Source organism: Dermacentor silvarum, chromosome 10 (genome assembly GCF_013339745.2).
Source record: "Dermacentor silvarum isolate Dsil-2018 chromosome 10, BIME_Dsil_1.4, whole genome shotgun sequence".
Taxonomy (NCBI): domain Eukaryota; kingdom Metazoa; phylum Arthropoda; class Arachnida; order Ixodida; family Ixodidae; genus Dermacentor; species Dermacentor silvarum.
Window position 1 is genome coordinate 148,362,598 of NC_051163.1, and position 137,635 is coordinate 148,500,232.

The 137,635-nt window shown below is 45.4% G+C and overlaps 4 protein-coding genes across 4 annotated transcripts in view; 1 reads left to right on the plus strand and 3 right to left on the minus strand.

Annotated features, from left to right (window-relative positions):
• LOC119431062 (uridine-cytidine kinase-like 1) overlaps window positions 1-28,631 on the minus strand; it is a 100,053-nt gene extending 71,422 nt beyond the window's left edge. Inside the window, 10 exon segments of the mRNA XM_049657424.1 lie at window positions 4,681-4,912; window positions 8,507-8,701; window positions 10,748-10,981; window positions 14,422-14,483; window positions 16,409-16,598; window positions 22,906-23,039; window positions 23,042-23,147; window positions 25,741-26,059; window positions 26,160-26,195; window positions 28,072-28,631. Coding sequence (XP_049513381.1) covers window positions 4,681-4,912; window positions 8,507-8,701; window positions 10,748-10,981; window positions 14,422-14,483; window positions 16,409-16,598; window positions 22,906-23,039; window positions 23,042-23,147; window positions 25,741-26,059; window positions 26,160-26,195; window positions 28,072-28,226 — 1,663 coding nt within the window. The 5' untranslated portion in view covers window positions 28,227-28,631.
• Window positions 28,632-37,902: 9,271 nt separating this feature from the next.
• Window positions 37,903-91,778, minus strand: LOC119431061 (brefeldin A-inhibited guanine nucleotide-exchange protein 1-like). Its single transcript, XM_037698524.2, is given in 31 exon segments — window positions 37,903-38,074; window positions 39,270-39,353; window positions 39,355-39,489; window positions 40,493-40,783; window positions 42,793-42,926; window positions 44,140-44,222; window positions 46,344-46,482; window positions 50,625-50,760; window positions 52,109-52,262; window positions 54,441-54,661; window positions 55,072-55,233; window positions 58,337-58,690; window positions 60,460-60,626; window positions 61,436-61,745; window positions 62,359-62,376; window positions 62,378-62,488; window positions 64,533-64,684; window positions 66,042-66,201; window positions 67,459-67,543; window positions 70,407-70,577; window positions 71,647-71,681; window positions 74,048-74,293; window positions 75,837-76,166; window positions 76,691-77,003; window positions 78,241-78,512; window positions 80,327-80,453; window positions 81,322-81,716; window positions 84,935-85,021; window positions 85,023-85,179; window positions 88,795-88,831; window positions 91,459-91,778. Coding segments are annotated over 31 exon segments (5,325 nt in total). The 5' UTR covers window positions 91,583-91,778; the 3' UTR covers window positions 37,903-37,939.
• A 546-nt stretch (window positions 91,779-92,324) lies between these two features.
• Window positions 92,325-97,646, minus strand: LOC119431065 (cytochrome c oxidase subunit 5B, mitochondrial). The gene is made up of 4 exons (XM_037698527.2): window positions 97,492-97,646; window positions 96,681-96,754; window positions 93,712-93,811; window positions 92,325-92,557 (listed from the first exon to the last, which is right to left on the minus strand). Exons 1-4 carry the CDS (start codon window positions 97,586-97,588, stop codon window positions 92,451-92,453), a joined length of 378 nt encoding a protein of 125 aa, XP_037554455.1. The 5' UTR covers window positions 97,589-97,646; the 3' UTR covers window positions 92,325-92,450.
• A 131-nt stretch (window positions 97,647-97,777) lies between these two features.
• Window positions 97,778-104,416, plus strand: LOC119431064 (COP9 signalosome complex subunit 5). Its single transcript, XM_037698526.2, has 6 exons — window positions 97,778-98,042; window positions 98,547-98,655; window positions 99,587-99,841; window positions 101,117-101,182; window positions 102,083-102,280; window positions 103,978-104,416. Exons 1-6 carry the CDS (start codon window positions 97,909-97,911, stop codon window positions 104,224-104,226), a joined length of 1,011 nt encoding a protein of 336 aa, XP_037554454.1. The 5' UTR covers window positions 97,778-97,908; the 3' UTR covers window positions 104,227-104,416.
• Window positions 104,417-137,635: the final 33,219 nt, after the last annotated feature.

A 137,635-nucleotide genomic window follows, 5' to 3' on the forward strand; every position in this document is an offset into this window, starting at 1 on the left:
TCTTCGCATAAACGTTGCTGCGTAGAAGTCGGTCCTTCAACTCGCTCTTCTCGAGAGCCTGGATAACCCGGTCGCTGCTGCTGACGTGGCCGGGAGAGGTGACGGGTTAGGCCTAGCGACGTGCTCGGCCGCCGCTTCCGTCTCGGTCCTTTCCCGAGAGCCGACGTGGCGTTCCGGGGACCATCGAACGTGCCGGTCTGCCGTAGAAGGGGGAGCCTCTCTGGGGTGCCTGGTCCTGCCGTGAGAAGCTGCAGCTCGTCCAGGAGCCTCGCCCGAACTTGCCGAGGTCGACGGCCACACCGTGGACGGCCAACGTCACGGACTCGGCCAGACCCCCAAGTCTCCCGTCGCCAGTGCGGTGCTGGCGATGCGACCTTCCTGGCCCGGAACCACGTCGATAATGCTCAGACAACGCCGTTTCTCCTTCGATCACGCCTCGGGTCACGCGCCTCGCGCGCTCGCGCCGTTCAGAACACTCCGCTCACATCGTCCTTGTCTTCTTTTATGGCGCCGCCGGCGTCTTACTCATGACATGGCTCCCCTTTTTAAGAGTTTTTTCTCAAAAAACTGCTTTCTCTTGTCCTTAATTTTCCTACTGGACTCTTCTTCTGAGACTTGCACACTTCACTTGTGCTCGCGGCTCGCTTGTCACCACAACATCTACGCGCACATTTCACCTTTAACCGCACAATACACTGCATTCAATAGTTCATAATGTTCATTGTCCCAAACACTCTACATGAATAAACTTGCTATTTACACACGTTTGTAAAAGTTGACAATTCCACTGACCGAGGGCATTCCTAATGATAGTCCTTTAGTGGCATACCAGTTATACCTGTTCTATTTTTTCCTCCTTTTACGGAGCTCCCACGCTTCCCTACGTACGGCCTGCTTCTTCCTCTTTCCTCCTCGAGCACATTTTTCGGGCGGCTTGGAATGTCCCTGCCTTAACTCTGGCTTCATCTTTTTCTTTGGCGCACCCATCTCATGCGCACGCGTTTTCTTGCGCTGCTTTCCTCTCAATCTCCTGCGAGTCATATTCCTACCGTTACGTGTTCTTTGCACGTTCTTCCTACATTTAAAGGCTGCCTTACTTCTGGGGTGATTAGGGTATCTATCGGCTTTACCTTTGTTCATTCTTATCGACCAGCCCATCTTACGCACACACGGTTTCTTACGCCGCCGTGTCTTCAGCCTCCTAGGAATCCTTTTACCCTTACGCGTTGCGTTGCTTGGGTGGCTAGGGCATCTATCGTCCTCCTCATTTCCCTCGGAGTTTGACTGGCTCCTCACGTCTGATGCCTCTTGATCCCTGGTTTCATTCTCTATTACAAACTCACTATCGTTCTGAGGTGCAGCCACTTCTTTCTCTGCTGTGCTCTGCTCCTTGCTTACGCAAATTTTCATCGGGATGTCAGTCATCCTCTTATCCTGCTCACTATGAGTCAAAGTCTCCTCAGTGGTGAGCTTCTCCTCAACGCCGTCACGGGCGCTATCTACTCTGTCTGCGTCTTCTGACGCCCCTCTGCTTTCAGGTTGCTCTATTCCGCTAGTGGGTCTACTGTCTATCTTTAAATCATCCTCACTCGATTTCCTTCTTAATGCCTGTAACTGCTCTCGCAGCATTTGGATCTCTCTCTCCTGGAGCTGCTTTCTCTCTTCATAAGCTTTAGTAACTGCAGCAAGTTCTGATAATCGAGCGGCCTCAACGCGCTTCCTTTCCTCCTCGATTAATTTGAGGCCCTGCTCCTTGCTGAGCTTCTGTTCGCGAATAGTGGCCGATATCGCCTCCCAATCCATCTCTGCAACTCCCGAGTATCAGTGACTGGGCTGGATAGAATCCGGGACGGATCCTGGCAGGCTCGCCAATTGTCGTGTGTTTCGTTGTCACTGATCTCGGGGGCGTGCGGGTGTTATGAGAGATGGAGAGGGAAGACGCATGGCAACACAGCAAACAGATTTTATTTACACGCGAACTCAAAACCAAAAAGCCTCAAACCGAAAATCAAGCTACACACTGAACTAAAACACAATGAATAAATGAATGCCAACAAATGTACAACCTAATGAATCAATAAATATCCTTAACTTCGCCTCCGTTTGTCCTAGGCCCTTCCTACCCCAAAGTCTGGCATCACTGGCCTACTGTAGTGACGATACAAGAAAGTCTTTCTTACGAAAGTTCGTCGATGCGCGTATTTTCCCGGCCGGAGACTTGTCAACTCTTCAATGTGGTTGTTTCGCCGATCTTCGCATAAACGTTGCTGCGTAGAAGTCGGTCCTTCAACTCGCTCTTCTCGGGAGCCTGGATAACCCGGTCGCTGCTGCTGACGTGGCCGGGAGAGGTGACGGGTTAGGCCTAGCGACGTGCTCGGCCGCCGCTTCCGTCTCGGTCCTTTCCCGAGAGCCGACGTGGCGTTCCGGGGACCATCGAACGTGCCGGTCTGCCGTAGAAGGGGGAGCCTCTCTGGGGTGCCTGGTCCTGCCGTGAGAAGCTGCAGCTCGTCCAGGAGCCTCGCCCGAACTTGCCGAGGTCGACGGCCACACCGTGGACGGCCAACATCACGGACTCGGCCAGACCCCCAAGTCTCCCGTCGCCAGTGCGGTGCTGGCGATGCGACCTTCCTGGCCCGGAACCACGTCGATAATGCTCAGACAACGCCGTTTCTCCTTCGATCACGCCTCGGGTCACGCGCCTCGCGCGCTCGCGCCGTTCAGAACGCTCCGCTCACATCGTCCTTGTCTTCTTTTATGGCGCCGCCGGCGTCTTACTCATGACAGTGAAAGACCTCACGATTTGGCGGCAGCACGGTAAAACGCCCACAGTCTGCAATTAACATAGTCTAAAGGGATGAAAACATGTACCTGGGCTACCTCCTTCCCACAATCATCATCCTACAGCTATGCACTTTTCTCTTGGAAGCACTTTTAAAGAACAGCATTCATAAGCGGTAGCAGCTGCTGCTCAATGCTTCACTTAGTGCAATCTGTGACTTCTCCTAATACTAAACTGAAGTTTTATAGCCATTAAATGTACATGTTTCTATATCGCATGGAAGACTCATACACACCTAAATTTGCAATTGTAACACACGAACAGTACTTTTGGGGCTCAATAATATGCAGCTTTATTTTAAATTAGCTTAAAAATTTGGCCACCTTATCGAGGATTGTGAACATCAGCTGGCATTCGTCACAATTCCTTGTTTAACTAAATGGCTGACGAGTGAAGGGTGCCGGCAGAGTCAAGCTCCATCAGATGTTGCCCGACAAATTGAAACAGCGCTTCTATGGGTCGATAGCGATGGCCAATTAAGACGTTAATACCAAAAAATCACCTACTGATGATTTTTCAGTTTTTCCACTGGTACTATCGGGAGCACCTCTCCCTAGACTGCAACAATGAAGCACAGTGCTTCATAGAGGGCCCAGAGGCGAGCATCACACCATTGAGAAACCACTATCTTGAGCGCAAGGTGTTTGTGCGTTACAATACCACTCTTCCCTCCAGTGTGCACGCTGAGCTAGTTTTCAGGATCTCTACCTGTTGCCTTCACAAAAGAACCAGGGAAGACGAGCAAGGAAAATTTTTAAAAGCTATTGTTAGGGAAAGTGAAAAGTTACAGAGGACACACTGAAAGAGCCAGGCCAGCTCGTTCTAATTACTATATTTGTGCAATGTTAATAAAGCTCACGAGCAAAGTAACATAAAAGTAACAGATGGGACAGCTACAATCGATTACAATTTTGAATGAAGTGTAATTGTAATTGGTTACTTTTTTTGCGTGTGTAACGTGTACAAGTCTGCACTGCACTGAGCCTGATGCGAGTAAAATGAAGAAAAGCTTTCCCTCACAATTACAGCTCACCTGGCATGCAAGATGATGGAGTTAAGGCAACAGTGCTACCTTTGTGAGAATACCGTAACTACCCTAGACTGAATTTCAGTTCTGCCCACACACACTGTGACCACCTGCAGGAAGTTATGACATGGCCACACTGTTCATGCATCCAACCAGTTATGCCACCCAGGTCATTCAGTACATCATAACGCTAGCACACACATCCGCAATAAGCCACATAGCACAGTTCTTCAAATCCAGCCTGTCACTAACTTATTCTATAACCTGCCCGTAACATCGAAGTGCTTGCTGCTTACAACACAACACCTTGTATCCCACCACTGCTCACAGGTTACACAAGCTTCACTTCCTACAATCAGTGCCCTTCACACAGCTACTATAAGGTTTCAAAATAAAAATTCAAGGGGCACTTAGTTATCCCTACGTGGATGAATGCGAAAGCATTGCGACCACCGAAGGTTGTGGGTTCGAGTGCCTTAATTAACTATATTAATCAACTGTGCCTTAATTAACTCCAAGCGGCAGTGGTTCATAAGCAGATACAGCAAAGGCCTTGTGCTCAACTCCCACCAATGGTTGTGGGCTTGAGTGCCATAATGAACTCTATCTTAATTTAAACTGCCTTACTTAACTTTGCCTTAATTGACGTCATCAACTACCTCGATTGGCTCACTTGGACCTTTTGGACATGGTCACGCCAATACCAGATTTTCGGCCGCGTGAGCCATATAATGCTTTCACATTAAAAAAGAACTCGTACTCCTAGGTTGGAATGCAGCAGAGACAAGCCTAAAGGAAAAGAGCATGAACTCACCAATGCCTGGCTCAATGTAGAACTTCTCGGTGACCACAGGGTCAACGGCCGTGGTGATGATGCGCACCTTGGGAAACGCATAGGCCACCGAGTGGACTCCAGACTCGGCCATGAGCAGAGACACGAGCATGATGTTTTCTTCGGGCACGTCATGATCGAGCAGCACCCGCACAGCCATGATGGATGCTGCACCGGTTGCCACCGTGGCATCCATCAGCAGGATTGTGTAGTCCTGCATGCAACAATTGAACCAATTAAAGCCCTGCACCCTTTAACCTCTTAATTGACGACCTCAGCTCGTCACACATGATCGTCACCTTTTGGTTTGTGACAAGCAGGGTGTCGGAAAAAAATGGTTTTCATTCTGCTTTTAGTTTCGTTCCATTGAAAATAGTTCCGTTCCAGTCAAAACTGGATTAAAAAATTATCCGTAACGGTTCATAACGGTTTCTGTTCGCATGCAAAATTTTTCTAAGCGTAATGATAAAAACATGGTATTTATTTTTCTCAATAATTTTAGAATAGCTATCTCAATATTTATGTTCCTCAATATATTGCTCAAAAATTTTTCTGACAATTTATTTGTCAATGCACGGGGTAACCGCTTTGCATATGGTTTGATATGGTAGCGCAAATGTGATGCGACTGACGACGAGGGAAAAGACGAGAGTTGCAGGAAAAAAAAGTGACATTTGATTCGAGGTATCTAGGCACGTGAAATGATTGACCATACAATCTTATGTATGAACTGATTGCTTAAACAATCTTTTGTATGATGATGCATGCTTGATGTACCTGATGCGCAGTGTATAAAATAGATGACCGTTTGAAATAAACTCCAGTTGGAAGTTCAGCGCCCGTCCTGTGGTAAGTGTTCCTTTCGTCTTCGTCTTAAGCGCGTTTTTATGAAAACTGTCACAACGAGGGTTTGCAATAGTTGTCTATTCCTCAGCAAGGCCATCCTTGTTTCGCACTATTCGGACTATTATGAATTATGAATTCTGAGATCATGCTTAGTGCCTTGAGTCAAGGATTGAGCATGATCTCAGAAACTGCACGTCATCGAGTGTACTCGCCGAAATGCGAGACCGCTGTTCTGATAAAACAAACAAACTAACAATAAAGCTTCGGTAACAAAGCGTTGTACCCGTGGAAAATATGACGATGAGCTCTTCAACACACAAGCCCTGGGTTTTGCTACGATGGCGATTTGCTGGTGCACCGAGCGGCAGGCTTACTTTAGCAGAGCACTCGCACTAGACAGTTTAGCATTTTTACGCTCCGCTTAGCTGCTGAGCGGAGCGGAAGCACGAATGCGCATGCGCCCTCCGCTAAGCCGCAAGCGAGCTAGCGGAGCAAGAAACACGGTCCTCTTACAAGCTGCCTAAGCAGAGCACGGAGCGTTGCTGCCATCTTTCGCTAGCGAGGGTGCTACGTACGCGCCCTCTCTCACGCGTGCATCGAGGCACCTTGCATCGAGGCAATAGTCGTGCGAGCGCGAATAACTTGTGTAATAGACCTCCAATTGGTTCTTTAAGGAAATAAAGTGAACAGCACAGCTAACAAAATCGTCACCAGCGCATTCGTGTCAGAAAGGATTGGATTCGATTCGAAATGCAACTTCGCTGGCTATTACGAGGCGTTCACCAAGTCGACGCTCCATTTTCCACTCGATAAAATGGACCGGTAACGCATTACAAGTGCCCGTTTGGATACTTCATGAACGAATAAGTTATATATATTCGTCTTACTTTGTAAAAGTGACAAAACAGTTTTTCATTTTGTTTCACTATGATAAATTTGGCAAGAGGGCGCTGCAACTATGGAAGGTCCGCTACGCTACACTAGACGCATAACTAAAACGTGAAAATCGCCCGCCGCTCCGCTGTGTCTTAGCGGGGCAACTCGGAGCAGAGTGGGCCGTAAAGATGCTCAACTAAAACACTCTACTATCACTGCCTGAAATACGCGCTTATGCAGACCCCTGAGATACATGCTAATTCTGACGTTGCCTGACGTCGGATGTTGCAGATTGTCGACTTTCCCCTTGAAACGAAAACAGATAAATATTTCGGTTTCACTCCGAAACAAAATATTAAATAACGTTTCGGGCACGTTTTCATTCCGGTCAGAAATATATTTCCGGTAAAATTTTTTTTTCTTCTTTTTTTTTTCCGACACACTGGTGACAAGCGCTCTTCACAATGTAGATACTGGTAGACATTCTACCATCGGCTTACACTGAATTGGAATTTCTACAATACTACAGTTGATGCTCGTTACAACAGATTGTGATAATCCACCAAAAAAGGTATGTTATATCTGAAGTCCGTTCTATCCAAAATTATGGTTGCGGTATGTTGTGAAATGGCGAAACTGTCATTTTATACCATTGTCTTACCCGTAAGTGATTTCAAAAACAATAAGAACATCCAAATTAAAATAACTGTATATAGACGGGTTTGCGCGGTAATCGTACTACCACGTGCGGCATGGCGCTTTCCTGTCCGTCGTTGTCTGGACGCTGGCTGCCGACAAATGGCAGTTTCCCAGTACTAGTGCATATACAGCATGTCCCAGCTAAAAGTAACCAATGTTAAAAACAACGGAGTGTGCTAGGGGGCTGAAACCAACTCAGTGATGTTGAGAATCGCGTGGCCTAGTCTGTGGTATTTTTTCTCGTTTTGGAAAATTAAATAGTATAGACTAATTACCTAGCAGTTTAATTATTGGCTTCACCAAGAAAGTGCCAATACGAAAGTTGTAGATCACATTTAAAAATGGCCGACTTAAGTGTTTGCAACTAAGTACCACTGACGGAGCGGAGCTTCTTGTATACTTGGCTTTACACAAAGCCCGCGAAATACAAAAACAAGTGCGCGACTGCGCCACTATTTCAGTGCTCATAAACCTTAAAAAAATGATTAAATTAAATTCTGCGGTTTTACGTGCCAAAACTACAATACAATTATGAAGCACACTATAGTGGGAGTGACCTTGGATTAATTTTGACCACCTGGGGTTCTTCAACGTGCACCCAATGCACCTTACACGGGCATTTTTGCATTTCGCCACCACCGTAATGCAGCTGTGGCAGCCGGGATTCGATCCCATGTCCTCGGACTCGGCAGCGGACCGCCAAAGCCACTACGCCACCACGGCGGGTTCAACATAAACTTGCAGAACTCAAACGTGCAGATCTCGTGCGTTACGCAATAGGAATGACGACAATGCACTTGCAGATTCAGGTTAAGTCTGACTGGCAGCAGCCACACCTAGAATGATTAGGGAAAATTCAAGGGGCAGGACCTGTACCATTAAATCCACACTGTACCACACTGTACCATTAAATCCGGCTGCAATCACTGAGACAAGCTATGCAGCATGACATCACTGCCACTGTATACAGAACATTACCCCTCGTGAATGACCAGGTCATCTTGAACAATACACATCCACTCACCAGAATGCCAACCAAACTTTGAATGAATACTGGGGTTTTACTTGCCAAAACCACGATTTGATTATGAGGCACACCGTAGTGGGAGACTCGATTAATTTTGACCACCAGGGGATCTTTAACGTGCCCCCAATGCGCAGGACACGGGTGTTTTTGCGTTTCACCCCCATCGAAATGCGGCCGCGATTTCATCCTGCGATCTCGTGCTTAGCAGTGCAACACCACATCCGCTAAGCCAGCGCGGCAGGTGCCAGCCAAACTTTCTGCACCACTTCAAGGTGACTCAATATTACTCCTACGACACGCATTCTCGGGAATCGAACAGCATGCCAGCTTAATACGATGGGAAACAGTGTGACTGCTTACCTTTATGTCTTTGGGCAAGCGTAGATAGTAGAGTTCAGGCTCTCCCGTGCTCTGATTGGTCTGGATGAGAATCTTTCCCAGCCGGACATCCTTGAGGACGTCGCATAGAGCCTGCTCCATGGTCTCGCCCGCACGAAGAATGGACACGCCGCAGATCTTGCCGGCTGCACTGCGCTTTCCGTTGTAGCTGATTCCCTGTAATGACGAGAAAATGCCACCCGGTGAAGAGAACGAAAATATTTTTGCGAGACATCAAAGCAGCTCAGGGAGACAGCTTCCTTTCAAGGCAATTGTCATTACCAACTGGTATGTTACAAACACGAAAAATGCATTTCCTGTTCAACGTTTTCTGTGCCAGCTTTATTCTCCAAGTCTAGCCACTTCTTAGTGGGTAAGCCTATCTCGCCGTTTTTGTGCAAGTCTCAAAATTATGTGCACTGGAGCCACTGGATATGTATGTGCCAATGGGTTTTCAATTGCTTTCATTCTTATATCTTGCCATAACAAATGTCCTGTCTTACTTATAAACGTAAATACTTAGAGCTTATAATCTCTACATACTCATTCACAATACAACAGTTACATTATTCATACAACCGTTCTTTACAAATCACGAATGCTTGGCATTATGCGGATGTCAACTACAGTTTAGTCCGTCAAATGTTTTCTCCAGGAAATTGTCAATATCTCCAGAATTTTTTTTTTGGACTGATTCATTGTGAACAGCTTTCCTTATTGCAATATAAGCAGTTCATTTATTCTATATGAAGAGCAATATTACTTGGAACAGAAGTCAAGCATGCTTTTGTTATCCTCCATGTGACGCTTTATTGCTGGCTATAATATTGCACCAGCAGCAGAGCATTCTTGTCGAGCTGCTTGCACGCAAAAGAGATCACCAGAGGCTCTAAAAAATATTTCTCACAATCGTTAGTACAGTCCAACCTGTTTATCACGAAAATGAAAGTATCTTTCGAGCTCAGAAATACGGCCCAAGTTTGTCAACACGTGTTGCTGCGCTCACACACGCTTGGCCTACACGTTTCATAACCCTAATTTTCTGGCAATGCCTTTTATGCTATTTCTTTTCACACTTTTCACACTTCGTCAGTGGTCAGAGCAATGCTCTGCACGCGTTATCAACGGGATCAGCTAGCCATGAACAGTAGATAAGAGCGACAAAATCGAGTGGAAGGCATCTATACAAAATGGCAGCTCGTATCTTGACCATTGTCATGCTGTCACTACAGATAGATGAAAGTACAGTCAATGCATGCTCCAAATTCTCATCAGCGACTGCTAGACCGACTAGGCTTCGCTAGTTTCGGTTTCGCAGAATGCCGGCGACATGGCTGACAACCATGCCAGGCATGTCTAAAAACGAAAATATAGCCATTTCTGCTTGACTCAGTGGCCGTATTTGCACATGGTCGTGCAGTCGGAATATAAATTATCGCAATGCACACTGAAAGGTGTCCGAATTTTTCATTCATCCTTATACATTAGGTCTATGGAGCTAGTGGTGATGCCGCAGTGCTGTTCGAATAATGAAGCATGTCGGAATAATCGGTCGTTGACTATAACTTCGTAGAGAACAGAATCAGCCACCGGCACATCTGCAGGAGTAGTACAGACGGGGTTCAGTGTAGGCCGATTCTAATGATAAGAATGCTGTTCTGCGTGTACACTATTCAGCAAGATGGCAGCAGCAGCCATGGTCAGCCAAGTCCAGGAGGGTTTCACCTAAGAAACTTCTGTTTAAATGTCATAAGTGTCCTTCACAGAATGAGCACAGCTCCATACCTGTCAACCTGTGAAGTTGAAAATCTGTAAGAATCCCACAAACACAATAAAGAAGAGTACTAAGGAAGAGCACTTTTCCGTGGGATGCATGCGTACTTTATCAACAATTTACTTTTAGACACAGCACATAAGCAGCAGCAATTATGGAACAGCAAATACTGACAAGCAACACACTGTTTTTAGATCACAGTGATTCAGCAATGTTGCTGGAACAAATACCCCTTTGGTGCATGGAGTCTTGCACTAGCATAAACAAGCAGCGCAGGTACAGTCACAATTTCTTTTTTTGTGTGCACCCCTTCTCTTAACACCTTTATTGCTTTTTGGTGAACAGAATGCTTTTTTCGTAACACTTGACACAACCTTCATAAAACTGTTGAGGCAGCCCAAATCGTAAACATTGCGAAGAAGTCAGGAGTTGAAAGGTATGCAGTTCACCTGAGGAGTCTCCACGGCAACATCCTGGAAGGGCAGCTGGGCCACCGTGTACTCCATCAGGAGGCGCATGAGTCGCTTCGAGTAGAAGATGAACTCGTCACGCTGCGTGGCCCGGTTGCGGATGAAGGTGTGGATGCCACGCAGCTGGGGCGTCTGCGGCAACAGGTGTAGCGAGGCCGGCAGAGGCTGGCCAGTGTGCGATTCGGCCATCTTGGAGCGTAGCTTCAGGCCCCGCTGCAGCGCAAGAAAGAAAACCCACAGGGAAGACCCCACTGTCAGTTACCTGTCCCCGAACCAAGAAGCAGGATAGAAGGCACCATTCAGACAACCAGTTCAAGTTGCACCTTTAGCCGCACAGCGAAGAAAACAGACAGGACACAAAGGAAGGACGACGTGACACGAGCGCCGCCTCGAGACTTGTGTCGCGAGTCAGCACTCTTACTGCATTGTCCTTCCTTTATGTCCAGTATGTTTTGTTCACGCTGTAGGTAAAAATGCAATTGTACTGACTCCCCCAACAAGCTACATTTCTTAAGTTAACAAACGAGGTGACCCACAGTAAAACCCGACCAACCAAATCAAATGATCGGTTACTGTGCCAACGAGAAGAAAACGGGCAAGTTGGTACGAATTCATTATCTATAGAAATGCACGGCTTAACCATGCATTTGGTTAGGTGACTCATGCTTGCTCGATCTAAGAAGCGTGGTAAAGAGGAGAAACGTGGCGTGCAACATAAAACAAGCGTTGACCTTCAGCTAAAGGTTTATTCCCGGAAATGCTGAAAAATGTGTGCACTTACAGTAGTACATTTATATTTACTGTAAGTACTTTTCCAGAATGCATGCTTAGTTAGAGTCCTCACTTATGCTATTTACCTTTGTCCTCCTCGCCACGCTGCTATTTATTTTGTAAGAAACTTGCTACTTCTATACCAGACACTGCATACAGTCAATTCAGACACGCAAGGCAAAGTGAAACCAACAAATATACTTCTCATGGGCAAATCAGCCATTTGTAATATATTTTACACAAAGTTGACTTTTAAAAGTGCAAGGCAGCGCAATTATTCCAATATCTGACTGACCTGAAAAAAAGAAGAAAAAAAAGTAGACGAAGTGGAGAAGGGCACATGGTGCGAACGAACAGCCAGTGAGGCTGAAACCAGAATCTTGAGTGCGAGTCGTGAAATATCATGGCGCGCATAGCGAGTGAGGGCCGCGAAACTGCAAATGCCAACCAACGGTCGCTTCACGATAACGGCAGTAAACGAAACTTCAGGGAGCGGACGGCGCCGGCACAGCACGGCAAAGGGTGCACACGGAGACCGTGGAATGTGAGGGAGGAGGGCGGCAGGGAAGCGGATCTCGCCTCGGCAACTCCGCCGCTTCGGTGGCTCCCCTCACCCTCCCTCGTAGCTCCCCCACTTTCGACTGTCACCGTGCGTGCCCAGGCGCCGCCGCTCCAGCCGGCCCGGCGCCAGCTCCCCGAAGTTTCGTTTTCTGCCGTTATCGGGAAGCGGGCGTTTGCCGGCGTGAGCAGTTTCGTTGGCTGGCCTGGGACAGCGCCGCTGCTTCCCTCTGCACCGTAGCCGCAGCGTGCAAGGTCAACACGTGACTAGAAAAGTAGAGGAAGCATAAAGGAGAAAGAAGGGTTCACTGCCATTTTCTACGCGTCGCTACGGTAGCGTGGCTGAGACGTCGGCACGTACACGCATGTTCCAGCGCAACGCAGAATCGGCGACCTTGCCAATTGAGAGAGGGTAAAATTTCCGCCGCGATTTTTTTTTTTGTGCGCGCGCGACATTGAGGGGTCTCTGCTATGCTTTTACTCTATGGCGGTGCCGGAGCAATGCCGGTCGGAGGCGCCGCCGCGTGATTTGGTTCGAATTAACGAGATTTGGTACAGCCTCTCATGTTGAGCTGGCAAAGTATGATTGTTAATCACCCATATCTCATTTTGGAGTGTCATTGACTAATTGCAGTGTCATTTCAAGTGCTATGTAACTTTACAGGTGCTATGCAACTTCTGCATAGTATAGGCACACTGGTACTTTCATTTTGCAGCAAAGCGTGAAGCATAACATAAAAACAGGGGCTGTGTCAAGTACATCGATATATAAACATTGTATCCAAATCCAGTGGCGTAATCACTGAAATTTGCCTACCACTATATTGTATACCAGCAGTATTAAGAACAAAACCATGACAAAATCATTTAATTGCTTCTTGGAGGGTTGTTTTCCAACCATAACAACAGTGACCTACAGATCAGATGGCCCAATAACACACAACATTTTCTCTTCAGCATGCACAGGAACAGATAACTTCTAAGTTCACATGCTAATTAAAAAAATATATATACACATAGCATGTCCCAACGGTCAGAACGTGCCACATTTAGACATGTGCAAGAATGACACTTTTCTCAGCTTCCCAACATATAACAGCCTTCAGATCGCAATAAATAATTCTATCACCCCAACAAGCTATCCATGTACAGCATGCATCTAGCATGTGGATACTCTCTCATGATCTTGAACACCAAGAGTGACACATGAACAATATCATTTGCCTCAGGCACTTCATTCAGCCAGACATTCTTTCATCTGACAACACCCCAGCAATACCAACTATGAAGCTCATTACTAAGCAAGTGCCTACAATGGGATTACTAAAGCACACCGCTCCAAAAGTTTAGGCTGCTGCAAAGCCACGTCCACAACTATCCAAACGGAATACAGCTACAAGAGTCAACATTTTCAGCGAGGCCAAAAGATAATACCGCAATCTTAAATTCACACATTAAAACCTGCTGGCGAAAGACTTGACTATCTCCGTTTATGAAAGAGTAAGACTACGAATGCGCAAAGAATGACAATTTTCTGCTGTCGGCCCTGCCATGCCTAATGTTTCAGTTGATCAGATTGCCAAAGCTGGGCAGCCTTCATCAAGCTGTCAGTCGGCCCTCGTGAAGGAGACCACACGGGAATGATACTCGCATGTAGCCCAAGTGCCATTTCTCCTATGCAATAAAATGTCAGCAGTAGATGATTACTGCATCAGCAAATTCGAAGTTTATTTAACGATAATATGTACGCTATCATGCACAAGATCATTAGCAAAAGGCTTGTCATTTTCACATTCTATAAGTACTAAAAGACCCCCCCTCAAAATCCTTTTTCTTTTCCTGGCGATTCATAGCTAGACAATTAATAATATGCGCAGAGTTAACAGAAGGCTTCAGTTCGTGAGCATTACAAATGCAAATGAGACAAGTTGTACCTTCTTTTCTTTTATTTTAGCACTTGTCCCGACAGTTCAGCACCCCAAGGGCTCAGCTCCAAGTGAGTATTTTTCCTTTCATCTGGCAGACTACAACATGTGAAAATTATGCACTCATGAGAAGAGCAATGGAAAAAGGCACATGCGAAGTGGTTGACCAAGTGATGCATTCTAAAAAAATCTCGAGGCAGCTACTTGTGAATAAGCTTGGTTAAAAAGCATGCAGCCATTAGCACTGCAAACGAAACACAGTTTTGCCTCATGCCAAGCTACGCTACAGTGCTAAGCAAAAAATTAAAAAAAGACACAAAACAATCACACCAGCGTTGGAAGTGCAAGAAAATTAATGGCAACAGTATCGCAACCCTGTGAATCTGATGCCAGCCTCACCGAGACTAGTTGTGTGTGGACATGCTGAACGATCAGGTTGATGGCAATGTGGTTCTCGCCACCTACAAGACAAAATTTTAGCACGTTACTCCGAGGCTGTGCGAACAGTTAAAGAAAACAGCCTGTACAGAGGGAAAGAAAAACGAAAACTTCCAGAATCTAAATTGTAGTTTCGACAACATCACTCCAGCAGGTGGCCTACAGTGCATAAGGAACAGGACACAACTGCAGCATTGAATCAGCTGCAACTAGTTTATTCTGAGCACAAAGATAAAAGACACTTCACAGCCAACAATTTCGTGCATAACTTTGCCAATGAACATTGTCATTCATAACCAGCTATTCGTGTTAAGTTATGCTCTTTAACCAAATAAGCTCAGTGAGAATCCAAAACGTAGGAGGTAGATTCATAAAAAAATAAAAAAAAAAACTGCATCAGCCTAAATGTAGCATGTTGCTTCATGCAGCACTCAAAAAACAAACTCATTGTTCTGTGAATCAACTGCCACCTTGAAGAAAATTTCCACAGAACACATTAAGCAGCACTTTATGTTGATAAATACTCGTGCTGCCACCTTCATGCCTCCAGGTTAGCTCAGTTGGTGGAACGACTCCTCTGAAATGGTGGTGGTGCTCAGTTTATTCCCGGAACATGATACGTTTTTCGTGAACTGCAAACGCTTTCTTGTAAGCCATAATGATTCGCGCTACATTCAGATGGATGACAACTTGCAACTTTCCTGTTTAGGGGTACTACTATTTCTGCACAAGGTACCCCCCTAGAGAACGTATCCCTGAATTCGGCACGACCAAGATATTACGAGTTAGTATCACATGTTCCCACGAAGTCAAGGCACAAGCCAGTAATAAAGAAGCAGTGAAGTAGTACAGTTAAACCTCGATATAATGAACTTCAATATAACGAAATACTGAATATAACGAAGTATTTATCTTTCTATAACATTTTGTCCATAGAACACTATGTATATAGAACCTCAATATAACGAAGTGTGTTTAAGCACGATTTTAATAAAATGAAATTTCCCTGTCACTGCGAAGGAATGCCGCGAACATAAATGGAGACCTCCACAGACGAAGTTGGTCAAATGGTTGACTTACAAGAGGCTGCTTGGGACGCAACTCTGTTGAATCTGTTTAAACTCTCCTCCTACTCAGTTCTTCTGCCGTAATAAATGAAGTAGCAGTTGAATTTCACGGTTTCAAAACTAGACGTTCAGGAGGTTTGCCCGCTCGTCTCCAAAACGCGGCAACCTTCCCTGAACGACTACTTGCTGCAGCTGCCGGAAGGCGGTGAAACAAGTCTACGCTGGCGCCTCACGGCAGCAGCTCGCGGCTCCTTAAACCAAGGCAACTTCGCATATGCTTTTTTTTTTCTGAAATACCAGGCAATTAACTGGGCCAAGTGTTACACTGAACGACATAGACTCCGAAATGCAATCTCTGCGAAATTTGAGCAAGAACAGCACAGCGGTAAGGGCAAAATCTTTTTTCAAACATTTTAAGCGAAATATGCACTACCCTGCACGATATATTTTGTGGTGTCTTCTATGTAGGACAAGGCTGGGAACCCGCAGTCTAAAGCAAGCAAGTTCAACACAGCAAAGATCCTCTGTGAAGACAGCGGCAGTTACTGTATATACTCGTGTAAAGGCCACACTTTTTTTCCACAATTATGATGAGGTGCGGCCTATTGGTCAAAATGGTGTCGACGCAGCCAGCGACTTGCGCACATGACGGATCTTGTGAGCCCCCCGGCTCTCGCCATCTAGAAGCGGCACATGGAACTACACAGCACCCAAAAATTCCCGCAATAATCGGGGCATCGAAGGCAATTGCTTCTCGATTGGAAATATTTTTGCAAATTTTGGGCTGCCAAGTTGGCAGTGCGGCCCTTACACGTGTCTATACGGTACGCACTTATTTGAACAGCAAAAACAGGTATGCACTGCTACGAACGAATACAAACCTCTGGGCACGATGAGATCAGCGTGAACCATGGACGGGGCTATGTAGTGGTCAAAGGCTGGCTTCACAAAACGCTCGTACTGCGCCAGACAGCCCTCGAGGTCGCGGCCCCGGTCGGTGATGTCACGCTGTAACCGCCGTGCGAGCCGGATGTCGCTGTCCGTGTCTATAAAAATCTTCATGTCCATCATCTGGAACAACAGAAAAAGAAAGAGAGAAAAGGAAGCTGGTCTCAAAAAGGTGAGAGATGTCGCAGCACCCTTCATATTGCTGCAAATCAACGAGCAGTAAAACAGCATCACTTCGTGAAACCAGTTTGTGAAATGAATAACATTTTTGTCCAGGAGCTAAAGCTGGCTGCCCAAGTACTGACAATCGGTGATGTTCAAGACACAGAAGCCATGACGTCACTTCCAGCGCCTGTAGCACACAAAAACATCTTCGAGATTGGTTTCTGATACAGTGAGGCAGCCGTTGCTGGGGTCTGCGATGTGAGCATCAGTTATGCTAACAAGCTCTTCTGTAATTAGCCACATAGGGTGATACAGTCGACTTCTGTTATTTTGACCCTTATGGGACTAACGGAATTAATTCATTGCAGTTATCTTGCAGGTCTAATTAAAGAAGATGCACAAAAAACGCCAGAACACTGCCAATTCATTTGGCAGTATTTGCCCGATTCTAACATGCCCGCAATTCAAACACACGCCCGCATTTTATGCGTCCAAAGTAGAAAGCTAACATATAAATAACATAAAAGCTCATTTTAGCAAGACAAATGGGCAAGGGTATACAATATGCGCTGCACAATGGCGGCAAGTTTCCTTAAGTCAGCTTCGCCGCACGGTTCATAAAAAGCTTTGCTGCTATGAAAGCCGCAAACACAGTTTTGGTTTAGCATTCGATTGCATTGCACAGGTAATTTTCAGAAATCTTTTCTGAAAATAAAAAAATAGGCTTGTGCTAGAATTGGGCAAATACCTGCAATAAGACACTGAAAGCTACCGCTATGGCTTAAAGATCTTCCTAGGGCAGGCCAAAAATAGACATTTCTGACAGGAGATTTTTATGTGTATTCAACGCATTCTCTGTTCTCCAAGGTGCCACTAAAGGGGTTGCTATTAGGGTCACCATAGGTGTCAGGTGCATGCATGCCGACTGGTCAAGTTTGAATTATCTGGCAAAGGCCAATTTTGGGACCAAAATGACAAAAGTATGGGCACATAGAAATGTATGGGCGCCGGCTGGGATGTTCAGTCTGGTTCAAATTAACTGAAAAATCTTATTAACCGGAGTCGAATTACCAGAAGTCTACTGTAGTACTTGTTGAGCCAATAGATTAGAGAGTCGACAGAACGCCATGTGTACATGCATACCGCACACGTTCATCAATTCTTCTACATTTCTCCAACAACAGAATCTAGAGTGATGACGTGTCAGTGCACCTACCATTATCGCGATGTCCTAACAGAGCAAAATTTGCTGACTCAGGGGTGGGACTGCCCAAAGTCATTTTGGAGCAATTTTTGTAGCATGTAATATTGCATTTTGGAGCAGCTTGGAGCAGACTAAATTACATTTTGGAGAAGCTTGGAGCAGACAAAATTACATTTTTGGAGCAGCTTGGAGCAGATTAAATTTCATTTTGAAGCAGTTTGGAGCAGGCCAATCTGAATTTTGGTGGACAAATCAAATAAGGATTATGACAGCGCACTTCAAAACCACGACAAAACACAGGTTAAACCAACATGAGCGCTGTGCGGCAACTGTCTTAACCAATGTCATAAGGTAGATTACCTTGATATTGAAACCATCTAGTGCATACAAATTTTGGCAATAGGGAATGTAGATTTTTAATTAGTGGTAGCAATCACAAAAAGATATGCATTCCGCAACAGTGAGTCCGAAATTCTGAAAGGTAGCACAAGACATTCTTTATAAATATATTTTTCTTTCATGTCTCGACAGTCTGGGTGAAGTGCCTGGAAATGCACTTCACCAACTGACCGTACGGTGAAGCCGTAGTTACGAGCTACTGTGGTTTATTGAAAGCCATTTCTACATAACAGACCAGGGCGATTCCGAAACGCTTAATAACGTATAACGTATAATAACGTTCTGGTATAACGTAAAACTATTCCAATCAGTATTTTATGGCGATAGCAATTATATGGACACTCCAGGCGCATTTCTGCCGTCGCCGTGATGTTCCGTATAAGTGCAAGCGCGATAACATCGTAGCCACGCGCCGTATGCTGTATGTACGAGTGAAATTGTGTGAGGGTCGGCTCATCTCGCGCGCACAAGGTAAGTAAAGCGGGGACAAAGTGCCCCGTCTTCCATCCTGCGCAATGCACAGGGGGCAGTGGAGGAAGGGGGGTCTTCTTCGTCGGCTGCATAAGGCAACGGCCACGCAGGTCCTATCTTGAAAGCGATCTGCATTGAGTACAGTGTCTAGGTGCGCCGAGGGCTCACGTTGTTCAAGGCAAGTCACTCGCTGCTGCTGCCGTGCTTCCCCACTACGGCATTCTGACAGCGAGTTTCCGCAGTCATCGAGTGAGATCTGTTCATGTTTGCCTGTGCGCGTGCGACACCATGCTAGTTAATTTAGTTAGTTAGTGAATGCTTACACGGCCGATAAAACTACTATCCTCACTTCATATAGCTGTCTACTAATTTGCTATCGCAATCAATGCTTCGCCTTTCGGGCAAAACTGCGACTTTTTATTCCAAATCCACGAATTGTGATAGGTCAAAATGGTTCAGGCCTCGCCCATATGGGCATAAAAATTTAGAGCCCTTCCACTGCTGTGAAGATGGAAACCAGCGAAGCTGCGACTATGGTGGGTCTGCTATAGTGAATATTACTACAGTGAATTTCTATATTATCATTATTGACTACATTGAGCGTCTTCGGCATGTTCGTCAAAGAGCAAGGACACCGGCGTCTTGCTTTCGACCGGCGCGATGACCAAGTAGTGCGTTTGCTGCGCCAAGTCCACCCCGTCGTCATAGACTAGCGTACGAGCCACAGCGTTCATAGCCACGGCACACTGCACATCATCGTCAGCATCCTGGAAGATGTGGTTAAACGAGCGTCCATCCCATAGCGAGTCCAAGGGCAGCTGCTGATAACAGCACTAGCGCGATCTCTACGTCGCGAGACAAAGGAGCAAAAGGATGATTGTGGACGTGCCGCCGCCGAGTATCGCGACACTTGTGAAAGGGGCATCAGCGGTGGTGAGGGGTATAACAATGGGCCATCCATCATCCATTTTGACACCTGTGTTAGGGCACAACTGGCGGGAAACCGCCACGCACATGGAGCCAAAATTGTTTTACACGCCGGTCGGTCTACGGACGTAATCTCCTGGAACCTAGCCCTTAACAGCTTCGCGGTAAAACAGATTGGAATAGTTTTACGCTATAGCGGCCCTGGACAGAGACGCCCGCCCGCTGTACCCGCTGCAGCACGCGCCTCCCTAATATCTAGCTCGCTTGCAGTGCCCTCAACCTACATTTTGTTGTTTTCCGCCTCAGCTGGGGAACGCCACACCGCTCGGCCCACTCAACCGTATTCTAGAACACTAAATACAGCCGCCCTGACCCTTCCGACAGCAGCAACAACAGCCGGGAGTGGTTACGCAGATGTGCCGAAAAGTCCAGTGTTTTAAGCGCGAAAATTACGAGAAACTGTGCGGGAGGCACCGTCGCGCGGTGTGCAGAATGTGAACGGCTTCACTTCTTTTCAAAGAACAAATCTGCTCACTGTTCGCAGCCACTCCCGGAGCACACATGCTGAAGCCGTTCTGGTGCAGCGTGGCGCAATTTCGGTAAATTTTCTGTGTTTGGCACAGTTTGGTGCAGGAATTTGTGTTAGTATCAAAATGGCGCACTTGGTGCAGGAGTCCCACCCCTGTTGACTGTGTCCAGCAAATAAGGCTATGGCTATCCCTCGTGTTTGCGCCAATAACCTCCATATATCATCATTAGCAATAAGGCTAGAATGAAGACTTTGCTCATCAAAATAATAATAATAATAATTAGGGTTGTCCGAATATTCAAATCCTTTGAATAACGAATCGAAGTGTCCTATTCAATTCGGTTTTAGAATCAAATAGGACAGGTTACGTAGTGCAACAGGCAACATTACAGGAACCATTCACACTCTCTTAAAAGTCCTGTATAATGCAAAAAAACTGCCTAATTGTTCTTAATGATCCATTTGTGCATTTTGATAAACAACGCCTGATAATGCGCAATGAGATGACAGAAAGTTGCTAAGCTTATGAATACTAGGCTGTGAACACCGTTCAACATCAATTGTGAAAATGGCTGCTCATTATTCAAAAACTATTCGATATTCGATTCACTTCTGGCACTATTCGATTCGTAATCGAGTCGGTCTCAAAAATTGGTATTTGTAGACTCCTAACAACAACAAGAGTGCTGTGTGGGTGTATCATCTGGCTGCAATCATGTGCGACATCTGCAGTAATTACCAGTGCGAAACGAGCCATTGTTTGCATCCAACAGGGTATATTCAAAATGCACAGCCATGTGACAACATTGGCCGTGTCTGCCATCATTGTTACGGCACAGCTGCAACATCAGCTGGGTGTTGTGGAGCTCGGCAATCGTCGCCGTGTGGCTATTCAGGACTCTAAAATGCAACTATCACCGTCATTGTTTAACGATTGATGAACAGCAAACTTCACTGTGCTGCCTTGGATCAACGAAGCAATGAAAACGGGTTCTTGCACCCTTGCATTTTCGTCCAGACAGCATTCTCAAGAGGCGTGCTGCTTTGAAAACACTGAGCCCCCTTTCACAGCGACCTGCGCTTCGTACCCAAGCTGAGTGCCCTAAAGAACGGCTCATTCGCTCTCGATTTTTCGCGTCAAGCATCTAAAACAACCTTGCATTGCAATACAATGCCCCAGATTCGTTGTCTCTTCAAGAAAACAAGTCGCATGTGAAAAATCGAAACTGTGGTACTAGCGCTGTTTGTCAATGCTGACAAGGCTCCATGCATGCAACTAATGAGAACTGCGGTCGCTATGTCCGCGCTGGATTCTGACTTCGACTGTGTGAACTGAAACTGTGCAAGTCAGGTCACGCATGTCCTGTGAAAATGGAGGACAAACGCGATCGACAAGTTGCGGGTCAGGAGTTAATTTGCTCCATGCACTGTTTTCTGCTGGTCGCCTCAACATGCAATAAGTTTTCACTCAATCGGGCATGGCACATGTTCAGCCTTGCTCGCGTTGTGTGCACTGCTCGATTCTCGCACTGCTTCGATGAACTTTGGTGAGCTGTCTTACCTTTTCAATGAATAAATGGCAATAATGAATGATCCATCTAGATGCTTATATTAATATGTCAAAGCACATTTTCTTTTTCTTTCTGTTCAGTACAAATTTTCATTTACAATTTTTATGAACATAGCGATGTATTCTTCGAAGCTTTTCATCTCTGAAATCTGAGAAAGCTTAAGAGGCAAATGTTTGGCACACCAATGCTAGCAAGATGTTTTTTATTCCATTTGCAAAATATATTTTATCAGCTAAAATGCAAAAAGATTCAAAGTGTGTTGTCATAAGAGAGCAGTACCTTCACATAAATAATAGACAAGTATAGTCGCGGTCGTAGGCTAAACAGACAGTCTTTTTTAATTTTTTTCCACATACGCATTGCCCTTGAGTGCAGTTTTCAATGGAACTTACATGGTAAAGAATAATAAAGTATTTTTTTATATTTTTTTAGGGGGGATGGGGCATTGTACTAGCTATGGTAAATACACAAGGGGGAGATGCAAGTCAAACGCTTCTGTTGCGTGCTAATAGTCGCACCCGGTCCGCAATCTCGTCCGTGTCGGCCATTGTTTAACATACGGATTCGATTCTTTAGCTCGTTCCGCTGCCGGCTGGAAAAAACAGCCTTACGTTGTTGCCAGTGTAACCATGGGTCCCTTGCTTCACCTACATCAGCGAACAGCAGTGGGAGAACATCACAGAACAAGGGTGACCGCAACAGCTTTGCAGGTAGCTATGCTACAGAGCGAGCACTTTCATTCTGCCATGCCGTAGCCTAGATCGCAGATGGCGCTTTGCAGCAACTCGGCAGATGGCGCTTTACATTTTTGATGACTTCAGGTTTTGTCTATCGCTATAATTGACAAGTGCCAGACTGACGATTGATTGATGTCTGGCATATAATGGCGCAAGGGCCAGCTATGGGCCAAAGAGCGCCACGACATATGGTAGCCGGACTGACGATGACATGATGCTTTTTCCTTTGTATCAGGCAGACGAACAAGTTACATATTATCACTAACATGCACTGCCATCCAGTGCCAGAAACTGCAACTAGAAGCAAGTTGACTGGTCAACAGTGCAAGGTTTGTTTTTTCACGACAACTACACTAGCCATCTCCAATGATGATTACACCAGCGAGCGGTAGAGAAAGAGCTCAATGTGGTAGCCAAATTCGCTTACATTGAGCAGTTCCTTGTTGGTAAAGCAGAGGATACCCTCGAAGATGATGACGTTCGCACCATACATAAACTTGAAGCGCTTCTCACGTGCATGCGTCACAAAGTTGTAGATTGGGACCTCAACGCGCTTCCCTTCTTGAGTTTCTTGAGCGTCTCGATGAGCAGGTCAAAGTCAAACGCATCCGGGTGGTCAAAGTTGAACTGGTTCTCATCGGCTTGCCGGTGCTGCTCTGCATCCAGCACCTGTGAACACATGGGAAAGAAACTCTGCTAAGTTTAGTGCGATTAGTTAGTAGCCATAATGCAAAACAAAAGACTTTACAAAAAAAAAACTAGGGATGGGCAAATATAAGAAGTTTCGAACAAGAATTTAATATTACAAACCAACTATATTCATATTCGAAAATGAACCGTTCGGTATTTTCAAAGATTGAAACTAACCAAATGTTTTGCAACAACCGATTGTTAAAGTCTGATTACTGTTCTTCGTCTGCGTAACAAAGTATCGCAACTTATCAAAAGTTAAACGACCAGAACAGTTTTCGAAACAATGCAGAAACAAAATGAGTAAGGCAAGCTTTGTTTTCAGTTTTGTGGTGGAAGCCACATGGCTGGATTAATTTTGACAATCTGGGTTTTTTTAACGTGCACCTAAATCTAAGCCCACAAACAAGGGTTGCTTGCATTCCAATCCCATAGGAATGTGATCGCCAAGGCCGCAGGTTGAACTCGCAACTTGCGCCCAGCGTCATAACACAAGGGTAAACATCAGTTTAGGATGATAGACTATTCTTTAAAACAATTTCTAAAAAGAAAAAAAAAAGAAAGTTGGCTATTGGAGAAGAGCAAAGCAAGAACTTTTTTTTTTTTGCATCTGAACTGTGGCATCGGTGATGTCAGTTTTAACAGTATTTTCATACATACAGGCTTTTGTAAGCAACAAAATAGTACTGGCAAATGTTGATGAATTGCAGTGTTTGCAGACTTTGAAATGTAATGGGTATCTTTCTTCACTGGTGAATAATCAACTAGCAACAAGCAAGTGATGTCATAATCTATGACATCAAAAGGAGCTGGTGCAGCTACAACAAAGCAACATCGCCAGCCATCCTTAGTATTTACATACAATCTGGCTCTCATACTGGCTGGATTCTGGCTCATCTCATGGCTTGCATGCCTGACTCCCAATCCCTTTAATACAGACATATTCACAATTTCACAAGCAATACACCAAGGTGGGTTAACTGAATATTTCTATTTAGTACCCCTTTAAGGGAACACCTTTACCTCCCATGTATTTTAGCCTATGTATGTGACTCTTTTTCTCAGGATCTGCTAGGCTTAAAGGATTATTTTGGCATCATTGCATTCAGCTGTCTGTGTTCTCATTACTGAACTAGAATTATTGTTATATATTGTTTAGTTCTTTTTTGCTTGTGTTTTTAGTGGACCCTCCCAATTTTCAAGCCAAGATGGACAATAAGCACTTTGTCAGACAAAATTGCCTGCATTAATTTCTATAATTCTAGTTCAGTAGACTCTCCCTTGTGTTGTCTTGGTAGTGGGAAAAAATTATGCTTCTAGCTTTTGTGGTTCCAGAGAAAAGGGGTCAAACGTCACAAATATTGATGTTTTGAGATAATTCGCCTTGAAGTGATACCGGCAGCGTTTAAAGATTTGGCTAAAAATGGAAAGCTAGGCTGCTTTTTGCTGTTCCCAGGCGAGCAATAACCATTCCACTAAACCTAGAGAATAACTGCGTTTTTCTTTCGTATCTTTTTTTTTTTTTAGCAGGAGAGGTACAGATCACCTATATGTGAAAAAGGGGACGTGGCCGGACACCACTTAGGTTTTGGAGAAATTTATTTACTAGGTAAATAAATCATGCACGCGTAGATGACACAGTCAGCATTGTTCAGGAAAAACTGGGGATTCCAAATCTATAACAAACAAAAAAGAAATTTTTTGCGAAATTTTGCCCTACCCTGTTCCCTTAAGCACCCGAGACACATAAACCAGTTAAGCTGACAGATTATCAGGTTTAAGGCTAAATTATCATTTAGCCTGATTTTGTATGAAGAAGGTTTTACTGTAATAATTCTTTTTATTTTATGCAAGTCAGAGAACTCACGACAAACAGTGCCTGGCCCATGAAAACAACATTTATGTAGTAGAAATAAAGCAACCTTCAGGAACTGCAAAAATGAAGAATCCACAAATCCAGACAATATAGTTCCCAGCATATAAAAAGAGGCCAGAAAAACATTGCCTCAAATGCAAGGCTGCACATGTAAGAATGCAACGAATAACTCGAAAGTAAGGCTTCTAAAGAAGAATTATGTAAAAAGTATTAACAGAAACAACTGGTCCAAAACATTGGGTCCAAAGATCTTGCATACCTCGCAGGTAATGTGCCCAGTGTAGAACAATATAACACCAGGGACGATGCTTGTAATTGGGCACATATGGAGATCTGTCTTGAACCAATAATTTGGACCATATTGCTTAGGAATAATTGGCTTCAAATAATAAAATTCTGTGATTTTACATGCCAAAATCCATATTTCATTATGAGGCACACCGTAGTGGGTAACTCTGAATTAATTCTGACCACCCGGGGTACTTATAAAGTGCACCCCAGTGCAAGGTACACAGGCGATTTTGCATTTCGCCTCCATCAAAATGTGGCTGCCACGGCAAGGACTGGATCCCGCAACCTCATGCTTAGCAAAGCAAAGGCCATAGCAACTAAGCCACCACGACAGGCAGCATTGGTTTCAGTAGAAATGTTTATAAAGTGGTATCACAATGTTTCAACATGAAGAACGAATCGCACCTTGTAGAATGAATCCATGCTGAGCAATGTGACCCAAGGCACATTAAGCGCCTCGATTATCTTCTTGGCCACCGTCGTCTTGCCCGAAGCACTGCCACCGCAGATGCCAATGACAAACGGCTCCATGAGTTGGCCCTGAACGTTGTACCAGGGAGGTCGTCCTGCTGTGTAGATGGTACGCTGGCGGGTAAGCAGCAGAGAGTCGTCCTTTGCAGACCCGGACCATAGCCTCTCCCGACGCAAGCGACGGGGAGACATGCATGGCGTCTGGGTTTCCGACAGCAGGTCGCTTGCACTTCCCACATCGTCAAAGCTACCACTACATGGGAAGAAGAAAAAATGCATATATGCAATGTGGTTCTCTTGACAGTAACAGCACGGTACTGTAAGGAGCCTGCGCGAAAAGCTGACCCAGTTACCTGGCTTCACTCCATGAGCCACGATCAAACGTTTTCCTGCGGAAAGTTGTGTCACACACAAAAAGTTAGCAGAAGCTGATATTTGCTAGGTAATCTCGTTTTTAAGACAGGGCAGTGTGTGATGTCAAAAAGAGACTTTCTCTGGCTACAGTTGGTGTTGAAAAGAATGTTTGGAAACATTTATATGTACGTAGTTAATCACTGATCGCACAAGGTCCTGACGAGGAAAAAAAAGTAAATCCAGTCGAAGAACAACTGGGCAGATTGTCAGTTTAAGTAATGCCAAGCTTGAAAGCATCTCTGCGCCACAGGCTACAGCAATATTATCACCACACTGAGAACTAATCAACTAATGCCCATACCAAACGGCAAATGCCATACTGTGTAACTCAACGGTATGTTTAGCACCATTTTCTTTATGTGGAAATAAAAAGGAAAACAGGATAATACAGCTAACTTATTTCACGAAAAACACTACTCACCAACCTCCTAAATTTAGAAATGAAAGAACCTGCATATACTTACTGCAAAAAGCTGCAACCAAGAAGCAAAAGTAAAGGTCTAGCAAAAGCCAAACTTCCACTACCGCTAACAACACCGAAGGCGCACGAAATGTGACGCCTGAATCTAAAGAAGCTCACGCTCACCTCTCAACATCAACCGGTAGTTCGACCCTGCGCGAGCAAAGACAACTTGAGCAAAGGCAACTACAATCACTACAGTGCTCGTCTTACATGAGAATAGTTGTCACTTATCACACAAAACCAACAAGCTACCCTAGATTTCCGGCCCGCATCTACGCCCCTTATCGGTTGAGAGTACCATAAAGGCCTCTCAAGCGACATGATGACAGCAATACAGAGAACATGACGCGTGCCCCTAAGCGCAATGTCAGGCAACACATGCTTCAGCTGAACCCGAAGGAGGCCGCGATTGCGCCAGGGAACATCACCACGAGGCCAGGGCCGATCACATCGCCGCAGCCTTGTGTATCCGTTTCGATAGCGCGTTCCCGTGCGCCCAAACGAATCGCGCTGCCTCGTTTACAGAGCCACTTCCTCTGACGCAATACCACGCTTTCCGAGCTGACAGTGACAACAAAGAGCACGCACACAGCAGTGCGCCTGAAAAAGGCCAGCCATCCGCGGTACGACGGCTGCGAGCATCCATCCACTCACCTGTCCGAACTGGCCGAGCTCGGCGGGTTGCGTTCGCTCGTCATGGCAAGGTCACAGCCGGCAAAAACATAAGCTTACCGTTCAGACGCACGCGGTTGGGGAACGGGAAAAAAAAAAAACGTTTAGCAGCTCGCTCAGCGCCCTTCTTTCCGGGGCTACCGTGAGATGCGCGGAGCTGTCGCTACGCCGGCCCCGTATGCGACTGGCTGCTGTTGTAATCTGCACGTTTCGCGACTGCAGCTGCGGCTAAAAATACGCGCTCGGTGCGCCGCCAGCCCTTCTCTAGAAAAGCCCACGTGCAACAGTGGAGGAAAAAAGAAGGCCACGATAAACTTGCACAAACTGTTTCGCACTGCAGTAACAGCTAAACACCGAGCTCTCGTAGAGAAGGCTTTCAACGCCACGCCAGCGATTCGCAAGACGGCTGACCGCCAGCACCTTACAACAGCGGGAGAAATCGATAACTTGCTCCCCATGAACCCAAAGTTGCACTTATGCGCGGCAGGCCAGAAATGCCAGCGGTCTTTGACCGCTCACCGCAAACGCGTATGCCGCCGTGAAACACAAGCGTACCGCTTGCTCCAGCATAATGATGTCAAGCACAACACCACAGGCTCACTCGAAACAACGATTCCGAGGGCACGACTTCACCGAACGCCGGGAAACATAACCACATGTTGGGCGTCAGATCAGTGGTCAAAATGAAAAGTTTCAAAAACCGCTCACGAACTCACTTCTCTTTGGGGCCGGCAGGTTTTTCCGGCGGCTTGAGGGTGTCCGCAGGGAGAATCTTTTCCGGTGAGTCGCGAGGCAGCGTTTTGTTGTGGTCGCCGCCGTTCACTAGCCGCTGTTCCTCATCGGCTTTGTTTTCCAGTTCTATCGGGGCCATTGCCTTCGCCGAGGCTAGACCTCCCTATGGGGCCACTGTCCAGTCTCCGAATCCTCTCGACATCTACAACGCGCGCCCCAAAAAAGCACACTGCAGCAAGAAACTGGAAATCCCACGTGCTCAGTACCGGCTCTGTGGCTCCGTCACCGCTCAGGCTCAGCGCGGTCGCTCTCCGATGGCAGCGCGCCAGTCTGCGCGCAATAACAAAAACAAAACTGGACCCGACAATAGAGGCCGGTGTCGTGTTGGCTGACCCGTACCCGCGATATTACGAATCGCGTATCAGCGCGGCGCAGGTCGGAATGCAACGAAGTGTTTTGATCGTAGCGCGAACTCAATGCCAGTGAAATAAAAGCACACACGCAACCACAGCACACAACCCACACGACGGAAAGATCCGAGGCAGCACGTCATCTCGCACGTGACGAAGCGATGGTGCTGCGCACGAGCGGCTGCGAGGAGTTCACGAGCCTCATTTGTAGCTTTGCGAAATGCTGCGCGTTTCATCGAACCTCTTTTCTCCTGCTGGCAGCAAGCGAGAGAACAACTTAACTGTCAGAAGAAACTGTTCATATCGGCGACTATGCCGCGTAAATGGTAATCAGTAAATTAACACATCACATAATTCCGCTTATAATGCGACTATATGCCGCGCAAGTATAATCATGCAGCTTTTAACGCATCCCACAATTCCTCTTAGAATTCAACGTCCTTCTTTATTTTTATTTTTTTTATTAGTGGTTTGTAGTCATTTTGCATGGTGGGCTCGAGCCCCCTCGTTTTATTCCCGGGGGGAGGGGCCCACCAGTCCAACGTGTACCTTCAGTACTCTGTTCACATTGTCATTACAATTCAGAAGGTGGCTTGAGGTCGAATTTTCCTGATTAACAAAAACACTCTATATCACTGTCTTGTATTTATTCATTCACTGTTAAATTACTTTAAGTAAAACGCTGAAGAAATAAACATCATCCTTGGTGTGATTATATTATTATAATTATTAGGCATTTTATGTGCTGTTGGATTCCTCTGGCTAAAGAAAGGCAATTGCATATCATGCAAAGTGCTTGCTTCCCCCCCCCCCCCCCTTCCCCGGCAGAGATACTGCTCGCGCAACTGAATAGACGTCTAAAAGTCATACGCAGCAGAGCTTATACTCGGACTCAAAGTACTTAAAAAAAAAAGAGTGCAGTTAGGCCGGGAAGGCAAAGCAGTATTAGTGATAGCGAAGTAAAAGACAATTACACGAAGGAAGATTCTTACCGTGTAAATCCGTGTAAGGATCGCCGCACCCGCGTAAAGGCCGCACCCCCAACTGGACAGCCAGTATCAAAAAAAAAAAAAAAAAAAGACATCCAACCGAGAAGCACTCGCGTTCCGTGCGCTGATTCTGATACACTTTATTTGCACCCATCAGAGAGTATGGGTGATCGGGGTGAGACGCAGCTCCCCCTTTCACCGCCTACTTCCCCCCTAGAAGTCGGCCGGAGCGTACTTTCGCGCGTCGCTACTGGATGTCGAGAGGAGGCGATCGCGGAGGTTTACGACGGATGTCATACTCGTAGTTGGAAAAATGAGGTCAAATGGCCCGGTCCCACAAACGGCCTGTTAAAATCGCAACAGAAAAGTGCGGCCCTTACACGAGTCTATACGTTAGTTCTAGTGGCCATATAAATTGCAGTAAACATTCACCTAAAATTAAAATGGCAAGCATAGTGTAGTGCACTGATCATGTAAACCTGTAAATGCCTCACTGGATGACCTCGAGCACTCGCTTTCACAACGTAAGCATTATGAAGAACGCCGGCAGCGGAGGCGAACGGTTCGTACAGCCGCGCGATTCACTGCAACTCCGAAAATTAGATACATCATCATTATCTGCCTATTTTTATGTCCACTACAGACGGCCTCTGTCAGTATCTGCAATGACCTCTGTCTCTTAACTTTGCAACACTAGGGGCGCGCGAAAGACAGCACGGCAAGCAAGACAGCGCGCATGAAGTTAGCAGCCATCCCTGCTCGCCCTTAACATTTGCACCCACCAATGATTACCAACAATTAGATATGGCACGCGGGCCACCTAAGCGTCAGCCGCGCACAGTCATTCACAGCTACGGCAGGGCTAGAGGAGAAGACGCGCGCTCTCCTTCCCATTCGCGTTTGATTACGTGACCTACAACTTAACTCGATATATTGAGCGCGTGGGAAGATAATGCCCAACAAGCCGCCATCCTTTTCGACTCACTGTTACGTGCTTTTTCCCGCACCCACAGTGTATGGGTCGCTCATGTATATGGCTTTTGGATTTAATACGGAACATCACGGCGACGACAACAGCGAAAATTTGCCTATCCATCGGACGTCCGATGGATATCCCCCCCCCCTCAAAAAAAAATAATTCGTACATCCATCGGACATCTGAAATGGAATCCTGTGGCGGACGTATTTCGGACGGTATGTGTCGTGCATGTGTGTGTGCGTGCGTGTGCACACACACACACCTTGAAGCAGCGATAGTGGAATGCATTGAAGCACCCAACCAATGCTATATAACAACCGGTGGGGTGCTTCAGTGCATTTCACTGTCGCCACTCTGCTGCAAATAAACCAAAGCAATGGGCCCACACCAGCTTCAATATACAATAAATATTTTGCTTCATTACAGGCACATGCTTTATCATAAAGAAGAAAAAAATTAGCGTAGCTTGCACTGGAGGGGCAATGCTAAAGAGACAGCGGAGCTGATGGGCACCTAGCTAGTCCTGGCTTTTGGGCTAGGCTAAGCACTACCAAGTCATCCCCAGCATTTCCCGGAATTTATCGCGAAGCGCGGCCTCTTCTTCGGGAGTACGAACTATCTTTGGGCGTCCCATGGCTTCTAATCTACTGATCGAGCGCCGCCGCGCACACGCTCACATAGCTGTCACCTTAAAGTCAGCACATGAGCAGATCCAATCGTTATCACGGCACATGCGCAGATCTCTGCGCGGCAGCGGAAACCGGTTGCGCGCTGTGTCTCCCAGCTGCTGCCGACGCCGCCCGCGTTTCCCCGGCGCGAACGCGGGAAACGCGGGCGGCGTCGGCAGCAGCTCTGCGCGTTGCCTCGTTGGTGCTGCTACAATTTATTTCTCTCTATAGACGTCAGACTCTGGAGTTTTGCAAGACGCGTAGCGCCACCTGTCGGTGCGAAGAGGTAATAATTGAGTAGTGCAAAGTCCGACTCCCTTGCTAAGTTGCCTAAGCAGCTAGCGAGTGCGAAACAACGATTTAACTTAATTTTGGTTCATATTGCGAATGTTTTGCGCATTTAACACTCTGAATGAGAGCTATGAATTTCTCTGCTAGTCGGACGTGCCGCCGAACTGCCGTAAAGTTCTTGTTGGCTCACTCCTTCTATGGCGATGGCGAGCACGACAGCAACCGCGACAGCTCCGCGCGCTACGAAGAAACGCCGCAATCGACGTTACTGTTGCGTTGTAAATTGCCATGAACGTGAAGGACTGTATAACAACGTTCAGTTTTACCGATTTCCATCGCGGTCGTATGAAGGAGAAAGGAGAAAGCGCTAGATACGGGCCGTTCGCGTGTAGGGTAAGCGAATTACTCGCATTCTCCACAACACAGCCGCTCACATGAGAAACTGTGATAATGTTGTTCTGCTGTAATTGTGTTGCGTAGCCCTGACGGGGGACTATGGCAACCAAGCGAAAACTGAGGAATCTGCAGCCGCCTCTTCGTTGGCAACAGAATAAACAAAGTTGTGAACCATCCTGCGTATGTGCCATCGATGTTTCTACCTGTTTACACACGTCCGCCTCCACTTTACTCAGCAAGTGGAACGGAGAGATTTGGCAGGTCAGTTTAACCAAACATTTTGGTTCCTTTATGAATTCAAAATCGTGTTCTAGGGCATTGTGGTATCGCGAGCTTATTTCTAGTTTCGGCTTTTTCGATACAACGAGCACGTTTCGCAATGTACTGAGCCCTCTTGACAGCGTTTTTCTTTTTTTTTTTTGTAATCTGAGCAATAAAGTTGCTGTGGGTGCGCTGGATGAGTAATTGCGAAGTAACGCACGTGTTTAGAAAAAAAAAAAATGTCGCGTTTCTTTACATTAATTTGTGCGCGTGTGTTGTTTTAAGCGTCTGCTGGTTTGTTTTGCCTTCGGTTGTATCCCGCGAAGCGGACATGCACGTATCTCCATTTGCAGTAAATACAAACGGAAGACAACCGAGAAGAAATTATTCGAAGATGCGCGATAACACGCTCGAACTCCCAGGAAGCGAGAGCTGAAGCGAGAACGCAACTGAAAAGGCGAAGGTCGCCAGGGCCATTCGCCCCTGATAAAGCGAGCTTTGTTCCACTGACCGTAATTAAGCTACATAGCTAACTGACTTAATCATATATGTACTTCATCGCTTTCACATTATGTACGTACCCAAATTTAACACATTTAGGCGCTAGAGAACGGACGTCGGAGTGCTTGACGTCGACGTCGTACGATGCTCGCTGTACTTTCGAGTTGCAGCGCGCCGAAATAACACCTGAAACTTCTTTTACAATGTACACGTACTTCGTCCTGCTCCCTTTCCGAAGCGTGGATGGACGGAAGAAGCTTTCCAGGTCATTGATATTTAAGAAATCGTGCCTCAACACAACCGAAAGAGGGGCCTCCACCATTGTGGTACAGTGGCTAATTGTGGCCTATGCAGCTTCGCTTGCGGGCAGCTCTCTTTGCACTACTCAGTTTGCGCCAAGGCTGCGATGGGGGCGCTGGTGGCGGGTTTTTCCGCAGCGCCGCCTGGGCAGAGTCTGAAGTCTATCTCGCTCTCATTTTCTCTTTCCCTCTCCCGAGCGTTGCGCGCGCCGCGCGCAAAGCCTCCTTCCCTCGCCTTAACGTCCCATGCCAAGGCAACATGTGCACGGCACGGAGAGGAGGCGATGCACACGCCGCTCCGCGAGGTGGTTGCTAGGCAACGCAGTGACGTCATCGCTCGGCGAGGTTTTTGCTAAAGTGAGCTAGTTTTGTGGCAGCAGGCGGCACTTCTTACAGTTAGCCAGAACAGCTTCGCTGTTGATAAACATGTGGCAGAAACCAAAGAAAGCACAGTGCGTAGTAGAAGTGTAAGCACATGTTTAACGAGCGGTACTCACTCTTTCCGACGTTCCGGGACTGAAACCCTTCCTTTGAAGGATAGCGATACAACGCTGGCAGATATGAGCAAATTTCTGTATCCTCGAGGAAAGCCGTACAACTCGAAGTGCCGGTAACACGTACGGGCAGTTGCAGCAGCGGTCGGCGAACTTGGCCACACAGATTCATTTCATTCCTTAAATATTTGCACGACTCACTATTTTTTCAGCCAACTGCTGCACACGTCTTCAATCCGCATGTTTCAATCCAGCATGCTTGGAGCACAGTGCGTTAGCGAAAACTCAGCTGCATTTCCGACAGCTGATCGCACAGAAGCAAGAAGCGGTAATGGTTTCGTAATAGTGCGCTGTCGCTGAGGCCACGTGTTCTTTATTCTATGGCCACGTGTGGTGCAGTAAAGCAAGGGGCTTTATGGTGCGGTAAATGGTGCGGAAGTCGAAAGCGCCATCTCATTTCTCTAGAACAAATTGCTCCGCGAATAGGGTCAAGAGAATCGGCGACAACATCCAGGAAAGTTCCTGATAGATGTAGTCGTATCTTGCATCAAGCCATAACTTTGTAACAGTGGGCATCTTCGATTATCCGTCCCTGACAGTCCCGGACGGTCCGAAAAGCTGAATACGCAACGCAGATTGGCTGAAAGCAACGCCTCGGGCAGTGCAGGACTGTCAGGAACGGATAATCGAAGAGGCCCAGTGCTGAGCTGCTGAAAAACGGTCGCCGGAAAATGATAAACTGCCTGCCGTACGGCGCTGCAGTCGCCAGTAGCGCTCTCCCCGGAGGCGTGATTTGTGGTGGGGGTTCTAAGCATGGAGGTAAATTTACTTCCTCCATGGTTCTAAGCTAAGTAACGCACCGCAGTAGGGATCTGAAGTGACGAAAAAGCTGATTTCGAGTTTTTGTCACGGCAGATAACGTCGAAAATGGAGCGTTCGCTGGAGCAGCGGTACGCAATTAAATTTTGCTTTCACCTGGGCAAAACCGCTTCTATACCGTACCGCGCCCATTGGACATCGTTAGCTCGCTATCGATGGTTTGAAACGCCGCTTTCGCGACCTTCCGCGCCGCTCACCGACACACTGCGCCATTGGACAGGAAGAAGGATAACTATATTTTTGTTTGCTAAGCAGTTCGCACTTTTCCCGCTTGGCGGTGATTTTTAAACGCGCTCCGAAGTTTCGCGATCGTCAAAGCCTGAACGCAAAAATGTCCGGCTCCAAGAGCGGCGCGCGCGCTTCGGGAGATAGCAGATCTCGCGATTCTGCTGCCTCTGCGGCTGATCTTATCGATGGATTGAGCAGCAGCGAGTCGGAGGACGCTGACTTTGCGTCAGACTTTGAGACTGAAAGCGATGACTACGCAAACCAGCCCGGAACATCGGCGGCCCGCATCCCGGCACGCCCAACTGGAGTGTTGCAGTTAAATTTTCCTGTTGAATGAATATTTAAAAATTTTTTTTCGGAGGTAGTGCCTATTAGAGGCCAAAACATTTGGTATATCTCATAATTTTCGTTACGTATTTCTTAGTAGATACAAGCGTGTCTTTACAAACTTTGTTCAATTTTATCCCACAATCTTGATTTTGGCAATTTTTATCTTTTTTTATGACATGCATCTCGTTATTAACACTTTTATGCGTGAAAAGTGCATTCATTCTCCTTTTTCGTTATGTACATAAAATATTGAGCGCAGTAGTTCCTTCAGAAAAAAAAAATAAATCTGGCATACCCTACAAAAAACACCTATTTTGCTTGTGGTAGGGAGAGTTAAGGAGGCTTATAAAGACGACAGCCTGTTAATGGCCCAGGTTTTCCGGTGGTTCAGTGAGTTCAAGAACTGGAGTGGAGACCATTGAAGACATGGAGCGATCAGTACGCCCTTAAACGAGCGGTTTGCATGAAAATGTGGCCAAAGTAAAAAATCTCCTGGAATCCCACCGTGGTTTGAGTATCAGATTATTCACCAAAGACCTCAACATGGGCAAATCAACGGTTCACAAAATTATTTCTGAAAATTTGAACATGCAGAAGGTTTGTTCAAAATTGGTGCCAAAAGTGTTGATGATGAACAAAAACGAGGAGTCGACTTTTCTCATGACATGTTGGCGCAGTTGGAAAGTTAACGGCAACTGTTTAGACAGCGTAATAACCGGCGACGAATCATGGGTGTTCCAGTACGACCCCGAAACCAAGAACAAAGTTCAGAGTGGCACACTGCGAAGTCCCTGCGCCCCAAGAACGAATGTCGAAGTCCAAGGTAAAGACAATGTTAATTCTCTTTTTTGACAAGCGTGGGGTCGTCTACAAAGAATTTGTACCTTCAAGACGAACCGTCAACTCCGTGTTCTAGAAAGAAGTCCTTGAGCGCCTTCACAGAGCTGTCAAACGGAAGCTACCGGAGATTGCCGATCACTGGAAGCTTCACCACGACAACATTTCAGCCCACATGGCCTTCGTTGTGACAGCCTACCTGGCCCGGATAGGAGTTGCAACCTTGCCGCGGCCACCGTACAGCCCCAATGTGAGCCCGGCAGACTTTTTCCTGTTCCCAAAGCTCAAAAGAAGCCTGAAAGGTCACTGTTTTGACGATGTTTCCGCCATCCAATGCACTGTCAAAGAGTCTCTGAAAGAGGTTACGGCAGTCGACTTCCAGGGAGCCTTTGCAGCGCGGGAATCGCGTTGGCAGCGGTGTATCGACGCCCAAGGAGACTATCTTGAAGAACTCTAATAATATGCACCGATCGGATCAATAAATTTTTTTTACCTGACCAAGTCTCATTACCTTATGGACAAACCCTGCATGCCTGTCAACATATGCTGAAGATGAATATCGGATATATAAGGAAGGTACGGCAAACCTCCGTTAACTTGAACCTGTAAAAAACTGTGACAAAAATTTGAGACACGCAGAGTTTAGAGATGAGCGAAATAGCGAAAATATAAGCCTGCGATTATTACGCTGCGACCACACTGATGTGTCACTGACAGCGCCCTAAATGAGATGGATAAAAAAAAGACTTCGACTCACAGCTCCGTGCTGCTGCGTGAAACCACAACAAAGTGGCAGTGAGCAATCGAGCAAGTGCGCATAAGTGGTGGTAGACAAAAAGGGGGAAGATAAGTGGGGAGCGCGGCCTGGCAAGGTGTCTGGCTCGACTAGCAAGTTGTCGCAGGGTGAAAAGCGAGTGCAAGCAACTCTGCCACACTGCCCTGTTGCCTTTCCTCTGATATCTTCGAAGTTGATATTTCGAGATGTTTGGATCTGACGCAATCGAGATAAGAGGTGAAAAACGCATAGGTTTACACCACGGCCGGCAAAAAGTTTCCGATATTTTGAAATATCAAAATTCGAGTAAACGAGAGTTTCCTGTATTCTAGTGTCAGATGCAACAAGGTTCTATTGCACTTCTATTCTGTATCCCCATGCAGCACAAATAGAAGAACATAAAAGACAGGATAAAGCCTGAATCTATTTCATTTATTTTTCCTCTATGGCCACAGCCTGCTTTTTATACAAGCTCTTGTGCAGACAAAAAGAAGCAACAATGTTTCTCACCGCATCAAGCACGCACACACAACAACAAACACACTCACACACGCTGGAATGTCTCTGCTTTCTCTGGGCAAAAATAAATTAATGACTCCGAGAAAAATACACTATGGTACGACGGGCAGCACAGCTCGAAAAATGGTGCGGCCATGATTCCTTCGATGTCCTGTGCCCACACCCAAACTGCTTCAGGACGGCATAGATTGACAAAGAAAAAATGACAAAGAAAAAAAAACAAGGCTGTCACAACAATAAGTCCTAACATATGTTCCTTGCGTTGCATAGAGAACATCATTCCTTCCCAGCGCTGACTCCAACGGTGACATTTCTAAAGGCTCGTCCTTTTTTTTTTTGCATTCCCAAACTCTGCCGCATTGCTTGATTCGGCCGCCAGCTCATCACCCCCGTGCACTTGAGCACATTAACGTGTAAAAGCAAGGCGAGAGGCTAAATCACTGTAAAGGAGCTTTTGGGTATGCCTAAAATGCAAGAAGAATGAAGATGACACAAACCAGATCCACACATTGCCTTTTAGAAAAGACTGCTATCTTCTCATCATGCACAAATTAGCCGTTAGGACATTATATAACCGGGCATCACCGGAGGAAGGTGTGCTGAAGAAAGAGCCTCTTTCTTTATTCTTTTTTAAAGACCAACACTGCTTCCCCACGTATTGCACTCTCACGCTTTCACTGAAAGCTCAACTCGCTACCGTCCCAACACTTTGAGCACAAGCAAGCTACGGACTGCCGGGACATAAGGTTGCCAACGTAATATAAACTGCTTTATGCACTACTGCCGCTCTGGCGTCCTTGGAACATTTTTACCAGTAGCACATTAATTTCAACTCGTGCTAACAGACCAGTTCGCTGCTTAGAGTGAGCCTGCTGCGCATCGACAGTGACACCCCCCCGGCCCTAAATAAAATAGAATACGAAAAAAAGAACAACAGCACAGAGGGTATTGAAAAAAAAAAAAAAAAAGAAGTGTCTGTGTAAGCAACAACGGCGACTAGTGGTGCGAGATGTTGAAGGCGGTTCCGACGCGGAGGAAGAACTTCCGTAGCACTGCCCTTATTGCGGGCTTCACCTCCATGCAAGTCAGCTCGCACAGGTACGGATAGTAGACCGATGCATGGGCCCGAAACTGTGGAAAAAAAAAAAGAGTAAAGAGAAGAGACATCAAAAATTGAGGTGGGAGGCCGGATTCAGAAACATATTGCAAAGTAAATTGTCTTCCTATCATAATTATGTTTGGGAGTTACAGCGAGTTTTCCAACCCATACACTCGTATTGCAAAACCTAAACAACATTGCATTGGTTCCAAAAATCAGTACTATTCCAGAATAATTTTTTCATTTTATGTCGTCGATGAGCAGCTACACGAACTAAAAGAGACTCTAGTGCAACTCATGGGGGCCCCAGCTATGGACCTGGTACATTTTACGCTTCTACATGTTGTTTTTGAAATCTTTCACATTGTTTGAAACACTCGTTTACGTTTTTACCAAAACAAGATTTTGCTCGACCTCATGTTATGCAAACTTTCATAACTTTTTTCTAAATAAATATTTTGAAATGAAATTTTGCACACTCATTCCTCACAAAGAGATGTGTGTAGCTACCTAAGACAAAGGAAATTCATTCATTCAAATAACTTTACTGAGTGCCCTGCAATTTGTTGGGGTGGGCACCACCAAATTCAAAATTTTTAGAATTTACAGCTCATTTCGCTAATAAACTTGGTCCATATGTGCATTCTTATTACTTTGCTTAATTTTTCAAAAAATTACTTCCTTAGTATTTATAACATTGCATTTATCCTAGTTCATTGCATAGGCCCCAAACTTTGCTACATAATTGCCAAAGCTTTACTCAATTCAGCAAGTCATTAGTTACTTATCATTGCTGGCGCGACTAACACATTTAACACATTTTATGACAAAAATTAACTGCCAAAAAAATAAAATGAACGATTTCTTGCATTTAAATAGTTGGGTACGTTAAATTAGGCATACTTATTTAGGAAAAAGGTTATTTCAATCCCGGCTTCTAATATATGTATATTTTTTTTGTGGCCTCTCCACATTATAAGTGAGTTGCATTAATAGAAGTCTACCGCATAGTGTTCCCACTGAGCAGCTGTCTGCAATTTGTTACAGTGCGCGAGTCCGGATGGAGCAGACGGTAAATGCTCGGCTAAAATGGCCTACTTATCAAGACTGTCACCAGCTGACGCATCTCTCGGATGTCCTTCGAGTAGTTGCTATGCAAAAAATTCTCGATGCCACCATTGCGTCGTGGGGGCTCGGAATGAATGCTCCGCGAGGCAGTGGGCTCACCCGCTCGTCGTCGAGCCGCTGCACGCGCGTGAGGAAGAGCAGGAGCAGGGAGTCCCAGGACTCCCGGTGGCTCTCGGTGGCCAGTGCCAAGGTAGTATTCGAGCGCCTCTCGGCACACGCCGATGAGACGGTCTTGCACCGTGTGCCACGCCTCCTGGCGACCCTCGTCCCGGTACATGCGAAACAGGATGCGCAGCACGCAGGCCAGGCTCTGTGCTTCCTGCACGCACCATGTCGCAAGAGCACCAAACAGCGTGAAAAAAATTACGCAGATACAACGCACACTTCTGAATCTGGGTGAAGCAAAGCTTTCGAGGAGCAGCCGATTAAATTTCATAAAACTGCTCATCTTCTGCAACACGTTTCGCAGCATGGCAATTACGTGCGTGCCCGGAAGAGGCAGAAACCCCCTCCAAATGACCCAGTGCGATCCTTGCAACCGCAGATTACACCGTCTCTGGGTAGGCCAAGTTAACTGCAGTGGAATCTCGTTAATACGATCTTCATGAGAATCCGTAAAACAAAATGTATCATTCGAAAATCGTATTATTCAAAATACATTGCTCCTATAAGACCTGGGAAATGACCCAAAAAACGTATTATACCGAAAAATGTATTATGCGGAATCGTATCAACGAGGTTCCACTGTGTTGCATTATATCTTGAGACCTTACTCAGCGAGAAGCTGACCGCTCGAGCAGCTTTCTATGCCATTTCTATGCCTATGATCAGGACACGTGACACACACAGGGCTTCAGATAAAGTGACACAAACTGGTGCAGGACTGCAAGTATAACCTGCTATCACAATGCTGCAGGCTTACACATTCAGGAGGCACAAATGACACGAGAGGCTACAGACAGACCAGTGCAAACGCTAAGTACAACTTGATGTTCGCAATTAAATGTCGCAACCGCTGTCACAGTTACTGGAGAACCGCATAAAAGTCACGTGAAGCGAAAACACGTAGTGAAGGTGGCACAATTGATAGGTGGTAGCGTGTAGTGAAATACTAGCCAGTTAAAACGCGAACATGGCAACAGTAAAATTCATGGGTCAGTTGTCTTTTTGAGCCACAAGGCAACAGCAGCTCGTAAGCTTCAAACTGTAGGGTTGTTTGTGACACTACCAGACTGTGACACACACACACGCGCACACGCACACACACACACACAAAAATAGAGGATCCAGCCCCCACAATAAAAGAAGCTGTTGTGACCAACCTGAGTGAGCAGGTTGGGCTTGACGTTGCCACGGAAGCCTGCACGCCACAGGAGGTTCCGCTGTTCGCTGTCAGAGTTGAAGGCCTTGGCGAATCGGTGTGACTCGAGCAGGCAGTCCACCAGCTGGAGCAGCTGACCTGATGTCAGAAAGCTGTACATGCCTTGCTCCTCCTGCTGTTGCTGCTGGTCGAGCGAGAGGGAGCGGGCAAACCTCTCGGTCAGGTAACCCATGCCACCTGGTGCCGTTGGCTGCTGCTGCTGCTGCTGTTGCTGCGACGGCGCCACTTCTGCCTGTAAGGTCCACACATTCGTTGTACAGTGTCTGAAGCTGTAAGAGTCCATTCAGCACATCAAGATTCATTCTTTTCGAATTGTACTTGTGAACTTTTACTTCCTGTGCATACAAAGCTGCAGGGGTGGAGCTACTACTGCATTAGTGCACCGATTAGACTGGAAATGTTTGTCACACTTTTTTAGCTTCTGCAACCTCGCACAGGCTTGTTTACTTTCACACAAGCAGCCACAAATAAATGGTCATCATTTGTTTCGTAAATTTCGACAGTGTTAGTTGCTGTTGCAATAAATCTCTGATGTGAGCCGAGTGGTGGCCAAGCAGATGACGAACTGTCACATATACAGAATTGTGTGAATCATCCATTCCTGTAAAGTTGTTCTCTCAAACATGGTTCTTTCTTTCCTTTCACAACTAATCAAGGCAACGTGAGCTTCTCGGGACAGTTCCAGGCTGCTATACGACTGAATGACTGCAGCTGTGAGAGGGAACCGCTCAACAGGCAGGTGCTGTTACGCCAAGCTGCTGCTTCCAATCTTTGAGCTCAACCATTGCTCGTTAACGAAATGCAATTGTGAATGACTGAACTGTAATGCGCAAGGGCAATGCGGGGTCATTCTTGAATAAAGAAAGAAAGAAATAAAGATCACGCGTGGCATCAGAAAAGAAGTCGAGACCCCGAACCGGCACTTTTCGTGGAACCTATTCTGCGCTGAATGGTCCCAAAAATGCGTAAAATCCATGATGGCACTATGACATCCTTGCTTTGTGGACTGGGAGTGAAATTGAACATAGAAAGATCTGGCCTCATTCTATTCACTAAAAAGTCATCCTTTTCTCAAAATAAAACACGCAGAGAGCTCTGAAAGGGTAACTTACGAGACTGGCCTGATTAGTATTGCGCTGTAATGCACTAACTGCATTTAGTACAAGTTGCAACATGCGAGCCCTGACCCAGCTTATGGTAGCATTTGCGATGCACTCAAGAAAAACTGTGGAGAGGGTCTTGCTGTTCTAGCAATGCTGATTAACCCTTTTTTGTTTTGTCTTAAACATTATTTGGACGTTGGTGGGCCTACATTGCGAAGCGATAACACCCAATCCCTTCAAGAGCCAGTGGCATGCCACCATGAAGCACACGACATTATGCATGGGAGGTTATGCTACTTTGCAGGTGAGTAATTGGGCTACTCGGCAGGCTATGGGCGCACTGCATCCCATGAAGGAATGGGTAGCACAGGAGCTGATGTGCATTGTGGGAATGGCAATACCTTCCCTGCATTTTTCTTGGGCATGTCACACGTTTGTGCCACTAGCTAGGCCTGCATAGTGCTCTGGCCCCACCTTATGCACTGCAACTCATAATGAACACGATACTGTATTTAATGAATGAATGATGCTCGCACCCCCCCTCTCCTCTCCCCCACTGGCATTCCTAAATTAATTATTCTTTTCCCTCGTGTAATCATTGCACCCTCTAAAATTGTTGCAGTGACTGTCGTCTACTTGTACTGGTTGGTTATGATGGTGACTATATGTTCAGCTAGTGTCTGCAAATAAAGTGCCTTTGCAGGTTCCTCCAGAAGGACACACTGTTTGGCTGGTTGGTCTGACATGTTGACTGGAAAACCAAGCGTGAATAAATTACACAAAGACACGGGGAACAGATGAGGACAAGCGTGTGCAGTTCCTGCTTGTGTAAGAAGTGTGCTCTCATTACAAAGGTAAGTGCTGTATGGAAGTAATATTTCGTTTGAGGTTACAGGGGACGGCATTAGAACCCTGATTTACAGCTACTCTATTTTTCATTTGCACCTAGAACGTTCTCTCAGAAAATTTTCTCCGCATAATTATCGCACCTCCCAACTTCGTATCAATTTATTGTGAAAAAAAAAAAAGTGAAAGTATTATGTTAGTTATTAAGTTAAAGGTAATACCTTCAACTCTTTTCGCACACTGGAAGTTGCTCCTATCTACAGAAGATAACGAGGCAGAAATTAGTAGTTACCTGGGCAGCTGCAAGGTTCTCTGCGTCCTCTTTCCGACTCGTAGCCGGGAAGAACACAATGTTGTCGATTGTCTGAATGAGCTCCAGCTGAACCACGCACTTGATCTTCAGGGAGTTGAACAGCACCTCGTCCTCTGCACGTGCACGCGAAAGGGTTTTTTTCAGTTCACAGAATCTGTCAAACTAACGGTGCTCATTACTAGAGACCCAATGTTTCGGCACTATAAAACGCTGTTTCAGGCATCTATAATAGGCGCTGGATCTGTCATTTAAGCATACCTAGGCGCCAAATACTCTTCTCTTGGCACGTACAGGCTCTATTATTCAGGACTGCTGCTGTGCATCTGATTTTATCAAACAACACAGCCCACTGAACCCTTGTTTGGTGAAATGCATTTTATTTCTCGAAACGCCCGTCCGGTCTTCCTGCTGTGTGCTTTCGTTCTTCCAGCGCAATAAATATGTCAATTCTTTGCTAAACTTTTTCCATTTCCTGCCTTTTTATGCTTTACAAGCAGCCTATAACAAACAAACAACAAAGAAGCTTGTAAAAGTATTTTACTAGCAGCACATTCCTGTAACCTAATGTCTTCCCACCCTGTGAACTCTCGCCGGCTTGGTTTTGTCAAAAAAGGTATTGCTAAGTTGATTACTCACACACAGAGGACTTATAAACCCTATGCTTAACCCTTAACAGTTATTTGCCGTAAAGTTCAAAAGTTCTTTTTCGCAATGTTGATAAGTTGCGGCCCTTACACAGGGGCTGGTCATATTGGCACAATTTTTCTGTTCGAGCATAGACACCATGGTCCTTTTGTAGCGATGATGATTATTGTGGTTTATTGGCGCAAGGGCCAGATGTGGCCAAAGAGCGCCAAGACTCCTTTTGTAGCGAAAAAGGGAGCGCTATTGTTTTAACTATTTCTTCACGCTATTGTTTTCGCACGCACGCCCCGCACCTTCTGTTCCTCAACACACACACTTTTTCCACTGCTCAGGTTTGGTTCGGCAGCACACTCGTGCAGACAGTCGTCCTCTGTGACATGCATGGCGAGATATCCTAACAACTTTAAAGCCTTTCGCAAAAATTATCAAAACCACAGAATGTCACGTGCTCAGGTTCAAGAGTAGATGATCATTCCTTCCAATTCATTTTTCTTTTTCAATTTTGGGCTGCCAAGTTGGCAGTGCGACTTTTACACGAGCGCGGTCCTTAAACGAGTAAATATGGTAATGCAAAGTCTGCACTTTTGAGCAACCAAACCTGTTACATATCCCATAATTCTAGTTCAAGGAACTGCAGCAGAATGCACACTTCTCAGTAACAAGGAGGAACAAAAAACTCACTTGATCTTGTGTCCGTGTCATCGTGACCACTCACTGCTTCTTGGTTTCCACTACCATCCTTGTTGGGCTTCCATGTGAGCAAACTGGGCAAAAGTGAGGAACACAAATAAAGCACGTTAGCTTCAAACACCCCAAACTTCATCAGGCGATATGTACAAAGTCATTTGTTTTCGAGTAAAACCCTATAATTCCCGATTTGGGCACCCCAAACAAGCTTTAAATTGGGCTAAACTCTATTTTTACCCGAAGTTCTGCTCTTTTGTAAGGGTTAAAAATAGATTGCAGGCATCCAAAGGCCTTGTCTCATATTGATGGAACCACTCGGTGTTTGAAACAAACTAAGGTTATCTTGTTCGACTTGGAGCCGAGTCCTTGGCGAGCACACATGCACATTTGATGCGTGTATAGTTCTCGGCCTCTGTACCTGAAGACATTCTGCTGAAGGATGGCTGTGTGTGAAAAACTCTGGACTTAGGCTCTGAACGTGAAGACCCCTGGGTAATCAAGAAAACAGTACAAGGCGAGGAGGCGCTTGTGCTGATGTGCACCTATTGTAAGATGAGATGATCCCTGACCCGAATAAGAAGCCATATGATAAAATCCACTAGCTATTCGCTTCTGTCCAAAGTAAACAAAGGATATACTGTGGAATCTCGCTGATACGATCTTCATGGGAACCGGAAAATAAAGCATATCATCCGAAAATCGTATCATCCAACGTATTATCCAACGAAATCGTATTATCGAACAAAAGAAAAGTATCCCGAAAAACATATTACGCAGCATCGTATCAACGAGGTTTCACTCTCTTTGCTGTCTTCGAGGATACGTACAGTTGACACATGACTTGCAAGCAGCTGTCTTTGTCATTATATGTTTCTGTGAGTGACATTGCCTGGGTCGATCGTTCGTGAAAGTCACCATGATAATCCCTCACACCTCTTAAATGAAGCTATGGGTTGCAAAACTGATACTGTAGCTAAACAGACAGCTTTAGAATGGTGTTCTCAGGCAAACGTAAACTCCTTACGTACATACAGAAATAGTGTACGCCCCTCTGCACATGCTCCGCACGCTACCGGGTTTCCGTGGCTTATGTACACTATGTTAACATACTACATAATTTGGCGAGTTAGATGGAAATAGCGTTGTCAAAGTTGGTGGCACCCATGGCTTCCATTACAGTGTGAATTGTTGAGATGGCTGCACTCTCGCTATCTCAAGGTGAATTAACCTCGTTTTCTTCTCAACTCGCCTGAATCGCAAGTTATAAGCGCTTAGAACACCAAATTTCTAAGATTGTTCAGCGACTCTGGCATATTGACGAGATGCATCGGCACAGAAATGACACAACGCGTTCTAATGAATTGTCTTGGCTTGGATTAGGATCAACACAGCATTGCTCCATCAACTGCGACATTCAGGTACTGTGTGTTGTGTGTGCTGACGTCGGGGAGCGCATGCAATGGGGCAGACACCCTCACAGAGACAAAGTCTGCGACGACCTCAGCTGGGGCAGCCAGCACTCGGCGCTCCTTTTGCACCGAAAACAATGCGAGCTGTTCTCCTGCGTGGCAACGAGCTCGAGAAGCTACACAGCGCATGCGAGATGTGGCACTGTGCGGGTCTCTACATCGAATAGTAGATATTCAATTCACAAATCAAATTATTTGAATGTTTACTACTTGATTTTATTTGATGATATTTGAGTATCTACACACCCTTAAAAAAAACTTTTTCCAGACTTTCATATGCTAGAACTGAGCTGTAATGAGTGCTGGCATACTAATTTGGCATTCCGTTCGCTAAGAGTATACCACACTGCGTATCCTGACTTCTCTGTACTTAAGTTACAGATAGCTTGCCACATTCTCATTATGCAATGCTAGGACCCTCCCGCACATGTGTAGCACCTTATTTTCTTGCCCAACATTGGTAAGCATTAAATTTTTGAAGAATTCCATATACGTTTTTTTTTCTTGTTCGATTCCATATTCGATTAGAAATCTACTATTCGGTATTCATACCCATGGCAGAAATATATAATCCACACATCTTAGCATGGCAAAGAATCCTGCACTGTGCCGACAGCCTCGGAGGCCATGCTCTCGGCCAAGTCCTACAGCCTGCTCAGAAAATGGCACTGCAGGCGCACCCTTGAAATGAAACACAAGATGCGAAAACACCGCATGCGAGCTGCTCACGTTGCCGGCAGGGTGGTTCTGAAGATGTCCAGCATGCACTGGCAGGTCTTGTCCCACGTCTCCGTGTTGAACTTGGTTCCGTTTGAGATCACCAGGTTTTCCAGGCAGTTGGTACCCGACCGTGCCAACTGCTTGTTGTCTGCAGTTGAATGAATATATTTGGAGACCCTAATTTGATAGCATCATAGTTTTAGGACTTTAAAACTCGAGTATATCAGATTCTCTGATATACGCACCAATTGTGCCATGTTGCAGAAACAGGTTTTACTGTAGTTACAGAGTAGTCAACGTTAGTGTTTGAAAAAATACTGCAGCGGAAGCCCAAATATAGTTAACTTTGGTCAGAAATACAAAACAGTTTTTTCTAACTTAACATGTTCACAATTTATTAAAATTATTCCTAACATGTTAATTATTTACTAAAATTATTCCCAGATGCTGCTTTGTAGGGTCGTTGTGAACAGGCACTCTCCCTCTCTATAGACACAGCTAGAATGATCTCTGTCACGAATGAAACAATTCATGTCAATTCATAAAATGATAACGTAATGTAGGCAGAGATTTGGTTGTCATTATACATCGACATTATACATCGCCAGTGCCGTGATTATGCGCCTGAATAATCAATAGCGTCGGAATAATCTGGCTCTGAATATCAGTCGGCGACTGCATTCGCATTTTTTCTAATAGATTCTGCCTGAAAGTGGACCTAAATGAACAAGCATTGGTGTCTACATGGGCAATTGTAGATAAGCTCTATAAATCGAGTCTTTTACAACAGAATTGTAAATGATGGCAGCTATGTACAGTAAAATCTCATTACTACGAATACCTCATTAACAACTTTTCAGAAATTCCCTGCTGACTTCTTATAGCTTCAATGTAAAAATATTTACTTCAGAATACCGAACTTTACAGAATAACAATCATTATTAAGTTTCCATGTCATGCTAACAACGCCTCAGTACCACAAACTACTCTTAGATTTCCGTGTATCCTTCACGGCAGCTGACACAGCAGGCTAGCAGACAACAAGGCACAGAAAGTGGACGGCGCGGCGCGTGGGATTGGAAAACCTGAGACGGCATCCGAGAAGAAAAAAAGAACGCGGGCGAGAACTTCTTCCCCCCCCCCGTATTGAGGAGGTGACCCACTCTCGATTCTGCCCGGCTGTGCTTCGCTGTGCCGCTCAGTCTTGGCTCAGCAGCCGTCCGAGATGGAGGTGCCCATTGTTCCTCCCGCCAAGTGCGAGATTCGTTCCGTAATTCGCCTTTTGCATGCCAAAGGGACTTCACCCATGGGTATTCATCGTCAGTTGACAGAGGTGTATGGCGACAAGTGTATGCAGGGAGTTTAGTGCCAGTGGGAAGGAAGTCCACGATGAAGAACGGAGTGGAAGACCGTCTGTTTCGGAGGCGATTATCGAGATGGTCCAACGCAAAGTGCTTCAAAACAGGAGGATCACCGTCCGTGTACTTGTTGCTCGGATTTCTGGGAGGTTCTTACGGTACAGTGGAAGAGCTTTGACTGAAAAATTGGGGTATCAGCAAGTGTTAAGCTCGATAGGTACTGCGTCTGTTGACAGCAGAACACAAGGAGAAACGCCTTGCCTGTGCTCGCCAGTTTCGTAAAAAATTAAATTATGGGGTTTTACATGCCAAAACCACGATCTGATTATGAGGCACGCCATAGTGGGGGACTACGGAAATTTGGACAACCTGGGGTTCTTTAACGTGCACCTAAATTTAAGTACACGGGTGTTTTTGCATTTCGCCCCCATCGAAATGCGGCCGCCGTGGCCGGGATTCGATCCCCCGACCTCATGCTCAGCAGCCCAACACCATAGCCACTGAGCAACCACGGCGGGTGCTCGCCAGTTTCTTCAACAGTGTCAAGAAGATAAGGGAGGATTGTTGGACTCTTTTGTTACGGGAGACGAAACGTGGGTGTTTCATTTCACTCCCGAAACGAAACAAAAGTCCAAACAATGGCGTCCCTCAGGGTCACCAGTCGCAAAGAAGTTCAAACAAACTCCTTCTGCTGGCAAAGTAATGGCCAGTGTGTTTTGGGATCTGGGACAACAATCAACTCAGACAGTTATTGTGCAACACTAAGAAAACTCAGGCGAGCTATCTAGAACCGATGGCAAGGACGACTAACAGCCGGTGTAACGCTGCTTCACGACAACGCCCAACCTCACGTCTCCCGTCAAACCCAGGATCTTTTGAGAAACTTTGGTGGACTGTCATGCCCCACCCACCGTACAGTCCGGACCTCGCGCCTAGCGATTATCACTTGTTCCCCAAGTTAAAGGAACACTTGAGTGGCCAACGCTTCTGGAGTGACGATGAAGTCAAAGAAGCGGTGAAACGCTTCCTCAACAGGTTGGCGGCGGAGTGCTACGACATTGGGATATTGAAATTGGAGCACCGTCTACAAAAATGCGTAGAAAAATATGTGTAGTGCTCCGAGCACTTGTGGGGATGCTCAACTCTCTCACTTCCCCAATGTTTTTCCCACATGGCCTTTTGTGTCTCCTGGAATCCAGCTTCACCGCATAGCACATACGGTAGCGGAAGTCGGTGTAGTTGCGCACTAGAACAAGAGATGACGTGAGTGTTCCGATGCTAGCGCCACCTAATGGTGTGGATAGTCGGGCGCAGGAGAAACTAGCTTCTTTCTCTCAGGCTGCTGGATGACGTTGCGTGTGGAGTCGGTTATATTTGGGTGGGGAACAGCATCAGTCCATCGTGCTTGTCGATGCACTCCGTGCGACCGACCCGCAGAGGGCTTTCCAATCTCTCGGTTCAGCCCAATTCTATCCAAATTAAGATGTGGCTACCGCAGCCCACAGTTGAACCCATAAACTCATCGTCAGCAGCAATATGCCACAACAACTATGCGATTATGATAGGTCACATGTAGATTAATCCAACCTGTGGCAAATACAGAAAAGGAAATATACAGTTAAACCTCAATATAACGAAATTCTCGATATAACAAAGTATTGAACTTTTTATAACTTCTTGTCTAAAGAACACCATGTATTTAAAACCTCAATACAACAAAGTATGTTTATACACAATTTCAATATAACAAAATTTAACTGCCGCCGCAAAAGAATACCGAGACAATAAATGGACGATTCAGTGGACGCAGAGGGTCAAATGGTTGAATTACAAGTGGCTACTAGTGAATGCACCTCTCAAACCATGTGACCAAGAGCTACTGTTGAGGAGCAGCGTCATGTTCCATATAAAGTCCAAGTGCGATAAGATCCTATCGTGCCCTGCGCTTTGTGCAAGTGCAAGTGAAAACTTGCGAGGGTGAGCTGAGAAGGATGGTGCTTGATGAGTGCAGTCTTTTCGAGCGAGCGAAGGGGAAGAAGGGAAAGGAGCGAGCTCGTGGTAACGTGATCAAGCGCGCGTGAGGGGTGGTGGTGGTGGTGCTGGACAAAGTGGGGGCAGGTTGGTGCACGTCTACTTTCATAGTGCAGCCGTGGCTGCGCATGGCTGTCAGTGCCGCTGAGCACATACGCACCCTGTTTTGGATGTAATCTACCGCCTGTTCAAAGAATGGGCGTACTGAGATGGCATGGCATCATTTGTGCTGTCTTCCGGCGCGTTTAGTACTAGAGGTTGCGTAATCTCAAGTTTTGGAGACGCATTGAAGCAAGAGGCAGACGAAGCATTCACTACCTGCTCCTGGCGCTTTTCATGATAGCGTCGTCCCACTGCAGGTGACACTATCAGCCGCGGGGTCAGAGTGGACGTAAAAGTGTGGCTGGCTTCGCTTCGTACCACCGATGTGAAGAAGATATCGTCGACACGGCATGAAATAGTATCTTTTGTCCCCTACTCTAATTCAACAAAATTAATTTTTTTTTCATTCACATTTGCTTTTTCTGATTGCCCGATAATTCGAAAAATATTGCGGCCCCTTCCGTGTAAGAAAAGTCCATCGGCAACTGCAATTAACTGCATAAAAGATTAAATTTCAATGCAAAGAAATTTCTATATAACGAAGCAAATTGACGATTTTACTGACTGTTATATTAAGGTTTAACTGTCTCTTCCAGTTTGGTTCATGTTTGCATTTCATTCTGGCGTGGACCACACGCTGGAGACAAATCTGCTTGCAAGATTCAGGGTATGTGGAGAGAAAAAGAAACCACACAGCACTAACTATGATAGGCCAAAAGCAACACAAAAGTTTAGACCGTCAAAGGGGACACTGGTACAATTCGTTTTCAAGCACAATGTTGAGACTGCCTTAACTCACCTTGCTGAACACACCAGTGCAGCTGAACAAAGAGTTCGTCGAGCAGGAGGTTTCCCAGGACGTCGTAGTACTGGGTGAACACGTCCACGATGGCGTACAGGGCGTGGTTGCAAGTGGTGGTCATCCACTCCGCCTTCTGCACACAAAGAAGTGTGCGCACTGCACATGTGGTGCTTCCGAAAATGAAGTGGACACACTTCTTGACCAGCTGCAGCTAAAAATTTACTCTTAAAAACATGCCAGAACTAACCTCCTCTATGTGCAACAATTCGAAAGAATCAGAGACAAAGATAGGCTCGCGAAGTTAGTAAGCTGGTGCTCTTCGTCTGAAATGAAGAATGTCGAGATCAGTCCACCTAAAACCTCAAACTGTCTTGGTCGTCGATCTGAACACTTCAGTCATGTAGTAATAGTAGTTATCGCCAAAATTAGGTATTCGGGGTCATTCATTCACAGAATTTCTAGCGGGGCTGCTATTAGAACATTTGTCGAGCGAACACAAAACTTATTGGTGGTGCTAACACACTTATTAAAGGCTAGATATAAGAAAATTCAATGTAACGAAATTCTCGAGACAACAAAGTATTTAACTTTTCATAACTTCTTGCCCATAGAGCACCATGTATTTAGAACCTCAACTTAACGAAGTATATGCTTATACATGATTTCAATATAACGAAATTTCACTGCCGATGCGAAGGAATACTGAGACAACAAACATGAAACTTCCATAGATGCAGAGGGTCAAATGTTTGAATTGAAATAGAAAATTGAATGTGAAATTCTCTGTTGCAGTTGTGTGAGTTTTCAGAGGCTGCAAACTAGCACAGCACTATGTAATAACAAAACTACTGAAATGCAAAAGCGTGGGAGGCGCAGAATCGAACAATAACGAAAACCTTTGGCCGCCTGCGTCGTTGTCAAGGGTAACGTCAATAAGTTATTTTTTCTAAACATCGAATAGAACAGGACAAGTAGCATTTTCTTGCGTCTTATAATGCAATGCAATCTTTTTATTAGGAGAGGTTGAGTACTAGTGACGGAATTATAATGAGGAGTGGCTACTTAATCGAGCTAGTGCATGAAAGTCACGGGTGAGTCGCAAATCAGGTCCTGCATTTACCTCAATCGCTCGATTACTAAAACTTTGTTTGCGATAATATTGACTCGTTAGACGTTCTGGAGCATCAATCTATCAATTTCGCTTGACTTATACTTGCGTTTAGTGTCCTTTTAACAAAAGAGTGCTCATTATACAGTTATACAGAAATGAAAAAGGAAAAACTTAATCGGACACATTATTACTTTACCAACTGCAGCCCAGTCACTGTGTTTATAACGCAAACCCATCATTTTCTCTACCATGCTACCACAGATACATCCCTTCCACTAAGGCACAACAAAACACTTTGCGACTGTCGTACACAGAACACTGCAAGACTAACACTGCCAAAATGTAAACTGTCCTAGTCTAGTGATGTCACCTCATTGTGCCGCTCAGGCAGCTTCATGTTGTCGAAGATGCGGAAGATGATCTGGAACAGGTCCTGCCACCAGTGAGGCCGGAACGACGAGCCGTACGTCTTGACCACCTCGAACATGACCGTCAGGGCCCGGGTCCTGATGTCCAGCTTACACCTGCCATCGTGCAGAACAATAATCAAACGCCAATGTACAGTCAGCAACTCCGATGTACAGTCAGCAACTGTCGACCTACTGTTGTCAGTACACAGTCCCGCCATTGCTGTGATCACAAAGGGTTGACATGTTGGCTTGTGGGCTGCGGGCCAGCCAAGCCGAGCTGCTGGCTAAAATGCGCATGCATATCTAGGATGTGCCGTTTCAAGTTGCTGAGTACAGTCGAGCGCCTCTACAACAAAGTCCTCTACAACGAAGTCCTCTACAACGAAGGCCTCTACAACGAAGTCCTCTACAATGAAGTCCTCTACAACGAAGGCCTCTACAACGAAATGATCTGTATAATGAAGGAATAATTCTGTCCCGGTCCTACTGTGAGTGGTGCAGTGTGGTGCGCGACCTTTACAACGAATTGATCTGCATAAAGAATGATTTTGGAAGCCCCAAACATTTCAATATCAGGCATTCGACTGTAGTTGACATTTTTACTACCAGAATGCATATATTGAGCTGGGAGCAAACAAATATTCATTTCGCTCCAACCGACATTGCCTCAAATCTTGCATCTTTGTCTTCACATTCATGAAAAAGAGTAATACAGTAAAATAAAGAAAACATTATTGAAAATAAAGTATGGCCAACCAATTTATATTACATTGTTAATATCCAATAAACATGACTCCCTTTAATTTGACCCTTGCAGGACTGCAAGATTTGGTTGAATTATCTGAAAGACTGAATTAACAAATTAAGGCAGAATGCACAAATTCAAATCTTCTTTTTATTGCTTGAAGTAGTCTGTAACATCCTTTTGCTTCTTGCTATTGAAGAGCGACTCAACCAGATGCGCCTAAGAGTGACAACAAGTTTAAGCACTGCCTAAGCATTGGACTGGAAAGTAACGATCTGAAAGTTTCGAATGTTTTGAACTACTTCACACCTAGGGAAGCAGTAGTGCCATGTGCTGAACATGTTGCGCTTTCCAGCTTTTAGTAACCGCTGCACACATGAGGGGGCACAGGAGGGGAGTCAAACTAACCGTAGTGGCACACATTTACGTTCGAATCTACAGTAAAACCTCAATAATTCGACCCTCGTTAATTCGGAAAATCGGATAATTCGGGTGTGTCCTCTGGCCCCGGCAGGCGTATGCATTATTCAATGTAATCAAACTGTCGTTAATTCGGATAACTTTCAGAGCCTGGCGAGCGAGGAGCGCCGCAAACGTGCGACGCAAAAGAGCAAAAACAACACTAGTGTACAACCGAAACGAAGTGGCAGAGTACGCATTGCCATAATCATTAACGGAAATCATACGTGAATGACAGCAATGCTGGAACGCTTCGTGCCTTCTTGTGTCTTTAACACCTTTATTCTTGTGTTTACTGCGGTGTATAACGCCGTGTTGGCTGCGGGCTTTCATTATTGCGTAGCCGCCATCCATGACCGCGTCAATAGCGGTCACGCATTAGTCCACAGTTGTTGCAGCGAACGGTAGTTTCGTTCTGGCTCTGTGCGTGCGTCACCCCATGCCTTCAGCACCACAAAGTCGCCGTTCATAATCGCGTCGATAGCGGCCACGGTTCCCTCTGCAGCAGTTGCGGCAAACAGTTTTGTTTTGACTCGGTGCAAAGCTATAGAGGATAAAGAGCACCGGCTACATCATGATGGATGGACGATCTGTTGGTGATCAGATCACTGGCGAAAAAATTATCGGGATGTGCACGTGGTGGTGTAAAGCGTGTCGCAAATGAAGGTGCGCGCTGCATCCGTGCCACGAAGGAAGTCTCGAGGCTTCGATCGCCGCTGCCGCACTGCTTTTGTGCAAAATAGAAACACGATTTGCTGATTCATTCACTAAACAAAAGCGTGTTGGCATAGTAAGCATTTGCATATTGTTTTCTGGATACCCTCGATAATTCGACATTCGGTTAATTTGGACATTTCTTTCGGTCCTGTGAAATCCGAATTAACAAGGTTTTACTGTAGAAGAGTTTTCCTTCTGTAGCCAATGCACGTTTTCTCACCAAGACTTTCCGGTGCGTTCAAATCAAGCAAAAAGTTGAATTAACCGAGGTCGAACAAATGCAAGTCAACTGTGATATTTTATATCGAGGCTTGACTGTTCACCAAGTTAATGACACAAACTACTTCGTCACCAGGGCAAGTGCACAGTACCTGTTGACAATACAGGAGAGCTCGAAGAGGATGGGGAACCAACCGCGCACCCAGACACGGTCCTCCTCGGGCACCGTCTGGTCCTCCATGTTGTGGTCGCGGAAGGTCCGTGGCTGCTCCGCCACGTACTTGGCACAGTGCCGGATTAGCCGTATAGACTCCATCGACGTGTCCGGGAAGTACGCGTTGCACGCAAACTCGGACAGGCATTTCACCGCATCCTGCACGGTGTGATGAGGGTAACAGGCTTTTTGAAGCGCCTTCCCTTCAAGCTATCTCGCAAAAGGCCCCTCTTAAAACGTGACCTGGCATGGTGTTTCTTGGGCTAAACGAAACATCACTTGAAGCCAGTTGACTACCAAATATGTTGAATACAGAAGATGGCTTAGTGCATCAAACTACAAGCTTTATCGTTAGCAAAGTAACTATCGCCATGGTTTTGGCAAGACTAAGCAGTTTAGACACTGCCTAATTACTTGTAGATCCAATGCAGTTTCGATAAGCTGAACTTCTGTCAAGATGAACCGATTAATGAGGTTCCTTTGCGCTAATCTTGGAAGGGATCCATCGTATTTGATTCATGGCAGAAAATCCTTAAGGAGATGACAAGCAAGCCAAGAGCAGTGTTCACCTGAAAGGAGTCGACGAGAGACTGAAAGTGTTGCTCGTATGTCTGCGTGACAATGCGTCCAGTCGTCTGGAAGGCGAGTTCCACGATGCCTTCATCTCGGTCTGAAGCCGCCAAGTGGAACACGCTGAAGATATTTTTCCAGCCAGACTTGATGTTTGCCGCCTGCAGGGTGAAAAGCCAGCAAGAGTAAGAAACAGAAACTACAGAGTCATATAGCCCGACTCCCGGGAAAAAACAACTGAAGAAAGATAGCCATGGGCTGTCCAACTTTGCAATCCTGGTACAGTGTAGACCGCTTATAACGTAAGTCGCCAGAGTCACGAATCTCTGCACTATAAGCGGTACCACACTATAACCAAAACAACGATTTTCAAGCCCTGCACATATGCAAAACAGGTAGACCAAGCAGCCGCGCGTATCCGAGAATCGAAGCGTGCGACTGAGTTTTGCATCCGCTTAAATTTACGAACGTTGAAAGGTTAATGCCCAAGTACCCACAATCTTCACATGAAGCAGACAAAGTAATAATTAAAAAAAAAAGATGTCGCCCTTTCACCCGAAAGGCGAAGCATCAATTGCAAGATAGCAAATTAGTAGAGAGCTATAAGGAGTAGGGACAGTAGTTTTATCGGCTGCATAAACTTGACACATTCGCTTACTAACTGAATTAACAAGCGTGGCATCAACGCGCACAAGCGAACATCAATAGACTCGATGACCGCAGACCACCACTGTCAAAACGCGGGCGTCGCAGCGAGCGAAGGTTCGTGCGGTCTATCGCTTCAACGGAAACTGAGTGGCATAAGCACAGTGCATACAAAGGTCAGAGCCGTGTGGAGATCACTTTCAAGATACGGTGCGCGTGACAACACCGACAGCCGGCACAGGCGCAAAGTACAAGAACGCATTTGTTAGCAGAGTAGAAGCCGTCCCCTCCCCCCCCTCCCGCGCTGCCTTCCCGCTTTGCTCCTTTCGCGTGGGAGATAGCGTCGCCAGTTACCCTTGCGCCCAGTTGCAAGATACGCATTTGGTGCCGCATTACAGCGTTGCCGCCCCTCCCTCCCATACCCCCACAGCCTTTCGCGCGACGGAAGTCGCATTTGCTCTCCACGAAGGCGCGCGCCCCCCGCGCGCCTTCGACGAATGCGACGAATGCGACGAATGTGCGAATGTGACGAATGCGACGAATGTGCGAATGAAAGCGCGCCCCCCGCGCTTTCATTCGCACATATGGCGCGCCCTTGGACTCATGCTTCACGTCTCATGCTCCTCCTCCGCATCGCCCTCGTTCATCTCCTCTCCCATCGCTGGGCGCACCTCGTTGGGAAGCGTGCTCGCTACTGCCCTTGTCGGCAAGATTTTCCCACGGAAGCCGCATTATAAACGGTATTTTGTCTCACGCGGCTGCACTGTAAGCGGTATGCGTATACTTGGAGTTCTATGGGAGGGTAAACGGGAGTTGGAAAAGGCCGCGTTGGAGCCAGTTCTGGACTATAAACGGTTACATTATAAGTGGTCTATACTGTACTAAGCTCTTATGAGTACATGCACAGTGCAATCGACTTTTAAAGGCCAACTGCAATTAAATTTTGCGCCATGTAAAAAGCCCAGCTTCAGATACTACAGATGTAAGTGCAGCCTCTGTGCACAAGATTTTATGTTTGAAATCTAAGTGGATGTGTCACAAAAGGCTCGCAAATGTAGACGTTCTTGATAGCGAAACTGGGGATAAGAAAGAAAAAAAAATGCTGCCATTGGCCTTTGCCAAAGGTGACACATGACTAAGAAAGTGCGGCGGCTCCTTGGCGTGACATCCATGATTGACCGTTGCCTGTGGCTACCCGTGGCACGTTGAAAAAACCTCAAAGGTGACATGCTAGCACCTCCGTCATAGCCACTAACCACCAGGTGCCAGTGTTGTCCGCTTAGGCGCTACTTAAAGGCTGCCAGTAAGAAAGTTAGACAATTACCAGCCCTGCAGTTTTGCCAAGATTGCTTCAGTAGTAGTATACACTACTCATTAATTATCAATTTAGCCAAAGTGAAATTTCGTTGCAGTGGGCCTTTAAAAGAGATGTGAAAGCAAATATCATTCTGTGGAAAGCCAGTAAGCACTCTAATATGCAGCAGATGTTTATAAGCATGTGAAAATGCATGTGCTTTATGTACTGTGCATTTAATTAACACTGCTTTGCCCAGCATCTGCAGATGCAGTACGCTACACTACACTATCTGCACTACAGCACGTTTCTTTTACCAATGCACCTCACTGAAGACAGCAAGGCAATTAACTTTTGCAATGCGCCAAGAACGACCTCTATTTTCTATTGGTTTCCCAAAGGAGACCTTGAACAATCCATATTTCCATGGATATAAGCTACCTGGTTATAACTGTCATGTAAAATACTTAAGAGGAAGTTTTAGCTCAGGGTTAACTCTGATGCCACTTATTCAAATACATACATATAAGATGCACAAATGCTTTCATAAGGCAATCGCTGGAGTGATTGGAGTGAAATTTGGTGCATTTCAGAGAGAAAGTTAATTCCTAGTGGCTGCTACTAAAAGCCATGCTCCTTAGTTTCAAAATCAAATCAAATTGTTGTGTTTAATGTCCCAAAGCAACAGTGTGGCTATGAGAGACGGCATAGCTGTAGACTCCGGATTATTTCTGATCGCCTGGAGTCCTTTGACACGCACCTAAATTTAAGTGCTTGAGCCTTCCTGCACCTTACGCCCCCAATTGAACCCACAGCCTTGTGTTCAGCAGCACACCACCATAGCCAGTGAGCCACTGTGGTCGGTGTTGATTAGTTTCTTAGTTTTGGATAGTTAGTGAAAGTAACTCTACCACAGCACATCAGTTCTGCGGCAGCCCACAAGGTGGAGGAAGGTTCGTGAAAAGGAAAATCGTCATCCACCCAACTGTAGCACGAAACTAAAAAGGAAACCCACTTTGTGTTTCTCAGAAAGAGAGCTCTGCAGTTGAAGAAAATTCATCCTGTTCCAAAAAAAGAACTGCGGATCAACGCCTTTGCAGGAGTGGTAGCTCTACTATCTGAGCTGACCAGGAAGCAAGCAGACTGCAGAGCGAGGCCGCATTAATTGACAACTCAAAGTTTTCAGTTGTTCATTACTGAAGCTTAACACAGATTAACATAGCCCTTTGTTGCTTCGTGCTACAGTCAGGTAGATGACAACATTAGCTTCCATAACTCGACCTACCCAAGTCTGTGCACAATATAAAACGACCGAAGAAACTCACTTGCGAGTTGACCATCTGCGCGACGCACCGGACGACCATGTCGCGGATGGTGGGCGACCGGTTCCGCTTGACGATGTGCTCGAAGGGCCGCAGGAAATCCTTCTGGAAGCGGAAGTTGGGGAACTCGCCCTTCTCGATGAACTTCATCGAGAGCTGGCGCAGCGAGTCCAGGGCAAAGAAGGCGACGTCCTCGGACGGCGAGCACCCTACTCGGTTGAAGTGCTCACCCAGTACCTCCCAGATGCGCGACCACTGGAGACGGATGCGGCCCATGTTGTAGTACGAGATCTCGACGATCTTCTGGAGGCTGAACATGCGCGGGTGAGATGGGTTGGCCAGCTCTTCCAGGGAAACCTGTTTTCGAAAGCAAAAAGAGACGAGATAGCGCGCAGTGAGAACAGGAAAGGTTTGAATCATGGGGAATAGCATGCATTTTTCAAAACTTGTCCCGTGCATATGCCTTTTGCGGGTACGTACGTGCATTATTAAAAATTATTCAGCTTTATACTCGGGACACAAGCAACAAGAACTTGAAACAGCACAGACAAGCAACACAATTTTAACATTTACAGTGACAGCTGTTACGGGCTCACTCCCACGGTTGTTTTGATGCTTGCCAATGCCATCGCTTGATTCCCAAAATCGTTCGCGAGAAAATTACAAAGACAGGAAGGAAAATTCTGTTTGTGCCACTGAGATTCGAACTTACGACTAGCAGGCAGTTCAGGATTCTACCTCTCAGGCTGTCGGACAATGGCACATCAGTCGAGAATACTGATCTTATAAAGAGCGCACTAGTGCCAGCAGCTACCATTATTGACTAACACCCGCTCAACATCTGTGTACCGGATAGAGCTGGTGTGCATGCCTTCTGGTTCTAGCACGTCACCTTCCCAGTTGCAGAGAGGGTCCATATTAAGCTTTCTTCTTCTGCATGTAAAGACAATACAGTGGAACCCCGATTATACGACTTTGAGAGGACCACGCAAAACCGTCGTATAATCGAAAAACTAAAAATATCGGCAGTGACGCTCAGTCTTGCCCAAAAAACGGGTGCAACTTCCAAAAAGGTATATGACTCGCACTTCTTTTACTTCTCTAATGGATATTGGACACTACTGTTCCGCTGCATAAATGCGTATGCACACTTTTATTTTTATCGTCTTTTCTAGTAGGCCAAAGTAACATTCAAAAGATGGAAGTGTCTGAAATAAAGAAGTAGAGATGAATAAAAAGAAAAGGCAAAAAAAAAAAAGAAAGAAAAAACAGACTTCACTGGCTACACCTGTTAACCACAGACATTGCCGAAAGGGTTTAAAAGGAAAGACAAATTTAGTTTTGCACCGGCAAGAAGGCAATGAATACCAACTCTAGTTGCAATGAAAATGAGGTCAACCTAAGAAAAGATGGAAGGACCATATTAAGTTATACAGATACCAACATTGAGGAGCTGATAAAGGAGTGGGTGACTACCGTATTTACTCATGTAAGCCCTACCTTTGTGTGAGGCCCGCATGTCCTCCCCTGTTTCAAAAAATTTGAGAAATTGCTCAATCAAAAGGTATGTCCATTAATGTGTACACAGGAGGACGCCAGGTTCAATGACACCAGGAAAAAGATTATTTAATTAAAGTTTTCCAAATAGATTATTATTATTAGAAACCCGCATGTGTTTCCTTTGTAGCAATTCCTATGATTGGGTCGATGTCTCATTTTCCATTTAATTACTTCTCTCTGCCTAGTGGGTTTCCGTTGAACTATTATGTCATAGATTATTATGGTTGCTTAGTTTCCAAAGCAGTCGTGACGTAGTAAACTGTGTCAGCAGGCAGCCATAACCCGGAATTATGAGAAACTCACCGAGTCAAGATTTTGAAAATTTACATGAGCCAAAAGGGCAATAGCACAAATGGAGGACTCCACGCAGCAAACCCAGACAGTAATAGGTGGTAAATCACAGAAATAAGGGCGTCACTTGATGGCAGACGAGGTCATTTTGCTTCCATTCCTTGCTAGGGAATTTAGGCAGGATTGTGCGAGGACTGTAGATGAGGTCACTTACATTCATTTCACACATACAGGAAAACGCGCAGCAGGGCGGTCAAAGGGCATGGCGCTCTCACCTGACAAAGCGCACGGACAAAGTCGACAATGGCATTTCCATCCAGCCGTGTGGAGCCTGTGAAGATGCGGTCGACGGCCACCACCACGCTCTGGGAGCTGGTCTCCCCCATGGATTCCTGAAGCATCGCCATCTGCTTTTGGTCCATGGGCAGTCCGGGACGCGTCACTGCGCGATTTGTGAGGAAGGAAGGTGAACGCACGACAAGAGAAAAATTTGTAACCCTGTGTATCCTGCCCACCAGTTTTACTTACTATGTCGCTGTTTCCCAATGTTATCAATGAAGCCTTTCATTCTGGGACTGCAAGTTTTTTCTTGCCAGCAAGTAAGAAATGACAGTCACATTATAAAATGTGTGTTATTCTAGTGTGCCCAGTATCCATTGTTATATTTCAAAATGACTATGTTTTATCTAGCCAAACACTAGGACAAAAGAGAAAGCATTATAGTACATCAGTGACTGGCTGTAGGCCCGGAGACCAGTACTGGTTGCTGCCTCAACTCATGCAAATATCATTAGGGCATATTCCTCCTAGAAAAAAAAAAAAAATTGCAACTGATAACTCACGTTTCAACTTGCACAACGCATGCACAAAGTCTGGCCGATAACACAAGTGACCATAGCAAGAAACTGCTGGATGTTCCACTAGGTTCACCTCACGCGCTAGATTTTACCCCTACAGACTGTGCAGCTAAGTGCAGTCAGAACTGACCACAGTAGACTGTACACAGGAATGAACAGTAGTGTAGAAAACGTCACGATTCTTTAAAGGCGTGCTTGTGGAGGGTTTCGAAGACACCCAAGGTTCCACAAATTGCCAGTTCACCTTTACAGAACATCTGTACAAAAAATGCAAACTGTAGTCGAGAAATGACAGTACTTCTCTAGAGCAGTTATCGCAGACACTTCTGAACTCTTCCCGAGGAGCACCAAGGCTCCACGAACATTGGAGAAACACTGGCATAAGAGTACTTACACTCCATAGGGTCGAGCACGCTGTCCTGGAGGGCCCCGTGGGCACCAGTCGAAGCCTGAGCTGATCCAGAACCGGAGCCGCCGAGGTAGCGCGGCTTGACACCCGTGCCGATGAGCTGGGCCAGCTCCAGCTGGGAGATGCACCGCAATATGTCCAGCCACGATTTGCCCAGGTAGTTTCCGTCCATGTGCGCCACTGTGATGAGCGTCTTGATGGTGTCAATGTTCTTGCTCTTCATCTCCGTGATGGGCGAGTTTGCCGTGAGGAGGGTGAAACGGGCCAGCGCTTGCACGTAGGCATTCCGCTCCAGCTGCAACGTGGAGGAACGACAAACATTGTGCATCATCAACCAATAAACCTGTGCACTGAAAATGTTGCTACAAAAATGGCCAGTCTAACACCTAAAAATATTAGAGATTAGAGCTGCCAGTAAAATAAAAGGCTGGATACGCAGGCAGACGTAAGAAACGAGGGAATATAAGGTGTGCGAGGAGACTTTCGACTCTCTCCCGTCCCCCGATGTTCATCTTCCCCGCACGATTCTCTCTTGAAGTTCGTCTTCCCCACACGAAACGCATGCGATGGTGGAAGTCGGTGTTGCAGACGTGCAGCAACAATGAGATGGCATGAATGTTCTGACGCTAGCCCCACTTAACAGCACGAATAACTCGGCTGTGAGGGGATCTTGCCTTCACTCTTATGGCTTTAAAGACAAAAATCAATGAAATCGTTGCATGTGCTGCATGTTCTGCCACCCCTTACACCCTACTCCTCACCACGATGGCTAAAAAAAATATGCAGTGGGGATGCTGGCTACCATTTTCTCCAAGACGGTATCTTGCAATAACTTCTGCCGTTCTTTTCATACAACAATTACGTAAAATACATGGACAACTGCCAGAGCAGGGCCAAGGGTTACTCACGGTCATGTGAAAGATGCAAGGCAATACGGATGGCACAGCGGATGCCATCCAGACACAGCGCTGCTATCTCCGGGTCGTCGCAGTCCTGCAGGCCCACACTGAATGCCGCCAAAAACGGTGTCCAAGCCAGCTGAAGAAAAAAAAGAAAAAGGAAAATACGGATGTCTTTCAGTTGAAAGCCATGACAGAAAGTTGTATGCCAACATTCCCTATTGCAGTCACTGTTTTTTTTCTTCTTTATTTCAACACTTCTGTACAAAAATTCTTTACTGCTGAATATAGCTGTTATTAAAGGAAAACTGCAAGAAAATATCACTTCAGTTCAATTAGTCAAAAACAGATAGCAGATGTCATCAAAATGTGCCCTCGCCAGAAGTTACTGCTATTGCTGTAGGCAGTGGTCATGGTTGGTTCCATCATAAAATCTTCAGCAATGTGGTTGCCAAAAAAAATATGTACAGAAGATTAATGAAAGGCACCTCAACCAGTTTTGTACCAGGGACTTTCCAGAATACTGGTGCTTCAATTATCGGTGTGTCACCAGGTCATTAATTAAGTGAAAGTGCACAGAATGAGCACTAGATCACGAATCAGTCATTATTGGCCACATGAGACAGACATAAACTATGAACATGGTACAAGAAGTCAAGCAAAGACAGCAGCACAAAACATAAAAAAACACACAAAAACAAGGCAGGAATGTACAGAAAGGAGGAGCCATGGCTATTCTGAGCAGATTGTTCATGCATTAGTGACTGAGTGAAATAACTTTATTGAGGTCCAGAGAAGACGCAGGGGAGACCCCGTGTCACCCGACTAGTCCCACGTAGGGACCGCCAAGCCGAGCTTGACGGCCCGATCGCGTTCCATTGTGCGTGTAATAGTACACTAAATACCACTGTCACTACTTTGTATCCCATTTGAGACTTCTGCGGGGTTTTTTTTTGGTTTTCTTTTTCCCCTCAAGCTATTCTAGCAGTGAACATTAGCCAAGACTGGCCAACTCAATGAAAAGTTGTAATTTCATGCCTTTTTCACGACTCTGGCTAGGAGCAACGGTCTTTTCTTTCTTATGCTCTCACAAATGTATCTTTGCTTCCTTGCTTAACGAGTCGGAATGAACCCTTGACACTCCACATAGACTAATGCAGTATCAGTGCATGACATGCCTTAAAGTTCTTTTCTTTCTTTTTTGGAAGCATGTGTGATGTTCCAAGTCCTACCAACGAAGCCCAGAACATACACACGCACAAAACAAAACAATGCATAACTTTCGTTGACCAGTCTGTGACTCCTGACCGTCATTTCCGTCGGAAAAACTGACTTGGTGTAATGATTAAGAAAAAGGAGCATGGCATGTGCACTCAGTCGCAAAATGAACTTGCAGGGCAGTGAAAGCTACGAGGGGTGCTAAGGCACCGTACATGGCGCACGTGCACCGCATAGCACTGTGGAAGCTACACGAATTCTTAGCCAATAGGAAGGCTGAATGCCCTTCGAGATGTGCTCATCCGTGCTGCGTCATCTGCTCAGCGGCTGCTGAACTCACGGTATACGACATGCATGCGCAAAGGTCCTAACATATCCCGTATCGCTGTAACCTATCATGTAACAAGCAAAAACGAATCTCTATAATCCTGCCATTAATCAGGCAGTTACGCTCGCAACTATATTCCGCTGTGCAAAGATATTGCCTGTGTATGCCCCTCATACTTTCGACAGCGCTGCAAACGACTTGTGAAATAATGCACAGTTCTGTGCTTCGACGTAGGTTGTATTGCAGACACATGGGTTTAGAATTGCCAAGCACTACATAAATGTTTGTATGTTTTCGAACGCGCTAAATAACAGCCTGTAATATGTTCCATTGCTTGTATTAAAGTGACAGTGGTTTGAAACTGGCACGGATTCATATGTCGTGGACTGACACCAACTGACACACTGGCTCCTCTGAGGCTTACACACCCTGTAGGGAGAGAGAGATAGAAATGAAAAGGAAAAGGTAGGGAGGTTAACCAAGGATGTGCCCAGTTAGCTACCCTACAACTGGGGAAGGGGAAGAATAGATGAGAAGTGAAGATAAGAAAAAAAAAAAGAACAAGGAGCTCCTCTAGCTTTCACTACACTGCAAAGTGTTTGTGAGACAGAGCATAGGCAAGTGAAAAGAAACATGCCTTGAACATGGGCCGGACATGCTCGAGGTGTTTTGCGCAGGTGAAGGAGGCCTGTACGTGGCTGACGCTTTCCATAAGCGCCTTTGCGGTGCGTGCCATTTGCTCCATTTCCATGTTGTACAGCAGACGACGCTTCTTTTCACTTGACACATCTGCATCACGTAACAGGAAGCAGCAGACATTATTACCATCAAGTTGACATCACATCACATCCAAGCATCAAAAACATTTTTAGAACTTCAATAGAGACATAAGCACAAGGACATAAAGCAGTAAACTCCCTAACCACGGAGGCTTTAGTCAACTCGCAATAATTCAAACTCCTGCCTTTCTGCTTTCCTAGTTCTACGTTTGGTAATAACTTTTTATTTCTATTGTTATTTATTCTACAAGCTTGGATTAACAATCCAATCGCTCACATACATGCATGTGACTGCAATGTAATCTACAGCATTGCTGATGCTGGTCCTTGCGACAGCAGTGCATTGAACAAAACCAGTTTTACATTTGAACACAAGCAGCCTATAAGCTACTGTGCCCCCCCCCCCCCCCTCCCCCAATCCTGTCCTGTTCACACGAAAACCTTATAAAGGGATATTAAATAAAAGCAGTAAGACAGTTTAGACTCGTAGATTATTCTTTAAATATTCCATTGGAGTTTATTTACAAGAAAATATTTTATTGCTAATGCAGAAAAAGAAAGTTAAGCATCTCCCTTCGAACCTTCCCTTCAAACTGCAGTGATGATGACATTAGTGTGGCATCACAGACCTCAGATAGCTTTGCACACTGTACCTTGGTTCTTTTGGTGCATAAAAATTTCACAAATTGAGTCTATTTTTATTTTTTTATTTTAAAACAATAACAACTGCCAATCATGCCAAAACCAACATTACACAGAAATGGTATGGCAATTTCCACATGGCATTGCCCCTTGTCTTTTGTTCATGCTTTTTTTGTGGCTTACCGAGCCTTCTTCCTTGCAAGACTGACTTATTAACCATTTCAGAAGTCGAATTTACCCAACAAAATGAGCTCAACAGAGAGTTCCAGCCTGTCTGAATACCTATCACACTTTAAGAATTCCAAAAAGGCCAAAGATGTGGACAGCACTAGTAGTACTAGTAGTGACACCTTGTAGCCGTTTGTGCAACTATAAAGTGTTGGAAACATTATTTTATTTCACGCTGTTCTCATTGAAGTAAACAATAAAGAGCCACTGTACATTCATGACTACGCTGTTGCCGATGGCTTTGTGCCAGCAGTCGAGTAGCACATAATACAGCCTGTCATTGGAACGATACCCCTGTATGCTCTGGTTGAGCTTAATGTCCCAAGATGGCCTAACCAGCGTGGCTGTTAAAGTCTACGTTTCCAGTAGCCTGGTATTCCGCAAGTAATATTATAATACCAGCTAAAACTGCTGCTAAAACAAGCTAACTATTTCTCCTTGGTGTTCCTTTCATACTGTGAATAACACACAAAAGCCCTGTTCAAGAGGCTTCTTACTTTGCTTTCCAGGCGCGCGACTTGCAGTGGTCTTTACTTTGATCTCATTGCCAGCAATCTCATCGTAGATCGCCGACAGCTCTTCCTCAGGAATGTCCTTGCTGTCGTTGATGCCGCGATTCATTTTGATGTAGTCTTCCTTAGTCATCTTTGTCTTGACCTGAGGAACAAATGTAAAAACGTAAGTTCATGAACTAGACAAGTGCTTTACAAATGAAACGTGGAACAAAATGTTACTGTCACGAGTTTAAAGGGCACGACCTGTCCCATGATCTTTAGAGTTCACGCGACAACAATGCTTTCAAATTTGACACAATTTGGCAGCGTAAAAGTAAACAATAGTATGTACACTGCGAGTGCTGAACTTTACGCATATGCGATAGAGCCACACTAAGATGTTTCTCAATTATTGAATTTTTCAGGATGCTATGTTGTGCCTGCATGAACCCTGAGCAACACCCACACGGATTCTTGGATATTTGGTTGACACTTACCTAGATCTTCATGTTCTGCAGCACCATGACAAACATATCAGCAAGATTTCTTTACAAGTGATACCTCAAAACCTTTAATCTCAGCCCTGTAGAGGTGCCTCTGGATACTTATAATTGAATCATACGAGCATCACAGTACTTAATGAAGGACTTAATCCAATTACTACTGTAATGCCTTGGCTGAGTTAACACTGTGTGAATTACAAATCTTCGTTACAACATGGCACACATGTTGCGTTCGTCTCAAAGAATGACCATTATTGCAGAAAAAAAGAACCTTAATTCAAACAAAACGATGAAAAAATGACACTACAGATAAAGGCCATGTCCCAATGTTTTTCCGAAGTTTCGCAGTAAACCGCAACATACTCATTTCCTGCCTCACGTGTTCTTTACTAGAGTTTGCGTTACAATCACAAACAGCCTTCATTCTGTAGGAAAAACCGTTAAAGTCAACCTATAGAAACAAGAAAACCTAAGGCCATGAAATGCAGCATGCATGAGCAGGCTTATTAGGCAAAAAGCTACTGCAAACAAACTGCATGAACTTTGTGATGATCTATTGCTGATACAGATGAAACACATGGAACAAGAAGACGCAAGTAACCACACACACTTGTAACACGCAACCAATAGCTCCTCACTCAACAAACTGTGACACGTTTCCATTCCTGTATGGTCACTAGTCCGTTTTTTCTCAAGGTCATGTGGTTTTGTGTCTGTACACTTCTTTTAGTTTAGTTTTACGTATAACTTAGGCTGCAGCGATTGGCGACAGCAATACTGCAACATTTAAGTTCCTTTCCATACCAAAAAAGATCAGTTGGAAGCGGCATTTCAGCTGATGTGTTCCCCTATCCCCCCTCCCCCCCATTTTTTTTTTCACTTGTCTAGTGGCATTTGTTTTTAGCAGATGCGCTTACCTGTGGGCTGTGCAGGTCGGTGGTAAGCATGATAATGGAATATGCCAGTACATAGGCCGTGTCTGCACTTGCAAACAGTCGGTTGCTGCAATATTCAACAAAAATGACTCATTAGAGGTGAAAAATTAGCATAATAGAACAAACATGACCCCAGCATACATACTACCATGGCCAAAAGATAACCAAACAAAAAATTTGAAATTGTGCAGCAAGAACTGAAGGTCAGTTTAAGATAGATGTACTGATGCAGCTGATTAGTAGTACTTTTGCAGAGTCATAAATTGTATCTTGTATCTAAAAACAAACAGCACTTTTATGTAGAAATAACAAAATTGCTGCATCTTTTGCATTTGAATTTTTTATATGTATCAAAAGCTGCTTTGCTGCTCTGCCTTCCAGCTCACCTTTGTCAAAATATATTTTCAAAACTTTCATAAGCAGGTTTCTGGACCTTTAGCACTTCGCCCTTTGTCGTTCTGGTGCTTGTCCAGTCAATGTGTGTCCGTGTTTTTATTTCACCCCATATTCCTTGTTACAGTAAAGCATGAAAAGTGTGGCAAAAAAATCTCGCTGGGAGCCATGTGCCTGCACATCTAATATCTTAAAAGCCATCCTATAGATTTAAATGAGCAGTGCATCTGATTGATCTTCAAGCTGATGATATTGGTTACAGACGCAGAGAAACTAGACAACCATTTAATGAACCATTAAAGGGAAATATTGATAAAGGAACTGTATTGATAAATTACTTTTCTACAATGCCAGAAAATGCACTTTTACTATAAGAGACTTGGTAGCCAAGCCTCTTACCAGAAGACGGATGCCAGAAGACAGATGGCAATGCCAAAAGATGAGTGTCAATGCCAAAAAACGGATGTCAATGGCAAAAGATGGATGGCAATGCCAAAATACAGATGGCAATGCCAAAAGACGGATGGCAATGCCAAAAGATGGGTGGCAATGCCAAAATACGGATGGCAATGCCAAAAGACGGGTGGCAATGCCAAAAGACGGATGTCAGTGCCAAAATACAGATGGCAATGCCAAAAGACGGGTGGCAATGCCAAAATACGGATGGCAATGCCAAAGAAATGGATGTCAGTGCCAAAATACGGATGGCAATGCCAAAAGATGAGTGGCAATGCCAAAATACGGATGGCAATGCCAAAAGACGGATGGCAGTGCCAGAAGACGGATGGCAGTGCCAAAATACGGATGGCAATGCCAAAAGACAGGTGGCAATGCCAAAAGACGGTGGCAAATGCCAAAAGACGGATGTCACTGCCAAAATACGGATGGCAATGCCAAAAGACGGGTGGCAATGCCAAAATACGGATGGCAATGCCAAAATACGGATGGCAATGCCGAAAGACGGATGGCAATGCCAAAAGACGGATGGCAATGCCAAAATACGGATGGCAATGCCAAAAAACGGATGTCAGTGCCAAAATACGGATGACAATGCCAAAAGATGGGTGGCAATGCCAAAAGACGGGTGGCAATGCCAAAATACGGATGGCAATGCCAAAAGACAGATGTCAGTGCCAAAATACGAATGGCAATGCCACTTCAAAGTTCCCACCAGCTTGCTGCGACATCATGAGTTTTGACGGTGTCTGCTTAAGCATAGTTAATTTTTAATCGGTAAAGATAGAACACAGTCACCGACCGATTTTCCGGACTTCGCGAGGACCGAAAAATTGTCCAAAAAACTCGTTCACCCTAAAAAAGAAAATTGATTAGACTTAGAGTGGTATAAAAAATCTTTAATAATGCCCTGCCTCATACTACGCTTGGAGGCGACCAGATTTGCTTGTATTTGCGCAAGACTGATGTCGCCTCTGGATACAGTCAACAAGAACGTCATCGTGTTGGAGATCTCCGTTAGCGGAGATCGCCATGGAAATTGAAGAAATGAGCCCCTTTACTTCGCACAGTGGCCTCCACGATCAGCTCGAACAGCGCACCATTTGCTCCAGCCTTCCCATTCGGCGCGTAGCCCAGCGGAGAAGTGTACTCTTGCTAACTCCGCAAAGCTCTGTAACAGGTCAGCGATGGCGCGCTGCCGGAGCTCATCACAGAGGCCACACTTCGCACCACTTGGCTTTCACGAAGGCACCGGTGGTGGCGATGATCACACAAATGCGCAGCCGCACACGTCTCCGAGGCACGCACACCACGTGCAAAATAAAAATAGCAACGGAACTTAAAAAAAAAATAAACAGATTTCGCAAAGTGATTCAGACGATAGTGCTGACCGAAAAATGAAAGAAAAAGAAGAGGATGGTGCACGTTTCCCAATCTTTGAGGCTATAGAGCAGGCCACTGGAAGGCAAGCCCGCTGAAAATCCAACATGGCGGCCTCCAAGAACAGGTAGCGTGGCTTAGAACGAGCGATTTAGTCCAGAAAATTGAACTTTGGGGCCTAAATTCGTCCGAAAAATCGGTAGCGAAAATGAATTAGCTCTATGGGAACCCTGACGGTGCATTTATGAAGTCCGGAATATCCTACAAGTCTGCATTTTTGGAGTCCGAAAAATCCGTTGGCGACTGTACACTGTATATTAAAGCGGTCGAAGAGGGAACTTAGCGAGTTTCAATAAGCATTGCTAAGCCACTACAGCCAAATACGAAAAAAAAAGTTACTTTAAAATCCGTGACAATAAGACTTACGTACCAGCGCCGGGGTTGCAGCGCGAAATTCAAGAAATATAACTTCCTCTTTCATTGTCCTAGTCTAACAACCAACCTATTACCACGAGGTAAACGAAATTAAAGTGCCGGAAGAATGCATTTTGTTGACTAAGCTGACTTAAGCGTTTCACTTTTGTATTAACAGCTACTCACATTAAAAATGACCACAATGGCCAGACATCCTACGGTTTATTACTTGCAAGCACCCCGACTCTATCACAGGCACAAGCACAAGAAAGGAAGAGGCCGCTTACTTAGGGTTGGTCTCGCAGTACCGGGCAGCAAACTTCTCCATGAGACGATCAATTTTCTGCGCCTCCCCGGGCAACCAAAACCCTTCAAGGAAGCAGCGTAGCGCAGACACAAAGTCTTTGCCAGCAAAGTCCATTTGGTCCACGTAGGCGCACATCACTTCCTTGTTCATTCTGAAAACATCGAACGTAAGGCTTATGCAAAGGCTGTACGACACAGAGCTAGCACGCCTATGCCCGCCTAAGGACAAAACATACATCCCACGTGCAAATACAGTCAAACCTCGATATAACGAAACTCGATTTAATGAAATTCGCGATGTAACGAACTATTTTTATTTCCCTATCTTAGTTCTGCTGAATTACAAAATTCAATATAACGAAATTCTCAATATAACGAAGTTTTTCGCTGCAAGTACAACTTCGTTATATCGAGGTTTGACTGTAAACACCATCTATTGTGTCTTAGTGTGCACAACCTGCGCCTACAAGTAACCTGCAGCCATAGGTACAATGCTTCGTACAAAAACGAGAAAATGAAATTGTGTCGCTTTGTGCAATGCCCACAAGTTTGCATGATCACCTGTTTCCTTTGAACTGCTTCACACCCAGCACACATCTTTGAGAACTTGAATAGTTATTATAATAATATAATGATAATAAAAATACAGAGCCACAGGCACCTTAAGGGCTGCCTTAATGCTTTACAAGAAGCCTCTGTACAGGCTTTTTGGAAAGCCAAACGTCAGGTAAGTAATCAAAACAATAAAAAGACCATACGTTAGGAAACCCAGTTTGGTTGTAGTTATACACAGTGCACAGGCGGTGAAGAAAGCTGTTGCCTAAACCATGTGGCCTATATACAGAAATTCTGCCTTCAAGCAGAGCTTCACGGCGATGCTTTCAGTAATGCCGTGAAGCCGCACCTCAGCAAAGATTGTACGTAAGTCGCAGGTTTATCGCTCCAATTGCTTGCTCTAATACAGTACTCAAATCATGGTGCAGACTATATCTGTGAAAGCATGGCAAATGGTCTCTGTGTGATTTTTAAGCAGCCGTCACCAAAATCAGGAACTGAATAAGTTGCTAATGAGAGAGACACTGTTAAATGTGTGTTCAATAATCGACAAAATTGCAGACAAAATCTGCAGAGAAGTCACTTAGTATACTTTACATTGCAAGACCAATGCAAATGAGGACCTTTTTTTCCCCCAGCTCTAAGGAAGTAAGAAAGTATACCTACTTTTCATTTTCTCCAAGGAAGTCTCCAATTTGTTTCTGCAAAAAAAAATAAAAAAATCAAGTGATTCAGTTGTAGATGAGATATAACAGTGGAAAATAGTGCAACCCAGCTCACGCAGAAAAAGAACAGAAAAACAAAATAGCACCTAAACAATCTGGAATAAACGCACATAATACAGTTTGACCTAGGCACTGCTTCAGCAAAAGTAATTGTTCTGGACACCTCTGCACTCCCTGTCGTTCGTTAAGATAAATTGCTGGACGGTGGCCGAGTTGATCGGTTACTCAGCCAAACCCATTTACAGCTCTCTGCATTTTGTTGATCAGCGTAAACCAACACAACCACAAGGGAGAGGACACAATACACTGCCGGACTAGCACGTGCATTTATTCGAAAACACAATTCCTGCACCTAAATCATGTGTAGAGTCACTAGCCACCCGACGTCGTCGAAGGAATCCGCACAGTAAGCTCCCGCACCCAACACAATCTTCAATGCACCAAGGATTTCCTTGGCACCATGCGTTACAATCACAAGAATGCGTATTGTTTCCATACAATAACGTCGACTCTTGTTACAGTATTCTCAATACGCGGCGGCCTCCGGAAGCCCGATCTCCGCCGTGGCCCCTTTCCTCGCGACTATCCGTGGAAAGTCAAGTCCTCTCTCATGCAAGGTCACTGATTCTGCGTTGCGCCGGAACATTGGTGTACATGCCGATGTCTCGGCCACGCTACCGTAGCCACGCGTAGCAAATGGCAGTGAACCCTTCTTTCTCCTTTATGCTTCCTCTACTTTCTAGTCACATGTTGACCTTGCACGCTGTCGCTACGGCGCAGAGGGAAGCAGCGGCGCTGTCCCAGGCCGGCCAACGAAACTGCCCACGCTGGCAAACGCCCACTTCCCGATAACGGCAGAAAATGAAACTTCGGGGAACTGGCGCCGGACCGGCTGTAGAGGCGGCGGGCGCGCACGGTGGCAGTCGAAAATGAGGGAGCTACGAGGGAGGGCGAGGGGAGCCACCGAAGCAGCGGAGTTGCTGAGGCGAAATCCGCTTCTCTGCCGCCCTCCTCCCTCACATTCCACGGTCTCCGCGTGCACCCTTCGCTGTGCCGTGCCGCCGCCGCCCGCTCCCTGAAGTTTCGTTTACTGCCGTTATCGTGGAGCGAGCATCGGCCGGCGTTGGCAGTTTCGTGGCCCTCGTTCGCTATGCGCGCCGTGATATTTCACGACTCCCACTCAAGATTCTGGTTTCAGCCTCACTGGCTGTTCGTTTGCACCACATGCCCTTCTCCTCCACTTCGTCTCTCTTTCTTCCTCGAGCACGCCTTGGGGCGCCCGTTTGAGGGGAGCGTTCGCCGTCTCCGCAGACTTCCGTACTCCCAGGCAGCCGCACTGTAACCGGTATTTCGTTTCCCGCAACTGCACTATAAGCGATACGTGTACACATAGAGTGCTATGGGAAAATTAACGGGAGTCTGAAAAGACCGCACTACATCCAGTCCAGCACTATAAGCGGTTACATTATAAGTGGTCCATACTGTACCTGCACATGTGTTGAGTCACTTAGCCATGCCAACATGTGTCTACCAGGAACCCCCCCAGTAAGCTCAGCACTGTACTCAAGTGCATTTTCCTTTGGCACCAATGCTGTTACAATTCACAAGATTGGCAGTTATCGTCTCTATGCATCACAGAACCTGTCCGACTTCTCTCACTTAATCTCAACTATACTAAGTTTCATACTTAGCAGGTAATGCTGCGTAAGCTATGCAACTAGTGCAGTTATAGCAGTCTCACTCTGTGCGTTTTGCAGAGCAATTGTCTTTGATCTGCGAAGTTCTCTATGGAATAATTACTTCATATGTCATAACCAAATCTTGTAGGCATAAGCTTACGTCAAACCACATAGTATTCGCGCACCTTTGTGGTTTCAGTATGCAACATACAATGTTTTGGTCGCCAGTGCAAGTGGTGTGCTGCGTCCGCTGGTCGTAGGAACGTGTCACATTGCTCACTCGGTGGTAAAAAGGTTCAGATCCACCATGTCTTCCATGAAATCATTACGTTAACATTGTATTTCTTTCATATGTGACCGACTGCCTTTTGGGTGTTTTTTGTAATGCGAGCATCAAGAGAAGCCTCTCTAGCCTCCGTAGCATTACCTGCTATCTGTGAAATGAAGTATGGATTATTAGTCATCCTCGTTTGCTTTATAACACATGCTGCCATCATCCTATTTGCCGACTCTTATCATCCCACGGATAGCTTTTCCTTTCTTCCCATGTCTACGTCTTTGCTTCCTTTCAAATGCATTAATTAATCTCAAAGTTCCAGTCCCATAACTTACACTCGCAGAATGCAACCCAGCACAATGTCATCAAAGGTGATGCCATCTCACCTTGTCAAGACGCTCGTCCGAGTGAAAAAACTCGGCGATGTCCCACGGTCGCGGCCCCACCAGCCCGTGCTCCTGCAGGAACTGGAGTCCCCGCTTGGGCTTGCGGTTGAAGAGGTCGATGCCCTGCTCCATGATCTCTTTCTGCTGCTTCAGCACCTCCAGCTGCTCCGGAATGTTGCAGCTGCTCGCCGCAGAGTTGAGCGAGTTGCACGAGCCTCCATGGCTCACCAGTGACCGGTCTTCCTCCTGAAAATTTCAGCATCCTTTAGTGGAGCAGGCCCGCACAATTTCAGCACCAAACTCTGCTGGTCACTTTAGTAGAGGAGCTGCCCGAGTACACTCAAGTGTCAATGTTACTAAGGCAACAGCGCATACTAAGGTACCTGGCATAGGCGCACTTTGTCAACATCGCAGACCGTTTTGAAGATGAGGCCCGCGTGGGCGCGCACTTTACGGACATCGCAGATCGGTTTCAAGATATGGCCGTGTGATACGACACCGGCGCAGCCGTGTCATATCGGCAACATGCTGGTTGCTTGTTGCAACGCACTGGTCACTTGTTGCAATCTACAAGCTGGCTGCACCGCTAAATTTACGTGACCGCCACATTCAAACGCAACGTAAGACGCATAAAAATTACAGATTGGCGACATATCAAGGGGAACTTAATACATGGAAGTAAATGTAGGATTTAGGTTGGGACCGCGAAAACGCGATGTAGCAGCCGGGAAAACGCAGCAGCGAGTAAGGTATAAACGGGGTTCCACTATTAGCAATTTCTTCTGCTACCAGCAAATTAATTTTTTCTTGACTTTGTGTATGTTTTCACGATACGAATTTTGAGTGATACGAATACTTCACGTGACCCCCCAAGATTCATATCATCGAGGTTCTACTGTATACCGATTCTGTGGCTTGCAGACATGCGGAACCTATTTGCTGATACGCAGGAACGGTACAAGCAAGGGAAACATAACACGGGCGCTGGTTCTCAACAGTCTAAGTTGTACGTCACTTACGGCGAGTGGCAATGGCAGCATTTTTATTTTTCAGTTTTAGCATTAGAAACATAAATGCTTGCGAACATTTTGAGATGCACCCACTCGCATTTCAAGCATATTTTCTCCAGTGACTACTATAGGTATGAATTATTTGAAACTGGGATTTTTATGCAGTCAACCATTTTGTTGCAATTGGCCTTTAACACAAAAAATCACAGTAAAAAATGTCGTACTGGTGCAGGGGGTTTCTACGAAATGCAACAAAATCAATTTCTGTCGAAGTAATACATTACCAGGCTTTAAATTGAAGTGCTATTTATTGGCAATATGCTGCTTTCTTAAACTGAGAAATTCAGGACGAGATTAAGAAATGCTAACTAATGTTATTAAATAGGATGATTAGTGTTCCTCAGGCAACATGGCTTCTTTGTTGCTGTCATTATCCCTTATAGACACCTCATACTGAACATTGAACTCCTCTGAATCAGAGTTCACAAGAAATTTTTGAATTTCTTCATTGTTCAAGAAACACGCGGGCTTTTTGTGCCGGTCTGCTGTGTTGCAAATGAGAAACGTCAGCAACACCGACAGTAGGTAAGCTTTATCGCCACCATCTGTTTTACAAAAACAACACCTACCCTAAAATTTTAGTTTAACCAATTTCAGAGTTGACGGCACAGCCAGACTATGCATGATTCATGTTCACAAGTTATCTCGGGCATGGTGCGGAAAGCGCATTGGTGACCCGACGAGAATATTCAGGCAGGGCACTTAAAGGGTTAAAGTACCTCAGGGGCTTCCAACGTGCTACCGGTGCCAGCCGCGGTGTTGGCATTGGTTGCAGTTGAGCCCGGAGCATTGCCGGTCAGGTTGGTGTACAAGTCCTTGCTCCACTCGAGCATGCACTTGAGGATGGAGACGAGGCACTCGAGCCCCTTGATGCGCATTGACTTCTCCTGATGAACGGTGGCACCGAGCTCCAGGGCCTGGCGCCCCTGCGCAATCTTAGACAGGTCGTTGACCAGCCGCTCGAAGATGTTGGCTGCGTTCAGGTCGCAGTCATAGTTGACGTAGATGTCCACCACGCTCTGGGCGTCGGCGCAGATCCGTGTCAGCACCTGCCGAGGAAGCAAAACCAGGTGTATCAGTAAAGTGCCCCTTTTGCCAGTCAAGTACGAATAAAGTGGTAATAAGTCACAATCACCAGAGCCAGTAAGGTACCAGTAAAGTGCTTTTCAATGTACCAGTAATGTACCAGTAAGTGGTGTTCAAATTAACAGTAAAGCAGTGCTATGTCACCATTTACCGGTACCAGAAAAGAAGTGTTCAAAGTACTAGTAAAGCGGTACTTTACTGAGGGGTACCAACACTGATACCTTTGGCACCAGTAAAGTAGTATTCAACAAACTAGTAAAGTACCAGTAAAGTGTTATTTTACTGAACAATACCAGTACTGCTATTCAAAGCACCAATAAAGAGGTACTTCACCAGTCCGGTATATAAAGCACCAAAGTTCTAATAAAGTGGTACTTTACTGTAAGGCACCAGTACAGCCCCAGTAAAGTGGTGTTTAAAGTACCACCAGTAAATTGGTATTCGAACAAAGGAGTCCTCTTGAATCACAGAGGTAAAATGCACTAACCTGAATGACTTTCCACTTGTGGCCGAAGGAGGAGCTGGATGTCTCAAGGATGTTGAGGAAAATCTCCTTGAAGAACACCTCGATCTGCATCTTGAGGTGGGTCTTGAAGTTCTGCAGCAGCGCAAGGAAGATGGTCACCGAGATCTCAAACACCTCGGGCACGGACGACACGCCATTCTTGGACAGGGCCACGCACAGGTACTGCTTGATGGCGTTGACAAACATGTCGTTGGTGCGGAACACAGGACCCGCATTCTGCAGGATCAGCAGCAGCAGCTGCAGCGAGAGCACCTTCGAGCGAAGTTCATGGGACCTGTGAAACCAAGAAGGAGACATGGTATTCGGCTAGTCCCCACCTTAAGAGGCCATGCAGCATTATCAGTCAAGTCAAATGAAATCAAATTAGTAGGGTTCAATGTACCAAAGGAACAAATGGCATATGAGAGGCCGTAGTGTAGGACTCCAATTAATTTGGCCACCTAGTGTTCTTTTAACATGAACATAAATATAAGTACACGAGCACTGTTGCATTCCACCCCTGTCGTTTATGAAGTCGCCATCACCGGGAATCGAACCCACACTCTCCTTCTAAGCAGCAAAATGCTATAGCTACTAAGCCACTATTGCAAATCAGCACCGGTAAGACCTATGTAATAGGACCATAGTTAACACAAGCTGTGGGATAGTACGAACTTTCCGGCCAAAATTGGCTTTGTACAATGCTCAAAGTTTCACACTATAGGTACCACCATAAACTGCTTTACCGGAGGACAGTCGCGCCATCGCAAGTGGACATTCAACCATCACTAAAGCTGGGCGCAGCTGTTGCTGCCCTGCACACTTCATATCGGCACTCTTTAATAGATGTGGCCAGGGCAGCCTTCACGACAACCTCCGCATATTTTCCTGCAACATTGCACAGCGTACAAATCCATGATCTTTGACTACCGCACCTTATATAACTTTTTTACGTAGAAAACCAAATCAGAGTGATCAGTCTAAAGTTGCTGCCGCCCCACACTCTTGAAAACTCCCTGTCATTTCTGATGCCGTTCTGTCACATTAAGCACTTGCACTCGTTCCCGACACTAGTCAGGATCGCCGACATCACGCCCGCTGCTGATTAAAGTGATCACACCATAACCGTCGCTATGACGATGCTATGCCTACAAGCATGCGCATTCCAGAGCTCCAAAGTCCAGAACTGCTCAAGGGGGAAACTGCTACAGACTGCTGTAGGAAGTGTGCATGTGTGCAGCTTGCACCCCACCAGGGCTAGGGATAACCTGTGAGCGTACTTCGTGAAGATGAAAGTTTTTTGTTAAGTTTAACACTGGTGCTCGTATGCTGCGGAGTTTAAGTTTATTAACTGTTATGTCATTCCATATGTCACTTTTGCCTGCTCTGATTGGCTGCTGATGAACACTCTCATGAAGCAAGTGGCTTCACACTTCAAGCATGCTGTCTCTCAATGATAAGTGGAGGCAGTCCTTGTGATAGTCATTGCCACACCCAGTTGTAACACGGTACAAAATGTTTGGCAGTCGCACCTGGGATCAGGTTGTCCCTCAGGCAAAGGCTTCATGGAGAGCTTGCAGAGCGAGCGGAAGACCAGGAAAGCATCTTTCTGCACCACGTGTGCAAAGTGAGCCTGCACCGCGGCCCCACCACCATCGTAGCTAGCAGCTACGCTCTCCTGAGATCCCGCCCTTGGAAGTGTGGAGGACACCGTCGACGACGATGTTGGTGCGTCACCGGAGCCTGCGACTACCCTGTTCAGGATTTCCTGCAGCACTGTGGCCACCACTTCTTCTGAGGACTCCTGCAAATGATAAAGATGAATCAGTAAACCAATCATAATGAATTTCACCATGTAACTACTGCTGCAAAGGGTGTTCTGGTAGTTGTAGTACCATATAAACTGGAATACAGGTCGATTCCGTACGTTATAGTTGTAGTACCATATAAACTGGAATACAGGTCGATTCCGTACGTTAAAGTGAAAGCTAAAAAAAAAATTTTGGAGGACGCTTATGCTTCGCTTTTAAGAGTGGAACGCGATAGCATTCAAAGATCCCTGACTGCTACTCATGGTTCCCGACAACTGCAGCTTATGCAACCGTAATGGCTACTGGCAAACACTATGCACGTAGGCGTAGGCACGTAGGCGAGACCAGATTTTCTACGACACACGGCCCTAAACGCTATTGCGTTAAAAAGCAGACACATTGATTTTTGCAGCAGTGCCGTAGGTTTGCAGAGAATTGACTGCACTTACTGGTAGTAACTGTGCATGTAGCTCTCACTCAAAGTCTACAAGTGTGTCCACAGGCTATGTACGCACTGCAGAATGCCCAAGAAATAACGTTTTGCACGGGATGCATGCCAACAGCTTTCCTTTTCGTGCCCACCAATATCGCACGGCTTTTTCCAGAAACGCTAAACTAGAGCTGAGTGGTCATGTTGTCGTTTTCTTTGGCGAAGTCTACAAGTTTTATCTTGAACGGTGCTGAAAACTGTCTTTGCAGGCCGCTACTCATCGCTGGAGATGTAAGCAGTTCAAAAAGACATTGAAAATTTAGAAAGTATTACTTTTTAATTTTTTTTCTCAACCAGGATAAATTAAAAAATAAAATAAAAAATAAAACGGAGTTTCCTCGCGGAATTCTTCTGTTGTGATGCGACTGCTTTTGATGTATCTCAAAGTTTCTTTTTAAGGGGGGACACGGGTTGTGGCGACCAAAAATCGCGAAAAAACTCGATTTTTTTAAATTGCATTGTTGGAATGTACAGCTATTATTGCAACTATATTGTTAATTTCATACCGATAATGTCAATATTTTAGCCGCAATGATGCCTTATACGACATGTACTAGCTGAATTTCAGGCTAAACTGACGCTGAAACGGCACATTTTCCGAAACGCGCGCCTGCTCTTCCACGTGTGCTAGCGCGGACATCTATTTGAAAGAGCCGCTTTTTGCCTTCAAATTCCCGCCAGAATGGGCCCCATTCAGCTATTGGCCACTTAAAAACTGCGCGCCAAAAAAAGGTACTAAAACGCTCTCCTATTCGGCACTTGGCGCACGTGACTTGAGCTTGCCTCCCAATTGGCGGAACGGCATGGCCATCGTCTGCTGCGCGCTTGGAGACGCGCATTGAGACGCGCCATCTTTATCGAAAAGCTCTCTCAGCATCGCCGAAGAGGGGGGGTGATATGCTGGCCACACGACGTGGACGAGTCGTGCATTCGTGAACGGAGACGTTCTGCATGAATTTTATTGTTGTTGTATGCAGTTATTTCCGCGTGTTATACGTGCGGATTTTTTTTCTTTTTTTTCCGGAGCTCTTGTAATTGGGGTGCGGCTTATATGCAGTGGCGGGTTATACGCAGAAAAATACGGTATTGTGTCCTCATTGTGGATATGTATTACTGTGTTCCTGTGCCCTTTGTTCGCCAGAGATAATCAACCCCACCAACACCTAAGCTCTATTGTCTAGTTGGATGCTTGGATGCAGCTCTCTGGCTGCATCGATCAGGTTTGGCGAGTTGCACTCATTACGAGGCCAAGAGCTCACAACAACTGGCTTGACGCCAATAAATGAGAAGACTGCCATGTTGGACCCATCGACTCACTCCATGACTCCGATCGTCGGCCACACTGCTCGTGTCGTCCTCCTCGGCCGCGCTGTCCTCGGTCACAGACGATGCTGCAGGAGGCGGGGTTTGCGAGGGCTCTACGATGGAAGTCGGCGTCACTGAGCTGCACCGGGTAAAGGAAATGATGGGTGAAAGGACTGTGAATAACCTTTCTCGCAAGCTTCCTCATTCTCGTCACAAGTCATGTGATAAAGTCACGCAAAAGTCACAAGAAGACAAAAGCTAAGATACGCAGGACAGACACGCATGTTCCTTCGCGTCTGCCTTGTATTCTTTAGCTGTCACGTTTTCTTTAACTTCAGCACTGTACCCATGGAACAGTGACAAGAAATCCACTTTCAATCTTTAAGTCTAATTTGTGATACAGTAAAAAAATTCTTTCTGGGGTTTTACATGCCAAAACCAGTCCTGATTATGATGCATGCCGTAGTGGAGGGCTCCCGATTAATTTTGACCACCTGGGGAACGTACACTACAATGCAAGCACACGGGCGTTTTTGAATTTCGCCTCCATCGAAATGCGGCCGCCGCGGCTGGGATTCGATCCCGCGACCTCGTGCTCAGCAGCACAACGCCTTAGCTAACTGAGCCACCGTGGCGGGTCCAGTAAAAAAATTACAATAATGAAAGGTAAAAATTGTCACCTACTCGAGTGTAGTAGGAAGTGACAAAGGAAACTTATACAGGTTTCTTAAAAAGAAAGCTTTCCAGTTAACGAAAAATTTGTCCTGGTCCGGGATCACGGACCAAGAGCATATAACAGCTTGTCCTTGATTGCTGTGCTGTTCCAACTAGAGAAAGAAGATCACTCAAAACACTTTTCATTACTTTAAAAGTGAAGTACCCAGTACCTAATACATTTACAAGGCACCTAGTGGCCTTTGCAAGCCTGCAAGTAGCTGTATTGATTTTCAGCTTTGTGGCTGTCTTAAAACGGAAGCTGACTTCCTTTCCTTGAAAGGCTTCCACACCTGGAATTTTCCGTCTGGTCTTTGATATCTTGTGGCAGACCAATCTTGTCCGAGCGCCGTGAATCCGTGTCTGCAGAGCCCAGCTCAGTCTGAGCAGTGATGGCAGCCGGCAGCGTCGTCGTACCAGGCACGCCGCCACTGCCAACAACGGGGACAGAGCCGCCGTTGGCAGCGGAGCACGCCTCCATGCGTGCGAAGATGACGTTGAGCATCTGGGTGAGCGTGGCGATGGCGGTGGTCTGATTGACAAGGTTGCGTGACGCGAGGTAGATATTGTAGCAGGTGCGCACGGGCTGCAGCACACTGCCCTCATGCACCTCGCACCACTGGCTCGTGACGACCGTCAGCAGTGCCTTGATTATCTGCAGCTGCACGCCGTCGTCTGTCGTCGGGCCCTGTGGAAGTAACATTGTTTTAGGTCTCTAAGTAGCGTCTACTGTCGGGCTAGTTGGTGCATGACTGGAAGGGGTTTGAGGCATAAAATAAGACATGCACTAAGAATAGACACGGACCAGTGCACATAACACAAAAAGAAGTGCCCACTGTACAAGGAAGATAGCTTAGTAATGTCTGCTGCTGAGCTAGGAGGAGGACTACACCTAGCATACTCTGCACCTGCAGCACTGGTTAAAGGTAGTGAAAATAAGATGCAACTTCAAAGGCCAACTGCAAAATCTATGACTGTGCAAAAGGCCTGGTTTCAGCTAGCACAGATATCCCTCCTGTGACGTGAAAACAGCTTAAAGGCCATAATAGCTTTTCCATTCAATTATTATTTACTAGTATGTTACCAATGTGAAATGCTAATTTCTTGCTTAAATACTGCAGTTGTGCGCTGAAAGGAGCATATCCAAGTGGGTAAGCAAAGAAACCGAATCCTCATGTTTTGTTATGGCGAAAACTGCCTCTCCTTGCCTAAACATAGAGATGACGTATTATCATGAGGTGGATCGGCATGTATTCTAGATTTTCACGTAATCTCACAGTTTCTGAAATGCACCTATGTACTTTTCGTCGTCTATAGCAACACAACGGTCTAGGTTAAATTAGTGTTAACCTTCTCAGAAGCTGACCACAACAACATCATTAAACCATTTCGATGCAGTCCCAAATGTGTCTTACATCATATCAAGAATGAACATTTCATGCAATCACTTTTAAGTTAACTTGAAAAGGATTGAAGCCAATGTGCACAAGAGAGAGGAATTTATTTCCAGAAAAAGTTGGCCAGCTACTCTGCACTGGGGAAGTAGAATGTGCACGAAAAGGAGCAAAGGGCAATGATGATGGAGACAAGGATGCGCGTATACACAAAGTCCACCATGTTGCCACATCCCTAAAAATGTATGCCTAGTCTAGTGGTGCATAAAAAGGCTACGGCTGTCCTTTAAATCATGGCTGTGCAATTTGAGTCAGGCCAAGGACCAAAAGCTATTTAAAATGGACAAGTGTGCCCTTATAAATAAGGGGGTGAAATTTCAGTAGTAGCACTGTTTGATCTGACCACGGCCAAGTGCCGGTTATACCCCGCTGCTGTCACAAATGCAGTGGACTCTGGATTCAAACTAAACCCGCTTAAATGGACATGCCGGATAAACGGAACAATGGTATCAACTTTGGTTTGCTGCCTATAGGCTCAATGTTGGCACACTTTGGTTAAATGAGACCCCCTTTTTTTTGTGAACTCCAGTTAAAAGGAACTTTATCTGGAACCACCACTTACATCATGGGGTATGGAACAGCAAAAGTTTGCCAAACATGCAAAATGGTCATGCAATAAATAATAAACATAATCAAATCCATCCAGGCAGTTGCGAGAAAGCTTATGCAAATTAAACATGTCAAAGTTGTAACGGTGCTTCTATTATGAGGACTTCGCTTTATTGATCCCTGAGCAGAAAGAGAGCCCTACGGAGTAGGTAATATCTTGCAGTCAACCTGCCACTACTTATTCCTTCACACCACCAGGAATAGCGGACCCTCAGATGAGGTCCTTGATGCCTTCTTCGAAGAGACAGTTGTTTATATATATATATGATCAGTGAAATTCATGGGGAAGACTATGATTTTATTGACGAAGGCATAGACACAGTCAAACCTTGATATAACAAACCTCGATTTAATAAAATTCATGATGTAACAAACTATTTTCATTTGCCGTTGTTAGTTCCATCGAAAACCGTGTAATATATATATATTATTTTCGTGACATGATTTTGATTTAATTAAGTTTTTGGCCATTTCAAGCATGTACTTGGAGCCTGTATGGCTGATAAAGATAGCAAAAGACTATAAAAATGTTGACCAAGGCAAAGGCTATTTGCAAACGTCCTTCCACATGAACGAAACAAGCCTTTCTGTCCCTCCAAGTTTTGTTTAAGAGGAGTCTAGTGTTTAGGGGGCACAGTTTCACTCAATAAACTGTCCACTTTTGACTATGGTTCTTTCTTTGTATGAAATCCTACGTGCGTCATCAGTTAACCCATGACAAGATGCACCAGCCCATCACACACATAATCGAAGCGTGCGCGGAAACACTGCTGTGCCATTTGTCGCGTTGGTAAACAACTTGGGGGGGGAGCAGTAGGGCATGTGGCAGCTCGGAGAAACACGAGAACTGACAATTCCTTCAACATAAGAGGAGGGTGGGAAGGGATGTCCGCGGTAACATGATCGAGTGTGCACTAGAGAGCGAGGGAGGCAGGAAATGCACTGCGTCTTGTTTTCTGCTCTTGTTATGGCTGCACATATGCAGGCCACATGCAGTACCTTGGTGGTTATCTGCAGCAAGTGCAAAGTGGACCTGAGGTGGTCGCTGCCTTGATACACATTGTGTTCCCACGCGCGCGTGGAAACATCATGTGCTTTGTTCCAGTCTCTATTGTACAGCTTTGTCGTGGCACTAGAAATGAGCCTGTCTAGTTGGTTATTATAAAACATACCATATAGATAGGAGGCAAGAACGTGCATCTAATCTGCCCTCTCTTCCTAGCTTACTGAGAGGATACTATCTGCCAGGAATGTTCTGGGATTTAGTGAAATTACTTTTACTGCCGAAACTTACAAACCCCAAATTAACGAAATTTGCGATTTAACAAAGTTTTCCGCTGCAACCACGACTCCGCCATATCGATGTTTGACTGTACTATTACTGCGACAGGGCGAGTTACTGTTTCGAACCTGACAGCAAGAGATGCGGTTGAAAGTCTGCAGCACTATTTCGAACACGATGACTGTAAACAACTATTGTGAACTCTTTACGTGCATGAACACCAACCTTGCACAAAAGAAGCTGCCATATTAGAAGCAGAGCGTAATAAGGTCACTTTTTTCACCACAGCAATATCAAAACACTCAGTACATTGTTAGAAGAAAACAATTCTGGCGATCTTTGTGTCCTTCGCTTAAATTAAACTTCGGATAAATGGAACACATCTTTCTGCCCCTCCAAGTTTTGTTTAAGTGGAGTCTAGTGCATTCACTTTCATCAATGTTTCGGAGGCACAGTTTTGCTCAGTAAACTGTCTGCTTTTGACTTTGTTCTTTCTTTGTATGAAGTTCTGCGTGCGTCCTCTGTTGACCCATCCAAGATGCACCAGCCTGAGCCGCCTACCTGGAAACACCCGCAGATGGTCTCGACGATGCGGTCAATGAGCAGCTTCCCGGGCTCCATGGGGTCCGGCAGGTTACCCGTGAGGTGTACCGTAGGCGATGAGCTTCTGGATGCAGTCTAGCGCTGTCATGACAATGCGTGGCGACTTGGACTGGCACGCCAGTTCGAAAGGCAGCAGGTACTTCTCTGCCTCCAGCCCCGCCTGGCCCTTGGGCAGTGGAAGCGCTGACGACGTTTCCTGGTCACTGAGCATTTGCGAAGAGAAAAATCACAAAGTAGGCACTGATCAGCTGACAGAAACTATTTTGAATGCGAAATCAGCATAATGCGATCATTAGGGACTAAAGATTGAAGGCAGAAGTGGGCAATCACATCTCTCGACTGGGTTATTACTCGGAAAACAAGAACCACACATGTAAAAGTACAGCAGGATTGGCTAGGGTTGGCACAGTGGCAGGCTTGCTTTTCACTATGCATTTATAGAGTGCAATATTAAAAGATCCTTCAATTCTCACACCCTCTGGAAATACTAGGGGTCTATTCGCCTTGCATTGTAGTGCAGATGTGAAAACTGCTAGATGACCTCTAACACAGAGCCCAAATGATGTGACGTGAGAAACAAAAATTACGAGTTAGGAGATAACACAAGTTTCACCTATATAAATACAGTACCAGGTGTCCTAGCTAACTTGGACTAAGATTATAAAAAAACAACACAAGAGCTCTAGAGAAATCGTATCGACTGCATAGTAGCGGCCAAGTCGTGTGTACTTACAGCCAGCATTTTTTTCATCACAAAGTATTAATAAATAATTGCTTTTAATTAGTGAACTGTTTCATTATTGCTTGAATCGCAAACATGTCAATTACAAAGTTGTAGGGCACCTCAAATAACCTCCGAGTCAAGCATTTATTTTGTGCTGAAGTGTGCCTGGTTGTTTTTTCCAAGAAAAAACAAAAGGCTGTGAAATATGAAATAGATGTGCGCTTGCGCGCCGCTACTCAAGTGCCTCCTAGCAACCTTTAAGAGATATACGACAGCATTAATTTATAGCCGCATCGTACAAGGCTTCGTCATGTAGGATGGCTCGAGAAGTTTCTCGGCGTCACCTAACTAGCCGTGGTGCGATAAGTGTTAGCATCTGCGGATGCAAGAATGTTGCGCTCGATCATGAGGTACTTGGTATGCTCCTTCGCATATCATGAAACAAGGCTGCAAAAGAAATTCAACCGATGTTAAAAGAAAACAGTGCGCAATCCTCCTCCCCTCCCACCCTACGGCTCCACTGCGCTTATCAATGCGTCAGCTGCATGATCTCATGATGCCGCGACCTTGACACAGCATGAAGCCCTGTATCGAGCTGCTGCCACTAGTAAAGCCGTGTATCCATGGCTATTCGTTATTCGTCCGAGGAGAGGCACGTACGCATACTAGGACTGCTCGTATGCTCGTGTGTATGTATGTATGTCTGATGCATGTACAGTGCTGACGGAATGAAACGTGTCAGGGAAACTTTAAGCTGAACACTACATATGTGCAATTATTTGAGAGTACGATGTCATGTTGCTACGAATCTGGCCACTAAAGGTGTTGCGGACTCTGATATAAGCGTACAATCTAAAATTACATCGATTTCGCATGAGCTGCAGATAGTGGAAACATAAGTATGCACACTAGTTAGCCCTAAATTGATTTCTATGAGCACCGTATATATGTATGTACATGTGCAAGCATGTGAATATATGTGAATGGATGTATTCCTGATAGCCAGGTGAGGAGGGGCAAGGCCTCCTTTGTAAATTTCAGTGGGGGGGAGCAGTCCCGACTTTTAAGCACTGGCATTTCTACTGTATCCTTATGTAACAGTGACAAGGGATTTTAATGTGTATAGTTTGTCACAGTCACTTATGCTTGAGAATTACTGAGCACATAAGCCGAGTGCAGCACCAAACCAGATTAAATTTTTGGTTACGATTATTGAACCCCTTCCATGGCGATCTATAATCCCGAATTCTGAACAACAATTTCCAACTTATATTTAAAGACCCCATTTGCCAACTTGTTCTACCTCTTCAGAAAGAATAAATTCGCTTCTGCGTGCGGTATCTGTTGGATTGTGCGCTGCCGTCTGCCAAAAGCATGACTAAGCACTGAGGTGAAACTAGGCTCGTCCATGGCATTGCGAGGAAATGTAAAATACCGCTGATGAGCTGAGCTTGTCATCGGCATTTAACAGAAACCTGCGGACGAACCCAGCTCATCCAATGGATGAAAGGGGTTAACTGCAACTAAGTAGAATCATACAATTCTTTTAAATGTAATGTCCTATAGCTTGGCTTTCAGTTTAGTGGGGGGTCCTGCAGATTACAAATGTGAATACCCATCTTGTGTTAGTACCAACTCCGCTCAAGGTACAAAAGACACAGTAAACAGTGGTCAGTTGAGGAACAAGACAAACTCTGATTGCAGAACAAGGTGCATACACTAACATCCTTGAACACAGATCATGTTTTTTAAACACACACAATGTTAATACGCATCTTCGAAGTGTCTCATATATGCACAAACATTTCCTTGAACACCGATAATATTTTTCGATGTGCATGTTAATACACATCTTTGAAGTGTCTTGTTTAAATAAATAAACAGATGTGATTAACTTCATGGTGTTATTAACTTCTTTTTGAACATTTTTTTGCAGCAAATAAGAACACATATTTCATTCTAATGGGTGGCATTACTGTGGGACACCTTTAACTGGACAGCCTGCCCTGCTGATTGATTTTTGAATATCATGGAGCGGCAAGTAATGACGTAAACAAGAAAAATTAGGTAAAGGCATAGGAAAGGTGCACGCACAAAGTGCCAGCTCACAACGTCTCTAAACCTCCTCAATTATGTGTTTTTAAAATGTATGCTGAAAACTTGATGTGATGTTGCACAACAAAGTCAACCATCTGCACTGGTGACCCTAGCACAGTTGTACAAGTGTCACACAACGCATTTCTCGAATGCAATTGACTTCTTTGCGCAAGCTGCGGAAGGGAGCCAATGGCTGTAAAGAAATTCAACCCCGATCAGGCTTGATCTTGATTGAATATTAGACTGTGTGACACCTGTATTAGTCATGTCAGGTTGAGCAGAAACAACTGAAGTTATGATGCACCAACTTCAAGGTACCATTTTATAATTAGATAGAAGTGCCTGAAGCAACAAAAACCATCAATCGATAGTTTAGTTTAAAAAAAGTTGTTGCCTCTAAACACTCACACACATCATCAAGAGATACAAGTGCACTTTCCGATAAGATTAAAGAGGGATAAAGTGGCATTAGCATTTTGTAAAGTTCATGAATGCGTTTGTCTTTTCTCATCCAAGGCTACACGTCTTCTTAAAGTGTGGTTTACGGCAAGAGAAGTTTCTCGCATTGATTACACAACGGTTTCGTTTTCATTTTTCAATAAAAATTTGTGAGTAAGATGTGGGTGCCCAATACAAATGTGGTATAAAATCATTTCCATGACCCCTAGCACAGCTCCAAGTAAACTTTAACCACCGCTTTGACAATGTAAAGCTGTCATCAATGTGCATGGTAGCTTTCAAACTGAAAGAGGTTGTACGAGGGTTAGCGCAGATTCAAAACATATTCATAACTGCGAAGATAAATACATTCTACACATATGCTCCCGTGTTAAACATACCACTGCATTCAATTAATGAAATCTGCTCAGTTTATTTTTACAGAGACGCTGTGCGTTGAACCATGCAGGCATTATAATGGGAGCCTATGAAACATACTGAAAATGTAAACACGGCTTGTGAAAGTACAAATGCAGACATGAATGCGAGATTAACATACCTTGGTGCTTGGTTCTTGATTTCATTCTTGATTTCTTCTGCAGAAAAAAATAAGAGTAGGTACATTACGTATACACTATGCCACACATCCCAGAAAAGTGCAATGCAGGAATTCATATAGCCTGCATTAGGAAAGCACCCTTAGTGAAGTCTAATGAATGACATGGATTAAGAGGAATGATTGGAAGTCGTATTTCTTGGCAAACACTGCACCGATTTTAATGAGGTTTGATGCATTTAAAAGTAAAAGATAAAATCTATCGACTGTAGCGATTAATTTTATATTCAGGCAACCAATGTTTAAAAATTTTTTTTTAGATCCCAGAATTCGAAAAATAAATAAATAAAATAAATAGATAAACGAATAAATAAACTGAAGAGTCAAGTGAACAACTCTGTAACTTGGCAATAAAAACAGTTCTACACATTTGAAAAATGCACCTGTTGAGACATCTGAAGTTGATGTATTCTATGCTGCTCTGAAATATATGATTAGGATAAGGGACTTTTGTAAAACCCTCGCGAGCATTGTAGCAATCTTACGTGAGCAGTATATTCATAATTCAAATTTGTCCGCATGAGAGGCTCGAAAAGATGCAGTTTACAGATCTGTGAAATCTGTTTTTGGTGCGGAGTCCTGAATATGGTAAACGTTCTGACTCAGTATTTTCTTAAATTTGTCAATTTTTGTAAAAACTACGAGACCCTAAATTGAAATTTTGTTTCCTACAGTCGTTGGAATTCAGCATTCTCTCTTAAACACAACAAATTTTATTGAAATCGGTCGCGCGGTCATTTCGGTCATTTCGGCGTATTACATGTATTTCAATAGAGGTCACAGTTGGCCCTAACGTAAAGCTTCCCTTTAAGTTTACCAGTGTTCTGTGCTACACTTCCTAGCAAGACCTTATGTTGGCTTGCAATGTCACGGCAGAAAAAAAATACATGCTGCTTTTTATGACAAGAGCCATGCTATAATGCATAGTCATTGCAACAAATTTCGCGAGTTAAAACCTTCTTTTTAGCAAAGAAATAATGAAAGTAAGATTGCTGCAACACCAAATTCCATGTTAAACATGGTACTCTTGTAGTAAATCAACACCACCACTTTAAATTCGAACAAGAATGTAGGAGTAGAAAAATAGCTGTCTAGAAGTTGCAACTGAACTAAAACTTCAATAAAGTGCTTGTGGTTTTTGTAAACACATCTCCTGCACCCTTTTTTGTAGTGTGATGAAGAGAAGAGCACAGCTCTCGGGCTAGCGCTCAGCTTGTTTTCATTTATTTTCCTATTCCCAAGTTTAGTGTATTAAGTTTCATTGACAACATCAACACAAAGCCTAGCCGAAACACAAGTAAGGGTAAATATATTCAAGCTGGTTACAGAATAGAGGATCCATTTTTTTTTTCTAATCCTGCAAGACTTTTTCTTAAGATTTCGCCTTCAGTGGCCAGCAAGTGGCCGCTTAGACATATGCAGCTAATTTATTACAGCGGAAGTGGTGATTGCAAACTGAAACCAATTATTACCGTCAAAACTTCCCTTATCAACACATTAGAGAAGTGTTTCTACCTCGGTAGCTGGCAACAGTGACGCTATTTTTTTTTCCTTTCTTTTTTTACTGTGCACTCGACACTACGCAACACACATACCAAAGCGTATTACGCAACATACTGTACAAAGCAAGCACAGCAGATTGTGCAATCCCGTAGAAGTTTGCAGTGACTTGAAGTTATCTGCAATTTTATCGAACGCAACACTCCGCAAAAAGAGTCCTACATGCGCCACGCAGGCGAAGCCACCCAGCGAAGTGGAAAAGGCCGCCGGTTTGTTTGCAGAGGGCATTTCGACCGCGCGACGGTCACGAGCGGATGACAGTTACGATCAACACAGCTGGCCCCGCGGCGCGAGTCTCAACTAATCGAGAGCTTTCGATAACAAACGCAGATCGCGATCGAACTTAAGGGGTTACGAGCGAGGAATCGGAAACAAAACTGTCAAGGTGAAACGAACGGTCTCGCAGACCGACACGCGGCAACCCCCACGTGTGCTTTTGAGAACGCCGACCGTGAAGTCGGAAAGTAACTACAATCAATGACAAGAACTTGAGCGAGCGGGGCTCTAGGGGACGGCGGCGACAGTCACTTGCGGCGACAATACGAGGACCTTGTAGGCGACAAAAGAAAAGAACACCAATACTAAGGCACGGCTCCAGATGGTTCCGGCGCGTCGGGCAAAATAATAACGAAAATAAAAACAGGCACGGGTCGCTCCGGATCGCGGCGTATGTCTCGTACGAGATCGGGTGGTGCGCGTTAATTGCGCCGTAGTACGACCTCGTTTAACGCAAAAACACGCTCAGATCGTCGCTCAGCTTCGCCGGAGGCCCCAAAAATAAGGGCCTCCACGCCAATGGGGCGCTCCTGGAACGATAAACCGCGACGAGATTGAAACACCTGCGCTCGTTTCAAGTCCGTTTCTCCACTGGACTGATACAAACCCACACACTGTACTACTGCAACTCGCACACTGACTGGGACAGTAGTACAGGCGGCAAATGTCGTTTGGACGAGAGAATAAACGGAGCTACGTCGAAACAGAAAAAAAGAGAAAAGAACTATGGGAACTACGAATGGGGTGAAAAAGCAACAAAAAAAGACTTACCGAGTGTAAGCTCACAGGCTTTCCTCAGTTGCGAGTGATAGGATCGCTTGATTTCCCGATCGTTTAGTATCTTCTCCAAAGCACGGGTGATGAACATTTCGCCTGTGTTCGAACCTGTGCGCATTCTCCCTTGTTACCTGATTGACATCGTTCGCACACTGACAACGGTATAATCGCCGCGCTGCTAACGAGATTCTAAAGTTGGCCTAGCACAGTCACTCGGCCAAACACCAGCCGCACGACGCCATGCTGAAACCGAAAGGTGACGTCAAAGTCAGCCGCCGATGTGCGAGTCGCCGTTTAGTACACACCATACCACGTCGTCTGTAAAACCGAGGCACGTCTGATAAATTATTTACGCTTCGACGCGAGCGTTATCTTCTTGTCTGTCAACATCTCGCTGCAGCAGAAGCTGCGGCACTCGTGTTGCTTGAGCCAGCACATAGCTGACGGTCCGTTCTGTAGTGCGGACGTAGCAGCCGGACCCAAATCAAACGTTTATTGGAATGAACCAATCCCGATGAAACCGCCGCACAAGCCGCAGGATGGGGCGTCTAATTGTTTTGTTCGGATAATTATGCGTCCCAAGCAGAGAATGTGAAATTATATCAGCACTTATTCGCACTTGCGTCAACGCTAAGCAACGCCCAGTTTCCTGATGATGATAGCAAACAACGCAGAGAAACTCTTCACTGCAACGCACCCCCCCCCCCCCCCCTCCCCCATTCCGAACACTCTGCTAACTCCGCACGTAAGTTGGCACATACAAAATAAAGTTTGGTTTTGCAAGCATTCACAAAAGAATCGACACACTGACAACAGATGAAACTCTTGGCCTTTTTTTTTTTCTTTTTATTTTCGCCAAGGGGGAAACAAAACGGACATAGTGGTGTACTTGCAAGCTGCATTGCCATACTCCTATATTGCGTTGTGTTTCTGCCTTTGAAGAAAAAAACGTGGTCTACACTGGACTAGGACTGGCATAGCGCTTGCTACAACGGTTTAGCGTCCACAATTTTGAACCAGTATCCACACTCGCAACGTTTTGGGTCCCCTCGATGAAGCCACATCCAGTTGATGTGGGTCTGATCCTCTTCACCTGAAAAGATGAAATATATTTAAAAAATTAAATTATGGGGTTTCACGTGCCAAAACCACGATATGATTATGAGGCACGCCATAGTGGGGGACTCGGGAAATTTGGACCACCTGGGGTTCTTTAACGTGCACCTAAATCTAAGTACACGGGTGGTTTTGCATTTCGTTAAGATGAAATATATGGGAGTCCCGCTAATGTTCTTGCGAGACACATTTTACTCTGCATTATTTTAACGGGACTCCCAGGATGAAATATATGGGAGTCCCGTTAAAATAATGCTGAGTAAAATGTATCTCGCAAGAACATTAGCTGGCCAACAATTTTTTTCGTTCTTTAAAGAACAGTAGCTGCTCGAGTTTGATGTCCCAAAGCTAACATGGGTTGAGCATTTAATAAAGCTGCCCCTCAAGTGAAACATTAGTGTAGAGAAGAAAGAACAGCATTCAGCACACGGCCAACTTTCAAATGAATAGTGCCAGAATTAAGGGTATATATTTGCTGTAATGGACAAATGAAACCAGAGCTGAAAATATTAAATTGGGCCACATTTTATACCAAGTTTTGCTGCCCTTCATGAAGATGATATAGCAGTAATCATTCATGACCATAAGGATTACGATAGAAATGCGTCGATTGAAAAAAAAAAAATTAAATTATGGGGTTTATCGTGCCAAAACCATGATCTGATTATGAGGCACGCCGTAGTGGGGGACTCCGGAAATTCGGACCACCTGGGATTCTTTAATGTGCACCTCAATCTAAGTACATGGGTGTTCTCGCATTTCGCCCCCATCGAAATGCGGCCGCCGTGGCCGGGATTCGATCCCGCAAGCATCAATAAACGTTACTGCCATTCACTGGAAGGAAGGAGCTTCTAATTATGATTGTTTGGTATGGTTCCCGCAATTATCAGTTGTAGTATAGTTTTTATAGGATCTCTTATTGTGCCCTGTTCCGATTTTACGCCAGTAATATGTACCACGAACTGCATCACATAAAACTTTTTCTTTCCATGTGAACAGCCTTCACATGTCATTCACTGACACATTCATCCTCTAACATCTACTCCAGTTAACTACACAAATTTTCCAACAGCCCGAGTAATGGTTCATCGCTGAAACATTGTACAGAAGTTTTCATAAGAGTGCACTCACAAATGCAACCAATCATTCGCTTCTCTAAGTGGGATGGGATAAGGTTTGGATTGTCCTTGGTGCCGGGGCCCCTCTTGAAGACTTTCATGTCAAATGGATCCTGCACAAAAAAAAAAAAAAAAGTGACGAATGCTGGTCTTCAGGCCAATGCATGCATCTTGCATATTTCAGGCACAAAAACTTGTCATTCTTAAAGCACGACATAAAACAAAAGTTTCCGTCTGGTCCCCGCCAACGTTAGATCGTTTCTCAGGTGAACCAGCAAATCAATTTCTGCGCATTCCGAAGCAACATTTAATTTCATTCTACACGGCTGTTTAAGTGGGCTCTGGTAGTAAAACAGCAGTCTAACAATGACTCACAAGCCCTCCACAACTTTGTCCATGCGTTAAGCATAAAAGTCGCAATAAGCACCAGCCAACACAAGAAATGTATGCTAAGTACAAAATGCAAAGTTTGCACTGCATCACAAAATAAAACACTTGTCATTGGTACTAGTTCTGAAAAATTCAAGAACTCCACTTTTTCAGGACAGGTAAACTAGTGTTGGCATTTTTCACCAGAGCTGCTACCTGGGTTAGTTGTTTAGATAATGGAAGGTGACAATATGTCTGCTTAACTGGAGCACAAAATTTCAATGTGAATTAGGTAGCTAACAAAATATCATACAAGTCCATGTTGAAAAACAACACAAATTTATTTTGATATTCCAGCTGGAGACAGGCCTATTCTTGATAAAGGCCAGCCCCGCCTGTAATATCAAAATGAACATGTTGCGTTATCTAACGTGGACTTACTCAAACACCGATACAGCTGTCAGCAACACTTATCTTCCGACTATACACATATATAAAGCTTTGCATTTTGTCAGACTGCATAGAAGCCATTATGGATACCAATAAAAAATACAACATAACCCACACACCATGAACACACTTTCACCCACCTATGACATGCAACCACAGGGGCCAGGAATTGAATGCTAGCTAGTACATTGTAAAGAACAGTTCTTGGTTTGCAGTAGGTGTACATTGATGTCGGAATGCCATCAAATTTCCAGAAGTCTTTAAATTACAATGTCCTCCAATTCAAAGATTACTTTCCACTTCGTACAAGACCCTATTTGTGGAGGTGGCCACAACATTAAAAAAGCACGCTAACGTTCACATGGGCTTGAATGGCACTTGTCTGACAGTTTTACAGCTTTAAACCCCAGAATGTTGCATGTATCAGGAACCTGAAAAGACTGCTACAGAAAATTTACAAATTAATTTTCAAGGGGCCTGGTCAAGTTAACGTTGCTTTTAGTGAAATGCACATGGTGACTATCAGCAAAAGAATTTGACTCAGTTTGCTTTATATGTTTTTGTCTGCAACCCCAATTTTCCCTGTCTCTGAAACCTTCATGTCTTTTGATCAAGTTCGAGTAGTTTTGACACATTCACGTTTAGACGACGGTGAACAGCGCAGATGACAAGACAATAAATACTGAACACATGCACTGATTACCAACTAATGGTTTCATTCAAAATAGTGTGGAATACGTAAAATTGAGTTATCAGGGCAGAACAAGAATAATGGCCATGGAATATACTCTTGTAAAACTTTTTCATAGCTTAGTCTGTTAGATATATTGTAGAGAAAGTAGTGCAAAATAAGCAAATGGGAGATTACAAAGAACAAGCACTAACTCACTGTTTATTCAACTGCATAGACCCCCTCAATATGTAGGACATAACACTAAACAAAGAGCACATGCGTGAAACAGGGTTATCACAATGAAGGTAGCTACATGTGCCTGTCAAGGAAGTCTATTATAAAGGTTCACTAACACCATTCACTCCTATTATTCAATATTAGAAATTCTTCCAATATCAGTCGCGCAGTTGCATTTGTATTTTTACCGCTAATTTTTATCTCATAAAGTGAGCGATCACACATTCTTCGTACTGTCCCATGAGATTGTGTTTTTGTGTTACTACATGTTACAGGGCACATGGAGGCTATTAACTGTGAAAAGGCTTTTTCTTATGTCGTACTCCTCTCTGATAACTTAATGTTACATATTCTGCACTATTTTGAATGAAACTGTCAGTTGATAGCGCATGTGTTCAGTCTTTCATTTTTGTCCTGTTATCTGAACCATCATTGTATTCACAAATCAAGAATCCAAATTTCATACTCTTGTGTTCAAGAAATGCCAACAGGTCAAACTGCCTACAGGTGCCAGTGTCTCATGGGAAGCATATCTTTCGGGTTTCACTTGCAGCTGCTGGTTTTGCAATAAGCGTCTGCTAAGAGTGGAGGAAAGGGGGGATCTACTAACACCCGCCACAGTCTTGCTCAAGGCAAACATGGCGGACTATATTTTGTAAAGATTATTTTTTATTACCATCACTCGTGAAGCCGAGTGGCCGATCCCGGCAGTGCCCAAGCCAATCACGAGGGAAAGAAGAATGACTAATAAAATTATCGTTACAAAATGCGGCCCCTGTGCTACTCCGCAACAGAAAGATCAGTCTTCAACATTCATGGGCAATTCCTCTTTCAAGCCCTGATTGAGCAGGGTGCCATTTAGCTTCAGCAATCTGTCGACAACCGGCGCGCTCAGCATGACATGGCCGATGGCTGGGATAATCTAACAATTCTATCCAACACTATTCCTTTCCAAGCTTAGTCAGCGGCGTGAGCGGATCTCCGCCCAAGCTATCTCAGTGATTGGCCAGCCACGAATTATGGATAATGAAAAAAAGGAATAGCGTTTAGTGAAATGAATGTTTACATTATACCGGCCCTGAAGTACTCAATTTAGAACAGTGATTGGTAGTCCACGGGGATTGAGTTGTAGACTACCCCCCATGCAGGTCGAAATGTTCGTTCATCTTTCTAAGCAATGGCTCTACTGATTGATAGACTGGACATTCAGGCCATCAGAACATCCAGAAACAGAATGAAGCACTGGAACGCACATCATTTCCTGCTGCCATGGCTAAGAGTTCCTGCTTCTCACGTCCGGTGGCATACTCCATTTCAGTGTACAAACCTGCGAAAAAAAAATAAAAAATACGTCAGAGACACGTGAAGATAAGACGGGCTTGCAAGTACGTTCGTAAGCGTTCGAGGTTTAGGAGAAATCATCGGCCCCGCTTTTATCTGGTACCAACTCTCTCTACGCCCCTCCACACAAAACGCGTACAGCTAGCGGTATGGAATGACAATTGATGTAATCAGATCACAGTCACTCATCTACTGTAATAAGCTACGCAGTCATTCGAGAAGCGTGCTCACGGAATCGGCTGCCACGAGTTCGGGACTCGGAATACCGAAACAGCTACCACGGAGACTGTCGCGAGTCGTCAGAATGAGGCGTGCACTTGTAGCGGCCAATTTCAAACGTTTAGCCGGCAGTGACGTGCAAACTAAGGTAACAGGCAGCGTCTGCAGACACTTCCGGATTTGTCGACCAGTTTCGATACGATTCGAAAAGGCCGGCAAAGTGATTCAGCAAAGGGTTCAAAGCCGGCGTGTTTCGGTGCTACCCGAAATCCGCCCCAGCACATCATTGACACGCTAGCTGTGAACGCAAGCTCTCAACGCTTCCACATCAATTCGCCGTAGAAAAAGTGGATCTGCGGGTTACAGGAGCTTGATTTTTAAGTTTAAACACTGCAGTTTACGATGTGTGTGGCTAGGCTTAGTCTGTGCGTCCGCTGCACGGACTGTATGGATAAGCTGGAAACGAAAGTGAACTGCGTGGGCGAAACAGTAGCGGGGGCTTACGTGGCTTTTCCTCCGATTTGAACCGCACCGCATTGATGCAAATGGTCTGTCGTGCACTTCGCAGAAGTGACCTTCCTACAACCACCGCTGCTGCCATCCTTGCCTTCGTGAAGTTCACCGTGTGCGATGCTTGAAGGAGAACGCAGGACTGCAGATAATGCACAAAAATAATGTATGCGCTTACAACAAAACCTACATTAAAATAATTTATTTTGTTAATATATGTGCATAAAGTACTCGCTATATATTTAAGGTAAATTTTTATTATTACCAACAAAATTATACTGCGGACCTGTGCGTCTGTTAATGGCGGCCTCCACTAGTTGTTGATTTGCCGATTGCTGTTAGTGACATTCATATAAATCGACTGAAAAAAATCGACCCTTTTCTGGTCACTTCGGACGGATAAACGCAATCATGGACAACAACATGGCACAGAAGACCTGGGAGATGAGCAACAACGTCGAAACCGTGCAGAGCGTGGACGATTTGTACAAGTACAACAAAAAACAGCAACAGGACATCCTCACAGCCAAGCCATGGGACAAAGAGTACTGAAATTTCTGTCATTGCTTTGCGCTTGTTGCCACCGGCGCATCGCGATTCACTTTCTGCGACTACGTAACGTATATGCTCCCCAATCTGTCGAAATGGTTAAGGTCGCTGTGGCGCTTCCATGAAAAATTATGTAAGCAGGTTTAGCTTGGCCTGAGCCCTTCGCACTCATTGAGCTCACGTCGGTTAAAGCTACGCGTTATCGCGTCATCGCCGCATTTCAGCGCAGAATGTTCTATCCTGGCGTCCTATCCTGTCCCTCTTGTGCTTCCTCTCACTTAGTTTGCGCCACAAATCTTTCGCTAAAGCTATGCACCAACTTGTACAACAGTATACCTTGCTAACGGCAGAATGACATTGCGTAGGAGACGAAAATGTTTATACATGTCAGATGCATGTTCTGTTGAGTGGCCTTAAACTCGGGTGCTATCCGCGTGCGATTTAATACGCGCGTGCTCGTACTTCTCGGCTAACTAATCGTTGCCATCTGTATCCCGCAGCCCCCACTACTTCAAAGACATGAAGGTGTCCGCGCTGGCCCTGTTGAAGATGGTGATGCACGCGCGTTCTGGTGGAACGCTAGAGGTCATGGGACTCCTCCTTGGAAAAGTGAGTAGCCTGAGTGAGAGACGCTGCTGGGATAACGTAGCAATTCTATTACGATGCCATTACTTTCGCCGCCAGTGCAGTGGTCCCGTGCCTACGTTATCACCGGGATCAGACACCGGCCGTGAACGGGGGATGGTCGAAAAAAAGGAATCGAATTGAACGAGAGGAATTCTTACGTTATGCCAGCCGGGCAAACATGGTGCACGTTTTGCTTTCAGAGTGTCGCGCTTTCATCGACCCAAACCCCACGCACACACTCGAGACGGCATATTCGAGAAAGTCAGTTTTGGCCTGCTCTTCGTCGGTGAGAGGGCAAAAGCGCACCTGTGCCAAGAAACGGCCATCTCCGTTCTGAACTACGGTGCAAGGGGCCTTTGGCCTCTCGTCGAATGCTGAAAAGCAGGTTAGAATTGACTTTATCAGGTGACGACTCGGCACGTTGTAATGTAATGCAAAGATGTCCATTCAGCCAGAACCACTGGGAACGTCTGCCTTCCAGAAACACTGAGGTTTAAAGCTGATGCGAACGTTAACTGGTCAGCGGTGGAGTTGTACATATATATATATATATATATATATATATGCTGCTACAGATTTCAATAATGGTATCGTGCTGGGAGCATCTCTTACTGACCATCGTCATAAAGTGTCCATTTCTCATCACATAAACTAACACTTTCACTCTTTTATTACTACGACATGTAATGACTGGAACCGTCTGTCCAACTTCATTGTTTCTATTACAAACCTGGATTTATTTTAAAATGTGCTTGAAGGATATGCTGTGTGTTCTCACCTTTGTGTTTGTAGTGCTTTTTTGGTTACGCTTTCTTCTGCAACACCCTATGCGCCCTGCGAAATTTAAATAGACACCCTCACGTATCTGCATTGAAAGTGCTTCAGACAACTCGTTACCGTCTGTTGCTACCAGGTGGATGCCAACACGATGATAGTGATGGACTCGTTCGCGCTGCCTGTCGAAGGAACCGAGACCAGGGTGAATGCCCAGGCTCAGGCATACGAGTACATGGCTGATTACACGGAGAATGCCAAGACGGTTGGCCGTCTGGAGAACGTCGTGGGCTGGTACCACTCGCATCCAGGATACGGCTGCTGGCTGTCTGGCATTGACGTCAGCACACAGATGCTCAACCAGCAGTTTCAGGAGCCCTTCGTTGCCATCGTGGTGAGCACCTCTACTTTTTTTTACATTGTTTCAATTAAAGCAAATAGCTGTCTTTTGGCTCTTTCGTCCGTTTTTATGGTCAGTGGTCAGAGCTGGACTTTTATCGCCGACACCAAGGTGGGTGCCGGTGCAACCCAGTTGCAGGGTGCGTTTGTCGCTGAACGCAGCAGCTTTTCGAGACACACGGGCTGGCCACCTATACTACTGCTATGGATGTGCTGGTTAACGGCTGTACTCTCTATGGAATTATGGAATGAAACAACAGACACTACCTAAATATTTTCAATGCAACAAATATACACTTTCAAGCATACCATTCCTATAATAAAGCTATTAGATTTGTAGAAGTGTTTGGCTAATAACTTGCATTGCCATCATCAACGATGGCATCTGCAAAGTGTTTCTGCTTGGACTTCGCGAGCATAGTTTCATGGCAACTGTAGTCCATGCATCCCTAGAGTCCTCTAGAATGTTCCAAGGGGTTCTGTAGGGTCTAGAAACACAGTACTGATAAACACCAACTGTTCAAGGAGTCAGTGAAATGTCTAACAAGGCATTTGCCATGACTAATCTGAATAAAGCCTAGTATTCCACAACGTGCAGACTTAACTAATATGAGTGTCAAACTTGGCACCTTCGATTGCGATTGAGCCTGATCGCGATTGAAATTGTCTATTGCGATTGGTTCCTTTGCGTAAGCTGCAGAAGGGAGCCAGTAGTGATTCAGAAGTTGCATCCTGATTGGGCTCTATCATGATTAAACGTTCCCCCCGTGCAAGTGGAGTATAAGAGGACGGGGATTTACACATGGGCACCTTGATTGGCTTCAACAAAACCTGCTGTTGACATCCTTGTTTCTGGGGTGTGAATGAGGCTTGTATTTCGTTGATGGATGTGAGGGGTTATAGTGTAATAATGTTGCTAGTGTGGAGCAGTGGTGAGCATTGACTGTAAAAGTGGCATGCACATCTAGCAGCCATCGGTTTATATCTTGCCGTGGCATGCGTGACATGCACGAAATGGTTCATGTGATGTGTTCTTGCGCACTTGGCAGCAATACCACCATTGGTCACAGTTGGGATATAGGTGGCTATCCTCCGAACGTCACTTTGTGAAGATCCTGGGATCAGATTTGCATGAACGCTTGGCCTGCATGTTTTCTGGGTGTATAAGCTCTGAAAGTTTTTTTTTTTTTTTCATATAATGGAGTGCTGCTTATTGTAGTGTGCATCTGCTGGATATACTATTCCTATTTGTGTCTCGCTTGTTCTGCAGATTGACCCTGTGAGGACCATTTCGGCTGGAAAAGTGAATTTGGGTGCCTTTAGGACTTATCCGAAGGTATTGCAATTTTCTTTTCTTGTTTTTCCCCATTCTGTTTTGCTTCTGTTTTGCTTGGGTGTTCCAATGATGTATTTGAAGTTTAAGCATGTTTCCTACTTTTGAATTCATTTTATTCAGCTGTGACAAGGCATGGTTCAGTGGGACAGTACTTTATCAGAAACACTGAGCTCTGCACAGAACAAGTGTTTGAAGTCTAATCGTTCCAAGAGGACTTAAATGTTCAGTCGAGTATCGCATTTTCTGTTCTGCATTTACCTTGCCCTCGGCTGTTACACATCCCCTCGGGGTGTGTAACTTGCTATGGAAAATCCATTCCCTTTGTTCCTTGCACAGACCACTGGGTGCAGATGCTTTGGAAATGTCAAAGACATGCATTACGGCTCAATTTCGACCTTTTTTGGCAAAAGGAAAAGGTGGTTTAAGTTTGGTGCCATAGTTACATGTGATGTGCTTCATACTACTGTTTCCAAGCTAATTCATCTAGCTCCCTTTGGAGCCTTTTCTGGCATTATGTTAGTTGAAGCTATTGAAGCACAGTATGTTCTAATCTATTCATGAAGAGTTCAGCCTGCTAGTACAGAAAACCACCAGAAGGTGTGATGGACATGAGTGATCTTAATCTGTATCCCCAAATGCTGCAGCAACAGGGTTAACTGCCATTCTTATTTTGCTTTCATTTATTTATTCATTCTAATTTGACCACAATAGGGTACTTCAAAATGAAGACTTCACAGTCTTCATTTTGCATGTGATTCTTATATGCATGTCACTACAAGCAGCTCTTTTTCTTTTTTTTTGAGAAGCAGGCCCTGCAATTACGTAAATGCAGCACCATTTTCTTTCGCATCTCTGCTTGTCTGCCAGCATTACTGGACACATTCTGCATTTCTTTCACAGGGTTACAAGCCTCCAGATGAGGGTCCAGCGGAGTACCAGACCATCCCGCTCAACAAGATTGAAGACTTTGGGGTCCACTGCAAGCAGTACTACTCCCTTGAGGTGTCCTACTTCAAGTCTTTGCTTGACCGCCGGCTCCTAGACTCGCTTTGGAACAAGTACTGGGTCAACACACTCAGTTCATCCAGCCTACTCACAGTAAGTTCATTGGTCTCAGTACTTGCATGTGTCAAAATGTATCATGTAAGAGTGATAGCTCTCTTAGCTTTGGCCACAGCGTATGTTGTCAAGTAGGCACAATGCAGTGCACCACTAATTAAAGAGAGCATGCCAGTGTGCGGCTTTCACTTTGCTGGTGCTCCAGTTGCAAGTGCTTGCTGAAGCTACGTCAATGTGCAGTACAGGGGTGGCACAGAAAGATGGCAGCGCCTCCAAAGACAAGTCGTCTGCTGCAACATTAGGCAATTGCGTACTTACCAGAGGGCAGATTTGCATGTAGTCTGCACTGAACACTCCTTGGGGGGGCACACGAGTTCCAGGAAAAACATTTTTTTGTTAAGCCTATACACATAAAATTTTCAGCGCATATTTAATCTTGTGTGCTGATTGTAGGTGCAATTAGCTTTTTTCTAAGTCCAGCCACCCCCCCCCCCCTCCAAATTTTTTTTGTGTTATAAATTTGGGACGCAAGTTGTGAGAAATGTAATGCAGGAAAAGTGCTAAAATTAAGCAGGTATGTTTCTGAATGTCCAAAATGTGCAACTTAGCATTTTAGTGTTTGTATCTATATTTTAGATAAAGTTATGAAGTTCTCAAGTTGCATCATTGCAAGTGTGCATTTTTGTTGGTCATTTCTACAAGAATTCAAAATGTTGCCATGTCCTAAAACACTGTAATGTAGTGGTCTCTCTAGCGTTCAGGAAGAAAAATTGAAACAGAGATTTGAATGAGTAGCAGAGAGAGAGAGCGCCTCCCAAAATTTGTGACTTGCAAAAATTATTTGAGAAAAATGGCAAAAAAATCTAAACTAAAAGGAGTGCAAAAATGTACATTTCGCACTACAAAAGGAGGTAGCCTCCTTCTGAAGCAGCATTGAAGACTCATTTTTGGCATGAAAGTGAGGCAGAAAGATGCTCTTTCAAAGGAAACCACTCGCTCTTTCATCGAGTGTACTACACTGTCGCCTGCAGGCGCTGTTGTGTCCGGTGCCGAGCACGAAAATGATCGTATCTCCTATCACTGAAAGTGATGGACCAAGAATGCAGGCGTTTCACGCAAACCTTTGTTGGTAGAGACACGTGACTGTGCCATTTGAAATGGGTGATCAACAAACGAGATCGGAGCGCACGCTGTATTGCTTTCAGCACTTGGTTGTTTTTGTAAACAAAAATGGCAGTGCCCATGCAAGTGTAATGCGTTGGTATTTTATGCAATTTAAGTGCAAAGCAAAGGCATTTTAGCACTTTTTGGTGTCTGCTAGCCTTGCGCGAGTAGGTAATATGCAGGGTAACAGTTTGTCAAATTTCGTTAATGCTGCATTGCAGTTCAGCACAATATGTATTTCATTGCCAAGAGATATGAAATGCATTGAATCCTATGTGCGTTCGCTGAGGCTATGAAAATACTTTGTTGTCGCAAGAATTTCACTGTTGCGGGATTTCATTATCACGGGTTTCGACTATGTTCTACATGAAGCCAACTAAAATGTGAATTTGCTGTTGGGCTAGTTGGTACACAATGTTAAGATCAAAAGCACTGCAAGAAACGGGACAAGGAAGTGAGACAAACAAAACACTTGTGTTTGTTTCTCTTTCCTGTCCCGTTTCTTGCATTGTCTTTGTTAATCAAACGAGCTTCTACTGAGATGACTAATTTCTGTATATTCCACCACGCAGAATGCCGACTACACGACAGGCCAAGTGTTTGATCTGTCGGACAAGCTGGAGCAGTCCGAGTCGCAGCTCGGTCGAGGTGGCTTTGTCCTAGGCCTGGACCCGCACGAGAAGCGAACCGAGGACAAGCTGGCAAAGGCGACCCGAGACAGCTGCAAGACAACCATCGAGGTCATCCACGGCCTCATGTCCCAAGTGATTAAAGACAGGCTCTTCAATCAAGTGAACTGCGCCCCTCCAGAGCAGCAGTGAAGCTTGACCTGTGTGCACTCCGTGACAACGTTAGGCCGACGTTTTCCTGGTGGATTGAGCGTTTGATTTGCTCTCACTGCCTCAGCTCTGTGCAGTGGTGCATCAGAAAATCAGTGCAGTGAGTGCACTCCGTACAGTGACTGTTGTGTCGCCTTGACATTGCTTCAATAAATTCCTTTTTGTCTGCAAACGTTTGTCGTGGGTCACTTCGTGCTTACAAAAGTCAAAGCATTGTCTTAAAGAGGCAGTAAAAAGATGCATGAAATCAGCAAGAAACAGATTTTGTATTGGCAGGAAGAAACTTATGTTGTCAAGTATAAGCAGGGGCAATGTAATCCGCAATTTTGATGATGTGTTAAAAGAAGCACAGGAATTCCATACTGAATTGTAAAGTACCTATAACAGCAATGTGGCCACTATTAGACATAATTACAGAAAAGAAATGGAAGGCCCGTGTGTAGCTAGTGGTAAAGTTAGATGGACTCTGCTGGATATTTCCAGATAAAAACATCCGGACAATATGAAATAACAGTTGATCTTGTAAAAGATGCACGGGAGGTTGTACTCAAACAGTTTGCGACTATATGCGATGCCTCGTGTCTTCAAATGCACCAGAGACTTGTAAGAGTGCCAACGTAATATTAGTCTATAAGAAAGGAGACAATAGCGAATTATATGCTCATTAGGTATGCTTTTGGTAATGTACAAAATATTCACAAGGTCATTTTGAATATTTGGGGCGAAACTTGACATCAATCAACCCAGGGAACATGGTCACGTCTGTGTTGTAAATCGGGTAACTGAGAAGCCTGCAGAATACAGCCAGTTACTCTATATGACATTTCATAGATTACTAAAAGTGTTTGATCCAGTGGAGATACCAGCATTCGTGAAGGGCATTATGCAGTCAAGGAGTAGAGGAAGGATATTTGAATATTACAAAGATCCCGCACCTACTGTAAGTGTTTAAAATAAAAGTGCAAAAAATGGTCAGTTAAGGAGAGACAATCTCTCCAATGCACTGCTTGCTTGGAAGAAGTATGTACTCAAACTGCGGGAATTGGCTGGGAAGAATTAGCTGTGTGGATCAACAGGGAATATGTCCGCAACCTGCACTTCGCACATGGGATTGCATGTTCCCTTCATTAATGCTGGAGATCACTTACAGCAAATGACTGACTACTTTAATTGGCAAACTCTTGGAGAAAATTTCACGATTAATATGCAGAGGTGTAAAGGTAATATATCCAATAATGTGATGAGAGAATGAAAGTTTGTGATTGCTAGTTAGCCTCTAGAAGTTATGCAAGAGTTTATAGGCCAAGTAGTCACAGTGGCACCCTGGAAATGTATTTAAAACAAAATGGACTGCAGCGTATATGGAATGAATTCTCCTGTCATGAACGGCGGCTTACTGCCATCCTCGAAAAGACTGCACTCAGTGAATTCTGCCAGTGCTAACCTACATGGCTGAAAATTAGAGAGTACCAGAAAGGACAAGATTGTGCAACCTTGCAGAACCACTGCACAATTTTGACAAAACTGTTTTTGATCAGTTTCATTCAGAATTCAACTTGCCTTTAATAAATCACACGCTTTAAAACGTTCACCGCATATGAATAAACCGTTCGCAACATTGCCCACATGTAACACTTTCAAGCACTTGTTCAAGAAACTTTTAGCAAATGCGATATTTCACCCTCAGACTATAACTTTGCTTGCACATCAGCTATAATCTTCCCCTTACTTTCAGCAAATTTTATCTGTGTGGCTGTTGTTCTCGCATAACCGTAAGCTAAATTCTCTGCTGTAATTGAAATGTATAATTTGAACGTTGCCCACGTACATCACCCGTAACCTACTCCTTATTTATTTCCCTAAAAAACTCAACTATACTCCGGACGGCCCGAGCGGCCGCACGCGATCATCGGGGCCGCAAGGCTCTGGGGATTAGGTAGGAAGGAGGGGGGGGGGGGGGAGGGGTGTTCTACGCCGCGCGCGCCAGCCCCGGCCGCGCGGCGTAACATACACGTCTTCAGCAATTGGAAAATGTTTCCAGAACTGCAATAAACGGTGCCACACCGTACTCAAAAATGAACTTAGCGTTGTCGGAAAGTCTCGTCGATGTCATTGAAACGCATAACAAACAAATTTTTTTAAGCGAAGCTTTATTGGCTCACAAGTTTCGGTGGCGTTGTTGTCACGCAAAAACTCACGTGTGGCGCATACGCGCATTGGACATGCGGGTATGAGCCAGGGACAAGAAAGAAAGGAAGGAAAGAAGGAAGAGCACTTGTGAGGAAAACTACGCCGGCGCCGGATCACATGACGCGCGCGACCAATCAGGGTCGTTTGGTGTGTCGCGGGGAGGGAAATAGAAGGAAAGGGGGTTGGCGCGCGCTCCGCCGGCTTCCCTCGCCTCAGATCAGTTTTGGCGCCCCGATGGGAAGGTACGCGTGGTGCGTTCCGCCGAGACGCAGGCTGCGTTTGAGCAACGGCGCCGCGAACTCGCTCGGGAAAGGGCTCGTCGTCAGCGTGCCGATTCTAGCGTGAGGGCGCCCGAAGCCCAAGTGAAACGTCAGCGTTGTCTTGCCCTCAAGGAACCCTACAACGGTGGTGCACGCTTCGGCAACGCTAGCGCCAACTTCCCCGGTGCGACGGCCAGGTTTCAACGCGAGCTTCTCACCCGGAACTTCGGAGCCAGCTGCAGTGGGTGTGACCGGTTACGGTTCGAGCACAACGCGGTACTCGTCAGTGCAATTCGTTTGGAGGAACACCGAAGAAACACACAACAAGCTTCGCTTACCCCCATTTCCTCGACAGGGAAGGGGCTGCAGATTTTTTTTTTTTTTCATTTTGGGGCCTTCCTTTATCGCGCTTTCTGGCAACCAAAAGAATTAATCAGTTGTTCGCACTAAGTATCGCAAAACGAACTTGACAAAGCCACATATGAGAAATAAACGAGGCTTCAGCTACGTTAACTCTCTTGCCGTCGCAATGCCAGCCGATCCGCGTCTTCTGAAACGCGTACTGCTCGCGATACTTGCTGGGACTGTTTGCAGGGAATGCTCTGGGAATTGTCCCTAGAGGCTCACTTCGCTGCAGTATTTACGCGATGTTTATAGGAAGCTCATCGAAGTATTCACGGGACGCCATGACAGGTTCCCTATCACAGGTTCCAGAGCTCCGCTGAAAGAAAGGTATGTCGGGGACAACGCCTAGGTTCTCACTGCGCTAGTTCTACGACATCATGGTAGCTGCTATGACATCCGTACGAGAGCACTACGTACCTTTTGTTCTAAAACTCAATTTTCGTTGCCATGTTCTAGATTGGATTGTACGTACCAAGCACATGTTTCCTTAACACAGGTAGTGAGGCGATTGCAACGTGCTCGTTGTACCAGATGAACCGAAAAAAGCATCAGGCAGTGCACATGCACTCTTCGTATAGCAGATGTCTTTGACGTGGTCAAAAGCACTATATGGCAAGAAGTACTGATTTGACGTGATTATGCACACCTGCAACGTCGCAGCTCACGCGAAGGGGGCGTATTTTTTGCACTTACGTGAGTTGGTCTCTTTATGGTTGCTGAGGCTTCACCACAAGAATGCCATTTATGCGGCGGTGCACGCTTTACAGTAAAGGTGCTTAAGAGGCGTTTCGAGACGCTTGCATAAAATAGTTAAGCGATTTTCTTGTCCCGTCAACAGTCGATCGCGCTCTTTCAGTCATGCTTACTACTTAGCTTTATTACTAAAGCGAGTACGTTTTGCTGCTCTTTGCATTACTTGTGTGGGTTGTTGTTGCCTGCGTTCGCTTAGCGGGACGCCTCCAAATTTACACGCACCTCGTCAGATAGTGTGCATACATGGTATAGCCATCACGGAGATTTCTAAGAACTAACTAACTAACTAACTAACTAACTAACTAACTAACTAACTAACTAACTTTTTTGGCATCTTTAAAACATATTTTCTGATATCTGTGGAACTATTGGAATGAAGAACCGTGTAACTGAATTTACAAAAAGAGAACTTTATATATATATATATATATATATATATATATATATACGCTCGTATATCTATGTGGGATATTCGACCAAATTATAACACCAAACAAGTATATATATATATATATATATATATATATATATATATATATATATATATATATATGTATATACTTGTTTGGTGTTATAATTTGGTCGAATATCCCACATAGATATACGAGCGTATACCTTAGCTTGCCAATTTTGTTGTGCGTTACAGAAATGTGTCGTGATTGTGCCCTGTCATCATAAAGTCTGCGAATATTATTGTACATGTTTAGCATTCAGACCCATCACTAACCCTGTAGGCTATTATGGGTCCGTAATGTCAAGACGAGCTATTTAGCTCGCTCGCTCGCTCGCTCGCTCACTCACTCACTCACTCACTCACTCACTCACTCACTCACTCACTCACTCACTCACTCACTCACTCACTCACTCACTCACTCACTCACTCACTCACTCACTCACTCACTCACTCACTCACTCACTCACTCACTCACTCACTCACTCACTCACTCACTCACTCACTCACTCACTCACTCACTCACTCACTCACTCACTCACTCACTCACTCACTCACTCACTCACTCACTCACTCACTCTCACATGTAGTGACGATTGCGAGCTGCCGTCGCCACTTCCATAAAGCAACGATGTGGTCCGTAATGGCGGAACCACTTGTGTAATCAGCTACGAAAACTTGTGCACTGACGTTTTTCTGCACTCTGTGTGTCTACGCTGGCGACAATTCCCCGCCAAATTATTTTCCTCGGGAGCATCTGAAGTACAACTCGTTTTAAAATAAATATGTTAAGACGATGTTGCTGATGGTCAGAGCCCGTAATGCTGTTATTCTTCTGCTCCAATGTGAAGAAGAACAACAAGACGAATAACCTCAGACTGACATACAGAAAACAACTGAATATCACGTCGACCAGCAGTTTATAAACCTTCAAAACACAGGCTAGAATAAACTGTGGCACGTGTTTTTTATTTTTAAATACTCTATTATTCTCAAAGCCAGTACGAATGCAGTTGGTCGGACCAATAGCTTACAGGGTTAACGATGGGTCCGAATGCTAAACAAGTACAATAATATTGGCAGACTTTATGATGACAGGACACAGTCAAGACACACTTCTGCAACGCACAACAGAATTGGCAAGCTTAGAAATAAATCTATGTGGTATATTCGACCAAAGTATAACACAAACAGGTATATGAAAAAAAGTTCTCTTTCCTTTTTTCGTAAATTCAGTTACATGGTTCTTCATTCCAATAGTTCCATAGAGATCAGGAAAAGATGCTTTAAAGATGCCAAAAAGTTATTCTTTTCCTTTAATTTGTTTGGAACTTCATTCCACACGTGGTCACATTTATATTCTACAAGTCTTTGGGTGTATGTATTATGACAAGGTGGTAAGTGAAATAGATTGTTAGTAGCGGCTCTTGATTGTTTCGTTAGTAATCTTAATATAGTAAGGGGTAGTGGGTTATGAGACCTTATTATTGTATTTACCACTTCAGCTATCTTCAATTTATATGCAGTTGATACGGGTAATATGCGTAGCTGCTGAAAGAGCGAGTTGCAGCAAAGAAGCACACAGCTTGTGGTATCTGCGAGAAAGATTGAAATGGAAAACAACGGAGAAGTCGGTAAAGCACTAAGCGCACATAAGGTCACATAACACACGTATTTTTTCATATTGACTTCGTCTAGATGTATGATATGATGCTAAAAAGAAATGGGTAAGGGGAAGAGAAAATGGCGAAGCTTTTGAAATGTTTGTTCTTGATTTCGCGTCTGAATGCCACTCCGACTGTATCTATAGGAACAGGCAGGAGAGCAATCAGTCCCTCATTTCAGTTAGCACTGTTCCGAGTTCTACAGCACTCGACCTTATCCCACGTGGTAAATCCTGGAAAATTGCCGCGCAGTCATTGATCTAGGGCGTTCAGCTACAAAACACGTATGCGTGTTAGGTGTCAATTTACAAGAGAGAGAGAAAAGCTTTATTGGTGTGTCACTTTATAAGTTATTTATCTCACTGTATCTCCCAACGGCGTAAAACTCCTCAGGACCTCAATAAAGTTCTTGACTGAACGACTGACTGTATATTTTGAACCTTCGCTCTCTGCCTTGTTAGTGAGGCACGCTGCGACCAGGTGGCGTTAGAAGTTCGCCTCTCTTGCGAGAACTGCGGAAGCACAGAGACAGTGAGAAACAGAGTCCATGAATTGGATGCAAATGATGGAAACTAAAAAGATCATGGAGGTTTACAAGAATGAGAAGAAAGAAATCAAAATGGAAAATCTCTACGATAACAATGAGGAAAGTGCCTTGTTATTTGAGGCTCGAGCCGGTTGCAATGCCTAAGGACAAAAAACATACCGGAGCAAATATTGGGAACTAGATGAGGCATGTGTATGCTGCAGCAAAGGTCCGGAGACCACTCAGCGCATCCTAATGGAATGCGAAGGGATTCACCCAGTGAGACCCGTAGGTAACGTACACCTTCCAGAAGCGCTTGGATTTGAAGTGGACGGAAGCATCAGCCGGTCAGCAGTCGAGATAAGCAAGATACGTTTAGAGTGTTGGTGAAAAAGAAAGGCAGGGAAGAGATTGATACGACCGGATTCGTTACAGGCATAGCTAGCAATTCAAGGTAGATAGAGAAGTTTTTAGGAAGAGAGAAAAAAAAAGATGAAAAGGATGCACACAAAAAATGATAGAATGAAAAGCATGTATGGCATACCTGGATAACTCAAGCAGGCTAGATGACTATTTTTCACCGCCCCGTTTCAAGGGGGATGCCAATAAATCATCATCATCATCATCTTGCGAGAACTGCGGAGGCACGTCTTATTAGAGAGTATAAGTACACGCACAAACGCAACGCGCCTAGTATGCGAAGTGTGTTGTTTCTTTCCCCTTACATTTATTACCGCAGCTTATTCGATGCGTTAATTTCGTACTCGGTGCTCACGGCTGTGTAATTGTGTTAGTACGGCACCTTCGCCGTACAGTGGAGTTTTGGAGCGACCTCTGAGCTATCTGTCCTATCTGCACATAAACTTTGGGGCAGCTAGCGGCCGTTCATCAGTGCGAACAGGCGCGAGCATGTCATTTTCCATCGCACGGCATTAAAATCAAGACATCAGTTTTTCAGAAAGACAACAGTCATATGCATGGTCGATTGTACATGACTTTTCATATGGAAAGCGAAATGAATGAATGAATGAATGAATGAATGAATTCGTACGCGTTATTGCTGGAATTTTTTATCGCGCCAAAGAGGCTGTCGTCAGGGGTAAATGCACTAGCGTGGGGTCGGGTCTGGTGGTACACAAGATGAGACTATCGTTTGCCAACGTCCAGTGAAATAATTGTAGTGATGTCATACGGGTACTTTCGATCGCGATTGAAAGTTAACTGGGCACCTCTATACAAAGAAATAGGCAATTAAGCCAGAGCAAGCACATAAAGAAAATTGTTATGTAAGACATTGAAATGTAAAAAATAATAAGGCAACGCGAAATGAAAGTGAACGGAAAGATAGCTCGTAGCAGGTGGGAGCCGAATTCGCTTCTTCCGGCGCATTACGCTTACGGCCAATTTTTAAGCTACCTTGGCGTCATCCTTAATTGCACCCACTTGTTGGGTTATTTGTGTATGTGTACTAAATTAATCAGCCCTGGTAGCGTTATTCAGGCCACGAGAGGCGTTGACTAACACTTGCAGGGCAAAACTCACACGTACGCGCTCGCACGCACACACACTGCGTATGCGAACTGTGCTACGCCAGCAAACATTGTTGGAAGCCATGCCGTATACTGGATTTGTCTTTCGTTTTCTCGTGTTGTCGCTTCCTGCGCTAGCTGTGCCCAAATTTTCTTGCTTTTACCGACCTGCTGTTGTACCTTAGTTGTACCTATTTATGTTTCATCCTTCAGGGAAAAGAAAATAATAATCATCATCAGTCTATATTTATTTCCATTGCAGGACGAAGGCCTCTCCCTGCGGTCACCAGTTACCCCTGTCTTGCGCTAGCTGATTCCAACCTGCACCTGCAAATGAAAATAGACCTCGATAAACAGGCGCGAGATCTTGTTGAACAAAAAGTAAATCTAATCGAATAGGTGAATCTTCGTTGTACCTGATTCCTCAAGGGCCAAGTCTCAGCAGGCTTGCGGCAAACTTGTGCCGCTGCGCGTGCCTTCTCAAGGAGTCGATCTGGTCGCTGGGCATAGACGGTTTCCGTTCTTCCTGAACCTATAGATAGTAATACTAGACTCGGCTGACACCTGTAATTTTGTGCAAAATGGGAGCGCTGAAGTGGAACGGAAAGACCGAAGAGGACAGGAACAAGAAATACGCTCACTTACAACTGAAGTTTATTGAAAAAGGAAAAAAAAAGAAACATTCCACCAATAGCATTAATACGCACGCGCTGACATCGGGTTTTTCTAATACAAGAAAATATTCATAAGATCGAAATTGAAGAAATAGAAGAAAAGGCGAATGAGAAAACATTGTTCTTTTCTTCCTAACTTGTTGATGCAAGTGGCAGCATGGTCGCCAGGAGCAACAATAAAAAAGCAAAAAAAAAAAAAAAAAAACGCTATCAGCTTCGTGCGTAATAACACTCATGGTGGCAAGTCTTTTTTTTTTTTAACTAAAAACCTCAGTTGCAAGTTAGCGCCTTTTATGTTCATGCTCTACGCTGCCTTTCCGTACCCTTTAAGTTCTCGCTATTGCGCAGCATGTCACAAGAACTAGCCCGGCAAATTGCTATTCAAACATCTGTCAAAAACAGCGGCCATCGTTCTATCGCGTTTCCAAGTCGAGGGCACAGCACATCGCATTTTGACATTAGCGTCACAAACGGGTTTCGAGAATAAAGTACCGCAAAGAAATTCAAATTTACACGTATCTCGCGTTACCAAAGTACTTCTACATTATTTCTCTGAAAGAAAAGAGCCGAACCGCATTGACATCTCGACGAATGAAAGGAAAGAAAAGAGAATTTTAAGTTAATGTCACAGGTCGATTGCGAACGAGCAGCCAGACTTTTCCCGGCACTTCCATTTGATGTTGAAAGCGTCGATAAATTATTTCTTTTGTGCTCGTTCACCTAACAAGGTCTTTGTTCTCTCAGATGGGTATTCCTCGTCTTCTGACCTTTTGATGGTCGCGCTTCCCAGTGGGCGACGATGAAGGCACGTGACAGCTTTTAATGCTGCCGAAGGAGAGAGAGAGAGAGAGAGAGAGAGAGAGAGAGAGAGAGAGAGAAGTATATTAAAGTTTAAAAAAAAGTATATGTGCATATATTAAAAGGCAACCCCAGTGGCTTTTCCGGCGAGATGCCTAGATTAGGTGAACTGTTTCGCTCCTTATTAGGTAGAGCAGCAAGCAGTAACATATAGCTTTGCGGTGTTCAGGGGTCCCTCTTGGAAGGATCCAGTCGTTTAGTGCGACGACTGATCGCTGTAGCCCAGAGATCAGTCGTCTGTCAGATGATTACTGTTGATGCGTTGAAACAACACTACCATCACCACCACCACCAACAACAAAATGCACCGTTGTTCCTTCAGCCTCATTCTTCACTTTACGCATGAAGATGACGCCGTGCCGAGGCCCCGTCGAGCACTAATATTGGCTCGCATATTAGTGGGAATATATTGGGCTCGCATGTTCGTGGCAGTTTTGTCTGCAGATCTTGAACGCTATCTTACCGCCTTCAAAAAGCGTTGCAGTGCCCCTGTAATTAACGAAAGGCAGGGATATTATAGGAGAGTGCAAAGAACCGGTTATCCCCATCGACACCTAAAATAAAAGAGAAAAAAAAAGTACCGCTGCGGAAAAAAATGAAGTAGGGATAAAATAACATGGATTGACACGAGCGCGCAAGTCCACGTATATATATATATATATATATATATATATATATATATATATATATATATATATATATATATATATATATATATATCGGGCGTTTCATTTCAAGGATAACAACTTTAAAAGATCGCCTGTGGCATAGATTACTAATCTACTCATTAAGATGGATTACTCGAAGAGGCGGATACTATACTTGCACTGGAAATCAAAATGCATAATCTACTAATTAACAATATTTTACCAATCAACTAACTAATCAGTCGAGCGCACATCTATTGCAATACACGAACAAACGGGCATTCTTCGTCTGCTGACCTTTTGATGGTCGCGCTTCCCAGTTCATAAGACACGTCCACTTCGAACAAATTTGCAAACTAGCACCAGTTTTGACATAAGCGCAGCCAAACTGGTGGCAAAAGTGCAATGTTGTTCCACTTTTTTAACAAAAGTTTTTTTTTCAATGCATTCAAGCTCAAAAGTTACTGGAACACCAATGCATTTCGTCGCAAATTTTGGGAAGGCATATCTCGAAACCAGCTGTCCTCCTGAGAAATACTTCTGAGTGCATATGAATTTCGAGTCACCGGCCGCAATGCGTAAATTTCAATTTGTGCCGCAAGGCGACTAGTTTAAAACTTCAACAACGTACATTCAAATTGGGATAATCACAAATGTCTGCAGACGCATCCACTTCGAACGACTTTGGAAACTAGCACCAGTGTTGAGATAAGCGCAGCCAAATCTGCAGGCTTTTGTAATTATCCCAAATTTGAGGGCACTGATTGCGACAACAGCAAGGTCTCTCAGTATCATCCTTTCGAAAGGAACTTCTCAATTCTAGTAATAGTACTTTATTATCGAGAATTCATTCCACGCAATATGGGCGTCTGCCAATGCAATGGTTTTATCTTGCATTGCGGTGCCCGGAGGTGGAACCAGTTCAAACTCCAAAGCGCACATCAATACGTAATTTGCACATAATTATGCATAACACTGTAATAATTGTTAAACATAAAGAAAAGGGGCATGGTTTTGGGGGAGGCGCGAGAGAGAAGAGAAAGAGGGAGATGAAGGAGCCAGCCCTTGATCCCCCACCATAAATTTGTGCCATTAAATAAGGCATCATCATCACCATCACCTGGTAAAGACGTGTTCGAGAGCTTATGGGCCACAGGTCTTCGTTGATTATAATCATGATAATTCACGCAAATGATTTACGTGGCGTTTTCGCTGATGTACAATTTTAACATTATAAGTTGCAAATAATGTGACGTATCTTTCTGAAACGGTTGATCTAATTTTTTTTTACGTGTGTCAAGTCAGTATATATGCTCTCACTGAAAAAAAAAAGACTGCTGGAGAGATTCGAATGAAATTTGTTGCAATTAAAGTGAAAAAGCTGAATTCTACCGGCTGTATAGTAAGCGCAACGTTGATTTAGGACGTCATAGTTTTATAATAATTCCCGGAAATTCGTGAGCTAAAAAAAAAAAGTTGAAGCACAAAGTATACAAATCGCAATTCTGCACCAAAAAAGAAAGAAAAAAAGAAAAGAATGAAAAAAAATAATATATATATATATGTATATATATATATATATATATATATATTATATATATATATTACAGTTCTGAAAACACCTTCTTTAGAGCAAGTGAAGCAGACAAATTTGTTAGACGAGTTTACAAATTACGTGATCGTTTTACAGTGTTTATGAGGGTTTTGTATAAGTACTATTAAACATTCGTGTTATATTTCAAAGCGGTGTATAATACATCAACGTTGTCTGCTTTAGGGCGTCTCAATAGCTGCAGTTTACTGTATAGGGATATCGTTGCTTATTGCCGAGTTACAGAGCTTTAAACTTCAGCTTCCGTCTTTATTTTGCGATTTCCAACAACATTGGTAAAAAAAAAAAGTTTACCGCTTAATGAAAAAAAAAAGCTGCTTCGTGAAGTCGGTAGAGTGCAACGTTTTTCAAATGTTTTAGGTGTTTTAAATGCAATAAAGCTAGTCAAATTTGGTGCAGTGCATAGTGAGCAGGATAATCTTCCCTTGTATTTAGATAGTTTATCAGGTAGATGTAGAACGTTGGAGTTAATGGCACATACCCACACTCAGCGATTGGCAACGAACCGTGTAATTCAAAATAAATGAAGAAAGAAGAGTTGTAGAAGAACTTAAATAAAATTTGAGAATAGGTAGGAAAGAATCAAAAGAGATAGATTGGAGGTGATTATTTTATAAAAATTGCGGAATAAATGAAAACAAACAATAAAACAAACCAAAATCAATTTGGTGGCAAGAGATGGAAACTTTAAGGTCAATTTAGATTCAAAGCTATATCATCCACCGCGGTATATCTGCGCATATTACATTGCGCTGCTGAACTCGAGGTCGCGGGTTCAATACCGGCCACGGCGGCCGCATTTCGATGGTAGAGTAATGAAAAAAAAGAGAAAGAAAGTAAAAAAAAAAAAACGTTCGTGTATAAATTATATCTACGTCCACGTTAAAAAAATGGGGGCAGCTTCACACTAGTGGTGCGAAGTCTGAGCAAACAGCGAAGCTGGTGGCCCTTGCCTAGCCTTAACTTGGCCTTTTCATTAGCCTCTAACTTGTTTCTCTCTTAGCTTTAACCTAGCCTTTCTATTAGCTTGGCTTTTCTAGGCTTTACGTGGCGGTGCTGGGGAAACTCTGGATCGGTGCGAAGTCTTCGGAGTCGCTCTCGAGTGGCAGCGCGGCACTTTTCGCGCCGCTCCTCCTCTTCTTCGCGCGTGGTGATCTTCTTCGGACGACCCATGCGTGATAGGCTACAACAACGACAACAACGACCCATGTGCTCAGGCGCAAACTCACGAGGCAAAGTGTCTCCGCGCCTCGGCGACGCGGAGCTATATACTCTAGAGTGACGTCATTGCCTAGCTTCGCCCCCGCGCGGCTGTGGGGAGAAGCTAGGCCGAGCTACGGCGGAGGAGCGAGCGGCGCTGCGGCGGAGGTTAGGCAAGACGCTTGGTTTCAGCTTCCCAGCTCTCGCTTCAGTCTTTCGGAAGCGACGAGTGTCCAGTTCTCTGTCGAAAGCTGCCGAGACCGCCGCCAGATGGCATCGGCTGCAGTCACGGACAACCGGGTCGCGTTTCTGCGCGAACGCGGGGAGGAAAACGCGGCCGGCGTCGGGGCAGCAGCTCTATAAGGCGTCCCCCACTACGACTGCCTCACTCCTCCCCACCTCGCATCCGCTATTCTGCGCGATTATTTTATAATACGTATTTTGATGGCAGCTAAAGTCGCTCTCCCTCTCCTCCCCCCGCTCCCCCAAGCCTTTCGCGTGAGGAGAGTTCGTTTGGTACGCAAAAATCCTCCGCTGCGAGGACGGACGCCTAACTGCAGCCCTTCAGGAGCACGGCGAGCAACGCCAGAGCTCTCCGAGTGACGTCCACGTGAAAGCGCGCGTCCCTCGCGCCCTTTCACTCGCACATACAGCGTCCGGAGCGCGGAGATGATTTCATCGCCGTTGACTTCATACGGAACCTCACGGCGACGGCAACGCCGACGGCAGAAATCTGCTTTGGAATGTCCATATAATTGCTATCGCAATAAAAAAGTTGTCGCAGTTTCACCTGAAAGGCGAAGCATCAATTGCGATAGCAAACTTGTAGAGAGCTATACGGAGTAATGATATTAGCTTTATCAGCTGTATAAACTTGGACATGCAGCAGCACCGGCAACACGCAGAACTGTTGTCCACGCCGTCGGCGTTTTGCCCGCGTTAGCTCAAAATGCGTGCGGCGTTGGTGACTGTTGCCGGAGCCTCTGATATAAATAGGCACTTGGTGCCGCAGCTAAACGTCACCTCCCTTCCCTCCCCCTCCCCCACGGCCTCTCGCGCGTCGGAAAAAGGCGCGTTTGCTCTACATATGTGGTGATTGTAAAGGAGAAAAAAATGGCACAGTTTCGCCCTAAGGGCGAAGCAATGAATGCGATAGCAACACAGCAATGTCATACGAAGTAAGGTGAGCGGCTTTGGTAGCAACAACACGCAGAACTGTTGTCGACGCCATCGGCGTTTTGCCCGCGTTAGCTCAAAATGCGTGCGGCGTTGGTGACTGTTGCTGGAGCCTCTGTTATAAATAGGCACTTGGTGCCGCAGCTAAACGTCGCCTCCCTTCCCTCCCCTTCCCCCACGGCCTCTCGCGTGTCCGAAGAAGGCGCGTTTGCTCTACATATATGGTGATTGTAAAGGAGAAAGTTGTCGCAGTTTCACCTGAAAGGTGAAGCATCAATTGCGATAGCAAATTTGTAGAGAGATATACGGAGTAATGATATTAGCTTATCAGCTGTATAAACTTGGACATGCAGCAGCACCGGCAACGCGCCGAACTGTTGTCGACGCCGTCGGCATTTTGCCCGCGTTCGCTCAAAATGCGTGCGGCGTTGGTGACTGTTGCCGGAGCCTCTGATATAAATAGGCACTTGGTGCCGCAGCTAAACGTCGCCTCCCTTCCCTCCCCCTTCCCCCCCTCCCCCACGGCCTCTCGCGCATCGGAAGAAGGCGCGTTTGCTCTACATATATGGTGATTGTAAAGGAGGAAAGAGACGCCTACTTCTGCAGCCCTTAAGGAAGCACGGCGCAGAACGCGCGTTTGTTCTCCGCCGTGCGTTCACTCCCCGTGAAAGAGCGCGTCCCTCGCGCCCTTTCACTCGCACATACAGCGTTCGGCGGCGCGCGGCCACGATTTCATCTCCATTGACGTCATACGGAACCTCACGGCGACGGCGACGGCGACGGCGATGGCGACGGCGACGCCGACGGCGACGGCGACGCCGACGGCAGAAATCTGCTTTTGAGTGTCCATATAATTGCTATCGCAATAAAAGAGACGCCTACTTCTGCAGCCCTTAAGCGAGCACGGCGCAGAACGCGCGTTTGTTCTCCGCCGTGCGTTCACTCCCCGTGAAAGACGCGCCCCTCGCACCCTTTCACTCGCACATACAGCGTTCGGCGCGCGGCGACGATTTCTTCTCCAAATGACGTCATACGGAACCTCACGGCGACGGCGACGGCAGAAATCTGCTTTTGAGTGTCCATATAATTGCTATCGCAATAATAAAACACCATCTAGAAACACCACTTAGAAACACTTTCTAGGTGGCGGTGCTTGAATAGACTAGGCTAAATTAGACTAGACTTGACTAGACTAGATTGATACCACCTAGACTTTCTAGGTGACACCACCACGTAGAAAGTCTAGGTGGTACGTCCCCAAAGCTCACGTGCTATAGCATGTGCCCATTAATTACATCGGCGCCTTCGTGTCGGCGGTGAAAGTCCGACCGCCGACCTGTGAAACAGCCACAGAGAGCTATTCGCTTTAAAAAATGCAGATCCATTGCCCGCGTTGGAATCTATATGTTTACCGTTTGCTATAAAGCTGTGAATCTTTATGCACCACGCATCTTTTAACACGTTATTATTATTGTTGTTTTCGTTCACCACGGACCGTGTCTTTTATTCTTTCTGCACCACGGCACGAGTAAGCGCGCATTAGTTAACCTGCGCAGTCGATATTCCCAGTGTCACTTTCCTCCGAGTGGCGCAGTCGGATGAGGCCGCAGTCCCAATGAAAATTTGACAACAGTATTTTGCATATCAAAACTAGATAAATCTAAAAAAAATTGAATAAGCCCTCGACTTCCAGCAAACACAATGACGTCTGCTTCGGGCAGCCATCCGTATCACAACAGCTCACTATATTGCAGCTCTCCTCTAGCTTTTTTGTTTCCAAGAAAGAAGAAAAGGGTAGTGAACGATAAAAGAAAGACTGATATACCGGCCACTACCTGTTAACGTCATCCAGCCGTTCCGGTCAGACGCCACTATTCAGGTACTTGACACCCTCGCCATTAAACGTCGTGCGACACTCCCAAGAACGAACGCGTGTACAATGGCGACGTGCCTGACAGCCTTGTCGCCGAACCGACAGTGTGTTTACAGCCGCTTCATCTTGTCGCAACCGTTGCCGTCCTCTTCGCTAAATCGTGGCCGATGTACTCTCCCCGACCGGTATATAGGACTCTCAAAACGACAAACATAAAATTTCTCATTGTTCTTTTTTTTTTTTCAATACTCAGAAATAGAACTGGCTTATAGGTTCAGGTTGACCGTGGGTGAGGGAGAGAACGCCGGTACGTGCTTTTTAGCCGGGGATCGGTCCGCGGCAACGCCCCCTTGCATGCTGTCCGAGCGACACCGATTAAACTAAAAGGATTGAGCAAAGGATAGCAGTTTTTTTTTTTTTTTTTTGTGACCGTGCACGTGATGAGGGATGACCGGACGACCTGCTACACAGTATGGTGGTGGAGACACGCGCGCACCGTAATTCGGGACAAATGAGCCAGCCCCCCCCCCCCCCCCCCTCACCCCTGCAGCGCTCGCCCCCTCCTCCCCCCCCCCCCCTCCCCAACTAGACGATGTGCTACACGGAATCGTGCATACGCGGACTAAACGGCGTTGCATGTAGGCACCCTAACGCGGACAGCCCCGCCCTCGCCGTTCAGAAATTGGAGAGGGAGGGGGTGGAGGGGGGGATAGGCTGGCCATTACGACATACAGTGTGCGGAGTTCGCATTGAGCACGTAGGCAAGCGCGGCTGTACCGCGTCCTAACTGGGATTTAGGTTGCCGAGGCTATTAGAGCAGGCAGGCGTCGTGCGCTGAAGGAGGAGCGGGGGGGGGGGGGGGGGGGGGGTTATCTGGGTTAATTTTGACGGAGCGCCCGCTGCTTCTTATCCATTAAGTTATTGCGTGCGACTGAGTCTGGACACGCGACGCGCTTTCTCGTCGCTGGTCATGTGTGTGCCCCAGCTGTTCCCTCTTTCTACCCTCCCCCGACGGTCCCTCAACCTCCGCGCCCTTTCCTTCAGCACTCCACCCGCGAACCCACAATGCCGGCGATGAAAATGTGCGCTTCGGTGCAAAGACCCGAAAACCGGATCAATTTGCACTCACTGAAGTAGGGTTAGCTATGAGGACATCGGTGTAATTAAATTAAGGTGATTAAGTAATCACGTGGTGTGCGAGTCTTCCTGTGGTGAGCAAGTCTTTCAGACTTGGCGACTATTTAGAATTGCTGAGAAACAGCGACTTCACTGAGGTATCTAGAAGACTTCGGTAGTTCCAGTTACTGCGTTTACTAGTTTCTCTTATCCTTCGTGTACCAAAAAAAAAAAGGGGGGGGGGTCGGGGCGGGGAGGAGGGGTAACAGATTTATTGTAAGGTGACGTCATAAAAGGGAATTGAACACACCGCGTCGCAGCAACACAATATGTGTATGAATGTTCCTGGAAATAACTAAGAAGGCATAATTATCTATTTTAGGCTCCCCTAGCTGAGAGGTGAATGTAGCGTTCCTGGTTTACTTCACTTTTCATGCCTCTTAAATTCCCGATATTTTCCCTTTCTCAACATGCATTAGTTTTAAATTAGAAGTGCTCGAATACGAATATGCCAAGAAATGCTGACTTCTCATATAGGATCGAACATCATAAACGTTTGTGCTTTTACAAGCAGAAAAAATAAACACAGATAGAAAAGGTGACGCAAAAAAAAATAATAAACTGATTATTTTTTTTCTATGTAGGCAGCCTTATTTGGGAACCACATTTGAATGAGCAGCTCGCAAAAGTGCAAGAAGTGAAAGTTCCCCATATTTCATGGTGGAAGGAAAAAAGGCCAGGATAGATCATCGCTTGAACATTTTGAAGCCCAGTGATAAATAAATAAATAAATAAATAAATAAATAATATAATATATATATATATATATATATATATATATATATATATGTATGTACAGGCCCTCATCACGTGATAGGTAAGCGGTAATTTCTAGCCGTTGAGCGCGCGCAGAGTATGGTTAGTATATGGGGGAGAGCAGAGCGGGTAGCATGTGTGACTGTCAATCATGCAACCAGGAGGAACCTATTCCCAAGAGAAGAGAGGGGCAGCGTCAGAGGAGGCTACCTTGCCGAGGATAGCTTCCACTCCAAGAAACATGCATCCCGTCCACCACAGCGTCAGCCGACAAGCACGAGCGAAAACCACGGCAGTTCCTCTGACACGAAGTTCACTGATGCGGCCAAGTACCCATACAGGAACGCTCACACCGTAAAGGTGGATACACACGCGAGGGAAAAATCCCGCCTGCTCCGCGGGCCAAACAGTCACGTGATCACTTGAATCCGGCGCAGCCGAGTAAAGGTGCATTCACACGACCGCACGGAGGAGGAATTTTCGCAGCGGATGGCGTATCACGTGACGCGCGCGTCAGCAAAACGTGCCGCCCTCGCCTAGTCCGGCCTCCTCCGCTCGCGGTCCGGATTGAAAATGCTCGCCGGTATTTCCATCCGTCCGTTTGGCGGTCGTCTGACCTCAATTCAGCGTAGTCAGCGTCAAATCTGTCAACATTGGACGAATTGGCGTGGCTACGATGGCGTTGATCGGCTTCAAGCAACGTTTTTAGATTACTTTTCCTAATCTAAAAACGTTGGCTTGAAGCCACGTGTGTTTTTGTTGTGCAGCAGTGACCGCATGTGCTTTTGTTGTGGTGCAGCGGGAAAGGCGAGTCATGGTTGCGCGCGCATTTCTATTTACTCAGACCGCGCAGCCTGCGTGACCTCGACATGAGTGAGGTGCACAAGAAAACGCTAAGTGACGAGGCAACCGTCACTCTTTTGGCTCTTGTTGAGGAATTCATAGCGCTATGGCATATAGAGCACGCCAAGTATGCAAACGCGCAGCTGCTAATAAGCGTGGGAGTCGAGAGTAAGCGCGCGGATTCCGCAAACGGCGGTCCGGCTGTGCGAATGCGACCTAACTCGGCTGCGCAGGATTCAAGTGATGACGTCACTGTTTGTCCGCGAAGCAGGCGGGATTTTGCCCTCGCGTGTGTATCCACCTTTAGGTCGCATTCCCAAAGCCGGAGCGCCGTTTGCGGAATCCGCATGCTTACTCTCGACTCCAGCGCTTATTGGCAACTGCACGTTTGCATACTCGACGTGCTCTATACTCCATAGCGCTGTGAATCCCTCAACAAGAGCCAAAAAAGTGACGGTTGCCTCGTCACTTAGCTTTTTCTCGTGCACCTCACTCATGTTGAGGTCACGCAGGCTGCGCAGTCTGAGTAAATAGAAATGCGCGCGCAACCATGACTCGCCTTTCTCGTGGCACCACAGCAAAAGCACGTGCGGTCACTGCTGCACAACAACAGCACACGTGGCTTCAAGCCGAAAACACGCCATCGTAGCCACGCCAATCTGTCCAATGTTGACAGATTTGACGCTGACTACGCTAAATTGACGTCAGACGACCGCCAAACGGACGAATGGAAATACCGGCGAGCATTTTCAATCCGGACAGCGAGCGGAGGAGCCCGGACTAGGCGAGGGCGGCACGTTTTAAAAATTTAAATTAAATTATGGGGTTTTACGTGCCAAAACCAGTTCTGATTATGAGGCACGCCGTAGTGGGGGACTCCGGAAATTTAGACCACCTGGGGTTCTTTAACGTGCACCTAAATCTAAGTACACGGGTGTTTTCGCATTTCGCCCCCATCGAAATGCGGCCGCCGTGGCCGGGATTCGATCCCGCGACCTCGTGCTCAGCAGCCCAACACCATAGCCACTGAGAAACCACGGCGGGTATGGCGGCACGTTTTGATGACGCGCGCGTCACGTGATACGCCATCCGCTGCGAAAATTCCTCCTCCGTCTGGTCGTGTGAATGCACCTTAAGCGTCGTGCACCAAATCGGCGGCAGATTTCCGCGGCGATAGAGCTGCGTATACAGACACTATACTCGTAGCTTAAGAGGCGGCCATCGCGTTGGCCGTTGGCACAACGCCTAGCAGATATCAATCAGGTGATTGTGCTCACCGACTCACAAGCGGCTTGCAGAAATCACGCTAAAGGTCGAATATCACAGGTAGCTCTTTCTATCCTACGAAAGCCTACCCCGCCGAAAGCAGCCACGATCATATGGGCCCCCCGGTCACGAATCTCGCGCTGGGAATCGGAACGCCCCCGCCTCGGCTCGAGCGCACGTCGTCCATCGAGCCTCTCAGCGATTGTGACAGCGAAATATTAGAACCCACCCCCAAACAGTTACACTCCATCCTGCAATACTTCAGACCTCAATACAAGAACCCCCCGCCCCATGCATCAGTCACGAGCGACGAGTCAGGGCCGTAGAAGCAATTACAAATTCCCATGTCACACGCTATATCACGCCATGTATCCCACGCAATATCGCCAAACTTGTCCCGATTGAAACGCATGGGTCACACTTCGCCATACCACATTGGCATGCCAATTAACAAAATCAAATACATCGTAACACACACCCGACCGCACAACAGTGGGGAGCTTTGCTGTCCAGCGTCGACTCCGCGGGGACCAGCTCTATCTCGCCAAGAGAGCGCGCCGGTAAGCTACGGCTCTGGGGTCCAGGGGTGCTATTCTGTAAGTGTCCACCTAGTGGACATGTCCGTTTCATCTGTTGCTGAAGTGCTGATTGCAGCAATGGAGACGGGTAGGGGGAGAGGGGGAAAGTGTGGCGACGGCGCCTGTGCAAGTTGGCGCTGAGCCGTGCTCCCTCAAGGGCTGCAGAAGATAGCGCCAACCTTTCCCTTTCCCTCAAGAACCACTTACCGCCTGTGCAAGTGGCCTGCGCTTCTGTGGTTGCAACGTCACGCGCGTCGGAGGTGCCGGCTCGGCTGCAGCAGCGGTTTCGGCAGATGCATGGGAGGTGCGGTGACCGCGGCGGCGCTTGTGTCGGCGTAGTCTGGTGCCGTGTCAAAAAAAAAAAAAGTTGTCGCAGTTTCACCCGAAAGGCGAAGCATAAATTGCGATAGCAAATTAGTAAAGAGCTATACGGAGTAAGGATAGTAGTTTTATCAGCTGTATAAACTTGGACATGCAGCAGCACCAGCAACGCGCAGAACTGTTGTCGACGCCGTCGGCGTTTTATCCGCGTTCGCACCGAACGCGCGTGGCGTTGGTGACTGTTGCCGGTGCCTCTGGGGGCGGCTCGGAGGTTTTCGACGAGATCAGAATGGGACACTCGTCGAGCAGCGTCGGAAATCTTACCTACCTTCTCGCCTCGCAACGTTTTTATATAAATACGCATTTGGTGCCGCAGCTAAACGTCACCTCCCCTACCTCCCTCCCGTCCCCCCACAGCATTTCGCGCCACGGAAGAAGTCGCGTTTGCTCTCTATATATGGCGATGTAACGGAGGAAAGAGACGCAGCCTTTCAGGGAGCACGGCGCAGAACGCGCGTTTGCTCTCCGATGTGCGTCGATCCCCGTGAAAGCACGCGTCCCTCGCGCCCTTTCACTCGCACATACAGCGTCCGCAGCGCGGGGACGATTTCATCGCCGTTGACGTCATACGGAGCCTCACGGCAACGGCGACGACGACGCCGACGGCAGAAATCTGCTTTGGAGTGTCCATATAATTGACATCGCAATAAAATGTATGATTTCATAATGTATGCAGCCCATGTATGCAGCCTAAACAGCCTCGCTAGTAATCCGTCCCCATATGAATGCTGCGACCCCACAAATTTTTCTGGTGTATGCATGCGGTCAGCGTGGGCTTGTTCCCGCAATCGTAAGATGAAAAAAAAAAAGTACTTAGTATGTTTAGTACATTGCACTAGTAAATGCAGAATAAAAAATATATGTCAACAAAGAAACGCTTCGATAATGAATCAGACCCTCTGTGCCTAGAGCAATTTCTAGAGATATAAATAGGCAAAAGTATCCGATTGTGCGTGAGTAACAACGAGAGTCACGCGAGATAGCACAAGCAATTGACTTAGCCATTACCGCCTTATTTTACTATTACGCTTTTCGGAACGGCGTTCGCATGGAGTTATACGGAGGAACAGTTGTTTAAACAGTATGAATCCGAGTCACCGAGCTTCTTCGCCATTGATCTACGCGGTTCCCATGGCGTACTTGACCGTCTCTAGAGGCAAAGTTCTCCTACGGCCAGAATGACGCACCAAAAGTTCGGTTTTCATTGCGGGTAGCCTCCGATAATCGCATTAACGCCGTATACGTTCGGCTATAGTCACACGTTCGAGGATATCAGATATAGTTTTCTAGCATTGAGCACTTCGACTAGAAACAAGGGTATACTATGTGTATTAGCATTTTTTTGAATATTCACATAACACCATACCTTCAACGCTTTCCCTCCGTTTTAGTAGCACGCAAAGAAAACGCACACACACAAAAAGGAAGGAAACACGAGATGGGCGCTGTTTGAGAATTGAACGTTTACTTTGGTAATAACTTGAAACATATTCATTAAGCAAGGCAAAACAAAAGGACAAAGAATGCGGTAAATATCTCATATTACAACAGTGGTGGGACACGAGAACCTAAAAAAATTGGCAGACTCAATTGTAGTTGACACCTACGTAATGCGAGGTATTTATAGTTTGCAGAGCATGGTTATATGAATAATGCAAATGTTGTGCAGCGAACGGTTATGTAGATATTATATGCTGTAGTATATTTATAGTAAGTAAGACTGAACGTTTGTAGTGGCAATATATAAGATTGAAAGCAAACTGAAGCCCAGAGGCACATACGGAGTGGCCCCTGTGGTATATAATTTTAGACCACACAATCACCGGGATCGTTCCACTTTAACAAAAATATACCCCACCCGCCCACCCGCCCGCCCGTTTTTTTGCACGTTGGCTCGGAGTCCAACAAAATGTGGCTGCACCCGAAAAAAAGGACAGCAGACTTTAGCGATTCATTCTGCTGTGACCTCGTACTGTGTTATAATTTAGCTGCCAAATGCTTCGTTTTGAATATTATTGCGATAGCAATTATATGGACACTTCAACCGGATTTCTGCCGTCGCCGTCGTCGTCGTCGTCGCTGTCGCCGTGAGGTTCCGTATAGATAAAATCTTCGTCGCGCGCCGTATGCCCGAGCGGAAGCGTGCGGGGACGCGCGCTATCACGGAGAGCGAACGCACTCAATCTCCCACGCGCAAGCAAGGAAGCGGGAAGCCAGCGCCGGAGAAAGCAGGGGGGGGGGGGGCACTTCTACTCTGCCAACAACCGCGCTCGTCACTCGTCGCTCGCGCGCACCGTCTCTTATCTCCACACGGCTCAGACCTTTATGCGCTGTGCATTCGCCGCTCAGCTCAGTTTCCGTTGAAGCGATAGACCGCGCGTACCTTCGCCCGCTGCGGCGAATCTGCTTGCTGCCAGCGTTTGGACAGTCGTTGTCTGCAGTCATTCAGTGTGATCTATTCATGTTTGTTTGTGCGCGCTCACACCACGCTTGTTCATTCAGTTAGTAATAGTCGGGCCACATTTTCCAACGCACGCTACGCATGCAATGATGCCCGGATCGGCAGTGCAGTGCTCCAGGTGTGTCCCTTCGCACGGGCAGCCCACGGGAAGCCTTTCTCATCAACACCACCGTTTCACACGCGCCTTCTCGTGGTCATCGAGTCTCTCTTCATATCGGTCTACTTACGCCGCAGCACACCTGCTTACTTAATCAGCTCATGTTTACTACAATTCATATTGCTACCAAAGCCGCTCACCTTACTTCGTATGGCATTGCTGTGTTGCTATCGCATTCATTGCTTCGCCCTTAGGGCGAAACTGTGACATTTTTTTGCTTCTACCCCTTTTGGTATGTTGTTGATCCAGTGTGGCCACTCCCCCTCGTGAGTAGAAGGCATGATTTGAAACAACAACAACAACAACAACAACAACAACACCAACAACAACAACAACAACAACAACAACAACAACAACAACAACAACAACAACAACAACAACAACAACAACAACAACAACAACAACAACAACAACACAACAACAACAACACAACAACAACAACAACAACAACAACAACAACAACAACACAACAAACAAACAAACAAACAACAGATTAGACCTTATATGCTCACGCATGGTGATGGCAACCGCGCTTACAGGGGAGCCACACATTTCCTTGGTTACGGCAGTGATTTAGAGGACAGGAGCTCTGTACACCTAGCACTGGTGCAACCTTGTCTATTTTCTGTTATCTTGGTATGTTTCTTTTTGCGTTCTCCACAGCCATACCTCTCACATAATTTTACAACAACCTTCCAGCTGTCAGATAGCATTCGCATTGTCTTTTAGGGTTGCTTCCTGTTGTCTGCTACAATAAATATTTTTAATTTGCCCGGTTTTCCATTCTTGTATAGTTTAAGTGCTTCTTCTTAATTTCTCTGAAATGTAGTTTCCAGTCCGATATTCGTAGCATGAAATTAGCCTCACTGCCTGTGCGGGCCGAGATCTTCTCAAGTAAGACACTATAGGAGATGCAGTGTGACTGAAGAACTGGACACGCCATAAAGGTAAGTGGCAAAAAAAGTTATTCGCGTTAATTTGTGAAATAACGCACTGGTCAGGCCGTTTTTTTTTTGTCCGTGCTCACATCATTCATTCAAGTTGCAAAACTCATTAAAACTATACGAGCAAGCACCGCACAAAACTCAATGCACTAATCTATGAGTCACGTTCTCTGCTCGCTCCCGTATTTTGTTCTCGACCCGGCCGTGTGCTGTTCTTTATTCTACGGTGTCTTCTTGAGCCGCGGCCTCTGATTCTTGTGCTTGTTGGGCTGGGCTGGACATTCACTATCGATAGCCAGCCGCTTTCACCACTGAGCATTGATCCTTTGTTTTTTTCTGACTGGTGTTCATGCAGAGCTTCGGCAAGGCTGAGTTCATCTCACTGCGTCCGTTGTTCGGTCGAAATGAGTGGTTCGAACCCCGGGAATGTACACAAGAATGAGGGGACCCCGCGCCTGAAGCCAGCGCGCAAATACAAACTAATACTAGTGCTTCGCGTGCGTCCAATCTTTCGATCGTTTGTGTGTCCGTATGCCCACCCGTGCGCCTACCCTAGCGTACACTGCCCTACTATACACTACCCTACCCTACCCTAACCTAGCTTCACCTAACCTAGCCTAACCTAACCTAATATACTCTAACCTAGCCTACCCTAATATAATTTACCACCCCGAACAAACCTGACAAAGAGCGCGAGTTACTTTGCACAGCAAGGGAGGGTTGTCGTATGTAATTTCCTAGTGTAGCTAAAAGTTCAATAAAACTTGTTTTTGGGTGAGTTGGTTCATACTGCGAGGAAATAACTATACTGCCGAAAAATACAACACAAGGACGTAGTAAGGGACACGGACTAGCGCTGAGGAACACTAAGTGAAGGACGTGAAAGCGCTAGTCCATTACCCTTATTACGTCCTTGTGTTGTATTTTTGCGCAGTATAGTTATTTACTCGTAGTTAACAAGTATAGGAACCAAAGCTGCCAAGCTTTTAGCACTGATCGATGCCGAGTCATTCGTTCTTATAATGGACAAGCTTTGTAAATGCCGCCTTAAGTCTCTATCATGTGATATTTTCTTTGGCGTGTGCCACGCATACCAGTTAGCGGCAAATAGATCAAACTTGCACTTAATTCGAATGAGTATCAAACGTTCATTTAGTTCTCGCTGGTTTCATATTCACTTACGTGCTCTTCATTTTGGCGACGTATTTCAGCGATCAGCATGTAATAGACAAAATCTCATTTTTGCAGGCGCCTACCGCGAAAAAAATGACACCCTATAAACGTAACGAATGCCACAATATAGAGTGTTCCTGCCAAAAGCACAAAAGCAGATAGATTCCTCGTACTAAATTTCTTATTATGGTTTCTCAACAATCAAGTTCTTTCTCCCACGGATATGGCAGTTTATCTCTTAAAATGTCCTTCCGGTGTATAACATAAGCGTGTGCCCAAACAAACATTATAAGTATGTATAGTAAGTTACATGAGAGAGTGAGAGTACTTACATATAGGAAAAGGCAGAAAGATCAGTCCGAGCTAGTGAGCATTACTCTGCTAACCAAGTTACGCGAAGGGTACTTCAAATTAAGTAATTTAACATTTCTAAAGGTCTATCAGAAAGGACAGAATTCAGAGTAACCGGATATAAAGATTTCAGCGTTTGTTTGAGATGATATTCAGGGCTGGAGGCCTGGGAGAATAGCCCACCGAAGAGCCGGTTATCTCGACTTCTCCGATAATAAATCCACGCTGACAAAGGAGAGTTCGTTGATTCTATAGCGCGAGTATACATTTCTAAGTGCCTTAGCAGTTAATGAGAAACGAAGCCGCGTCCATACTTTGAAATCACTTCTGAAAAGACCTTATTAAGATGTGAGAGAGATAAACGGATCTAGAGAAAAAAAATGGGGCTGTTGATATTTTCTACCTTCTTTTTTTAGTCGCAGCGCTTGAGCGTGGATGCCGATTGTTTTTTCAACAGACATAAATATAATAGATAGAAGGGGTCAGGCACAAAGCATTGCTTGGAATGTTTATGATCCACTCCGTTGGAGGTACGGGCCAGTCACACGCAATATAGCTTCATCTTTCTAGAAATGGCACAAAGCAAAATGACGAATAAGAGTAGACCACAGGACAGGAGCAATTTCTGCCTAAGAATCAACCTGTGCCGACTAGGCTAACAACAAGTCCTACGCATTCACAGTATAGCTTGCTTGCTTAATTTAGTTGTTAGCAGACGATGAACTCTCCCCATAGGTTACATTTCGTAAGTGAACAAAAATTCAAGAATATGTTCCACTTAATAGGCCCTACGTGTAACCAGATTAGGAGTGCACTGCTGGCCCACGTTTCGTGCCCACATTCCTCGTGCACGAGCTCATCTACACAAGGTCGCGGGCGCGCCTCGTCACACTTGAGTGTGACCGCCTTAACACCCCAGTGAAATAAGAATGAACCACTCCGTGGGATGAACTCACGACGGTGGTCTGTGGAACAAGTGGTTGAACTTGAGGAAAACTATTTATACGAGGGCACCTGAGGGGGCCGAAGGAGAGTTAGGATGATGACCACGCCGACACACAAGCCGCTCCCAGCCTTCGAAAGGCCACAAAGAAACCATGGCCCACTTTTGCACCGACTGCAATCAATTTGAAAAAGACCCACGGGCCAACACCTGACGCGGGATTGTCGGGCACAGGAAATGGTGCAAGGAAAGCACCTCGGCCACGGAGAGGCGCCGAGATGCGTGAAGTGGATCCAGCCGAGCGTGTCGCTCGGTACTAGAGTCTATCCTGGCTTTTGCCACGACATTGGGAGTCCTATACCGGTTGTAGATATCGCTTCTCGTAAAATACTTTTCCCGTCGAAAACACATTGTTATCTTACTCTTTTTTTCTTCTTCGTACTAGGGCATGAAGCCGTCCTTTTGAAATCAATAAATCAATGAATCAATCAATCAATCAATCAATCAATCAATCAATCAATCAATCAATCAATCAATCAATCAATCAATCAATCAATCAATCAATCCGAATAACCAGCTATCAAGTTTGGTGGCAGTATTCGAACAAGGGCAGTAACATAATTTGTCGACTATATGTCTTATTTATACTCGATTCACCGCTTTTCTTGCGAGCACCTTCTACTTCAAAACTTGGAAAAAGCATCACCTTATGAGTGACCCCGCTGCTCGTACAGCTCAAATACTCAAAAATCTTGCTCGATTTGCACTGTCACTTCCTATTAGACTGACGTAATATCCTCCTGCCTCCAAAAACACTCTTCGCTGCTACCTCGCCAATACAGCTTTCATCTCTCTCCGTTACGAAGCGGAGGCATTACGAGGCAAAGACAACCTTCAAGCCTTTTACCACGTCTTCCAAGACAGTTGCTCGAAAGTTGTCTTGAATAAGAATGAAATGAAGACTTCCTAGTTTTGCTACCTAATCTACTTAAGCTCCACTCGTTCGCAGAACAAATATGCGTTTTTAAAAAATAAGTATCACAATTGATCCCGCCATCAATGCAATGTTAAATGTTAGGCCTAACGTTAAGAGACAGGAAGAGAGTGGTGTGGATCAGGGAGCAGACGGGGATAGCTGATATTCTAATTGACGTCAAGAGAAAAAGAATGGAGCTGGGCAGGACATGTAATGCGTGGGATGGATAACTGGTGGACCTTTAGAGTTACGAAATGGATACCAAGAGAAGGGAAGCGCAGTTGAATACGGCAGAAAACTAGGTGGGGTGATGAAGTTAGGAAATCTGCAGGCGCAAGTTGGAATCAGCTAGCGCGAGACAGGGGTAATTGGAGATCGCAGGGAGAGGCATTCGTCCTGCAGTGGACATAAAATATAGGCTGATGATGATTATTATTGCATTGATCTACAAAGTTTGCTAACTAGTACACCCTGTAATATAGGCTGAAAGTAATCGCTTTTGGCTATCACAATGCGTAATCACGGCCGTAAGTCCTGGAGGAAAAGTGATAAAAAATAAGAAACCAAACCGCTTCGACCCGTTAGAAGGGAGGCAAGCGGCATTACGACGTCGACACAATCGCTAACCACGTTCTCCTTGTTGTGAAACTCGGAAAGCTTCCTCCAACGCCGGCGTAGGCGTAGGCGTAAGCGTAGGGACAGACGATGAAACCGTGCCGTCCTCTCAAAACAACAGACGCAACGTAACCTCGTTCCGAGATTTGAAGCCACGGGAATCGACGTCGGCCTCGTTTCACAACCGTATTCTTGAAACGCGTTCGTTTTGCTTTCAAGCTCGGCTCATGGCCAGGGAAACGAGAATGTTTTCACACAGGGCAGGTTACCAGGAAGGCACGTGGCAAGTGAAATAATATATATATATATATATATATATATATATTATGATGGAAAACCTGAAAGGTCGGCCTGAATAAAAAATTCTGACCTGCTACTCTGCATCAGGGAATGGAAATGGGATAAAAAGAACAGAGAGAGAAAGGTGTTGTTGACTAGGTATAAACGTTATATACAAAGACAAAACTAATAAACAGCTCGGCGTGCGGCGTTGAAAGTGAAAAGTACGGTCTTCTTATAACGTCGAATCAAACGACGCAGGTTACTGGACCCTTTTCATATAGGATCTCATAACGTGCCTTGTATACAAAGCTCAGTACTTTTTATATGTTATCGTCCTTGTGTTGTTGTGTCGTCATTGTGACTCAAAATGTTCGTTCGGTCTTTTGTTGAAATAAGCTTTTTTCTAAACGTGTCTTGGACACGGGATCGTATTCTGGTTGGAAACAAGTCGAGCCTTCTGACATTTACTTCAGCCAAGGAAACACGATGATAATATTTTACCCGCATGCGGAAGGCTCCACGCAAAATTATCTTCAGCACCATTAGCAACTGCGAGTGTCCAGTGTAGTGAATTCGGCACTATGACCCTTATTGGCGAAAACGTTCTTAACGCTAGTACCGTTCGTCAGAACAGACACTAGCCAATCGCGATGTTGGGCACTTTACCATCGGAGGTGGTTGGCCAATAGCAAACAGCATTTACGAATAAAAGCTTTGTGAATTCAGCCCCAGATTCTTCTCACGTCGTGACTCTTCTAAAAAAAGAAGAATCTCGTACCGAACTCACGAAGCTTTTCGTTCTTAAGTGCTGCTTGCCATTGACCCTGCCCTTTTGCCAATATTATGCCCAGCATAATGATTGGTTGGCACTTGGAAGGGCGGGAGTGCGGGTAGGTGTATTCTGTAAGCGTCCACCAAGTGGACATGCCCAATTCATCTGCTGCTGAAGTGCTGACTGGATGGGGGTGCCTGTCTCCTTCTCATGACGTACAACAGCCCAGCCAATCATAAACTAAATTGCAGACGAAATGGACATATCAACTAGGCGGAAACTGTTCTTACGAATGGCGCTAGCGTATTCATTCATACGTATTCATATATATTTGTTTAATTCACTACACTAGATAATGATGGATGCTAAGGGCACCTAAAATATATGCGTCACCAAGCCAACTATTGTTCATCTTGAGAATAAAGCGCCCAGAGAAAAGGGACGATGTGAGAACACGAACACCGGCTCTTTACTTCTGCTTCAATAACGCTTCTATTCCCAGTGAGGCAGTTTTTTTTCTTAACCTCTTTAACAGATTTTGTGTAAACCGCCCAATCCTTGGCCGATGGATCCCTAGAGGTATGCGCCAACTTGCGCTGGAACAACAACAACAACAACAACAACAACAACAACAACAACAACAACAACAACAACAACAACAACAACAACAACAACAACAACAACAACAACAACAACAACAACAACAACAACAACAACAACAACAACAACAACAACAACAACAACAACAACAACAACAACAACAACAACAACAACAACAACAACAACAACAACAACAACAACAACAACAACAACAACAACAACAACAACAACAACAACAACAACAACAACAACAACAATGACGACGACGACGACGCCGCCGCCGACGCCGACGACGACGACGACGATGACTTCTGCTTCACTTAGTTCCTTGACAGTTGGCGCTATTGCACTTCGTTCTCAAAATGAACGTATACCAACTTGACCAGATTTTGGTTATTTCACAACGATCGTCGTGTTGGGCTTTTTATAAAGACAAAGAAAACAATATCTCGCGAGTCAGCTTCAGAAAGCTGGGCGAGAGTAACTTTTTTTTTCTCAGCCACATGATATCTCGGGGTACCCGGATCACCAAAAGAAAGTTTACAGACGAACAAAGATGGATTGTGGCGAATATGGAAGACCCATCTGAGTCACGACTGGCAGCTCACTGATATAATCGAAATCTATACACTCAGCTCTTCCCGCCAGTAGTAACCCACGGGACTGAAACTTGGAAGATAACATGGTGGCTTTAGAAGGAGTAAAGTACCGCGCAGCGATCGGTCTAAATGGAGCACGCTGGGTGCGACATTAAGAGACCGGAAGACAGCGGTGTGGATTAGACAGCAAATGAGGCGGGTATCGCTACAAGTCTAGTTCACATTAAGAGGTAGGAGTAGAATCCAGCCGGCCATGCGATGCGTAGGGCGGATGACCAGTGGTCGATTAGAGTTAGCAATTGGGTGCGAAGGGAATGAAAGCGCAGTTTAGAGGACGACAGAGGATTAGTAAATTTGAAGGCGTAGGACTGAATCGATTGGCACCAGACCGGGCTAATTAAAAATCACTGGGAGAGGACAGTGTAGTGGTTAGGGTGTCCACTTCGGCGGCGGAAGGCGGTTCGTTCGAAAACCGCCGACGGAGACCCAGCCATTTAAGGAAACGGGTACAGACGCCAATCTGGCCTGGCGCCTGGCTTTTGGCTAGTTGTAGCTCAACAGTTTCGAACCGATCCAGCCTGGAAAGGCGGTCCTCGATACTTGAATAGGTGGTTTGACATCAAGTAGGCTGCTGATGAATATTGTGGTGGCTTTCGTTCGTAACAACGGCTTGTCATTTGCTCGCCACCGTCGCGAATGATATGAAGAAAAAAAATAATGTGTTTCCTTCATATAGATGTAACTAACAAAACAACCTTATTACTTTTTTTTAAATGCTCTTCGCGTATACTAGGTTCGATATCACGAATGGCCGTTAGCTAATCCTGCCAGCCGCTGTACAGGGTGTCTTCTTTTTAGCTGCCCCAAAGTTTTAAAGATTGCCGGTGATGGATAGTGCAAATCTAACGCTTGATCTAAATTCTCGATAAAGTGACCATTACTTCTACGCGAAATCATAATCCTTACTTGAATAATCACCTTAATTACACTAATTAACGTCTCAATTAATTTCTATTTAGAGCACATATTTCAATCTACGAATTGTAGCTAGTGAGTATGCAAGGCATATCGACTCAGAACGAATCCTGAGGATGGCACCGGTTTCGAGATATGCACCGTCAAACTTGCCTTAAAAATGCACTGTTGTTCCACTTGCATATTTTTATGAAAACACCGTTTTATGCACTGAAGCGCGAAAGTAACTGAAACCCCAATGCATTTCGTCGGACAGCTTGAGAATTAATATCTCAAAATTGGCGTAGTCTTAGGAACTCGTTCAAAGTCGATACGCGTCGCATACTCACTAGCTGCAGTTCGTATATAGTTATACGTGCCGTAATAGAATTAATTAAAAAGTTAATTTGATTAATTACGTTAGTTATTCAATTAGGTATTTTGATTTCTCTTAGACGCAATGGCCACCTCCTCGAGTAATTTAGATCAGGGGTTAGAATTTCGCTATCTGCTACAGGCAATACTTCAAAATTTGGTGCAGTTAAAGAAAAAAAAAGAGGGAAGTCAAAGCCCTTCCACCCTGCGAAGAGGGAAGTCCAGCGAAGCTGCTGCTCTGGTGGGATTTTCTATGTTGGGGTTTAGCTATATTAGGGATTCGCTATGTTGAACTTGCCTACAATATGGTAAACCGACCCCCTTCGCTACGTACTCGGGAAAGAGGCTTCGGTGCCGGCTCAGTGTAGCACAATGGGGTATTTTTTAACACTTAGACGATGGCTATACAATGTCCGGCTCTGAAAGAACTGGCTCGGCGTCCACGCGCGACGGCGTTCCAAGCGCGTTGCGGGGGATGGGACGTGTTGGCGTCCACGGGCGACGGCGTTCCTAGCGCGTTCCTCACGCTTTTCTACGACGTTACCAGACAAGAGCCCTTGACCAAAGCTCCATACATACAACCAACGCTAACGCGAACTCCTCGCACACCCAACTCTTCCATTAACGTACTTTTTTCGTACACCGCCATTGGTTGGCGCGCCTCACGCTCTCTCCCCCTCCAACGCGAGTATTGGACGGCGCGACTTACGTCAACCCCCCTCTCCGTTCTCCTTTTCATCTGCACCCTCTCACAGTATTCTCACAGGGTGGAGCTCTACTTTTCCTCTCCTCTCCCCGCTACGTCGCGTGGCTTTCTACACGCGGACACAATCTCCTGGAACTTAGCCCTTAACAGCATTGCTGTAAAAAAATTGTGTGGCTTACGAGCTGTGAAGAATAGGGGCCGTAGCAGAAAAACACATTTCGGGAAAGCGAAGCCGAGAAAGGGAATGGCCGAAGGACTGTCTACATCATTCTTTCCACAGCAACACAAGTATTACGCAACCAAAATATTCTATCCAGAGTCGGAAGTAAGCAAAAATATTTTTTTTGCAGGAACCTTCGACGACGATTGTCAATGCAAGCACATAGCTGAACACTTCTAGAAAGCTATTCGCTTTATGAAAGAAAGGGTGCCCTTGGCGGCGTATATTTGCTGTGGTGAGGATAGTTGGGTAACGTTCGTTGTTTATTTACGTAATTCCGTGGTGAACAGAGCTGTTAACCAGCACATCTGTGGTGGCGAACGACACCTGCGTCTCAGAGAGCTTTCGATCGGTTTCGACAGAGCAAGCACCCTCCTCATCTGCGCCTTTGTAACGAAGGTGAAATTCCAGCCAAAGACACACACCGCGCTCATTGTGAATCGTT

What these genes read in the sequence shown, in the direction of transcription:
- LOC119431065 (XM_037698527.2), bottom strand. Translation starts at nt 97,588, where the DNA reads ATGGCAGCAGCGGTGGTTGTAGGAAGGTCACTTCTGCGAAGTGCACGA. An exon ending in CAAATCGGAGGAAAAGCCAC is followed by an intron (nt 96,755 to 97,491) that starts GTAAGCCCCCGC and finishes TTTTTTTCGCAG; the next exon opens with GTTTGTACACTGAAATGGAG. An exon ending in GCGAATGATTGGTTGCATTT is followed by an intron (nt 92,558 to 93,711) that starts GTGAGTGCACTC and finishes TCATCTTTTCAG; the next exon opens with GTGAAGAGGATCAGACCCAC.
- LOC119431064 (XM_037698526.2), top strand. Translation starts at nt 97,909, where the DNA reads ATGGACAACAACATGGCACAGAAGACCTGGGAGATGAGCAACAACGTC. An exon ending in GCCAAGCCATGGGACAAAGA is followed by an intron (nt 98,043 to 98,546) that starts GTACTGAAATTT and finishes TGTATCCCGCAG; the next exon opens with CCCCCACTACTTCAAAGACA. An exon ending in CCTTTAGGACTTATCCGAAG is followed by an intron (nt 101,183 to 102,082) that starts GTATTGCAATTT and finishes TTTCTTTCACAG; the next exon opens with GGTTACAAGCCTCCAGATGA.